This window comes from Mchenga conophoros, linkage group LG18 (assembly GCF_057382185.1).
Source record: "Mchenga conophoros isolate Kocher_MC1m ecotype Shallow Benthic linkage group LG18, M_conophoros_male_GT1.1, whole genome shotgun sequence".
NCBI classification, from domain to species: domain Eukaryota; kingdom Metazoa; phylum Chordata; class Actinopteri; order Cichliformes; family Cichlidae; genus Mchenga; species Mchenga conophoros.
In genome coordinates, this window is record NC_140543.1 from 8,624,677 (window position 1) to 8,768,855 (window position 144,179).

The 144,179-nt window shown below is 39.4% G+C and overlaps 4 protein-coding genes across 10 annotated transcripts; 1 reads left to right on the forward strand and 3 right to left on the reverse strand.

The window, feature by feature from the left end:
- Positions 1 to 349: 349 nt before the first annotated feature.
- On the reverse strand, positions 350 to 62,146 carry LOC146553157 (rho GTPase-activating protein 12-like). 7 transcript variants are annotated; one of them, XM_085253447.1, is made up of 20 exons: positions 61,813 to 62,146; positions 50,956 to 51,724; positions 14,897 to 15,163; positions 12,981 to 13,196; positions 12,526 to 12,606; positions 12,111 to 12,239; positions 11,896 to 11,958; positions 11,396 to 11,470; positions 10,730 to 10,791; positions 8,177 to 8,258; positions 7,209 to 7,331; positions 6,008 to 6,109; positions 5,053 to 5,151; positions 4,461 to 4,563; positions 3,987 to 4,106; positions 3,466 to 3,564; positions 3,196 to 3,273; positions 2,474 to 2,608; positions 1,990 to 2,095; positions 350 to 1,711 (listed from the first exon to the last, which is right to left on the reverse strand). In XM_085253447.1, exons 2-20 carry the CDS (start codon positions 51,649 to 51,651, stop codon positions 1,537 to 1,539), a joined length of 2,811 nt encoding a protein of 936 aa, XP_085109573.1. In that variant the 5' UTR covers positions 51,652 to 51,724; positions 61,813 to 62,146; the 3' UTR covers positions 350 to 1,536. The 7 variants fall into 7 exon arrangements, with proteins under 7 accessions (XP_085109573.1, XP_085109567.1, XP_085109568.1 ...); XM_085253441.1 differs by lacking the exon at positions 7,209 to 7,331 and having other exon boundaries at positions 61,813 to 62,136; XM_085253442.1 differs by lacking the exon at positions 7,209 to 7,331 and having other exon boundaries at positions 61,803 to 62,136.
- A 2,003-nt stretch (positions 62,147 to 64,149) lies between these two features.
- Positions 64,150 to 88,119, reverse strand: LOC146553158 (kinesin-1 heavy chain). The gene is made up of 26 exons (XM_085253500.1): positions 87,734 to 88,119; positions 79,929 to 80,016; positions 79,735 to 79,808; positions 79,547 to 79,651; positions 78,958 to 79,006; positions 77,474 to 77,529; positions 77,289 to 77,376; positions 77,072 to 77,196; positions 76,776 to 76,880; positions 74,544 to 74,689; positions 74,109 to 74,257; positions 73,819 to 74,006; positions 73,437 to 73,505; positions 73,016 to 73,222; positions 71,581 to 71,724; positions 71,270 to 71,461; positions 71,062 to 71,179; positions 70,498 to 70,553; positions 69,913 to 70,022; positions 69,595 to 69,696; positions 69,383 to 69,443; positions 68,651 to 68,722; positions 68,353 to 68,457; positions 67,971 to 68,187; positions 67,310 to 67,445; positions 64,150 to 67,041 (listed from the first exon to the last, which is right to left on the reverse strand). Exons 1-26 carry the CDS (start codon positions 87,857 to 87,859, stop codon positions 67,038 to 67,040), a joined length of 2,892 nt encoding a protein of 963 aa, XP_085109626.1. The 5' UTR covers positions 87,860 to 88,119; the 3' UTR covers positions 64,150 to 67,037.
- A 2,110-nt stretch (positions 88,120 to 90,229) lies between these two features.
- Positions 90,230 to 96,821, forward strand: LOC146553159 (sodium- and chloride-dependent GABA transporter 3-like). Its single transcript, XM_085255106.1, has 10 exons — positions 90,230 to 90,259; positions 93,308 to 93,442; positions 93,674 to 93,777; positions 93,895 to 94,019; positions 94,198 to 94,310; positions 94,399 to 94,536; positions 94,624 to 94,726; positions 95,217 to 95,317; positions 95,568 to 95,738; positions 96,687 to 96,821. The coding sequence occupies exons 1-10, from the start codon at positions 90,230 to 90,232 to the stop codon at positions 96,819 to 96,821; spliced, it is 1,155 nt and encodes a 384-aa protein (XP_085111232.1).
- A 6,698-nt stretch (positions 96,822 to 103,519) lies between these two features.
- pold3 (polymerase (DNA-directed), delta 3, accessory subunit) lies at positions 103,520 to 109,025 on the reverse strand. The gene is made up of 12 exons (XM_085255216.1): positions 108,866 to 109,025; positions 108,297 to 108,352; positions 107,786 to 107,885; positions 107,638 to 107,677; positions 107,267 to 107,399; positions 106,862 to 107,108; positions 106,696 to 106,768; positions 105,757 to 105,904; positions 105,424 to 105,527; positions 105,036 to 105,124; positions 104,836 to 104,917; positions 103,520 to 103,924 (listed from the first exon to the last, which is right to left on the reverse strand). The coding sequence occupies exons 1-12, from the start codon at positions 108,920 to 108,922 to the stop codon at positions 103,722 to 103,724; spliced, it is 1,332 nt and encodes a 443-aa protein (XP_085111342.1). The 5' UTR covers positions 108,923 to 109,025; the 3' UTR covers positions 103,520 to 103,721.
- Between the last annotated feature and the right edge of the window lie 35,154 nt (positions 109,026 to 144,179).

The window sequence follows — 144,179 nt, forward strand, 5'->3', positions numbered from 1 at the left end:
AGATGTTTGCCGATCACTAAAAGAAGCTAGGATGCTACACAGTTATAAACATGTGACCTGTTGTTATTCCCATTTTAAAGAGCATTCCAGCCTTTCTGGATCGGGGTTGTAATCGACAGGTAGATGATTATGAGCATGCACCGTTTTCAGTTTCTCACTCACAGATCCAAACAGCAAAATAGCAATACTGAAAATCCTCAGCTAGAGTATTTAATAACCAGCTGATGATGTCACAATTGCCATGTCCATCTGCTGCTGAGTTTTAAAAAAATGGTCCTACCCAGCCCTCTGTGTTGTGATGCGGTGACTAAAATGCATGAACAAGTGCAAAATCAACAAAGAACGAAGATTTAGAGTATCTCTTATTTGAGGTCTTTAATTCAGTTAGACGCCAACAGTACTGACTCAAAGGTAAACCTCCACATCCCAGTTCATAATTTTATTTCTCAGGTCTGTTGGTTACACAATGATCACACAATAGTGATTTCTCCCTTGCATCATATATATTTTTAATACTCCAGGCGTACTTATATTTACTATTTTTACAATATATTGCTATTTAATTCATTCATTCATGAATCCATCCACCCTCCCCATTCACATGCACACGCACAAACACTGTACAATATCGTTAATTTGTTTTGTCCCCCCCAAGATGATGTTCTGCCCACTGTTAGATGATTTATTCTAAAAACTAAGAAGGTGGCGTGCAGATGCAATACCGGAGGCGATAACCTTTATGTGTTCAGAGGACCTTGGTCCTGTTTCTCAGCAAGAAAATACAGAGAAGCAGATTCAAAGAGAGGGGGAATGATCCACTTAAACTAAATGTAAAAAAAGAAAAACTAAACAAACAAAATAAAAAAAACAACAACAAAAAATATTCTTCCCTCCTCTTCTTGTTACAGCGTCAGCATGTTTCACCTTTTCTGTCTGAGGGTAAAGAGTCCACAGTTTGGTTTCCTTCTGTTGGTTCCTCAGTGTGGTTCATACAGGAGTGACTATACAAGTAATGAGATTTACAGTACAGTACATACAAGCTGCATCCAGCATCATAAACCCCCAATACTGCTGCCTCATCTGTAAATACAGCCTACTGGACCTGCTGCTGCTGCTTTGGCCTCAGTCAGTCTGTGCAGTAGTTCAGGCTTGCTTGGCCTAGTAAGTAATAATAGTTTTAGGAATCCAGTGATAGGACAGAAGGACGCCACCTTTGCAGTAAAGTGGCACAAATACAGCTGCGGGAGAAAACGAGACTGAAAAGTGCAAAGAGTCCAAACTTTTTGGTCGATAGTTATGGATGTTTTCATTGTATATTTTCGGTTGGCTTTGTTGGTCTAAGATTTTGAAGATCGGAGAAGTCAGCAACCAGAGAAGCCAGGTTGGTAAGAGTTCAGGATAAGCTGGCCCAGACCGGGGCAGGGCGAGGCTGGGCCGGGTTGACCCGAGGCCTGCCACACTAGGTTAGGAAGAGCTCTGCACTGGGAGAGGAAAAGAAGAAAAAAAAAAAAGAGAGAGAAGCTCATCCTGTGGCATCTACCTTCCAAAAATGCTCTCATACTCTAGCAGTATAAGCTCTACAATCTGGTTCTGATACACCATGTGGACCGCCATGTTCAGCGTCTCCGTTTCAGGCCGCAGCAGCGTGGGGCCGAATACGATGGCGACGCTCTGGGTCGTCATACGGTTCTCCTCGCCGTAGTCAATCACTCTGGAAAAAATAGATAAACCCATTGTCAGTTATTTACCGTGCAAGGTAATATGGAAGCCAAAGAGTGCTCAGTACTCATTTGTTAATTAACTGAGCAGTCATCAAGTAGATCAATCTTTTTTATTTTCTTCCATTATTTAACACCTTTGAGTTTGCTCATGTTGAGAATGAAGCCCTCTTATGATTGAATATGATTTTTTTTAATATTTAACTTTTGTTTTCCTAGGAGGGGAAAAATCAATCAGGGAAAAATCAATAACATGGTGTGCTGCTCTTACTTCCTGAGGTGTTTGAAGAGAGCCTGCATGGTGTCGTGGTTGGGTTTGGGCAGCTGTCTGACCAGCTCTTTGATCGACTGAACTCGATGCTTGTGGTCAGATATTTCTGCAGAAATAAAGACAAAATCCATCAAAGTCTGGATCCATCACAAAGTTACACCAGCTCACCAGTACAAAATCCAACATATCTTTACTTTCAGTGAGACAATGATGAGAAAAAGTGCACTTCGATTCACTGACACTCATTTTTAAAGCGTTTTCAGAGAGAGGTTTGGTGACTGCAGCTGACCCTGCCTGTCTTTACAGACCCTTACAGTAAATACAGATGAGTCCCTGGATAAAAACCCAGGAGCTGTAGTCCTTGACTGAGTTTGGGTCTTTGCTGTTTGGGTGCTGTGAACCAGCTGTTTAAAAAGTTAACAGGATTCCACTTAAGGGATACTACAGTGACACTGCATTTATTTACAGATACAGAGACACATACTGATGGCGCTGACAAAGTCGTGGAAGAGACTGTAGGTGAAGAGGGGCTCCGGCAGCTCTCTGAAGAACATCTTCAGGGCTCCTGTGGTCACGTGGATGTCCTCCCACTTCCCGTCTGACAGATTCACCTTCTCATCTGGTGACAAACACATGTGAACACCACTTAAGTATCTTATTGAGAATAAAAGAAAGGAATTCAAGTCAAAATATCTTGTATAACACTGTATGTAAAATATTATGCTCATCTATGACCTGAATGAAGCAGTTTTAGCTTTCTCTTCCTTTCTGTTTAGCTTTTGTCTGGTTGGTTTGAGCAAAAGGTCAATGGAGCTTCTAGAGAGCTGTGTGCTTAGAACATCAACACCATAAAAATCATAGGGTTGAAAAAAAATGTGAAAATGAGCTCCGTTTGGCTCATAGGGATTACCAGATTACCTGTACTCCTAATGTAGAACTTTGACAATATTTAACATGACTTTAAAGAAATATTTACATTAAAAAGTGAGAATATTTAATGCTTTGTAAAGTGTTGTGCCATAAATAGGTGATGTATCACACATCAAATTGTGTTTTTAAAATCGTGTTAAAAGCTCTTTAACTGATTATTATTACAAAAAAGTACGTTTTGAATATTTTTCGTCTTTACTTTTCATTTTTACTCCATTATTCACTTCAGTGGTATCTCTGCAATTAAAGGCAGAGGCAGTTTCAAAGGGCACTTACCGTGATTGACAGCAAAGCGGAGTTTCTGTATGACTGCCAGGTTCCCGCTAACTCTGTACAGCCCGTCTACCGACAGACCTGCAGGGATCAACACCAGGTTATCAGTATCTGTAAATTAACCTTAAAGTCTGAGTAGCAGAAAAGCACAATCAGCTAAAAGGAGACCACAGTCGCACCTTATTTCAGTAGGCAGTAAACCTCACCTTTCTTTTATGACAGGGAAGAAAACAGAGAGTAGAATGATTTTCTCTTAACAGCAAAGTTACTCACCGTTATTCTCCACATTGTCAATGCACATTTTGACAAAGTTCGGCACCGTGGTGTTCTCCCTTTGACACAAACTGGAAAGAGCACAGCCAAACACCTGATCTGGAGACAGAAAATAAAGAACGGTCATAAAACAGACCAAACACACTAGTTTGCTTTCAGATCTCAACATTAGACCTCTGGTACTTCAGTGCTTTTAGTTTTTATTAGAGTTTAAGGTACAGAAGGCGAAAACGAATCATAAATTCCTGATTTATGTGTGAAAACTGGACTCTGATGTCTTAAGCCAAAAGTCTTAAAAGTAAAATAAATAACAAGAAACACACCAAAGCTCACGTGATGCATCCAAATGTACGGCTCTAACCTTAAACGGCAAGCGGTGGTTAAAAAAAAAGCACTGATGTGTGCTTCTTTACTGCTGTCATCACATTTCCAAACCTTTGCTGCTTGTAACATCTTTTCAACTTTCCACAGAAGAAATGAAACCGAAAACATTTCGAGTGTTGCTGTTGTTTCTTTGGCACCTTTAATGTATCCCTTGTCCTTGACGGTCTGAAGGGTGGGACGGCCGGTCAGGAGCTTCTTCAGCTTGTGCCTGGTCTTCTTGTGCTCGGCGGAGTCCATGCTGGTTGAGGGCTTCATGGCTGTGGAGGAGACACGAGACAGGACGGTGTTATCCACCATTCGTCTCAGCACGCTGATCGCCATGATGTTTTGGAGGAGTGAAACTGATAAGCTATTGTTTTATAGGGTAAGGAGGGCAGATGAGGTTGCTGAGGCCTTTGACCAAATAGGCTTGTTGTTGTACTTTGTGCTTTCACTCATGTATCCCTTCTGCTCTTTGTTAGAGGAGTCATGCACGTTAGTCATTTACTGCTACTGTAAATATTTGGCATGTGATGATTTGTGGCTACTTTCAGTCATTTTTAGTCACGTTTTATTTCTCGAATCACACCCTGAATGAATGAATGAATCCCACCATTTAACAGCATGCACACCTTTGGCTTTCTTGGAGTCTCTGCGGTCTTTCTCTTTGTCATGTTTCTCCGCACCAGGCGACTCGGGCATGTCCGCCTCTATGGGGTCATCAGACTCACTGGCCTAATACACACAGAAAAAAAAATACACGCACAAGGAAATAAGATACAACCGCTTGTAAAAGTCTCAAAAGGTGCTCTTTGGCCTCTGGAAAGAAAACAATAAACTCTCTATCTTCTCGGTTTAATTTTCATGCTACTCTGCTTTTATGTAGCTTTGAAGTGTTTATTTCCATTACAGTTGCTGGTTGTAGGTTTTCCATAAATGTGAAATTGCGTTTCATTCAGACCATAAAGCCTATTGTTGGTTAACGTTTTCCCTCAGTGGGTAAAAATGAGCAGCTGCTGTTTAGTTTGTGCTCAGAGCAAAAAGGTAACTGCGACACAGCAGTCCTCTTTGTTTCTCTTATCAGACACCCGCACAATGTCAAACCCGGACGTATTCCTTCATGCTGAACCACAAATCTTCTCACTGCAGATGATTTAAAATGGACTTTATTCTGTTTGAAACAGATGGAAACTATATTGACAGAGTGAAGGTGTTGCTGCTCACATGGTTGCTGATGGTGTCCTGCAGCGCCTTGAACCAATCGTTGACGACGCTGTCGTTTTCTGACTGGATCAGCAGGTCTGTTCCCTGACGAGTCTTCAGCTGCAGAGAGGCACAAATCGTTTTTCTCATAAACATTTTGAGTTTGTGAGTGCAGCACTGACTACTGATTAAAATCACAAAACATCCGAATCCACCAGAGCGATAGTTTATTCTCTAAACATTTTACAATAACTGCTGGATGTCCTGCATATAAGAAATTGTGAGACCCACCAGAGAAGCTTAAACCAGGAAAAACCTGTTATACTTCATAACTGAGAAATATTAACATCACTCAATGCTTTCTCCACCTGAATATGAAACATTTACTTCAATCAAGCAAGCCGTCATAATCTGCAGTAACATACATGTTACTGTTTCAGTAACTGGCTGTTTGTTTTGTCATTTATGTATTTAGATGCTTTAGCAACTCACTGGGGACAGCAGAGGAAAATCATAAAACAAATTATAGCCAAATCTTGCACATTTACATGGCACACCCAAGCACTAATGTTAAACAACATACACAATCGCTTTTTGATACAATAAACAGAAATAAAAGCTCAGGAGTAAGTGCTGGATTTTTTTGTTTGTGATGGCTTTTTGTTCCTTTCTCATGTTTTCAACGTTTGTTCATAAAGTAAAAAATGTGTTTATTTCATCTGTAAATAACGCTACTAACTTTCTCATGTTTAAAAGAAATTACAATTTCGATTTCAACGCTGTAGCTTTTTCAATAGTTGAAGTTCTTTAAAATGTTTGCACAGATGTATAATATGACAGAGGCGAACAAGAGATTTTGGTCTACAGGTAATAGATTTTATTTTGATTCTGAATAAAAAATGATATGTAAAAACAGTGATGCCTCATAAAAAGCGATAAAAGCAAAAGACTGGATGTTATTTAAGATCTCCCTCACCTCTATAACGTGCTTCTTGCTGGACTTGTCTTTGGAAGCCCAGTCCACTGAGCCGCCCTTCAGATCCACTGTGAACTCTGGTTTCGATTGACCGCCTCCAAACTGGACAGAGACAGAAAAACAATCATATTAACAAACAGAGGGCCTGCTTATATACAGGGGTCTCCTTTTTCTTTGATTGTTGAACCATGCAACAGCTCACATCAAAGAAAATAAAAAGTCAAATGATAACGGTGCGCACGTCAGTCAAGTTTCTGCCCAACTGTAAAATTTTCTTAGCTTTTAAAGTGTGAGGAAGAAAACAGAAGAATAGTTTCAGTCGAGGCCAAACACTTAATGGTGAATATGAATGGAGAGTTGTACTACTTGTATTTTCAGCTTTTTCCTTGCAAGTGTATTAGATGTGGTCGTCCTAGTTGCCTACTCAGTGCTCTGCTGCCTAATTTACTGCTGAAAACAAAGGCTTAAATATGCACTTCCCTTCAAAGGAAGACAAGAAATAACATTTAAAATGTCCAACTGCCTTTACGATAGAGTAAAGTGCCCATCACCACCTAAATCAGTACTAGGGACTCAATGTAATTGCACACACTTTGCTTCAGTATTTCCTTTTCTTGGCACACCAGGTGTCTTCACCCTTCAGCCAATTGGCTGACGAGACTGATGACTTTTTGATAGTAGAGTTTAAAAAAAAAAATCAAAAAAAAATCTAAACAATAAGAAAAACAAACAAACAAAAAAAACATGCATTTGATCCAAATTCACATGCATATAAAACGTAACTCCAGTGATTGATCTGTAGTCTTCCTGTGTGCTAAACAAAAACAAAAAAAATGACAAAATCCACCTGTAGCACTCGTTTCACATCAGGAGCTCATAAACCAAAGGCAGTCCAGAAAAGATTGATTTGCACAAGTACATCTAAAACTCAAGGTAATCCTGCTTGTGTGAGAAATCAATAATTGTGATGCCCTGCAGATCTCCATCCCAGTTTTCCATTTCTAACCAAACAACTCTATGATTAAATTAAATCTACATCCTGTTTGTCAACCCAGAGATTAGCAAGTAATGACAGCAATATTGTCCCTTTTTTTGAGTCATGCCAGTGAATATTAGTCAGAGCATGACAGACAGCAGGAAGATGGCATGCAGAGAAGTAGGAAGAGTTGGAAGCACGCATAAGGAAGGAGGAAGAACATACAGAGGAGGCTCGGTTGAGCCTTGAGCAGCCAAAGGAGACATCAGGTTGTTTCTTAGCTGACGGCCTCCAGTTACTCAACAGTGACAGGAGCAATTCAGGGAAGTAGCCGCTCTGATAGTATGGCTGAACAGAGGGATGGAGGGAGGAATGAAAGAAAAGGATGATGGGAGGATGAGGCCAAAGGTAAAGAGATGGAGGCATGGAAAGAAAAGGACACATACAGAAGAGAGAATATTCAACTCCCCCTCAGTGACCTAACAAACAGCCTGAAAAATGTTGTGCAAATTTTGAAGAGATGGGGTTTATATAATAACCCCAGATGCAGGGGAATAAGTACAGAATACAGAGGCATGCTTAATTAATTCAGAAGTTTAACCTGTCACCGAGTTTCTTAACCACCAGCTAACTATATCCAACAGGTAAAGGAACAGTTAGCAGCCAGGCTGCCCTTGAGACTGAGATAACAGAAACCAGATAGTCATCCAATTCAAAAGCTTAAATGCACACAGTGTTTCTTAACACTCCTACATCTGCCCTTCAGATCAAAGGAACTGACCTGCATTATAAATAAGCAGAACGACCTTTCCACTGAGACTGACCTTTTTCAGGCCTCACTGAGTTAGTGAGACTTCACCAAAAGGAGAGGTTACCTCCAAAATATTCCCTAATGTATGAAGCTATGGACTGTGTTAACAAAGCTGCAATCAAAATTGAACTGTACATAATGAAAAGGATACTGCTGGGCATACATCTAATCATGAAAGTCGGTGTTCGATACAGGCTGTGTCAGAAGCGTAAGAAAGTGAACTCAGATGAAAAAGTCCCTGAAGGAGGTCTTTCAATACAACAGAGCAGCAGAGCCACATTAGTAACTCTTTTCAATGGCCTTTAATGTTCACAAAACAGTGTGTGGCTCTGTTTTGATACGAAACGACAGCTTTTAATGGCAGCAAGTTTCTATCACTCACCCAGCTAGTTCCACCTCCCTGTCCTTTGGCAAACAGGAGCGTTGAACCTTGGAGGACGGTCCAGGAAGAAGTCCAGTTCTTCCTGTAATGGATGTAAATAATAATAATAATAGTAACAAAAAAAACATACTTCATGTACTTAAAACAAGTGCTGAGATTAGAGACAACTACATCATGTACATGCAAGACAGAAAAGAATTGGAGAAACATTCACGGGATCGTTTCTATTGTTAATTTACTGAGAGTACTTAACTGCCTCCTTTTTTGTTTTTCAATCTTTTTGTCCTCCACTCATCCGACAGGGTAAAAGACGGACATAGTCACTTTAACATCACCCACAAGTTTATGAAGTCTAGTTTTAAAGTCTTAAGATAAGCATCGTTGCCATCAGCATCGCCGTCTTGCTTTTGAAGCGAATGTGATGAACAAGGGGTGGGTCTAACTGTGAAGCTCTGGCCAGTGACTTGCCCATCAGAAACCAAATAGTATAACCTGGATACATCCTTTCTGACCCTTAGAATGACCAGCATGTACCAAACAGACTTCAGTATGACCTGAGAGGAGTGACTGAGGACATTAACTCATCTGGAAAATGTTTACTGAGGTGAAATGTATGAGCCGATTTCTCGTATACTTCGATAGGATCTTAAGTCTTTTTGCAGCCTTTTATTAGCTATCCTCCTTGTGGCTAATAAAAAGAATGCAAGTTCAGGTTCTTCTACATTTGCTTCACTTTTCATAGAAAGAAGCTACGTCCATTTAATTTATTTTTTTTTCTAATGGCGTCTATAGCCTGTATTTCAACTGGTGTAACAAAATAATTTCCAAAATATTGGAAAAACAGTATCGTGTGTCATGCTGCATTGTTTGGAATTTATAAAGAAAAAAGTAATGACAGCATGCATCAATCTTTAAGTTTATCATTACAAAGAAACCCTAATGTGGTAAATAAAAGAAAAAAACAAAACATCTGCATGGGCTAAACACATTACATCAGCGTCGCATAGCAGGCTGTGATACTCATACTCATATGGGAAGAAGTTCAAAAAAGCTTCTAAGATAGACTACCATGCCCTGGATGACTCAGAACCTACACAGACAGGCTGTGAAATATTTGACAGTAAAGAGATGTCCTAGCAGCAGCATGGTGTCCAGAGACTACAGAACGTCAAACATTCAATAATGATGGGCAAAATACCTCTGCTGAGCAGGTAGGTCCTTTATTCAACTTCCTCTCACAAAAAGTGAGAGCAAAGGATACCGCTGACTGACATTACAGGGTTGGTAAATACTTTCAAGGGTTACCTAGGCAACTGGAGTCTGACCAACCATCAGCCACAAAGTACTACATAAGTTAATTGTTTCCAGTGTGGACCCTCTTTGAGAAAGCAATTAATTTGGACAAATTGTGGCCTATTTTTTAACAACACAATGATTCCTGGTGCAACTTACAGGGAAATGTGCAAAAAAGCTTTTATTATTATTTTTTAAATCATGAGGGGACTAGCCTAATAAGAGAGACCCTCTGCTGTGCTGATAATAATACTGAGAGAGTATTACTCACTGGGGTTGGATTTTCTCTATAGTTCGATTGTCCTATCATCCCCCTGCGGCACTGCTGCCATGGCAGCAGAGAAGGTTAACCTTCACCTAATAAGAGTAGTGATATCCAACCTCCATAATGCACAACGTGTAAGCGACAAACAGGAGCGCCGGGTGTTATGAAACATTTACACACTGACAATGTACAATGTTGACTGATTTGGCTGACCACGATTATTTGATGTAGTGGCAGAGATATCAGCTGAAGAGCTAAAATGGTGTTAAGTCACAACATTAGCTGATTCTGTAGTTTAGTTCTACTAAATAATTCAGTTTTTTTCACTGTGTAAAATATTTCACTTGTCTCTCCTACAGTCTTCATTGCACCATTATCACACACAGCAAAGTCGTTCACCAACAAAAATAAAGAAGACGAGTTAAACGAGTACCTCTGCAAATACATTGTCGCCTGAAGCTCCATTTAAAAAGCAAATAAATAAATCCAATAGTCATAAATAGGCATCGGCTTTTTCACACACACTAAAGGACTGAAAAGTCCAGGTACGAACCTGTAAGCCCACCTGAGCTACAGGGGTGGCTGTAGCTCAGGTGGGTCAGATCAGCCACTTACCAGAAGGTCGGTGGTTTGATCCCAGGCTGCTCCTTGCCTGCATGCTAAATATCCTTGGGCAAGATACTAACCCCATGTTGCAATCCATCGGAGTGTGAATGTGTATGAATGTTAATTAGAAAGCACCTAGAAAAATGTGCTGGTGTGAATGCACAAGTTGTGTAAAGCGCTTTGAGTAGAAAAGCACTATGCAAGAACCATTTGTGTCACAAATGTTGGTTATATGTGGAGACATGACCTGAAACTATGGCGAGGCAGCTTCAGTTTATTTTTAATCTCATATATTGAAATTCTTTTATGGGTAATGGAGAAATTGACTGGCAAACTCATCAATCCCTTTAACCATAATATTAATCATCATGCTACTTACTACTACTTACCGCACTTTCTTGCTATTTTCAGTGATCTTTGTCACATTCAGAATTCCACATTTTTCAGATGGCTGCAGAGGGGGAAAAAAATTAATACACAGTTTTAACATTGATTAATTTTGATAATTCCCACAAAAAGAGACAGAGAGAGATGCTGTTTAATCTTGGTTGCTACTGCTGTATAAAAACACCACCGCCACCACCAAACATCCCACCACCAGAATAATAACAGCCTTTAGCTTGTAGGCAAAAAATCCAAAAATCTACTATACCACTTTTCTGAAAGGCAGAATTGAATAAATGAAAATGTATTAGAATAAACTAACGTTAAAACTACTTGTGCAACATTCAGACAAACACGGTGATTTTTGGTGAATTAACCAACTCAGGGAAACAATTTCTGACAATATAAAAACTTCTGTGTGCTTAACCAAGGCCAAGAAATGCTTTTATAATCCACAGTGCTGCTTATTAACAGGATTTCCTACACAGGTTTAAGGTATTTGTTCAATTGGACTTTAGTTTTCCTTCAGGATGTTGAGCTTCTTTTATTTAACTGGGACAAAGACCTGTGCAGGAAACCTGCCATACAACATGTGTCACCATCCAACAATCTGAGACCACGTTAAATCCCTGCAGGAGGTGAAGAAGGTGAGGTTAGTGGTGAGTACTAACAGAGGCGGGGGGCTTGGGAGACGAAGGGCAGGAGTCAGAGTCAGGAGAGGGGGGCTTGAGACCCAAAGGAGCGTCCTAGTCAGGAGACAGGGATGAAAAAAAGAAACAATGTCAAATGGGCTAACAAAAGAAGGTTAATGAGAATATGATGCAAGGTTAAGGAGACACGGACAACTGAAAGAGGGTGATGGTAATTAGCAGTGAGATTATAATGTGTGTCTAGTACCTGTGTGTTTTCCAGGAGACACAAAAGGATTATTAATTAAGATGTGGATGCAACTACAGTTTCTATGAGGTTTCATGCAGCTATAACTACTTCATGTTCAGGCTAATCAGTACATTTTAAAGACAATCATCCAACATTGCTGCAAAAGTCCAGTTTGTGATTAATGCAAATTATTTAAATTAAAAATAAAATCAACTGAGAGTTAGAAAGGAGGTTTAATAATCACTCCGGTTGTGCGATTACGGTCATGCAGGCTGAAGGAACAGACACTGACTTGGTGTTTGTATGGATGTGGGCGTGCAGAGCCTGTTCGGAAACGCCTGGTTTTTAACAGCCGCTGCAAAGCAATCAGTCTACAACTGAAAATCTTAACTCAACAAATATCTCGGTCTATTTTTAAATCCAGGTGCAGCAGGAAACCTTAAGGATAAGTAAGGTGCATGAGGCTAATAGTACAATTTGACAATTTGTTGTATAGGGGTGTCAGACCTTGTCAGCTGGGTCCTGGACGTGGGCGCTATGTCTCCACTTGGTCAGGACGATGGGCTCCACATTTCTTCTGTCTAGACTGCGGGTCTTTGGAGCATCCCCAGAGGGTTGGGGAGGGGAGTGGTTGTACTTCATTGAAGAAACAAAGAATTGCATGACTTCAGTATACCCATAAAACCATTTTTTCATTAACAAAAAAAAAAAAAGCCCTTGCAATAATATATTAAATTATTAGGTGCAGTAGAGATGTCGCAAGTATTCTCTAGTTATCGCTTGTCGCATTGAAGTATGAAGCTTTACCGCCCCATCACATGTGGTCCATCCTGTGCGGTTGTGCAGCACGTACACTGTGCTCACCTGTACGACAGGTCAGTACGCCATTAATTCTCATCGCTCGACTGTTTTAGCGTCTCACCTTCGGCAGCTCCCATTCTGACCTGGAGCCGTCTGCACTGTAGTAATAAGGTCTTCCCTGGTCATCAACGTGCTTTAACCACTGAGCAGACACACCGGAGAAAAATCATTCAGTGGTTTGAATCCTAAAAATGTATTTTATTTATATATTAATTTTCAGCCTTCTTTTATATTGTCTTGATTAAGATTTTATTAATTTATTTTCTGAGTAGATTTGACCTAATTGGGTTTCCTTTTAGTTACACATAAAAGCCATTAAAACAAATTATGACAATAAGAAAATAATAGGTAAAAGTGTGTATAGTTTGGTATCATCATAGTTTCCTTGTTAACAGGAAACATTTGTGCTGTGCCCCCCAAGCAGAACTTTCCAGCAAATCAAATCAAAACCTGCTCCCACGTGCAGTCCCAGAAACCCCCAGCAGTAAAGACAGATTGGAGCGGAGCAGCCGGTACCTTCTCGTTAGTATAGTCACTGACGTACAGCGTGTGACCGTACTCGTCCATCTCCTCCGACCAACCACGTGGCGGTGAGCCATATTGGCTGTCTGACTGGCTAGAGTAGGTAGAGTAGGTACTGAAGCAGGTGTCCTCCGATGACAGAGGCTGCAGTCGACCAATAGAAAGCGAGAGAAAGGGGAGGAAAGACGGCGAGAGCGAGAGAGGGGTGGTCTGCCATTTGTTTAAAAAGAGAAAGAGACAGGAGAGGGCAAATTTCACCACAGCGTTGGAGAGAAAAAAAGACAGTCATGCACCCAGAAACAATAAATCATCAGTAAAACACCCAACACCAGTTTGATTCAGTATAGAGACCCAGAAATGTCAACAGAGTGCTAAAAATGTTCTTGCTTGATTTTGGCCAGTGATGAAGGCAGCTCCCGCACTGTGGCACAGAACAGATGAGGGGACAGTGCCTGCTTTGGGCCTGAAGGTGGCAGTGTGGTGCAGTCATTTAATGAAACAGAGGCTGAGTCAGTATTAGAGATGACTCAGGGGTATGTGGTAAGTCACTAGCGCGTGTGTGTATGTGTGTGAGCTGATTATAAAAATAGTCATTCACTGTTGATCAGCTGTAGTCATCTCATTTGAACTGAAATACAGCATTGTGGACTTTTACTCATAGCTTTTCGAGGACAAATCATTCTGTTGTTGCGTCAGAAAGAAAACAAGAACTTTCATTATCTCCGAGATATATTCTGTCTGATAATCCAAATCTCCCAAAACAATCTGGCGGGGCTGAAAGAGCAATTCTGCAGTTGCCTCCGTCTGTCTACGCGTATAGCAATGTGAGTGAGAAGACAGCCACAATATGTGATGAAGTACTGCCACGGCACATTTGTTTTCAGTTTAATATTTGTCTCTGACTCATGCTTTGACGCTGGGTGAGTATATATGAACAACTTCTGTGTACAAGCGGGTTTATGTAACTGTGTGCTTGTGAGAACCAGTTTGACTTTGTCAACATTTTTGCAACATCAGGTGATTAATGGCTCACCTGTTCGAAGGTTTAACAGTAACATTTCCGAGTTCATGTTGTTATAAAAATTGATGCGATAACAATTGGGACTTAATTTAGATTAAAGGATTTAATAAAATATAAACTTTGTCAGAAGAGCTGTATAAAGGCTGGCTGCACCTGCTTTATTTTAATGCTTATTTAAAAGGGACAGTACATATTAATTATGCAGTGATTGATCAGAGGCTGACATGTATGGCAAAAAAAGGAAAAGGACCAGACCCTTTATGATCTCTACTTCTCAGATTCTTACAGCTGCATTTTTACCTGACTTGTAGACTGCTGTCTACTATGTTTCTGCTGATTTTCAAGATAAAAATACCTAAAATGAAAAAAGTATTTGATTTCTGTAATGTTTGTAACAGCTATCTAAAGCATTTTTACAGTACCAATGATGTGATGGGCAGTTTCACGTCACTTTATGTGCTCTTGCTGGGTGTTAAACAATTTGAACTTGCTCCAAACATTTTGATCATCTTACAGGCTTACTCATAGTCCAAGCAGCTGCTTATATTTCTATTTGTTACTGTTTACCAAAATATCTATGGTTACCAAAGTGTCATATATTGCATTTGCAAATCAGACTGGATTCAATGAAACTGCTGCACATTTCACAGCAACACAACTCATTATTAAAATGTATTGTTATCCATCATTTCACATATTAAGCATCTAAAATGATATATCAGTCTAATGTTATGTTTTCATATTTATTCACGAGGCTATGTCACTGCTTGTTAAAACTCAAAGTAATGCATCTTGATACTAGGGCACATGGCTCAGGAAAAGGCAACCCAAAAGTGTTGCCAATGCTCGCGATACTTCACTAACCTCCACTACGGTAAATTGCGTTTACCTCTGAGCTCTCTCCGGTGCTGTGGCTCTCTCCTTGCAAGTTTCTGGTGCTATTGTCCCTGGTTCGAGGTGGCTTCCAGGTCCTCTCCTGGGTGGCGCGATTGTAGTAGAAGTGCCTACCATTCTGGTCCTTATGGGTCTCCCAGTCTCCAACCACATGGAGCGGGGAGGCTGAGGGCAGAGGGGGCTGGGTAGACTGGGTGATCTTCAGTTCCTGGAGGTTGCTGTAGACGGGTGACTCGGGGCGGCCCTGGCCAGAAGACACAGTCTAAGGAAGGGAAAAAAGAAAGAGGGAACTGTGATTCATCTGTGACCGGATGTAAGTCTGTTACATAAAAGTTCCTGGACAGTAAGTGAAGGGGCATGATGTAAAATATTCACAGCTTTCAGGCTGTAAATCACCAGCTGCACGCACAAGCTGGTAGACATTTTCATTTGAAACATTTTAGAACGGCACATACATCAAACAGCTCACCCCCACACTCCATTCCTACAGAGTTTCAAATGAAGTCAATCATTTAATCTTCACAGTAGGTTTGAGGTTTACTCTACTCTCTCAGCTGCACTGGAGCATTGAGTAACTGACTAAAGTCAGAGAGAAATTACAAGCTCTACTTCAAGGCTTTGTGAGCCGTGGAGGAGCAGATCATTGAATGAACTTGGAGAAGGACAAGGGAAGGAAGTTGCTGCTGTTATACAACCGGGAGTGGCAATAACCCATGTCAGGTAGAAAAGAGGAAGTTAAACTAGCTCAAGATGCATCCTAAACACTGGGATGAGAGTTTGTCCAACCTCATCTGAACAACTCTGAACACAGAAAAGGACTGTTACTGGTTACTGGCAAACCCTAATGTGTTGATTGACATTTTTACTTAAAAACTAACAGGATAACTGCTAACGATAAGAATTCCTTTTTAACTTGCATTGTCCCCCCGTACACATCATTCAGAAGAAGAACTTTCTGCAGACAGTGAAAAATGATACTGGCTGGACTGAGCTATTCAAGTTCACAAGGAAAATATGAGTTACGTTTCAGATCCTGTTTTAATTTCAACATGCAGCAATCTGGTCTTGATACTTAAACACTTACAAAAATGTTCCTGTATAACAAGCTGGAAAACCTGACCAACCATGACTCAAATGTTTTTAAGTGTGAGTCTGTAACCGTCACTTTAACCAGTGGCAAACATGATTACAAGTCTAACCTCCTAAGAACGTAAAATATGGTGATATTCAAGTGCCATGTGAACAAGAGAGCTCCTGTTCAGTCAAAGAAGAACATTTCTATTGCTGTGTAGTACAGCTCTGCTCTAATGACAGAGCATCCTTTAAAACCCAGATGAACCAGTGATCCAGTCAATGGGCTTCTTGTCATGATTATTTCATGTTGGCATTACAAAGAAGGAGCGCGGCTGCAGAGCAACAGGGCAGAGAGAGGCATGAATAATGCCAGTGCCCTGAGGCCTCCCAACGTTGGCTCTGTGATGTTTTTATTGCATGGGAATCAATGGGGATGAAATATGCAGGAGCCAAGCAAACAGCTGGAGGTACCAAGGAGAACTTGATATTCCGTAGAAGTGCTAGCTGTTCAATACAGTATCACAGGACCACAATATACATACTGTATCTTATTATATAATTAAAACAGTTTCATCCCTCTATTTGTGAAAACATTTCACAGAAGTCCAAACTTTCTTTAAAAGTTTCTGACCACGCGGGTTATCAAGCAAAGCTCTAGATTTCAAAGTTACAGCCAGCATTCAGTAGAAAGCTTCTGCAATGCTGAGCAAATTTCCACCCATTAATTAAAATGCACGACAAATTACCTCCAGTGGTTGACAAATAGTAAATACGTCATCCTCTTCATGGACTGAAATGGCTCGCGAAAAACGTTTCATCAAACGGATCACTGCCATCGTCCCTGTTTAGTATTTTGAGTGATTTGATTGAAGCTGTCAGTCTGCTTTACTGCATGCAGCGTGCAACACTGGTGACTGTTCTGTGGTCTTCCTGCATAATGCTGCACAAACATGTGATTTAGTGCATGGATCTGTCAAAGGGGAAGTCCTGGTAGTCAATCGACCGTTAAAAAGCCACAGAGGTGGTCGCCCACTTCAGTTTTGGCCACGAAAAACACAGTTTCCTCAAGGCTGCTCGGAAATTTAAGCTTAAGTGGAAAAAAAGACAACTCTGCGAATTCAACAAAGCAGTGTTGTTTTGTTTTTTTCTACTAGCAGTACAGCAACAAGCCACATGCGATCCATGCATGTAATGTAGGTAAAAAAAGGCTATTTTCCTTGATACACAGCAACTATCATGTCTCAGTGCCTTAAGTGCATTTACTTTGTTTCATTTGTTTAATTGAAGCTGGATCAAACGTTAGCTTCACTGCACTTTGGCAGGCCAGAGTCTTCTTTGTTGTTATAAGCTTTTGCAATCGAACGAAGGAGGATATTTAGATGATGGTGATTTTTGTCATTTCTGATTATATGTGATATACATCCACATCCTTTTACTGCTATTACCTTCATGTAAAGACTGCGGCACCCACGGTGTGGGACGGAGAGATTTCGCAGGTCTTTCCTCCCCACTGCTGTCAGACTCCATAATAAAGACTTTAACTGATCAAGCACACACATCCATACATATGCAATAATACTAAGTGCAATAATCCTTTCTGTCATCGTTGTATTTTTACTCAGTTGTATATAGTATTTGTATTTGTATTCTATTTTTATCTTATTGTATATTTATTTTATTTTATTCTACTGTATATAGTATTTTATTTTATTCTATTCTGTACAGTTGTGTACTGTATTTATTCTTATTGTATTCTAATTTTTGCCTCATAACTTTTGCACTGTCCACTTCCTGCTGTGACAAAACAAATTTCCCACGTGTGGGACTAATAAAGGTTATCTTATCTTATCTTATGTAAATGACAATATGCGTGTAACACTCTACATACTCCATCAAATCTGTGCAGGACAAGTAGACACTTTGTGTATTACTGCCAGACCAAAGGGTTGTATTTTTAAAAGAGATGAGAAGTTCTAATGAAACAGAAAACAAGAGTTTGTTTTTGTATCAATTCTGTAAAAACACAAGAATAAAAATCCCCTTCATGCCTGTACCAATCTGAGCATCTCAGGAGTACAGAAAAGAACAACATGCTTATCACCAAAGCTGTATATGCTCTATCAAATAGACCCCTATTATGTAACTAAAGTCTTTACTGCCAGGTTGGCTCATCAAAAATGCACAGGGAGTCTCTTAACTCTGTTAAAGCAGCAGTATATCCCTGAGCAGCTGGTGCTGGACATCTGGTGTTATCAGACTGACCAGCTAATCAATACGGAGCTCTGAAGCCACTGAACATTAAGAGGTTGACCTCTCAGTATGAGGAAGCTGCTCTCTTTGTCAGTACACTGTGCTTTAAGTACAGGTTGCAATGGAGTCAGGTGTCAGCACCTACGCACATTTTCTGCACAGGGATTCCTGCAGTGAAATATCCGAAATAAAGCACTAGAGCTGGGCGATATGAGATTTTTTCATATCACGATATGTTTTTTTCATTTCAGGCGATAACGATATCTATCACGATATAAGCCAAATAACTATATTTGTAAGATTTAAATGTGCCGTTGCTCACAAGTAAAATGTGAAATAATCAGCAGCTTGTTTTTAAATATTTATTTCCCATAATAAGTTCAACAGGGTAGATGTACTTAAGGAACATGAGACTTTTTCAGATAAATAAAGGCAAATATTGCAAACTACACAAAAGACAGCCGCTAAAGCGTTTAAGTTTCAAAATAGAACAAATGAAACAGACTAAATTGTCAATTCCACTTAGAAACAAAGTATTAATTCTAAAAATAAATCTTAGTTTGTTTTACAGAAGAACAGACAAAACTGACTAACTTTTGTCAATATCAAATAAACTGAGAACTAAAAGGAAATTCTCAATCTCTCCTTGTTGTATAGCTTAGCTTTTCAAACAGTTTTAACAGTTACTTTAGTCTGACAAAAGCCGAATGACGAATTAGCGCTTCCAGTCAGAGACTGAGGCTACGTCCACACGTACACGGGTATTTTTGAAAACGGAGATTTTCCGTTTTCGTTTTAAAAATAATCCCGTCCACACATAAAGGCAGAAATGAAGGAAAACGCTGCTATGAACATGCCAAAGCAGCAGGTGGCGCTAGATTCCTAACCGTGCAGAAATGTTGGCCAATCAGAAGTCTAGAAGCCTCGGTGGGAAAAAGTAAACAAAGCTGCGGCATAGAAGCAGAGCCCAGTCGTATGTGTGGACGGACAGTAACTGTGTGTATGTGTAAGCATTTAAACACTGCAGAGAGTAGAATTAACAGTAACAGTATTGTAGAAATTCATTTCACCGAAACAATAACGTGGCGCACAGTGTGACGCATGCACCAGTTTATTGTATTTCCAGACTTGCTTTCGGCACAATTTACAGTGCACGCTACTCTGTTTTTTGTCAGACTTGAAATAGCCGAAATACCTTCACACTACGGAACTTCTATGGCTCTTCCGTTCGACAATCTCTCCGGCATTGGAACCATCATCTGTTTTCTCTTCGGTCACGCTCGGTTGATTTTTCTAGTCGGCACACTCATTTCCTCCATTATGCGCTGGCTCCATTACCCGCTGGCTGCTTCCCAAACAAACACACGTGCGGCTTGGCACTTGTGCTGTACGTAACAAGTGACGCGACGTGACACTGCGGCTGTGATTGGTTCGGCTCTGCGCTACTTTATTTGGATTGGCTGACCTTTTTTTTTTTTTTTTTTTTTTTTTTTAAGAGGACAAGAGCGGCGAGGTCTATCGCGATAGCTTAATTTCTCTATCGAGTAAAAGTTATATCGCGATACATATCGTTATCGTTCTATCGCCCAGCTCTATAAAGCACTCGCTGTGACATTTTTATGAAGCATAAAATTAGGTATTTATGAGTAACCCTAGTGTTTAAAGTGCCATCTTATAATACAGACAATAAGAGGAGAGCTTGTATAATGCATCCGATGCAGCTCAGTGGGTGAACAGCTGATTAAGTTTGCTTTGCCACAATAAATCTGAGCCACTTGCGAGTCAATGCCAGGAACACAGAAACCCTCTACAGTTTACAAGCTGGTAAAAGTGGAAACAAGTGTGGCCTTTGTAGTTATTGCAGGTGGGCTGTGAGAAGTATTTTAGAACAAATGATAAACATTTTTAATGTTTAATTCTTTAATTCTGTCTGAAATGACCATGAACATTTAGGATTAAATAAATTAAAGTAAAACAAAAATAAGGAATCATGGGAAATCAAGCAGGCAAATTAAATTAAGAAGAAAGAACCCATTTTAGTGTGCAGCACTAAAGTTTGGAAATGCTACACTATCAGAAACATTTAACGATGTTTTATGTTCTTCCTTGTGGAGGAAAATCAAATATTTCCCAAAACAAATATTTCCAAATATGACAGTGGTCATTTTCAGAGACGGCACGAACAGAAATCATTAAGAAACCAAACTGTGAGAAGAAAGAGGGTGATCGTGGCTCAAGAGTTGGGAGTTCGCCTTGTAATCGGAAGGTTGCTGGTTCGAGCCCCGGCTTGGACAGTCTTGGTCGTTGTGTCCACCAGTAGGCAATGGGTAAAGTGCCTACTGGTGGTGGTCAGAGGGCCCGGTGGCGCCAGTGTCCGGCAACCACAGCACCCGGTGTACAGGCCACAGTCTGAGCCTGAGGGTTCACTACACAGCAGCAGCAGCAGCCAATTAACAGTTCTGATTGCAGCTCAGCATCTTAATTTCCTATTATAGGCCAGAGCACCGCTTAATGGGTGGGGAAACGAAAGGGACTGAGTGATGCTGCCAGTTCTAAATTTACAGTCTTATCAGCACAGCCTGCAGTCTGAATAATAACCACCCGGCCCAGTGCTATTCAGCTCAGAGATAAACCGCATCAGGACCAGGAAAAACAGAAGAACCTAAGACTCCGCTTCAGGCAGTGAATCCATCAGCGCTAACACTGGAGAGAACTGGCTGCAGATGCTGTTTATATTTAGACTCGTCTGCTGAGAGATTCAGAGCAGTGTGTTCATTTTATGCAAAGTTATCCTGGTTCTCGTAAATATGGGGTCAACTGTAAAACTGCTCAGCTGCTTTTCAAAAACAAATGTCTGGTTTCTAGTCAAATCATTTCAGCAACACTCTGAAAACAGATCAATGTGCAACATTGTGATCATGACTACAAACTGATGATTACAGAGATTATATATATATTAGGCCTGCACAATAAATCGAAAATTTATTGTCATCGCGATATCAGCCTGTGCGATGGGCCCATCGCAAAAGACGGCGTAAACTGCGATAATTGGGTACCTTAAAATGTTTACACACGTGCTTTAAAGAATTTACCAATCAAAGAGACAAAGGTTAAGGTCGCACCGTCCTTTAGGTGGCAGCCTGACAACAAAGTTAAACCTAAAGAGACGTAGCAGTATTGCAGGAGGAATAGGAGGCAGAGGTGTGTCTGTCCACGTTTACCTCTTCTATTTGACACAGATGAACCTGCTCTACCACATACCTGCAGGGATATGGGCCATGCAAACACAAACACACACAGAGGTACTTTGATGTGAATCAAGTGTGCGCGCTTGACTAGTGTGCACACATACAAGTGTGCACATGCACAATCATGCCCACAAAAACAAAAATAGACAGGCCGGCCCTTTCCCTCTTCTACTTCCTTGTCCATTCAGTTTTTTAGTTTCACTGGAGGGGTTTTTCACTGCAGTGCTTTACATGGTCATGTTCGGTGGTTACAGTGTATTGCATAATGTAGTTGGAAGGGTTTTATAACATTTCTTTTTGCACTAATGTAGCTGACGGAAGCAGAAAAACTCCCCATTTTTCTTCACATGTGGGATACAGGTTTCATGTTACAATGGAAAGTTCATGTTTTAATCATTTTTTTGATCCAAACAAAATTACCCATTTACTTTGGGATCAGTGTAGTTACTGGTATACTGGTAAACTTTAATTCATAGCTACATGTGACAGGTGAAACCAGCTAGGAAGCATGACAACACCTGATCGAAACAGGAAGAAAGGAGGCTATGTTAGAGCCGAGCTGATTACATCACAGATACTGCAACGCAGTGAGAACTTTACAGCACGAGCAGTGAACTAAACTTGACATTTTTTCTTCTGTAGGAAGAACACAGAGGGAAAGGGAAACAATAAAAAACACAGAGGGAAGGAGCTTGCAATCAAAAATAACATTTAATGTGTCTGGAAAAGTTACAAAGACACCCGGACAAACCCCATGATTGTAAAACACATGCTCATTGCAGCTTGATGCCTATTTCAGTGTAGTCTGAGGTAATCTCACCAAATATGACCCAACTGAATAATAAAGAACAGCAAACCATGGACAAGCACACAGAAAGGCCTTGAAACACAGGCCCCACCCAAGATAGTTGCACAACCCAAGAGAAGTGACATTCAACAGGAGAAAAGAGCAGACAATGCAGGGACAAAAAGAGAACAGCCTGAGGTGGGTTCAAGACCTGGGTGAACTCAAAATGCCTTCAGTATGTGGTACAGTTACAATGTTGTTTTTAATCACATGCCAAAAAAACAAAACAAAAAGAAAGTATAAATCTGTACTTTTCCCAGCATGCTACAGGATGTTCATTAATATTATTAAAGTCACTGATTTACAGTTATAACTTCAGATACGTGTTCAGTTCCTACAAATGGTCAATCTTATCCTTTTCAACAATACTATCCTACACCTTATAAATATCACATTTACAAATCCATCTTTAACTTAAAAAGGCTTCTTGGTATTTTATTGCAGATAACTGAGCCGTCATCTATATGTCACATTGGTATAAGCAAGGATTGACAAACTTTTATGTACAGTCTCCAAACTCTTCTACCTAAGCTCAGTCTCCTGTCTTTTTCTCAGTGCCACCATCTCCAAGTACACATCATGGCTGGTCTCACCATCAGCTACATTAATAATGTAGGCTTAAAAAAAATTAACAAGTGAAAAATGCTTACTGCAGATTCTTTTATCTTGAGGTAACGTCTCCAAATGACTCATTTCAATTAATTTAACATGATAATAAGAGGGGGGGAAAAAGCTAATACTCACATTTACATAACTGAAACCAGTGAACCTGTGTAGTTTTAAGCATTTTTCCCCAGTGATGTGATTAATTACTAAAACAATGTCAACATTCTGAATCAATTAATTATTTTAAATTATTTATTTATTTTTAAATATGAGTCCCCACTGGGTTAGGTGCTGGATTTAAAAAATATTACAGGGAAATAAGTGGAAAAAATACCTTGTATAATTAATCAGTCAATTAAGGAAGGCCAACTACTTAAACACAGTCCAATGGATAAGGCTGAACGTTATCCAAATATTGATGCCAATCTTTTCCATAGGGAACTAGGGAAATCTCTACAAGCTGATAAACCAGAGAAATTGTGAACATGTTATTTATTTATTTTTTTTCCATCCAATGCAGTAAAGTTCTCACACACATTAATGAGATTCATAAACAGAGGAACAAGTGAGCAGAAACAGGCTTGGTGTTACTCAGGGTCATCTATTCACTCCATGGGCTTGCAGCTGTGCCCACATTAACACATGTGTTCTTCTAATAAAGTCTAAAAATACAATGGGTAATATTTGAAGAGGTGCCTTAGGATAAAGGATGTGGATAGTGTTGTTTTTAAGACTCTGCAGATGCCGATTAATCTTCTAATTTCATGTACCTGACTGGTCACAGCTGATGATGCTAATACTCCAGCACAGCGGTTGGCTGAGAGCTGGAGGGGTCCATTAAGGACAGCTGGCATGTATAAATATTATATATAAAGGTGTGTGTGTGTGTGTGTGTGTGTGTGTGTGTGTGTGTGTGTGTGTGTGTGTGTGTGTGTGTGTGTTTATGTAAGAGGGTAGCAGGCAAGGGGGCAGGTGTGGTCACTGCTCAGGACACATAATACAAATGGATGTGACTTCCGAAGATGTAGATGTAGCTTTCTCCTCCAATCCGGGCTCCAGCAGAGGATTTAATGTTGTTATCTAACACACAGACATCGAGCCAACCATCCTGTTGCCAGGTAGGAAACATTAGATATTTAAAGAGGGATTTTAAGAACAGCTAAGAGAAGTAGTGTTTGTTTAGCCTGGAAAGTGCATTTGTTATCTTGGTTTTGAAAATGTATCAAAAAAAGAAATCCTTTAGACAAAAAGCATAAAAGGGAAAAACCAGATTGAAAAGATGATGTTTTCACTTTCACCACAGAAAAGCAAGCCGTGGTTGAGATTATCCTATTCTGGGCCGCTTCATTGTATCTTAAATAGATAAATGGAGGACTGCATCATAGCAGGCTATCTAAATCACAACTGACTGATGCTGACATCTTGACGCCTGTTATCTCAATCCAGCTCTGTCAATCCAGCCAACACAGATGAGGAGGATGAAGATATGAAGCAAAGATACAGAGACTCTTCCTTATCTGTGCCGTCCTACTGCTCAGCTAATCCCAGTCACAATATCATTCCACAGGCTTAGAGACCAGTTCACTGAATCTGATTCTCAGCCACAATAAACAGAGCACGTTATGAACCTGAGTAGGTTTCCTAAGAACACTAAGCTTGTCCAGAGTCTTTACAAAGTTTTAACTTTTTCCATAAGATTTTGGATTACTGCAAAAAAATAAGGTTTGAGGTAAATAAAACTTTTTGATACATGTGCTGTACTGCAAGATAATCGCACTCTGACGCCACTTTTATAACATGATAACATCAGGCTATCACAACTACTAACCGCCTGTGTTTTCTGTAAAGCCAAATATGCCCAACAACATCTTTAGCCTTAGCATTTTTTTTCAAACAATATTTGAAAATCTCTAAAACTTGAATCAACTGCAAATCTTACTCATATTACCACAGTAGGCAAACTAAAAGAGCCCAGATTGAGATGTGGGAACTCAAATCCAGGTGTTCACACTCAGGTCTGCTCCACTCTATTTAAACTACCCATTTAACTTAAGACGCTACAGCACAGTGGACTGGATCTACTTTTATCAATCTGTTTTGCATTTATAAATGAACACACTCTCAGGCCTGAAGCAACAGTTTCCTACTGTTTGGTGCTTTTAAAAAAACTTTATTAGCACAGCTGGGCATTAAATGCTTTGCTTAAAGACTCATTTAAGTGGTGACGCATGGTTCACGAAAGAGAGAGAGTTTCTGGCCTATTTTCAATAATTTTTTTAACCTCATTATCTTCTGGTTACAAGACCACTACTATTCCAGCTGGCCTTAAAAAGCTTCAGCCACAGAGTTGCCTTAAAAAGCTAAAAAGCAAACAAAGCAGTTATTATGAGTCATTTTTTAAGGAAAGATTCTTAATTAATTCAACAAATTTCTGCACTGTTCTCTATTATGTATGATTTACGTGTGAAATTCTGGTGACTTTATCTCAATAAGGTGGTTTCACACAGTGTGTCCCAGTGCCAACCCTTTCCTTCGAATAGCTTGTGTGATGCACAGCAGCAGGCTGCTGCTATGCTGAACAAATCACTTATGCGCCTTTAAATTAACCAAATTTCAACCCTGACAGTGAACTGTGAAAACTGCCCATGCAGACACTCTGAATGAGTCATGTCATTAGCATATATCAGTCAACTATAAATTGCAAATTTGAGCTTGTTTTGGGAATGTGTCCTTCCATGTAGATATGTGAGGTGTGGGTTTTAACTGGTTTTCACATAGCTTGTTGTTGGCAGTCAGTGTGTTTAAATGAACTTTAAACCTGCATTCCTGTTAATTGCTGCCAGGGGCTGACTCCCGTGATTGTGAAAAGACCACAGAAGGTCAATGGGAAAATGGCCCCAGCCCAGACTTCTGTTCCTGATGAACTTGTGGGCTTAGTCACTCCTTTAGGGTCATAATGAATAAAACATTTTCCAAACGTATTGTTTAGGTAATTGTTTATGTTAGAAAGGAGGTTAATCAGGGGTATTTTCATTGGCTAATGACCTGTATGACATGACCATGAAACAAAGCAAACGGAGAATGTAACATCACATTTGCAGGGGGGAGATGAAATGAAAATCAAAAGAATCTATAGTATTTTTTTTAGTTAACATAGATAAAAAAAAACAAAACAAAAAAAACAAAAACATAACATCCCCCTCCCCCCAAAAAGAAACATATACATCTGCTGTATATGCCTCGCTCACCAAATCACAACTATTCATACAAGCACTTTTTTCTACAGTTTTCTCTATCTATAATTTACATTTATTCGTACTCCAATGACCACATGAGCTACAGCCCAGCCATTATTGAGGAAATAGGACATACATATACACATACAAAGGCTACGATCATTACAGTAAGATGATGTAAACACGGCTTAGCTTTACTATGGGTTTCTTACACAAGCTGTACAGAACTATTAAAGATTCTTAGTTAAGCTCATTTGGGGGAAAAGTGCAGTTTTTCCTGCAGAAAATTAAACCCCTGAAAATTCTGCCTTTGTTGGTGCTATAATGGATCGCAAGTCAAAACCTTTATAATTTATTTCAGTGGTTTTCTGCCAAGATAGACTTTTTGTGGTTAACGTAACAAATGCAGAAATGTCAGGGACAAAGCAAGCGGAGGTGGAGACAGCTACACTGACGAAAACATTTACTCGTCAATGCCAGCAGCAGAAAATGTCAACAGAGCTGCCCATACAGCATGCCAAACATTTCCTGCTGAACTGAAAATAGGAAAATGTGGTTTAAAGGGTTAGGGAGACAGTACAAGAGGACACCTGCAGCTTCGTGCACCTGTCTGATCCTTTCTCTCAGCTTTTTAGGCCTTTTTTGTAGAACCGTTTATCACCTGTGCAATAACTCAATTTATGGACCCCTCAGTCTTTTATCAAGCAAAAACTGACAAGCACATGCAAAATCAAGCTTCACTGTGTGTGTGTGTGTGTGTGTGTGTGTGTGTGTGTGTGTGTGTGTGTGTGTGTGTGTGTGTGTGTGTGTGTGTGTGTGTGTGTGTGATTTACACCATTATAAATGAGTGTTCCGCAGACGGAGATTATCATTTTCTCGTAGTCAAGATAAACGTCTGACGTGCCATCAGGCTGTTGAAAGCAAACGAAGTCTTTAATTCACTGTCAGATACTGTTTAACCTCAGTGTGGCTGCAGCAGAACTCTGAATTGATTTGTGAGTGATGAGGCAGATGGCTGTGCATGTGTGTGCGCACTGTTGTTGTAGTAATCCCTCGGCGACAGGCAGGACACGTTCGGTTTATTTCCCATTCAGCAGCAGAACATCAGAGAACATTAACGGGACACAGCCTGTTCTTCAACTAGAGTCCACTAAAACAACAATCACAACACATCTATCACAATTTGATCACATAAAACAACCAGTATGTAAACTATATAAACATATAATTCCCTTAAAATGCTCACAGTTAACCATGAATCAGACACGTTTCCAGCCTGGTACACTGTTCTAGTCGACATGGGTAATTCTCTGCTTTATGAAACTATGTGGGGTTAACACAGCCCAAAAGCCCATCCAAGAAATGTGTGCTTAGATCTTCTCAGCAGATTAAATTCTAGCACTATTTTATTTTTATGTTAGCAGTAATCAACAGGTATCTCTGTCCATGTGATATACAAATACCATCTATGGTTGCCTTTCACAAGCCAAGTCACCTAAGCTAGCTTTGTTTATAGCATTCCACCTTCTTATGCCAACACTGTAACATCTGGCTTTGTAAAACAAAGATAGTAAACGCCACACTTTCACTTGAAAGGTAAATATACCATCTGTAAACACAGGTGAAAGGTCAGTCTGAAAAACCTTACATTTTTCATTTCCAACTAACATAAATCACTTTAACTTTTTTTTGAACACCAAAACTTATTACAACCTTAAAAAAAGCTAAAAATAAAGAGACATAAAATTTGATAAACCACTGAATACTGTACAGCCACGCTGTACACATTTTGTCTGATCTTATTATTAGACAGACACAGCTTCACTGTTGTGCACTCTGACCCAGCTGGGCACACTAAAACATTAAAAAACAAATCCAGACAGGACTGGGTATTATTTCTTCAAACACTGACTGGGGTCCTTCAAGCAGTCCAAATGTGTTGGGTGTCCATTCACTGACATTGAATGAAGCTATGCATCCATTAACCCAGACAACAGTGACAGACCACAGCCATGAAGCACTTGATTCAGCAAGAGTGAAGATAAAGAGGCTTGGAGGGGAGCTGCAATTATCTAAGTAGACTTTATTCAGTCAAAGCTAAATGGCTGACAATAAACAGAAAACAGAAACAATACTGAATACTTACAAAGCTAACTGAAATAAAAGAAAAACATGCATGAAACAGTTAAAATGTCAGTTAAATTTACCAACACAGGAAGCCTGAGAACGCATCAATACATACATTTCTTTGAGACTATTATACTGATCCGTCAGTCAGTGGCCTTAAGCGTTGTTTGTCTTGTAATACAGAGTTGGAGTAATTTATTTTATTTATTTATTTTTTAAATACGACACTTCCATATAAATATTCACATATCCATCCATACTGTTCATCCATACTAGGCTGCCTTCATTTACCACGCACATCCAGAGACACTTCACTGAATAACTCAGTGATCGAATCCTCTGATTAGTAAATGACCCACTCTACCTCCCGAGTCAAAGTTTTCCCAGAGGGCAGGAAGTCCTTCAACAATCTCACTGGGAATTCCTTGTTTCATGGGTAATGACTGCAATCCCTGTCACACATGGACTTCAATAGTTATCTACAGTTCACCAAATACTCAGTATTACATCATATCTATTATGAACTTCTTAAATTTTGTCCCAATGAATATTAAAAAAAACTGACCGTTAAACAAAAATAACAAATAACAATTAACTTAAAAAAAACCAAAAAAACCCAATATATAATCCACTCACAAATGGGGTCCCCGGTTTTCTTATATTTCACAATGTTAATACAGCCTTATACGGCTTTAGCCTTCTATAACATACGTGTGATGCTAGACACTCTATGAAACCAAAATGTACATTAATAAAACCAGGCCATCTGAGATAGAAACAACACGGAGCTTTAAAACGTATAAGATTTTTAAAAGTGAACATTAAATAGTTCTATTTAGCTGATTGCAGGAAAGAGCCAAAAGTATTTGGATCTTTTTTTTTTACTATTGGTTTTATCATCTGATGGCAATCTATAGACTAAATGATACATGAAAACAGTCATCATGAGAATCAGCCACAATTAAAATAGCAGCCTCTCTACTAGAATACAAAGGTTGAATCAGAACAGTTCTCTCATACTAAAAATATAAAAATCCGTCATTGGTCATAAACCTAAAGACTTCCTGGAACAACTGCAGAGGTCAGAAGAGCCTCTAGAATCACAAACACAATGCTAACACTGATATAAAAACCTTGAGGTCATTACAAACAACTGTTTTCTATCTCAGGAGTCATAAAAAACAAAAACTACTTTCTTCCGTTATACATCGACAACGTCTCTAAAGTCAAACATGTGGGTGAGAAATCAATTGGAGATAGGGCTGATTAAAGAGGCGGTGTTCAGACTAAAGCTACATCAAAGACTACCTACATACTGTAAGATGACTCAATATTGCCACTAAAGTACAATATTAAAGTCACATAAAAGGACATCTATGGGCAAACATGAGATGAAAGTAATAACTAACCAGATGCAAACATTTCAGGGCTGAGACAAAAGATAGAGGACAAAATAGTAGGAGGAAGACGATGATTCACAAAGAAAAACAAACATGAAACATTAATATCTTAAATAAACTGGAGATTCAATGCATAAAAAACATTAAAGAAATCTAAAAGAGCTATAGATGTAATGGGCACTAAATGCAGTGGACCTCAATAATGAGTGGGCACCGGAAAAAGAGTGAGTCATGTCTGAGACGTGACAAATGTGGCCTTTTCACTGGCAGCACACCCCCCAGAAAACAACAAGGCAGCACACAGAAGTTTAAGGATTACTGTAAATCAGAGGAAAATACTGCAGAGGTGCGGGGGCTTATGTTATAGCAGCACCATATAATACCATTTGTTCCTTTCCTCTTCCGCACAGACTTTATTTCAGTGACACATTTGCGCAAAACAAATCTGTCATCACCACCTGATTACCAGAACGCCCGTCAGCGTGGACTAAAAATAGGTTCAGAAGCTGATAAAAATTATCTGTGATATTTTTTCAGATGTCCAGACAACAGGCACAGAGGGTAGACATTCGATAGGGCACAGTGCTCCATGACTAAAACATCTGGAACAAAACACACCAAATCAAGTATAAACCAAATCATATCAGGTCAGTTTCAACTTCACTTTCCATTTCTCAGACAGATCTGCAGTGGTTAAATGTAATAAACAGCCTGCATTTAAGAGGTCATTACATCTTTGGCCTGATTAGGTTAACTAGGTTACTGGACTGCCATGTAAATAGGACATTCTTATGGAAAAACCTAAACTGGCTTTATTTAGAAAGCCAAGAGTCACACACATCTCTCTGACTCTAACTTGGACTGAACATATAGAACAGCATCCACTCTTCGTCTACTGTTAATGTAGACACAGTAGTTCGGCGCTAGCTTTTAAGTAGTATTGACCTTTCCAGATTATGTAGCGAATCATCAAATCAATACTTGCTTAAACTTTTATTTTTTTTTGTTATTTTATTTATATATATGGTTTAAACGGGTGGGTTTATGTTTTCGAACCTTCAAGTTTAAATGTGCAGTGTAAACAAACTGACCTCAATTTACTTGGAAATGTCTTGCAAACAATCTGTTCTTCATACTCAACACAAAAATAAAATACATGGTCAAGAAAAAATGTCCACTCACAACACAAACATGAGGTCATGATGTCAAAGAGAGAGGATGACTATTATATATTATCATCAGGGTCAAAAAGCTTCAGCTGTTTGAGTATCTAAATCCCAGCCATGTGCTTCTCAAACCTTCGGTTTACGAGATGTAGCCAACCAGAAGAGAGCTGACTTAAAGAAAGTGGAGTGAAAAACAGAGAGAGAAAGAACTAAGGAGCTGCACCAAGGCCATTATAAGGTGAATAGAGTGAACTGTGAACCCTGCAAAGCTACTTTAGCAGAGCCTTAAATAAAACCATGAAGCTAGAAACTATGTTCAGCTTAAACTCACTGTGCTTTTAAAAGCAAATATAAATTAAGTGCATTTCCTGATATACATTTATATACATATTTATACATATACATCATTAGCCATAAATATTATAATATAGGGCAATGACCTTATTATGTTTCTGAGATGGTTTGATAGTTTGTGCCATTTACACAAAATGAAGCTGGAATGACCTGAAGTGAAGTGAAATTAATGATCTATAACTGATAGGAATTCACCATGAGACCACTCCATGCCTTTAGGTCCAGTGAGCCAGTTAAACACTGCATTATAGCTAGCGAAGGGGCCAATAATTGTGTGGCAGAAAAGTTAAGCAGCAGCATCCAACGACAAAATGACAGAGCAATTAGGAAACCTCGGTGTAATTAAGCTCAACAATGCGCCCAAATGCTCCCTCCGAAGTCTTTTTACAAGGTCAACGACAGTGCAGAGTAATTGGTGGAGAGTAATGAGAAAATAAATGTACAACTAGAGCAATCAGTCCAAGGATACAACACATACTCCCCAAATCAGATGCAGAGGCAGAAATAGAAACAACCTGATAACTGCTGGGAAGACACAATGAAACTGCAGTTTAGTTTAAATGCTGTTTTTTTTACTGAGATTGAGTCCATATAGGTTGGCCTGCCACAGTTCCTGCTGAAGCCTCACTAATCATCATCGTCATGTATCCCAGATAAGAAACCACTGAACTTTGGTGGCTGTAGCTCAGGTGGCAGAGCAGGTCAGCCACTAATCAGAAGGTCGGTGGTTCGATCCCAGGCTGCATGCCAAATATCCTTGGGCAAGATACTAACCCCGTGTTTGCCTACTGGTGGTGGTCAGAAGGCCCGGTGGCGCCAGTGTCCGGCAGCCTCGCCTCTGTCAGTGCGCCCCAGGGCAGCTGTGGCTACAATGTAGCTTGCCATCGCCAGTGTGTGAATGTGTGTGTGAATGGGTGCATGACTGAATGTAGTGTGAAGCGCTTTGGGGTCCTTAGGGACTAGAAAAGCGCTATACAAATGCAGACCATTTACCATTTTTTTCTTTGGAAAACAGGCCAACATAACAGATTTGCTCTTAAAAAGGAAACTGCAACAGTTTTTAAAAAATGTTCTCTTTTTATGTTTCCTTTACTATTAATGGGAGAAAGCTGTCGTTTTTCAGTAAAGTAATAAATCATTTTCTCATCTGATGAGGTGGTTTCACAAGTTGATGTGGTCAAAGATTTTGAATATCAGCACAAAAACATCTTCTGTTTTGTAATCCTTCCATCACTCTGTGCATTTTTCCTAGCTCATTTTTCACACTCTGTTCACCACAGAGCTGTGTATCGACCTGCTTTTACACACATTCAAGAGGTGTGGTGAAGAGCGAGAAAGGGAAAAAAAAAATATATATATATACCCTCAGATTCTTCTCCCCTCCTCCAGGCTACAGAGATGAGGCCACGAGTCCCAGTTTCCTCACAGAATCATGCCTCAACAGCACACCTCTTTATGGAGGAGGAGGAGAGTAAAGGCCAGGTATGAAGAAGAAAGAGTCAGGAAAAAAGATCCCTCTGGCTAAGTACAATCCTGTAGTCAGCCCGTAGCATGCCAAAACTCCTTTTAAAAATTACTTTGTGGGAGAAACTTGTGGAGAAAAACGAGACAGACGGTGAATGTAGTGATTTGCTAAAGTAATTAAAACTTCTATAGAATAGTAATTAAGGTGAAATAGGCCTTCAGAATGTTATAATGTTAAAAAAAACAAAAACAAACAAAGATATCTTTGGTTTCTCTGACCGAACATGATGTAATAACAATGATCATGGAAGTAAATGAGGCTCTATCCTCAATTATCATTTATTGACACCGACTATTATACAATGATCATCTCATTATAAAAGAATACACTTTGCAAGCTTGGGTCCTTTTATGTACGTTGCTGTTAACAACCATCTAAACACTGATGCAAACAAAGCACCCTTGCCTAAAAAAGGCCGCATTAGCGGAGGACCCCACTACAGGTCAATGGCCCAACTAAACAACAGAAACTGCTCAGGAACAACTCAAGGAACATTATAAAGAGACCACACGACTGAGCTCGGCTTCAAAGTCCAGAGATCCAGTCTAAATTAACATTCAACCCATCTTGAAATTCAGAGGACTCAAAGGATCTGCTGGTTCAGGGCTAGGCTGGCTGCATGAGGGGGCCAAACGTAAACATTACTTTTAATGTTGCAGGTGACCAGTGTAGCACACATCTAGAGCATCCCCATAACAATATTTGTGCTGTTAGAAAACTAAAATATCGAGAAATCCTTTTATACATTGACCTCTTTGATTCCTAACAGGTAACTTTTTACTCACCTGTTAAAAACTAGGCTGAGCAAGGTGGCAAAACCCGGCAGTGACAGCTAACAAGCAAATAAGTCCACCAGATGCCATGTTGTGAAACTAGAGTTTGGGAATGCAAAGCAGGCTAAAGAAAAATAATATTTGATATTCAGAAAAGCTGCCCTGCTAGAATAACCGTAGGTATTATAGTGAAGTTGTGGTAGGAAATGACAAAAAAGGAGTGGAAAATTGCATTGCACAGGTGCTGTAAACCACTGTAGCTTGTCTTCAAAATCACTCCTGGCAGTTTTCCATCTACTCCGGGGAAGGGGTGAAGCAACGTGGAGAGAGAGAGGAGCAGCCTGCTGGCTGTGATTATTTCAATGACCATGCAAATTCTGCAAGGTCACTGTGATAGGCAAGCAGGGAGGCAGAGACATAAAAGGAGAGGGGGAAAAACATCTACAATTTTATAAGGAGCTTGTAGAAAACTGCACACTGGTATAAGTCAAACATGTTATAACACAACAAAAGTAAAGACGTGGTAATGAGCTAAGAAAAAAAGATTTTGTAAAGGAAAGCTATAGCAAGCTCCAAATCTATTACAAACTACCAAAGAATACTTTTTCTCCCCATATGAGAGATACTACAAATCTTAACATTTGTGGACAGTTTGTTTTGTTCTTAACATTAACAATGAATGAAATTCTAAGAACACTGCGGTGTAAGTTAGTTTTGTCCATGAACAATAAACGGTGGAATATCAGCTTCCTGCAATTGTGACTTCCTTTTGACAATCTTAACTAAAAACATCTGACTGTGTTCTAGAAATCTGCACAATAAAGCAGTCGAAAGACAAAGTTTAACAACGAACTTCTTAGGTAGATGTTCAGCAGCATTGACCCTAATGTTTTGCAAGTCATGTCAAATTTTGGTCGTTTTGACTACCCCTCATCCTTTATGATTATAATGTAAAGTTACTGATAAGCTTGGGAAATATGCAAAATTTCAACAAAGCCAGATGGGGCAAAGAACATTTACTTGCAGATACTGCGTGTGAAACCTCTATGATAGGCTCTCAGTACAATCGAAAGGTGTTTGTATACAGCTACAGTAAGCAGAAAAGGGTTAGCTAATTTACAGCTGAGAGTTTGCTTACGCTTTGCCACATCAGTAGTTCACAATTCTTTGCTTTAAGAATGCACTGACATTTAAAAGGAGCAGTGGCAACAACGACAAGAACAACAGCTTAACTTTAATGTTTATTTTAGCAATCAGGCCATTTACTTCTTTGATTTCAGCTTGGTGTGAAAGTCTTTGCAGCTTGCAGCTATTGTTCATGGCCTTACTAATTTCCTATTCCCTGCCCTGAACCTCATTGTGAGCTTACCTCCTCACATGTGTGACAGCTATGATGCAGATGAAGATGATGATAACCGAGCTGATGGCAACTTGTTGAATGACACATTTTTTTTCATGCCTGAACACAATTTTTAATCCGTCTGTTTTCTCTCGTGTGTGGTTATTTGTCTTCATGTACAGGAGATGAACAATTTCCACAAGTAGGGATGGGTATCGAAACCCGGTTCTTGTTGAGAACCGGTTCCCACCGTTTCAATTCCTTGGAATTGTTTGCCATTTTGCAAACGATTCCCTTATCGATTCCAGTCGCCCCGAATTTAAAAAGAAGAATCGATAAAGAATCGAATCGTTAAACAGAATCGAAAATGGAATCGGAATCGTGAAAATCTTATCAATTCCCATCCCCAGTCACAAGAAAGTTGGAGGCTGGAGAGGTTGATGGTGAAGAAGTTAATCATTCTGCCTTTCACACCCAAGACCCAAGTTTGAGTCATATGCATCATACAGTGGGGCAAAAAAAGTATTTAGTCAGCCACCGATTGTGCAAGTTCCCCCACCTAAAATGATGACAGAGGTCAGTAATTTGCACCAGAGGTACACTTCAACTGTGAGAGACAGAATGTGAAAAAAAAAAATCCATGAATCCACATGGTAGGATTTGTAAAGAATTGATTCGTAAATCAGGGTGGAAAATAAGTATTTGGTCGATAACAAAAATACAACCCAATACTTTGTAACATAACCTTTGTTGGCAATAACAGAGGTCAAACGTTTACTATAGGTCTTTACCAGGTTTGCACACACAGTAGCTGGTATTTTGGCCCATTCCTCCATGCAGATCTTCTCGAGAGCAGTGATGTTTCGGGGCTGTCGCCGAGCAACACGGACTTTCAACTCCCGCCACAGATTTTCTATGGGGTTGAGGTCTGGAGACTGGCTAGGCCACTCCAGGACTTTCAAATGCTTCTTACGGAGCCACTCCTTTGTTGCCCGGGCGGTGTGTTTTGGATCATTGTCATGTTGGAAGACCCAGCCTCGTTTCATCTTCAAAGTTCTCACTGATGGAAGGAGGTTTTGGCTCAACATCTCACGATACATGGCCCCATTCATTCTGTCCTTAACACGGATCAGTCGTCCTGTCCCCTTGGCAGAAAAACAGCCCCATAGCATGATGTTTCCTCCCCCATGCTTCACAGTAGGTATGGTGTTCTTGGGATGCAACTCAGTATTCTTCTTCCTCCAAACACGACGAGTTGAGTTTATACCAAAAAGTTCTACTTTGGTTTCATCTGACCACATGACATTCTCCCAATCCTCTGCTGTATCATCCATGTGCTCTCTGGCAAACTTCAGACGGGCCTGGACATGCACTGGCTTCAGCAGCGGAACACGTCTGGCACTGCGGGATTTGATTCCCTGCCGTTGTAGTGTGTTACTGATGGTGACCTTTGTTACTTTGGTCCCAGCTCTCTGCAGGTCATTCACCAGGTCCCCCCGTGTGGTTCTGGGATCTTTGCTCACCGTTCTCATGATCATTTTGACCCCACGGGATGAGATCTTGCGTGGAGCCCCAGATCGAGGGAGATTATCAGTGGTCTTGTATGTCTTCCATTTTCTGATGATTGCTCCCACAGTTGATTTTTTCACACCAAGCTGCTTGCCTATTGTAGATTCACTCTTCCCAGTCTGGTGCAGGTCTACAATACTTTTCCTGGTGTCCTTCGAAAGCTCTTTGGTCTTGGCCATGGCAGAGTTTGGAGTCTGACTGTTTGAGGCTGTGGACAGGTGTCTTTTATACAGATGATGAGTTCAAACAGGTGCCATTCATACAGGTAACGAGTGGGGGACAGAAAAGCTTCTTACAGAAGACGTTACAGGTCTGTGAGAGCCAGAGATTTTCCTTGTTTGAGGTGACCAAATACTTATTTTCCACCCTAATTTACGAATAAATTCTTTACAAATCCTACCATGTGGATTCATGGATTTTTTTTTCACATTCTGTCTCTCACAGTTGAAGTGTACCTCTGGTGCAAATTACTGACCTCTGTCATCATTTTAAGTGGGGGAACTTGCACAATCGGTGGCTGACTAAATACTTTTTTTGCCCCACTGTATTTTCACACATAATTTACTTTTAATACATTATCATTCTAAAATATGTTACACAGTTAGTTAGTGCCTAACCCCAATCACAGACCACGTCGGGTTCTTTAAAGCTCAGTTTTCTGGATTACCATGATGAATTGTCTCCACTTTGCAACAACTATCTAGTTGTCAATGTGGTGAGTAAAAACTACCTCATAACTGAATAGCCTTTGCTATTAGCCAGCCTTCAGCTACTGGTGCACTGCTACTGCCAAGTGTCATAGTAAACGTAGAACAACTAACCTGAAATTAACTGTCATGAAATCCTTATCCAGCTTTTTAAGTCAGGATTGGACTAATATCTGATGGAAATATCAGTGCGTCCTCAGTCTGAATCTCTTTCTCACATGTTTTGGGGATTTCTTCTGGGGGGGAAAGAAATATGTCTTTGTTGTGCCCCTCAACTACAAGTCTGGGTAAAAATGAATCATATTTTTAGTAACATTTTTCTGTCTGCACACATTTTATCTCCAACCATGCAGGTAGTCAAAGCTGCAGAGATTTGCACAGTGGAAAGATTTAAGTGTCCCGCTCGACACTTCCCTGATGCACTTACTCTAATACAATGTGAAGTAGAGCAAGAACTACAAGAATCAGATTAAGCTTGCATTTTAATAACCACCTGAATACAGTGAGCCAAACCGTCGACAAAGACAAGCTTCTGTGAAGTCACAGATAAAAGGTTTGTGTATAGGAAAATCCAGTTGTCCTTGGCGAAAAACTCCTCCTCCTTATTCTACTCAGAATACCAGCACTGGTGCTGAACCTGTATTACAGGTCTTGAATGCAAATGAACAAAACTGTGGATCACGTCTCTGACTTCTCAAACAGTTAACCTGAGCAAGGCACAAAAACCTGCTGGCAAAACCAGTTTGACAAAAACAAAGGGGGTTCACTGGTTTTTCTCTGAGGGACACAACATTATACATACAATGGGTGCTTTGGTGTATTACATCTGCTTTGTACTTATTATTGAAGACAGGAAGAGCAAAAGCAGGAGGGAAGCGCATACAGGTCTCCCAGAATAATCTACTAATCTAATCTGAAATGGAATTACTGCAGGAGCCCAGTATAAACAGGAAGTTAAGGAGCTTTTATCCTGCAGGAGAAGAGCTGACAGTGTGCAGCCAGTTCCCCAGAATGACCCTAGTCATTCTGTGTGTGTTCATTTATGTTTTATTAAGCAAAATTAAACAGGACATCCCACATATAAAGCAAATTTCTTTACAAATTGTTTATTTAGAAATGTGCAAGCCGACATTCATGAAATTCAAGTTCAGAGCATATGTATAAAACTGTATACAACTTGTGTATAAACTGTGACTGCTGGAAGAGTTACCAACACACACCTAGCACAGTCATCTGAGCAGTCAGCCAGTCATGCAGTTGCCCTTCGTAGTTCTAACTTGTTCCTAGCTTCGAAGTGCAAGATAAAATCATTCAGGATTAATTAATCAATCTTTGGACTGCACTTTAATAATGAAACTTGCTGATGACAGCAGATAAGCCTGATTTCAAGAAAAGATCTCTGAATTTCAATTACTAATTCTGCAACTCTCAGACAACTATGCCTACGCTACAAGCTGCTAACTCAGCTACGCCGAGGCATTTCAGCAAATACTTGCCTAAACCTGTCATAGGTACATCAGGTAAATAAGGAGGCCTTGAGCTATGAAGAGTTGTTCGAACCTGTCGAAATTCAAGTACATGATAACCAGGAAGAGGCACAGAGTATTTTTCTTTACCGGCAGTCTGGCTATTATGATGAACTGATAAGCTAAAAGATGTCTGGCTATTATTAAGCTGCTATTCTTTAAACCACCCTTTCTTTGTCAACCTCAAACAGCCAAATTTTTAAATTTCTCCAAAAAACTATTCATCTTTTGGCAGATTTATTTTTATTTTAAGGTTTGAATGATCAGGTTTCATTTTAGTCAGACAGCATTTTTTCCATCAAACCTTCATACTGACGTGGTTAAACAGAGCATCGTCAGGCTGTGTTTCAGTTGACTGCCTAAAAAAGCATTCCCATCCTCAAGAAACATGCAGGCATGCTCTTTTTCCTTTTACGGGGAAGAAATTATACTAGGTGCATGTCCCAACTTGTTTCATGAATTTGTCAAAGGTTTATATAACTACAAAATACAAAATAAGAACCCGATGCCACCAGCAATTTGCCATTTAAGTTCAAGCCAGGGTGACTGTAAGAAGACGGTTAACAATCAGCAGGGGCTCAACTGTGGAGCTTTGTGTAAGAGTTGAAAAAGAAACTCATTTGCCGAGAATACAGTGTCCCACTGACACATTAGAAACCCACTGTAGACTCTGAAGAGAAAGTACGTCTTTGTTGGTAAAGACTAAAGTCTGACTCCATTATCCGCATCTAAGCTTTAGCTGAAGAAACGCACTGTATATACAGCTACTGTATATGTGTGTTCTGTGAATAAGGAAATCTGGCAAAAAGTTATTATAAAAATTGCAATAAAGACATGAAATCTGGAAAAAAAAGAAGCCACAACTTCAAAAAAAACTGATAAATTGCAGAGGATGAAAAGGCCCTTAAACACATCTTATTGACAACTCCTGCACCTAGAGGCTTTCTTTCAGGGGGGTTTAAAAACAGGACAACGGCAGAGTTATAGACCTGTGAATCGGCAACTAAATGCGTGTTGTTTAAGATTATAGGCAGGGATGTTGATTCTTTTGCCATTCTGGGCTATGAAATGATGCTGTGGTGAACTACAAACTCGATGTTATTAAAATAAATAAAATCATAAAACTTTATATTTCTGTATCAGTCTAATTGGTTTATCTTTAAAAAAAAAAATTAACATTTCTTACAGTCACTTTATTTCTAGGACTTCTCCTAAATATAGCATGCAAGGGCTACATTTCCTCATAGACCCACGCTATATTAACCAGACTGAAGCTGGATGTATAGAACTATAAAATCATGTTCCCATGCTGCCAAGTTAATCATCTCTGACTCTGAGCTTTGCAGAGGGCAAAGTGCACACACAGGTGGTTCACTCTACTGGAAAGTCAGAAATTAATAGTGCAAGCAGTCCTCAGCCAAACAAGTACACATGGGTAGGGCCAAAAGCAAACCTTTATTTATATTGGACCAAGAGATTACATACCGTAGCGGCTCATTGTGGTTCGGTGGCTGCTCGGGTATACATGGTGGTTAGGAAATGACTGATCATCACATAAAGGAAAGGAAGTTTTAAAAGAACTGTCAAAGGTGTGTTCTGTCTTACTGTACACTTTGCTTTACTGAAGCCTCCCCTCACAGAGATAGAGAATCATTTATGTATAGTTTCAATAAATACTATTATGATGCCAACGTGAGAAGGCACGAAAGTTTAATCATCCTTTTGCTTAGTTGGGTATATCCCTAATTAGGAACTGTGCCATGTTAACATAATAATCTGATGTTGCAGTTGTGGAAGAGGTATACAGTTTCATGTGGCCAGGCAACCAGAACCCACCCACTGGCAAGTCCACTGGATAGATCTGCAGAGTGTGAAAGCTGCAGTGCAAGCTTTTAGTTTCTCATTTATTCTTCATAAAATACACTGCTATTCTAGGTGCAATGATGCCAGCATGACTACACGTGAGTGAAAACGTGAAAGTAGAAAAATAGTGTGGATCACAAATATTACTGCTTGTCAAAACTCTACATGTGAAAATGTGAATGTTAAAGATTTTTTTCTCACCTCAGGCTCTCCATCATCTTTGTTTTTTTTGTTTTTAAATGGATGTTGCATTAAATGTGAAAATTGTAAAATTTTCTGAAAGTCCATCTTTAAACCTAGTAAAGGAGACATTTTAGAGAGGTATTTATTTTCATATAGGTAAATATGTTGTAGTATTTGTGGTCTGAGAATTCATTTAATGCATGTTACAGTTACAAGGGGAAAAAATAAATAAATCTTAGCTGCTGATTGTAGCGTCTTGCATGCATGTTGTATTAAAGGTTTAGGGCAAAAAAACCAAAAACAACCCAAATCACCCACTACTCATGACAATCAATAAATGGCCAAAAATTATTATTTAAAAACATAAGATTAATAACTTTCTTACTAAGCATTGTTTGTTAAACTATCATTCTAAAATACAGCGCATCTATAATTGAATTACATGTCACAGGATACTCTGCCCTGTCTGCCACCCTCCTCCCTGTCCTCTCTGCCATCATCACTGCTGCCCCGAGCTCGTCTCACAAGCCAGCTGTCCAAACAAATGTTACGTAGCTGGCGCTTATGTAATGAAGCATACCAAGTGCTTAGTGCATCCTCTTAGCTATCCTGTCCCATGGCACCATCAGTTCCAACATCTCAGGATAAGACTGAACCTCCCCTGTGTCCCTTCCGGCTACTGAGTTTACTGGATCAGTGGGAGTAAAAAGCAGCTAGATTTTCACTAATCAATGGTATGGATTACTGTGAACACTCACACTGAGAGAATGGATAATAAACACAAATCTGCCCAAAGCTTGTGAGCTAAAGCTGCAAGATCACCTGCTTTGTGAATGGAAAGAAAAACAGAGCTGTGAATGAGAATGTATGATTATGCATATAACTGTAAGAAAATAAATCCTTGCATAAACAAGATAAAACTAAATAAATAACTAAATCACTATATACAGCAGCATGACTGATGACATTCAAAACAGGCAGCACTTCGCTTAAAGACAATTTACTCTTTGCAACAGACTCTGTAAATGCAGCAGTGCCTGCTGGCATGTGTGCTTCCTGCAACCCAAACAGCTTGATGCTTTATCAAGAGTTTCATTGCGCTAGTAATATGTGCGAGCATTAATCACTGCGCAACACATTACTTTGGTACAACAGAGTATAACACACTGCAGGCTATGCTGACTAGGCAAAAAATGTGCATGTAGTTTTACAAAAATTCTCTATTCAAGAGCATCCCCCTGCCAGTGTATGCACACATAAAGCGGCTGTCTTACCGTCTCATTCTCATCTGGGTACATACTGTCCTGTAGCTGAGTTGCCGCTGCAGAAGAATAAGTGTTGTAGCCGGCGTTGCTGATGAGAACAGTGATGGTGCAGAGAAAAGCAGCCGCCCCTGCCTATTCACCAACTCTCTGACTGACATGTCACTGTGGCAAACCAGATAATGTCACTCTGTGAGCACATACACAAACTCCAATTCACTCACACATCCTTACATAAAAAGACAGGGAGGGAGGGACAGAGAGAGAGAGAGAGCACACACACACACACAGCTTAGTGATGCTCGCTCTCCCTGCGCTTCCACGACACACGCCGCTTGACCTGCCCTCCCATAATGCCGCTCTGCACAACACAGGACATCGCAGCTGACATAATAACCAAACACACACAGAAACACATACATATCCAAATGAAGCTCCCAGAGGGATTAAGAAAAGCTCCATGAAGTGCGTGCACACAAACACACACACACACACTCTCTCTCTCTGTCTTCTGTTTCATCTGTCTCTCTAATCAAAGAAATACAGAGAATAGCAATGGTTTACATTGGATTATCCCTGAAAGTCAGTATCAAGGAGAGTATTTATACTTCGGGGAGAGTTGCATTTCTACAGTGTCTAACTTCAGTCATTCATTGCTCATCAGTCTACAGTATGATGTGGCAGAGAGCAGCTCTTGTACTAAGAAAAGCCTGATTTTGCATCAATGTGGAAGCTGCAAATACTCGCATCTTGGCTGTGAAATGTAACTCAACTCCTACAATTTTGATCAAATTCTTGTTACACAACTTTCCTAAACTAGACATCTGACTTTGTGAGAACTGTGGATGCACCAGTCTTTAATGCTGAGGTGACATGTCACCAGTATCGACTCCGGCTATGACTCTACACAATCACAGTATCATTTTTCAATGAAAAGGGACTTATGTTATCATCCATAAAACTTTAGAATAGGTGAAGGTTTTTAGTGCATCAGATTGGATACTGATGAGGCTTAAAATTAGGAACACAGCTTCTTTGACTGATAGGGGCTAACACAGGCCAATGCAGCTAACTGCAGCCAAGTCTCTGAATAACTGAGCTGGACCTCTTATGATGCTGGTCCCTTTTGGAGCATTTTAATTAAATTCTATAACAAACACTAGAACACAATGTGCTCCAGGTTTGATGAGTGAAATTCTACTGTACTTAGCACTAATTATTAGTTATCTATGTCCTAATGATGCAACCATCAGAGTTTATGAAGGTTTATGAATGCCTTCTCCTCCAAAAAAACCAGCAAAATTCACCCTCTAAAAGTCTCATAGCCAAGTAGCTCTCTCTGAAATCACTGGCTGTTAAAGACCCTTTGCAAATTATTCTAAATTAATGAGCTTGACAGCTTTATGGCAATATTGGATTTAAGTCACAAAATTTGTGAGTAAAAAAGTAATGATTTTTCAGTCTTCTTCTAATGTGTATAGGGATTTTTATAGAAAGAAGAAAAGAAAAAAACTTATACTGGAAATGCATTTTAAATTACTCAATGGCCTTACTGGAACCCTTTTTATGTTTCAAGTCGCAGGTTAAAGTTATTACTTTTAAATGTTTTAAATGTTAGTGAGAGGTAAGACTGCAGTGTATCAACATAAAAAGGTAAGTGGAAGCGGCCAAATCAGAGCTTTGAAGAGGCCCAGGTGAATCTGACTGAAGGCAAAGGTAACAGGATAGAAGAGTGTTAAAAAAAAACAGACAGAGACATAAATTAAGTGTGTAAAATCTGGCCTCGCCGTTGCTCTGTTACACAACAACCAAACACACTGCAAAGGGTCAGCTGCCAGACTGCCTGAAACTCTGTGGGTTTGTGTGTGTCCCAGGCTGAGAAGAGTACTATAAAGTCCTCAGGGCTGGTTCATAGCATCGGTGATGAGCATCCAAACTGACATCACAGCTATCTGCAGACTTAACCTTCTTTTTCTTCAGATGATCTGCTGTTTACTGGCTGAGAGTTTCCTGAAAGGCCACATCTGTGAAGTCATATTGAGGTTTGACTCCCATTAGAAATTAGTATCCTCAAGAAACACAGGGCAATAATTGCACCAAAGACACCTTTTTCATTAAATCATGCAAGCTAGGACTAGGACTAGTAATTTGGTGGGGAAAATGAGGTATAAGTTTCCTCTGTATGTATTTTTATGCATGCTGTATACTAAAAGCCCCTTTTTAGCTAAAAGCATGCAAGTGGCAGAGGTAGGTTTAGCCTCTCTAAACTGTGACAGGCAATGGACGATTCAATAAAACCCTCAGTTAATTGTTAATAAAAGAAGTATTATTGGTTGAAGCCATACTAAACAACCTGTCATTGAGCTACCAGTCATGTGGATGGCTGCATGGTGACCTAGATGTATGAGAAGTATGTTTCTGACAGAAGGTCAACTGTAATCCACTAACAATTTGGTAGGAAACATGATGGAGTATGATAAGGTTAAAAAAAAGAAAGGAACATACAGCAGAGGTCAGGGGAAAAACGGTGGAAAGTAGGTAAAAATAGCAAGCTCTTTTTTTTCAGGGAACCTCTCTCTCAACTTTAGTTCAGTAAAGGTAAGCAGATGCTGTAATTCAAGAGCTGTAAATCAGCAGTGAAAGTTTTTAAAAAAAAATATAATTTATTATAAAAAAAATTATTATTTTATTTATTATTTTAATCTGTTAATAGAAAAATATATTCTCCAGCAACTAATTCATGCTTTATTTAAAATCCTTACAAAGTAGAGCCCATTTTTTATTATGTTTCCATCTGGGGTCCTAACCCTGAAAACATTTGGGAACTGAAAGACTTTGGATCCTCCTGCCAACATTTGATATAATAAGCTTTTTTAATAAGGCAGAGAAAGAGATTTAACAGTAGTGCAGATGGCCTGGCTCCTATTAACAGATCTCTCAGACGCTGTGTGTGTGTGTGTGTGTGTGTGTGTGTGTGTGTGTGTGTGTGTGTACAAATTTGTCTGTTTGAATGTGTCTTTGCATAACTGAACAGAAACAGGAGTCCATGCTAATGAGAGTGCATAGACTGTGTGTGTGTGTTTCTGCTTGCGTAAGTGTGCGGAGAATGACTAAAATACTTGTTTCATGTGCTAAAGATGCACATCAATGTTCAACCACGTCATGTAGAAACAAGGTGTGACGGTGTAAAGACACACACTTGCCATCTCAACTTCCTGCCACACTAAGTAATCAAAGAAATGAGGAAGTCCTCCAATCAATCATCCTGCTGAGAGTCATTACAGGTTTTTAGTTGATTACAGCTGCCATTTAAGAACGATGGGAGTCTGCAGGGTTGAGTGGGTGTAATTGACTGTGACAATCAGAGGAGGGGGTACTGAAAGCTGGTAACTCTTAAATGTTACTTTTAAAAAGTGAGACAGCAAAAGAACAGCTGATTTACATAATTTTAAGACCTTCAGCAGAGTTTCTAGATTAAAGACACCATAAAAAGTTGCTGAAAAGTATATATATATATTTTAAAAGAGGTTCTAGTTTACATAAAGAGAAACACAAATGTTAAGAAGCACTAATGGAAACAAAACCCAGAGTTATAAATTAACTCCAAGACAATTGAACTAATTATTTGCATTTTATTAATGTTAACTGCTGGTCTTCAGATGTTACGCAGTCACCCAACCAACAGCCAGGCCTGCAGCAACACCCCTCTCTATTCTTCTGATAGAAAGTTGTAAACAAGCGAGATGGTAAGACAGACAGACGACAGCAATGCTAACCATTGTGGTTTTTCCGCTTTGATCAAGAAAATAACTGGCTGCATGTTATTGTGTAAGAATAAACTGGCAAATAATCCCTTAATTCAGACATTTCCAAAAAAATCTAACATTGACTGCTATACAAATGCCACAGATAACAGCAGCATTTAAAAATAATTCATTATCAAAGAATGTGATCAAATAACTAAAAGCTAATAACACAATAGCTAATAATAACACAGGCAATAACTGAGCTGCAATGTTTAACCACAATGTGTCAATGCATCACAGTCTATACCACACACACTTGATGTCCACTGACACAAAACAACATTTTGACTTTCAGCACATCCCTTTTCCTGCATTACAAAACTGCTTCATTGGTGGTGTGCGATTAACTTAATTTTATTATCAGTTACAATTTTGGATTTCACTGATCGTTGAAATAATATTATCGAGATGAAACTACGATTCGATGGCATTCTATTTTGCCTTCGTTTGTTTTACTTCACTCTTAGTGCTGTACACATTTATTTAATTTGAGTTTGAAGCATTATAAATTCCTGGAAACCCATTCAGTAAATTTAAAAAAAGGTTTTCAAACTCTGCAATCATATTAAATAATCATTACTTCAATATTCAGCAAAATAACTGGAAAAATGAGTTCTGCCATAATCAAGGAGCTCTAGTAGTCACTCTTATCTACTTGAGCTGCTACAAATACAGGATACAAATTAACACCCCTCACTGTCTTTTCACTAGAGAAGATGTCAGGGTGACCAGGCTGGACTAAAAAATGCTTTTAATATAGTAGACATATAGTATGTGCTTCAGTTTTTCCCCCACATGCTGACCGACGATCAAGATCCCGACGGAAGGTGGATGATGAAAGGCAACGGATGAGAGTGCAGTAAAGCAGCAAATTAAAAACACAGCAAGATCTGACAGCCATTATATTCAGTGGCAGGAGGGAAGCATCTCCTTCAGCGAATACAATGACCAATCCAGTGTTGCTAGAGGTTTTAACTGTATGCATGGAAGTACCGAGTGATATCTCAGCTGGAAACTGCGAGAAGGAATGGAATACTAATGCAGTGACAGGTCAGCGATGTTTTGCAAACATACCTGCATTGTTTCTCTTACTGCTCTAATAGTATTGCAGTACGTCACCTTTCAACTATGAGTTTCCGCTTTGGATGCAGTTGCTAGTGTAATATAAGGCAGTATGAGAATAGTTCTTTACCCTTGATTCTCTGAGATTAACTGAAAAAAGTTATTTTTTAACCAAACTAACAGTCAACCTTCTAGCCTCTGCTAACAAATGACATAAAGTGTAGGAAATGTTTATCTTGCAGTAATCAAACTGTGGCTTTGGAAAATGTTAGACACATAAAAGGCATATATGTAACTTCATCTCTCCCCCAACAAAGCATGCCTTTACTGTAAAGCACTTTAGAGAGATGTTTAATTAAAATTGGATGGTGCAACACAGCTAATAAGCTATTACAACAAAGGTCTGCACAGCCAAGGCAAATTGCTTTTGCACAACATCACACATTTATGTCATAGAAAATTTGCCTGGATTTCTTTCTCACTACTGAATTTCTCAAGCTTGCAAAATGTCGTTGTGATTCACTAGTCTTGGAGCAAACGCTCAAGTGACAGCTAGAGGAGTAAACTCTTCTTCTTGCAGATGAATGCATCTCTGAATACATCTGTACTATTTTGGACAGACAACATTCCCAAACTTCATTAAAAAAAACGTCCCTGCTGTCTGAGATAATGATGAACAGATGAAGTAATGATGAAATACTGCCAGTGGTTTAAAGGAGGACATGTGACAAAAGTAGTGACAAAGTGGGCCTTGGTGTCAGGTCGAGTACAGCAGATAAGTGTTTGGCACACTAACTACAACCTACTCAAGTAGCTTGTCAAAAGCTGGATGAACTGGGAATAAGAAACAGGACCTGGCAGCAGGACACAAACACACAGCTCTCCTTCCTGCATTCAGACTGCGGCTTTGGCTTTATATCCATTACTTCTTTCTTTATACTTTAAATTAAAGGCTGCAGGGAAGCAAAAAGGCGAATGGGCCCAGTACACTCTTCATCAATGAGTGAACGACACTACACGCCTGCAGGCGCAAGCCATACTTTGGTGTCATTGCGGTCAGTCATGCACCTCTTGATTTTTGTAACCTTACTTTTATGCTGCCGCGGCACTGCCAGGTTCAAGATACGAGTATGTGATCGTGTTGGTTTTTACTGTAACTGTAATGGTATATCAGTGCAGAAGATCAGAGAGTCAAATTATACAGAGAAAGATAACAGTTCTGAAAACCTCCTTACCTCCTGGAAAATGACTTTAATTCAGGTTTTGACTTCTTCTCTTCCTCCTATACCTGCTGATTTAGGCCAGTTTTGATTATGGCAATGCCACTGTTTACAAGCAACAACATGAGGGCTCTGCTTGTTTTAGGAAGTCCTAACTCAACCCAGAGTTTGTGTCACCAGCACCCTGCTGCCAGGACTGAGGAAAAAACAAACAAAACAAACCCACTAACACTGGATGAGTTTCACATCACCGGATTTATGTAGGAAGCGTCCACCTTCTGGCTTTCATGAGCTTTGCAGGCCTGAAGAATAGTCAATCACTGAATCATTACTATGTTATGGGTTGATAGATCACATTGATGACACTGGTTCTGGTCCATTATGAAAAGCCTACAATCACAGGAAGACACTACACCACAGAGCGAATCCAGATTTTCAGAGATAACACATCCTTATCAAGCAGCGGCAGTAAGTGAAGAACACCAGATCACATCTTTTCCTTCCAGTAGCGGGACGCCTCAGGCCACTTCTCTTGCCCTACATATTTTGGAAATATCGCTTTTGCATGTGCATGTGTCTTCAGAGCTTAACAGGGGAGCACATGATGAGTTAGGGGGGTCTGATCGCTACCACAGTGGTGGAAAGTTCTCAGGAGACATTCATCATGTCGTCACCTATAAAGCTGCCACTGCTGTTATGGTCACAACACACACGATACAATTTCCTCCTCGAGTGTCAGTTTCTGTTGTGCAAAGGTCTGTTCTCATAAGGAAGATATTTCAGGAATGATGCTGATGCAGTTTGCACAACAGTGGATACACTTTTTAATCTTGATTCTCACAACGAGCAAAAAGCCACCCTGAGCCTGCTTCTACTGGGAATGTTTTTCTATGAAAAGGAAGTTCTTTCTCCCTGCCAACACCAACTGCTATGAGACTGTCAATTGCAGCATAAAGTACATAGCAAGACGGCCAATGTTGTGAAAATCACTGAGACTGAGTTGTTGTATTTGCCCTAAGAAAGAGAAAATCACAGAGTTTACTGGCACACAAAGCCAGACTGGTTGTATACATAACCAAAATCAAGCTTGACTGCTTTGACCTTTGTCCTTCCATTTAAATACACACAGACACAATAACCAAGGAAGGAGATCTATTGAGAACTGGGCTGCATTCAGAAAATACATGGACTTGTAAAAAAGGACTTTCCTTCAGATAACCTTTTTACGCACAACATACTGAAACAATGCTTACGTCAGTGCGTGATGCATCATACTGAGATCCAAACCTATGAAACTACAGTTGACAGATTAACTAGATGACCTGTTGTAAAACAAATAAGTCATTTAGAAGACGTGACGTGTCAATGACAAAAAAATCCTACAATTGTCATTTTATTATCACAGGGAAGGTAAAGACAGTGTCTTTATTACTCAATACACGATCAAATGTGTTGCTCACGGGTTCAAGCCGAAACATGTGAGTTTCTTTCAGTGTTTTTATTGTACTTCTAATGATGGTGCTAATGAAGGAGCTGACTTTTGTGTATGTATAGTGCAAATAATAACTTAGAAATGGAAAATAAGAACAGGAAGAGAAGTTCAGCTGAACTCTGTTCATGGAACAGGAGATGTGTGTCTTTTAACTGGATATACCTGCAGTGCACGTTCAGCATAAAGGTGTGCGTGCGGCAAAAAAAAAAAAAAATACTATGAGTTTCCGCTTTGGATGCAGTGGCTAGTGTAATATAAGGCAGTATGAGAATAGTTCTTTACCCTTGATTCTCTGAGATTAACTGAAAAAAGTTATTTTTTAACCAAACTAACAGTCAACCTTCTAGCCTCTGCTAACAAATGACATAAAGTGTAGGAAATGTTTATCTTGTAGTAATCAAACTGTGGCTTTGGAAAATGTTAGACACATAAAAGGCAAAAAAAAAAAAAAGAGGGCAAAATTTTCTTTTGGGACTTGGTTTCGTCTTTAATTTTTGAAGCTATCAGAACACATTAAAGGTTTTGAACAAGTTTAAGTAATCCAGGACAGGTAAAGATTATTAGGTTATCCAAAATAAAGTTTAGAGGCAAAAATCAGCTGACACTGAACAAATTAATGTTAATGTTAGTCATTTGGGCATACCAACAGTTTAAAACTAAAACACTTTATGACCCATTTCTGTTTAACAGAATACTGGTCTGATTTTTTATCTGAAAACCGAATCTCTGTGCTGCACATGAATCATTTAGGCATTTAAACTTTCTGCGACCACAAGTCCACTCGGGTCAGAGTGATGTAAATTCATCACACTTTGGATAGTGACCAAGAAGGTCTGTGACAACGTCCAAGTGCCAGCCAGTTTTTTGTTATCATGTGACGTTGCACTGCAGTGCACCAATACACGTTGCTTTGTTTTTGTGCTTGAAGTGGAAAATAACAGGAATGCCTACTTAGCCATTATGTCGCCAGCTGCCCGTGTCTATGTCCACAACAGAGTATAAACGAGGGCTCAGATACTGCTCTGTAGCAGGGTGTGGCAGGTTCAGGTTCCCTTTTCAAGTTCTTCATAACACTTTATGAAGAAAGTAGGATAATTGATATACTAGCAAACCTAATAGCATCTGCTCAGAAATAGTCTGCATATATTAAACACTTGATGTGAAAAGTTTCACAAACACCTAAAATAACAAAAATAGTTGCTACATTCGTTCTAAGGCCGTAATCAAGGAACAAGAAACAAAAGTTGCTCTGGATCTGATATATCCAATATGTGAGTATTGGCTATAATTTAATAAAAGTGAAACAAAAGTCCTATTCCACAATGTCCCCCCCCCCAAAATTCTTGTATACATCACCGCCAACATTAACAGTAACACACACACACACACGCACACACGCACAAAAAGCTTTGATGTTACCTGGAGATGTTCAGTGGAAGAGCTGCTCAGTTCGTCTCCAGACTCAGAGTCATTTGTACGTCTATCTTCACCCGCAGAGTCACAGTACTGGGTGGTGTCCACGTCCAGTGGCGCTCTGACCAGTTCTGGGGATCTGGCTCGACTGCGGGGCAGGGTGCTGGACCCACCTTTGTAAGGGGGTGGTGGGACACCACCATGGAGAGCTTCAGCGAGAGCTTTGTCATGGTCAGTGGGAAAGGTGGGGGCATGATGGTGGTTATTGTCCCTGCGCTGAATCGGGGGAGTGAATTTAGCCGTGTTTCCAGTTTGTGCTGAAGGGGAGCGCTGATAGTTGGACTCATTTCTGTGAAGGTTCTCAGCGGGATGATTGTTGAGTCCCAGATCCAGATTGTTTGGTTTTACCCAGCGTGCACCTGCACTTTGTGAAGATGGATTACCAGTAGCACTCGGAAGATGGAGGATTGGTTTAGGGGGTGGCATGAGGGCTTTGCGGACTTCTCGGACATATTGAGCAGGTACATAAAAAGCTTTAGACGCCTCCTCTTTTTTCACCTGCCACCAATCCTCATTACTTTTCTTGACTAGCATGTAGCATTCCCCCTGCTGGATCTTAATGAGCCGGTCTTTAAACTTATACTCATAGTCGTATTCTACCTCGATGTAGATCTGGCCCGGGGCAATAGGCAGATCTGCCATGATGCCTCTTACTATCCACCAGGCTGTTCACCCCAAAAGAAAAATATTTATTACCATGTCTTCATCAGTAGACCTTTGAAAAAACAAAGAGAATATATTAAATATACATTTAATTTCAGTGTGAATAACTCTGCTATTGTACTTATTATATATACACCTCGGGTGCCACAATGTTCTAATGTTCCAGTATGTATAACATCTAACTAAGTTATCACCTGTGAAGTTTTTCCATTTTTCCCCAAAGATTTAAATTAATTATTAAATAACAATGTCAATAAGGAGCATCTCTGCAAAATACTTTATAACCTTTAAATGGAGTAATATAATCATAATCTCAGTTGTCTCATTAGTGAGTTTTTTTTCCTGAAAATGTACTCTGTCCACTCTCTTGGACTGCAGCTTAACAAAGTCTATGTGGCAGCAACTAGCAGCTATAGTCCAAGGTGGTGGAGTTAGACTTAAGTCTTTCTGGAGAGGCAGCCAAACAATTTCTGGGACCACCATTACAGGGACCTGCCCGCAGAGGTGGTAGACTTTCTCACCAAATATAATGTGGCATACCTAAATATTCCTGATTGTGCCACCTAATTAAAGTGTATGTATAGAGAAACGCTCTTCTTATTACTTACTTTTTCTGTATTAGTAACCTTTGAAACAATAAAATGAATAAAAACTTTGAATGGCTTTCTAACTAAAGGTATCGTATGCATTTCTTTTTAAATTGTCATTAAAACAACATGTTTTCAACTAACAATTTTAAGGAAAAATGAAAAGTTGTGTTTTTATGTATGAGAGAAAATAACTTGAAGAAATAAGCTTAAATCAAAACTAACAATGAACATTAAAACCATAAAAAAAAAAATCTTGAGGTATAGTTAAGTCAGAAAATACTTATTCCCTTCTCCTCTCATTTAATCAAAATAAAGACAAAAATAAAAATGCCATTGAAAGCCTGAAACTCACATGCTAACCCAATCAGAACAAACAAATAAGATATAAACTGAGAAGATTTAATCCTCTTCAAGGGTGAATGTACCGTCCAGCTCAGAGCTTCAAAGCCGCACGTAAGATAAGACGGAAGAAGTGGAGACAGTAACATGAGTCACGCTGCTTTCTCCCACTTACTGTGTTTTTATGTCTTACTCTATTTCTTCCTCCTTACTAAGGACAGCTTGTCCAGCAGCTATTAGGGCATCTTGGATTAGCTAAGTCACACACATAGTTTCCTGTTGAAGTCACACGCATGTGCGCACACTCTCTTACACAATGATGTGATGCTGTACGCCAATATGATTTATTTAATGGAGTCAAGGCTTATATTAAAAGAAACATCTTATCAATAGTGAACTTCGTGGCCAACCTTGAGTTAAACAATAATACACCAAAACTATTAGATTAAATAAAATTAGTGTTTCCTGGTTGGACTTTACTGCTTCAGGGTATGACTGAGCATGGCCTATTTTGATAGAAAGAGGTACCTCAGCTGTTTAGATTTTCAAATTAACAGGAAAATAAATATATTATGATCAAATAAGTTTAATAGTTCAAAGAAACTACAATCTTAGGCTACCCTCAAGTCAACTCTCACTACAAAAAGAGATTTAGTCTCAGCTCTCTCTTTCTGCCTCCGGTACATGACAAAAATGACTTCTAAAGTTCTGACTAGTCACTTTAGGAGACAAGTGTCAGCTGAATGCCTCATGTACAATGTAAAAATGCAATAACTACAATGACAAATTGTTGCAGACTGCACAAATTTACTAGGTCACAAATATTCAACTGGGTATAATGTTTCTCAAATGTTGGCAAACTTGATAAAGCAAAGAGACATTTAGAGACCTATAAACTTTAAGCTATCCCAGCTGCCACGGGACAACGACCGGGGTACGCCCTGGGCAGGTCGCCAATCTATCACTGAAAGACAGACAACCATTCACCATCAATTAGACTAACACGCAGTTCTTTTATGAGAAGAAAGACGATCTATTCTTTTTGTAATTTTCTTTATATTTTAAGCAAAAATGCCAGTCACTTACACAAAACTAACACTTGAAAGAAAAGGAATATAGATTTTATTTTTAAAACTCCAACTTTTTTTTTTTTGCTTTTGAAACTTTAGATCTGCACATAAACTAAGCCTGAGCTTGGTAACTGATGAAAAGAAACAAGATACCAATCAGTTGTATCTCTGGTAATAATTAAAATACTAAAGCCACTGGGACCTCAGTGTTTATATTTGCAGTATTAAATAAAGTATGAAAAAAAAATCATCGCAACTCATTCCTTCCTGTTTAATGAAATAGTCCAAATCAAATTAGTCTACTGTCCCAAGGCATCCAAAACCACGAGGTGGTTAAAGGACCTGTAATGTCAGCCGTGAAACAATTTCAAACAAAGTGCGATAGTCAAGCAGACTCACTTGACGACGATACAGGCTACTGCAGAATGAGCAGCAGGATATTACAATGACAGTCATAACTGCAATCCTACAAAATTATCAGTGAGTTACATCATTATCAAACCAAGAATATGCCTCCAAAGACAAAGAGTGCATTGTTGCTATTTTTTAACCCAGCAGCACTAATTTCTCTTCAGTATCAAAGTCCTATGGTCCCTGTAAGCCACTGGGGCAGTTAAGGAAATGTCGTTAAACTAACGACACCCTCCACAAACACACGCGCGCGTGCACACACACACTCACAAAAGAAAAACAAAAAGCACACATACATACCAAGAAAAAAGAAGGTGGGGAGAAATGTGCATCTCTACAATAGTAACCAACACACTTCTGTGTGTTTCCTCTCGTCTTGAGTTCATGATGAATGATGAGCATCGCTGCACAACACATGCAGATTCACTTAAGAGACACCCATGATCCATGAAACTATAGCGAGGCCACCATCTGCAGCTGGTGATATAACCCCACGAATTCTGTGAAAACATTGGAATGGGCACCAGACAAAGCGCACAACAAATAGTGGTCACTGTGAAGACTGTTGTGGTTGTACGAGTGTCCTGAGAATGCTTAATGAGCATATCCCCACACACATTAACCAGCATGAGCTACGCTATTTTAAAACCACTTGATTAATCAAAAAGTAGTTTCCACTGGGTGTCACCATTAAAGCTGCAGCTGAACATTAAATGCGCGGTTGGCAGCTATTACCTAATAATAGCATTGCGCTTCTGTTTACCTTCAGTCGTGCATTAGCTTAATAAATATCTGTGATTAGGCGAGCAGCGCTGGGATTACTGCTGATGCAGTGACTGGTGGGATAATATCGCCACAGATTAACTCGAGGGTTCAGGCTAACAAGTACTGAGGGAAATCTCACCGAATCTATCAGCTGAACAGAAAGTCCATTAGCCAAATGAAAATAAAACATTGCATCTGGTGCTAATTCACAGCTATTCACTGAATAACAGCAGAGTAGCGAGGAATAAGACTGTGTGATGGTTATAGCATGAGTAGTAGTGGCAGCTTTCCTTGTTAACATCCTCAACCCTCATGCTGAAGGCATGGAGTCGATCACTATATCACTATTTTATTTTTTATTTTTTAAATGAGAAACAGTGCTTGTAGTCAAGGAAAAATATGATGAAACCAAATGTGGTAGAACACTAATAAAAAGATAGTTTTAAAAGTATTTAATTTAAACCTATTTCTTTAATAAAGAAATCAAAAGGCAGGAAGCTTAACAGTGCTTTTGTCCATTAGTTTTTGAGAGCTTTTCCCAGCTCAAAATGGGCCTTAGTAGGTTTACAAAGTGTCTTTGTTAACATACTTATCATAAATCTATGCATTTTCCTGTAATTTGGGTCCAAAAATATGGATTTTAATAATAAAAACCCACTTAAATTAACTGCAAACAAAATATTTTTATTACAATGCTGAAGATTTTTCCTTGGGGGAAGGTCAAAAACTCTTTGGGGGAAAGTCAAGATTTGCTGGAAAAACCCAGAGTATATATAGTGTAGCTAAGAATTCCTTAATGGGCAAGACTTTGGTGATAGTGGTGAAGGGGAAAAAAAACAAACTCAGGGTGGGCAGTCAACCTGGCACAACCAGTTATGGCTGGAGAGAGTGGAGAGGAAGAAAAAAAAAAAGAACAATAAACAGTCAACACTAAACAGGAGTCAGATAAAAAAAACAAAAAAACTCTGTAGTCTGCACAGAGTTCAGATGCACGACCGCCTTTCTGGGAATAACTGAGCAAATGGCGTGCCTAACCTGCTAATATTAAGGGGCTCTACAAGCATCGTTTGCCCAGTGAAATAATCACAGTGGCTGGAAGGTTTGGGGACTCAAGACAGTGAGATGAGATTTAATTTCCTGCCATCCCTCCACCCCTTGCAGGGTTTTGGTCTTCCCTCAAAGAAAAACCACATGGGTCATAAAAATCTAATCTCAACCAGTTTGTTTTTCCAATGTGAGGTTTAATTTACTCAAGCATGAAACACATTTTTGCTCATAATCAGCCAGAAATAACAGGAACAAATTTAGACAACAGACTCTTTGTCTTATATATGTGAACCAGTCAAATGCCTGTTTTCCACTAGTACCTACTCAGATTTTACTCTACTCGACTTGGTTTTGGTCTTATTCCATTACAACTGAGTACCACCTTAATGTGCTTGGGGTCATTGTAGCAATGTGACCAAAAGTCCCATGACGTCGTGGCAGTGGTATACCTGCTGTGCTTTCTGTGGCTTTTTGTCAGACTCAGAGACCACGGTGTTGGTTTTTGTGCAGCCATTTCCCTCGTTGCTAGGTTTTGAAAATGGCAGTTTGAGTTTTGAGAAGAAGTCGTTCTCATGACTCGGCTCACTTGGAACCTCAGCCAAGGTACCAAAAAAGTACCTCTTGCGTAGAAGACGCTATTTTGTCCGCAAAGCTTGTCAACTACTCAACAAGCAGTAGTGAAACTTGTAAAAGTGCAACACAAACCAGAAATGGAGACCATTCACCTTCAGAGTAAAAGTTTTGCCTTTTGAAACACCCTTGATGCAGCTTTAGGACACAAATTTGACTCTGAAGGCAAACCTTCTCCATTTCCAGTTTGCATCACACTTTTTCAAGTTTCACTACTGCTAGGTGGGTAGTTGAAGAGTCGCCATCTTCTGTGGAAACTAAAGATGACCTCAGCAATTCTGTAGAAACCAGAGATTGCAACAGGTTCATTAATCAGTCTCTATGCCTGTGGCACTGAGGCCTTATATGCCAAGTGACCCTTGAAAGAACAATTTTGATTCAGAAAAAACATACCTTTGAATGTTTCCTTCTCACTGTTTTTAAATTTAAGACTGATTTTAAACTAGAGTACAGCTTTTAATTACTGAGTTAGGTAAACCTCAAGTCATACAATGCTAAACATGTAAAAACCAACAAATCATTTAAAGTTTGTGGGTTCCTTTTTAACATGTAGCTTTAAAAAAAGTGATGATTAATTATGAAAAAGGTGTCAAAAATGCAATCCCTCTATGAGAGAGTCTGGCATGTTGGTTCTGAAAATACCCTTTGAATTAAAATGAGGAAGACTACAAACAAAACAGACAATCAACTTAATGCTCCAATTCGTCATATGGAAAGGTCTTTGGAAGATTAAGTACCTGGGGGTTGTTGTCTCTTTCACTTATCCCCCACTAAGATTAAGCTACAGCTTCAGTGCTGCTATTTAGCAAACAAATCTTCTCAGAGTCCAATCAGCAAAATCAGAAGACGACCCTTAATTCAGAGTGATGGTAATAAGATTTGCAGTGGGAGACAGAGTGGATGGGTGGGTCCCATGAAAGCAGGACCTCGGCTGAAGTGTGTGGAAGTGTTGGAACTGATATGTATGTTTAAAAATCCGCTGCTGTCAGCACATGCAGGAAACACACCCTCACAGTTTCTCTTGCCTCAGCAAAACAGAAATCAGCACACTGCAAATACTCTCTCATTGTGAGCACATTAAATATTTCAACTGAAACAGGGACGAGTGAAGCACCAGCAGCAGCAGCAGCGGCGAAATTCCTCTGCATCGAGTCTCACATGACTCTTGTTAGCCAAGTTCAGACTGTTGATTCAGAGCCGGGCCACTGGTGATTAGTTTAAGTTATTTTCATCAGAGAAAGCAAATTCCCATTGTGGAGGTATTTAAAGGGAACGGGGTTGGGGAGAGATGGCAATCAGCCGCGCTTTCCTCATTTAAGCACTAATACAGGCTGAGAACATGAACTTTTCAGAAACATAAGTTACTCAATTTATTCAGCATCATGGTCTAAACTTGATAATGTTTCTGCTTCCATGCCTTTAAATATGATTAGGGTGACTGTGCACACACACACCCCCCCCGTTCCCCTGATCTTTTATATTTAAACAAAAGCCAACACATTTACTTTCAATATGTTTTCTTTGGTCTTTTAGAGATGAAATCTTGCTATAAATGACTTGCCATTTAGACTATGCTGTATATATATAAAAAAAAAAGGTAGGTGTAATAAGCCAGAGCTTCAACCCACATCTTAAGTAATGTGTGTTCAATTCAATTTAAGTCTTTGCTGTTGGACATTTATTTTTATAGCTTTGGTCGTTTGCTTTTCTCTTATTAATGAACAAAGAAATATCATTATCCCGTCAGCCTGACAAGCATCGTGTGGCTCAAAAAGATGTGGTAATAACGGGTGTATTCTACACTATGAAAATGAACAACTTTAAGAGTTTTAACAGTCACTGGAGGAGGAAAAATGGACATGAATGAGGCCATGAAAACAAATCAGAGCTTCCATTTATCCTTAATAAATGTACTTACTGCAAGGGGAAATGTGAGAAATATACATTAAAATAAAAAAATACTGATTATAACAAACCATCTTGTTTGTGGTTTTTAAGTTGGATATATAATATGGAGAGAAATATGTCTCATAAGGGTTACAAATGCATATGACATTATCCACCAGCGTACACTAAGATTAACAAATGTGTGCAGTGATTTGTGTGTAATGTTTGAGGACTCACAAGCACGTGCTTCGATGAATCAAATAAGCTGCTGCTGCATCCTGAAATGTTTTTCTGCTGGGGAAAGTCAGTGAGTGCTCAGCTGCAGATGTGGAAACACTGTGGTTGTGTTGATGTTAATTTTACCATTGTACAATAACAGCAGGCTAACATTAAGGAAGGAATACGGAGGAAGCCCAGATGATGGACACAGCTTACATTTGTGGATCTGCAAAGCTGGCAGCATGAAATTTGTCTCACAACCCCCACACGGGGGTCATTTACACTTGTATGTATCGAAAGGGTTACAAATGCGTACGAATCATCCACATTTCTGCATGATATAAAAACTGCCAATGAACTCTCAGCATCAGTTACTTGTCTCATGCAAGCATACTCTTTGCTCCACATTTAGTTTGCTGGGATGTGATCTGCCTCATCTTAATCTGTATTTTTATTACAACTGGTGGCCCCACAGTACGGAAGGTGTGAACAGCAGGTGGGTGGGATGTCAGATCACAGATATCTGCTCTCACTGACATCATTCAGAGCCAAGGAGAGAAAAAAAAACTTCAGAGTTTTTAGAGCCGTCTGAAATGCGAGCTTTTGGCTCTTAGGTAGTACAAGCTGACCTCATTATTAGAAACTTTGGTCACATCTATTAGAACTATCCAACTTTGTAACACAAAGCGCAAATCACTCTGGCCTGTGGGCGCCGATCAGATGTAACAGAACATTAGCATGAGTCTCGAAAAGCACTAATTATTTTCCACTGGGTCATTCACTGTTCAGATGTCAAGAGCACATGCGTGTGTTTGCTCTTGCTGCCAACAACAGCTAGCAAAAGAGGCTGTGATGATGGAAATAATGGGTGGACATGGAGGAAGTTGCTCAAGGTTGGATGGTCAGTCTCTTTGGCAAGACCAAGGCTAAGGGCAGTGACCGCATATCTGTGACACTGCAACCTTATAGACGTCCTGATTGCCTGTTTACAGGCACAGTTTGTTAAAATGGGGTATGGGTATTTACATTTATGTCCAGACCCACTTCACCACTAGAAGAGACACATAGCTAATACTCTTAAAAACATGGTGATAATCAGGGATGCACCACATATCAGATATTTGGATCCAATATCAGTCTGATCCCATCTCACAAAGTTAGACTGGTAACAATGAGCTTATTTAAGGAATCCATCTATTGAATTAAATTCTGTGTTGTTAGCTGCAGAACGATGGTTGCAAAATGGAGAGGTAAGTTAGCAAAGAAGAAGCTAAAAGCAAAGCTTTAGCAGTTTGGATATTTTAGAGGGATTTGGGTTCAGTTTGACCCTTGGTAAATCTTTACTGCGACCATGTTTTTTTTTTAATCATCTAAATTATCATCTAAATGATGTATGTGGTTCCTCTTAGTTGTCAAGCTCTTTGTTTAGCTTTCTGGCTCTTAAATGTCCCATTTCAAGCCACTGCAAACAGCTTAAAAAAAAAAAAACCCTAAAACAGCAATAAAACAAAAAAAAAACAACAACCACAAAACACAAAAAGAAAAACAAACTCACAGACACACAAAGCAACCCAGTGGAACAAAAAGTAGTAAAAATGTTATTCGCTACAGAGCCAAACATTTCCCTCAGGAGTCGGTAGGAACCAAAAATATTGGCTTAACATTCACCAGAGGACCACAAACACATCTCCAAATGAACCATAATTCTATCAAATAAGCAATTGTTTGTGTCCAGATTTATGTGTCAATGTTATGTTTATACTGCCCATATCTATATTTTGCTTTTCACTTGTTTGGAGCAGAAAAAACACAGTTACCAGCAAACAGCTCACAAACAAAAGTCAGAATAGTTTCAGAGTGGGGGAAAAGTGAGGACATAAAATAGACCCTTTAATGTGTAAAACTAATTCTCGATGTATCTATTTGTAACAAGCAGAAGCAGTGCACTGTGCCCCGTGCACAAAGAAGCCACCAAATATAGGCCCAAGCTGCCTCAAACAGCCTGGATCCAGCACTGGCTGTCCTACTTTGACACTGGCTCTCACCATAATTTTCTTCTAGAGAAATCAAAATCAGCTCCCCACGGCATCCCCCCACCCTATCACTGTTAAAGCCACAGCCTGAACCACTTCGACCAACTACGGCCAGCTGCAGCTCCCTCAATCGAGAAAGAAAGAAATCAGAGTACACATTTTAAGCAAAACACAAATAAAGAACATGTTAAAGGCATGCTGGCCACAATAAGACCAAGAGGTTTTATAGAAAATCTCTCTTCTGTTCACCACGTGAAGCTCTGTCACCAGCAAGGTTTTCTCAAGCCCATCATTACAAAAATAAAGTAAATAAAAACAGTAAAACTGCTTTAACAGTCTCTTTAAATTGGTTGCTTTTTCACTTCATAAACAAATATTGCTTTATTTTCATAAATGGCAGATTTGGGGGAGAGTATCCAAACTCTCAAATAACTAACTACTTGCTCAACTGACACTCACTTATGCCCTTTAAAAAGTACAGGTTTAGTTTTAAGGTCAGAAAGACTTTCATTAATGGCATAGACACATCTGCTTCTAAATCACCTCAAAACTTGAGAATGAACATTTTTGAAACAATTAAAGGTTCTTCATTATAATTCATGATAGGACTGTGTCGTTGAGGTGATGATTATAGGCTCTACTGTGATTTAAACGGCAGCTTTCAAACCACGAGGATCAGATCAACTTTAAAAAGCCATTTATCACTATTTCATATATTTAAAAAAGTGTGAGCGGGAGGATTTCTGCTCTATGGCAGATCCATTTCACTGCTCTCAGGTAATAAGGTTAACCCTGCCAGTCAAAAAGTACTATAACACATCTGTTTAAGACACTCCTTAGAAAAGTAAACACTGATTTCTGCGCTTTCTTAACGCTAATTTAGAAGGTATTCCCAAAAGGATTCAAGTTTCTCTGATTTTTTTTTTAATATATATTAGGTCTGAAAGTAGCTTTGGGCTCTTTTGTGGGTTCAGAGCTTTAACCTTCACCTTAACGTCACGTTTTGTGGTCTTAACTCTCAGTTTCAGCTCGCAGGTCTCCTCGGTCTTGCTTTAATCTGCCCTCTAACGTTAGCTAGCTAATTAGCTTTCAGGGCTACAGCATTCCTCAGTGTCCCGCACTGAGGCACAGATACGCACCTTCACCTACCTCCTTCGCTGGCTCCCAGGGGGGAACACACCGACACGACGGTGCTCCCGGGTGTAGTTAAACTCCCAGTAAACTTCCCCGTCGACCGACCACCATGTGAAACTATTTCCCTACTTGTCAGGTTTGTCGGAGAGCGGCGTTCCAGTCCGTCCTGCTCTTCCCTAGCCGGTGTGTAATCTACAGCAGTGCTCGCTCCCGTGGAGTCGCTTGCCCCGAGAACTTCGCAACTACCTTCAAGCAAAGATCGTCTATGCAGACAAGACGTGCTATTCTATATATTTTCCGGAAAACTCAAAAATAAAACTTTCCGGTTTAACTAATTGTAAGTTACCATAGTCACCGGTCTTGTACATGCACATTTAACAAAATAATTAAACTTAGCACTATTTTATCAGGCAATGCTGTAGTTGTAAGTGGCTAATGACTAATCACTAGCTATCGTAGTGAGACCTCTTCTCTTGTTTGTGAGTTATACACATGGTTCGAACTTTCAGGTGTTCCGGACACAAAAGGGGATTTAGCGCAACCTGGCGGTGATGACCGCGAACTGCAAATACATTGTGCGTAATTGTGTCTGCTTTTAAAACGAAAAAAATTTTTTTAGTTCATGGCACACATACAATGTGCTAATCAGCCCAATGTGCTGTCAAGTGAGTGACCAGCAAATGAACAATCAATCAACTATCATTTTACGGTTTACAAAATGCCCATTCCTTTCCCTGTGTGTTACAATTCACAGACCATCTACAAATGGGACCAAAAGCTGCACTGTTCTACATCAAAAGTTTTACACTACTTTTAACTTTGTCTTATTTTCATAAACACTATAAAGACAAACTCATCCAGTTGGCCAGTTTGAACCCTTTAGTGGGCCATTTTGGACCCCAGGCTGCATGTTTGACACCCATGGCTTGAGGCAACAACAGAAATCAAAGTCATTGATGTTTATGAGGCATATTTGGCCAAGATTTTACTTCAAATGAGCCTTTAATGAACCATCTATTTAAAAAGAAAAAAGCATCAGTATTCCCTCAGGAGTTATTACAGGTTTGTTAGTATGCATGGATCACAGCGGCTCTACAAAAGCACAAAAACTGCAAAGGTTTTGTAAAGATACAGTATCGCAGAAAGTTGATTCTGCTGATCTGGACATTGTGTTTTCAGTGGGAGAAATGTTTCATTACTCATCAAAGTGACTTCTTCAGTCTCAGCCGACTGCAGGTTTCCCCAACTTTATAAACAGTACATTTGCATAAAGACCAAACCTAGCACCACTGATTAACAATGGGGTCATGAGGTCAGTTTCATGATCATTAACATGCAGACTGTCATGACCACTGATCAATGGCCAAGAAACAATAGAATTTTACTATTTACAACTTTAACATCCTGAGTCTGGGGGAATCAGGTGTCCCACTGTGGCTGGGACATCCCCGGCATACTGAGAAAATGTCCTATATTTTCACTTGTTTTAGTTGTTGTGCTGGGCGACACACTGCACACAGGTTTGAATCCACCAGCCGACTGGCACTTTTCTGTGTTTGCAAACTTTTCAAAGATGGGTTCAGTCATCAGGACAGCAAGTATATCCCCTGTCAGTTCTTAAATATAATGGGCAGCAAGTTGCTTCTCTAAGACCACTGCTGGTCCCTCTCCTCCTTGGCCTTGTGTTTACACACACCTAAATGCTTCAGACCAGCAAACTGCCAAGACCTTTGCTTTAGTCAAGGCGCTCACACTTGCAAATGATCACATGCTACTTGTCCTCTTAATTCACGATGAAGCAGTAAGGTGTACTGCTTCTGCACTTTGGCTTCATCTTCATGCAATACGTCATTTATTTCATTCATCTGAGGTCGTATTCACCAAATTTTACGCCCTTCTTTAATTATATGTAAAACCTGAACTGACAGAGGGTGTACTTTCTTTTTGCCATGACTGTAAATTGGATTTATTGGTGATTCTAAAATGGCTGTAGGTGTGAGTTGCTGTCTTTCTGTGTTAGCTAACTGCAGCTTTCCTCACAGCAATTTTCACACTTTGTAAAACCATCTAGTGGGCTGATGCCACTCAGTGGCAAATCCCTCCACTTAAGACTGGGGAAATATTTTATATGTACCTGGATTTGCTTGCAGTGACTGTGTTAAAGCATGAAAGAAGACCCCATCTCTAATTCCAGGAGAGTTCTCAGAACAAAGCCACAAACCAAAAAAAAAAAAAAAAAAAAAAAAAAAAAAAAAAAGTAGTCGACCAGTGTATGTACGTAAAAGAGAAACAGGCACGTGAAACCCATCTCCACATTCACAAGAGTCAAATGACAGAACACAGAGGGGGCAGTTTTTTTTCCTCATAATTATTTAATCACACATACATTTACATCATGCAGTCAATCCAAAACTGATCTCATTAACGTCCCGTCTCCGTCCGTATCAGAGCCCAGCCATTTGTGCCCCAGTTCTCCAGGAATGATCCAGTACCTTGTCCACTGATGGAGCCCCAAAACTGTCCTTTTAAAAACTGACCAACTATTACACAGTAATAAAAAAAAAGTGGCTACACTTTTAATTTAGAATTAATGCAAAATTTAATTTAGGTAAACACACGTATTTATCTTTTTGCTGTATTTATTCCCCATTTCGTGTCCAGTTTTGGTGGGAGGTCAAAGGATGAACATCTTGAGGTCCACGCGGCAATGTCTCAGCTAAATCTAGAAGGTTACACAGATGGTATAAACCGTCTCCATAAGACACCAAACACTGTCCTGTCATAGATGCAGGGAGCTACTCCTCCCTGCATCTTGCAGAGCTAAATTATTACAACTGAATACACTTCAGCGACAACAAGCAGTTGTCAAAACTTTTCTTCCCCTCCTCCACTCAAAAACAGCCACATGTGGAGTGTTTTTTATCTGAGTGCAGCTAAAGAAGTGCTGTTTTACACCCAGCTTTCCTGTATGGAGATAACAGGTTTTAGCCAAAATCATTTCCCCTCCTTTTGTTTTCCAGCTACATTCGTTCCACCAGTCTCAAAACGTATCCTTTTTCAGTAGAAGTTTCTTTGACCAATCTTCCTAAAAAGCTTCAAACTCAAAACTTTGGGTCATATGTGATTTTTTATACAATCTGTGCACTTTTGTTAACTTTCCATTACAGCAGCTGCAGTAGATTTGATATAGAATATGAGGTTTATATAAAACAACAAAACAAAAGATCTGCAACATGTCTCAGCTTTTCAGAAAGAGTGATCAAAGAAAGAGAGCACACACACCGAGGACTTGACACCAGTGAAAGTAAACGCAACACAAAAAGGAGGATTGGGCAGGTACTACCACTGCAACCACACCCTGATCACACCTGCCGGCCGACTGATATACAGTGTATTTTACAGTATATTGCACTTGCACAAGATGTTAGTGTTCTCATGCTGGGATTACAATCACAACAAGCTCTTTGCCAAATGCAGTGGGGCTTCACAGGGTTAAAATAAAGATGTGATGGGAAATTAATAACAATTTAAAAAAACCCACTAAAAAAAAAACAACAAAAAACAAAAACACAAAAAATCTACACCCCTGGTTAGATTTAGTTAAATAGACCCTTCCTCCAGATGATAACAGAAGATCATTGTGCAATTATAGACCCCGCTCTCCCTGACTGGCAGATCAGCGGCGAAGGTTTAACCCATCAACTGAACGATCCCACTCCACCCGCCCATCATTACCCCCCACTTTGAAATAGAAATCTACACCATCTATGGAACAAAGAAAGAGATACAGTACATAAAACCCAGCATGACACTCTGCTAATTTATAACCGAAAGGGGGCGCATACAGTTACGGGTCTTTTAATCTATAAGGTGTGGGGAGGGAAGACGGAAGAAGCGAGGCACCCTTGAAAAAGAAAACATGACACTGTAGGGATTCAACAGTCAAACTAGTAACAAGAACCAAAAAAAAGAAGAGGTCCTGAATACACGAGTGAAAGGAGACGAGTTACCGACAGGGACCCAGCGAGGACAGGACGAGCTTCGTGTGCTATTTCCATCTATACACTTGCAATCTATGTGCTCCAATGTGCAGAGAGATATTAAACAGCTTCCATTAACACGTCATTATTAACCACTGAGAGAAGTAAAAACAGTACATTTAGCTACGTAGCATAGGCTATGCTAAAAGGTGGAAGTCTGTTGTGTTAACCGGATCCTCCTCCTCTCTTTTCCCTTCATTCTACATTCTTTGCATCCTTCTCATGAAGCCACCATTAACGAGTATAGTTTTTTTTTTTAACTTAATATTAAAAACAGTTGGCCTCCACAGGTATTTAGGTAAATACACCTACGGTACACTGTTGCACGTCTTCTTGGCTTTAGTTTAATCCTTGTGTTTAGCCTCGTCTCTCCAGGGAAACGTGTGCAGTAGTGCCAATTTTACAACTGTACAACAAGATCAGACAGAACAGTAGTGCTCGACGCCATCTAGTCAATTCAAAACATTTTTTGTACTTTTTTGTTTTTCCCTTAAAGAAGCATGTAAAATCTACCCAGAGAAAAGTGTGGTTAACAGCCAATGATAATAATAATAATTATAATAATAATAACAATGAACTGTACAGAGGTTAGCTTTATAGGGTCAAGCTGTTTCTCACTGTAGGGTCTCCTCTTCGTTTTTTTTTTGGTCTTTTTTAGTATTAGGTGTTTATTTCTATGAATTTTTTGGATCTTTCGACCGTTACATTCAGCTTGGCACAGTGCAGAACTACTCGCACGACGACAGATGACGACAGACTGTGCAAAACGAAAAAGAAAAAAACTAAATAAAATCAACAAACCCGAAGCTACACATTCGAGTCGCGCTGCGGTTTCGCTCGCCGAGGCTTCGCTCAAGACTGCGTTTGGTTGCCTGAATAAGAATATTATCTTGGCTTTTTGTAAATTAAAACTGTTGTCTTCTTTCTTTTATTATATCCAGTAAGAGAAAAAGAGATAAGTCATGATTAGAACGTCGGGGAGAGGGGAGTGGGTAGGTGGAGGTGTGATGGTGGGGGGGCTGGAGCTGTACAAGCTGGGAATATTTATATATATATATATATTTATATTTCAGAAACTCCTTCGTGGTTCCAAAGCAGCGACGAGGAGTCTGTTCGCTGTAATGGAATGACAGGCTGTCGGGGTGGGCGGGGGGTGATATTGGCTTCTTCTGTGGTGTCGTCCTTCTGTTCTGCTGCTCTTCAGCTACATAATAAAAATATATATATTAAAAAAAAAAAAATTAGTGAAGTGCATTAGTGAAGACTACTTTCATTTAACTTAAGAAGTTTTCAGTTGTACAATAAATAAAAATGATTTTTAACAGGATATCTTCAGTACTCCTGGATATTAATGAAAGTCTACCATGCCTGGCTTTTGATGCGTTATTGTGTACTTTTAAGAATTGCTGTGTGAGAAAAAACAAAACAAAAACAAAACAAAACAAAAAACCTAACAACTACAAACTACTTACTTCTTGTCAGGCTTGCTGCTGCCCCCTCCTCTGATGGACACCGTCTGGCTGTTCTGGTAGAAGCCTCCTCCACTGCGGTTAATGTTGGGGTGGGTGGGGGATGCCACTGGCTGCTGCCCAGGCCTGATGGGTTTGGCTGAGCAGAAGAGGAAGACAAGTTACCTTTAGAAGACGACCGTTTGCAGGCAGCCAATCAGACAAAAGCTACAGTGGAGCCAAAACAGCAGGAATGCACCGAGGCCTGGTATAAGATGAATGTGGATTATTTTGAACTGTTAATCATACAAAGCTAATCTTAGAGAACTTCAGGGGGAAAAAGCAGAGACATAAGCCTAACAGGTTCCCATTAAAGTACCTTTCAACACATATAATCTAAAGAGATAGAAAAAGAAATACTCATATTTGGTATCAAATAATTGAGAAATCCAGTAGATATAAAAAAAAAAAAAATACACCAACACAAAGCTGGTGTATTTTTTTTTTCAAAGTAAATTCAGCTTTCTATTTAAATGATATTCATATACAGGTTAGCAAAATCTTCTGCAAAACAGCAACACGATGTTCTCCTTTGAGCCACCATAAAATTAAAATGTTGACTTTCTGTCGTAATTAAAAGGAAGAATGGTGAGGGGTGTTCCTCGCCCTGTTCATTCCTACTAACCAATCTGGGCTGAATGTCCCCTCCTGGCCATGTTCTTGGCTCTGACGGCCTCTTTGATGCGGTCCACTTCCTGCTGGTAGCGCTTGCGATCGCGGGCGGCGTTCTCCTTGGCTTCCTTCAAAGCAGACTCCAAGGCCTTGACCCGCTCAGCCGTAGCTCGAAGACGCTTTTCCAGTTTAGGAAGCTCACAGCGCAGGTCTGCATTATCACGCACCAGCTGTGGGACAATTTGCGTGAAAACGTGGAAATCATTTAGTCATTTTAGCTTCATACATAAGTGCCAACAAGGGAAGATGAGTTGCGCTACAACAGGCAAACAAAAATATGGCATGAACAAAAAACAAAAAAACAAAAACAAAAGGTGTGCACGTCTGTCTCGTACCTGTTTGTGAACCTTGGTGAGCTGTTCAAGATTGTTCTCAAGAAAGGAAATTTTCTGTTTCTGAGCTGCACTCCCACCTGTGTCATCTGAGTCCATCTCAGCGCTCTGCACAAAATAAAAAACATACAGATGTGACTCATGAACAGAGATTAATATACACGCCTCCCATCTGTCACCACATCCTTGTTTATTGCTGCATGTGATTTTTGGTGTGCTCTCTCTCTTTTTAAACTCAAAGTTCTTCTCTACAGACATAAATATTTCTTGGTAAGCTGCCTGTCATCCTGTGAATGCTCACCTTCTTTACTCGGGTGGCCAGGTCCTGGACAAAGAGTTTCCTCAGGTTGTGCAGAGTCTGCAGCTCTTTAGCCTGAAATAAAAACAGAAAAGTGTATTCTAAACTCATTTGCAGGAATAATGAAACAAACACAGTGTGTTTCCTACAAAGGTGAATCCCATTTTTAATGGTAGTGTGTATGTATGCAAAAGTAAGACACAAGCATGCCAAATAATGCTGTTCATAACATGCTCCTCTCAAAATATTTTAACAGCAGAGCATTTTGTGAGAAATTAATCATGCAGCAATAGAATCGGCTGCCCAATGTTTCTTCTGCACCACAAGTCATCTTCAACTCCACAGTACTGGACTGCAGGCTTCTGCTCCTCAGCCTCAGAGGGACCTCAGCAAAGCACAGCTCTCCATCTGTTGTATGTTCTGATTAGAGTGGCGCACTAGCTTTCAGAGGACTTCCAGAGCTGAACAAAGACTACAGAGTGCTGCAGTCCAACACTGTGAGTTGGACTTTGGTAAAACAGAATAACAATGACGACCACTACAGCGAGCCAGCGGAAGAGGAAACGGGGACTAGACTGCTAAAGTTTCAAAATAAGATCAAGGGAGTTAAATATAAAAGCAGATGGCATCCTTCTCCTGGGATTAAAAAGAATACTAAGCTGAGTAGTCAAAGACACCTGGTCAGACTGTTCAAACCCATGTACTTTATTTATCAGACAATTTCAATGAACTCACCACTGTCTCTTCCAGACCCTTCAGGTCCTGTCTGGCCTGCTCCCTCCTGTCCTGCATCACCCTGAAGAAGAACAAAAGAACAATAATACATCACATATGAAATTCTAAAAAACTATAACAAAACTGCGCGTTGACAGAGTTGTTTTTTGTTGCATCTTGAAAGTGAAGAGAAAAACAAACAGAAAATGGCGGCCAGTGGACAGTAAACATACGTGAGCTCGTGCAGCTTGCGGCTCTTCTCCTGATCGGTGGATTTGAGCTTCTCATGCTCCACTCTGAGTCTCTCCTGCTCCAGCATGATCTTCTGATTCAGACTAGAAGAAACAAAATAAAATCATAGTAAGTATGTCTCAGTCAACATATCCAAGTCCTGAGTGCACTTTTTCTACTCTTCTCATGAACCTCCATGCAGTTTCAATTAAACTTTGCATAAATATTTGTTCGACTGTGGGTTTCCATGTCCCACTACTGCATCTATGTGCACAGACAAAGACTGACGACAAAGGCAGCCGGACATTGTAAAGCCTTACTCCTGCAGCTCGGTGATGAGCTTCTCCTTGTTGTCCAGCTCGTCTCTCAGGCTGCTGATCTGTTTCTGATGAGCTTCACGATGGGAGTGGATCTGCTTCTCCACTGCTTCCTGAACACAGACATAAACAGATAATCAGATTCAAAGGAAATTTTCACTGACTAATAAACAAGCAAAATGATAATGGGATACAAAAAATTACCAGGATGACATTTAGCATTAGCATGGGAGTGACATATTTTAGTAACAATAGTCAGCCAAAGGCCGCCACTGAGAACATTTTATGTGGCATTTTATGCACCCACAATTGATCTCACACTATTATATGGCAGGACAAAATGAGACTCAAAGGACCACTTGTTCTTAATGTCTCTTCTGGCCGTCATCAGCTGATGTGAAACAGCCAGCCCAATAAAGGTAAAAACACACACCAACACAGAAATAAGACAATAAAATTAAGAAACAGAAATTAAAAATAAAATACGTGAGTGTGTAATTTTCCTGTCAATAATAAAATACTTCCCTAAAATAAAACTGATGTTTGTTTGTTTTTTAACATCCTGTTTATTGGGAATGAGGAACACACCTTGACTTCATTGGCAGTCTGGATCTCGTTCTCTTTCTCCATAGCATGGACTTTCTCTGCATAACAGAAAACAATTCCCCATTATTCACTGACATCAAAAGGACAAAGTGCTGAATGCATTGTACAAAAGATCCTCAAAGTGAACTCATTATTTTCTGTAGGAAACCACACTGAGTTTAACCAGCCGTGAAAGCTTGTTTATTTCTGCTAGACTGCACGTCGTCTTAACCTCCTAGGACCTGGCGTCCACATATGTGGACATCACATTTTATTTAGACCAAAATACTGAATTTTGCTCTACAAGGGCCTGGTATCCACTTACAAGGACATTATACTGTCCTCATACTTGGCTCTTATTTTTCTTAAAAACAAAAATAAGGTAAAAAAAAAAAAATAAATCTGGTAATTCTTTGTTTTTACATTCATCGGGCCCCAATATGACCAAATATCAAAGAGAAATTAAAAATCCATGCCGTGGAAGAGTTCAGGTCTTAGGAGGTTAAAGCGGACTTTGAGTGAGTGCCAGTGCTTTAATTCCTGCCCTTCCCTCATAGAGTGACGTACCTTGAGCATTGAGCTTGACAAGTTCCTCATTGAGAGCATCCACATTTTCCTCCAACTGCCTCTTCTTCTGCTCCACATTTTGCAGGTACTCAGTCAAGGACTTGATTTTAGCCTCGTGCTTTGGACAGAGGAAAGAGGCACATGTAAATACATAGGTGCCAGTGAAAGCCGTGATTCACTGTGCCGTTTTCGGTTCGTTTCCACATACCTGGGAGATGCGCAGCTGGCAGGCAGCCAGTTCCTTCTCGTTCTCATCCATCTTCTTGTTGCTTTCTGCCTGGGTTCCCTCTAGCTGCTTGCAGCGTTTCACCATCGTCTTCACTTCTGACTTCATCTTGCTGATGTACAGACGGGCCACTGTAAACTCCTCATCAATCAGACCACTGCCACCGTCATGTTGCTGAAATGAAAAACCGACGTTAAGACCACATAGTGGGAAAAGAAATGAGAAAAAGAGGAACAAAAACTGGAAAAGATGGATAGAAGCTGAACCAGAAAGTGCAGAAATCAGCTCAGTACCTTAATGTCATTGCTGCCTACAGCGATGCCAATCTCAGTTAGGTCTTTAAGCAGTGATGACATCATCTCAGTCACCCTCTTCTTCTGGTGGTTGGACATCTCCTTCAGCTTCTGAAGCTCAGAGTCCAGAGATGACAGGATGGACTGCAAGAAAAGAGAAAGTATTAATACAAAGTTAACTGCTATTGAACGATTCAGCACTAACGTTGTCACTGCTCCTCCTTTTCTTCTCTTGGCTGATCCCTTTTAGGGGTCACTGCAGATAAACGACTTCCATCTCATCCTATCCCAACCCAACACCAACCATCTGCACTTCCTCCTTCACTACATCCATACATTCTGTGGTCTTCCTCTTTTCCTCCTTCCTATCTGCTCCATCTTCAATATTCCTTTGTCCAATATATTCACAACTGTCTCCAAGCTCTTCAGCCTGAGCTGTCCCTCTTGCTTCTTAACCAATATTTGAATTTAATTCAGTGCTATTCTCTATAATACAACAATACAACCGGTGTACTGGTGCATGCGTGTTCATCTTTCCCTGTCAGGCATCTCTCTATCACTGTGTTCAAGTATAGCACATGCTGGGAATATTTTATTGCACTTGCAAGTAAAACTTGTGCAATTAATATTATTTCAGCTGTATGTGAGCAGGTGAACCTATAATTAATAACAGCAACTAGTGACCTACTCACTCTCACACTGAGCTAAAATGAGAGAAGCATGTTATTTATGTTTATGTTATGATGTTATTTATTCTATGCATTTTGATCTAATTAGCATACTGATAGATATAAATTCCATAATCTTATGTTATTTTTTATATGTGTCTGTTAGATTAAAAAAAAAAAAAAAAGTCAGGGAAGCAATATCCAGACGGATTCTGCTGTACAGACACAAGAATGATTTCCAGTCTGCAAGTGGAAAAAACTGGATCAGTGCATGCCAATTAAAGTTTCCTCCACATTCTCTGACCCTGCACACGACAACTTATGTGGCCAAAAGGCTACTACTACTACAGGCATTGCTCCCTCACTCCTCTGCTGCTTTTTCAATACGTTCTTGTAAACAGGCATTGAGACTTATTTGAGGGTGTAATTACCTTTGTAAAATCATAAATTAATGTTTTTGCCTTGAGGCACGTAATAAGAATGAAGGCATTTAGTCAATCTGCCAAGTACTTCTCCACTTTATGGAACATGGTTCAGTTACTTACAGAAACAAAGGTTCTGCAGCACCAATTAATATGCACATGTTTGCCAGGTGAATGTGTCAGTTCTAGTTTTTAATCCCCGCAGGTTTTAAAGGCTTTAATTATAGCGCTGTGTCTGTGTGTTGCATATTAACATGGCCACTATAAAGGACACGTAAAAGGCACCTGAATGAAATTAAAGTATCACTGAGTCTATGAGCATGCTGATATCTGTTCCGGGCTCACCGATTTCTGGCTGAGCTCCTCGCTGATGGTCTCAAACTCCTTGGTTTTATCCTCCACCTCTTGGCTCTTCTGGTCATAATTGACAGCCAGCTCTTCCAGAGCCTGCAGCACCTCCTTCACCTCCTCCTTTGAGGCTTCGTTTTCCGCCTGGAGGCGGTTCAGCTCTGTCTGGAGGTTCTCATGATCACGGCGGGAAGAGGCTAGAAGCTGGATGAAGGAAAAGCAGCTTAACTTTGTTTTATTCTTTTAAACGTGCCATTGCAACAATAAGGAAAGCTGACTGCATTTTAAGTCCAATAAAAACATTTTTCATAGTGACGTGACAGCTTCACGTTTTTCCTCGCTCCTGTGAAGCTACAAAGATCACGAGTTCACTCTGCATCTGTGCCTCCACGCCACCTGTTAGACCTCCAGTACTCACCTCCTCCTGGTCCAGCATCTGTTGCTTCAGCTTCTCAGCCAGCTGGCTCTGCTGGTTGATTTCCTCATCCTGTAAAGGGTAAAGACAGACGGCAACATCAGCATTTACGCCAGGCCAAACACCACAAGTAGACAATTACAAGGTGAAAGACCACTGGTTAAACAAAGAATGGTCTGGATGATTAAAGGAACATTTTTCTCATTTAATAACTGAAGATTTTCAAAAGAAGACTCAGACTTCTACTTCCCAATGAAAAGGAAGCAGAATAAAGTCTGACGGGAATCAATCTTTAGTTACTGGTATAACTTAACTGTTGTCGCATTTTCACATTTACTAAGTAGTAATTGTTTAAAACCTGTCACACACAGGTTGACAAACGCACCTTATCATCCAGCTGTTTATAGAGTTTGGCCAGCTCTGCTTCACACTTGTCCTTCTCCACGTCAGTGAGCCGAACGCCGGGCACGTTGGGCGTGGAGGCCGCCTTTTCGTTTATAACATTATCCAGGGCCAGCACCTCGGCGTTGGCTTTCTCCTTATCAAACTGCTCCTCCACTGGCACGCTCTCACCTGAGGAGCAGCAGGAAAACGTGTGTTCAGTAGATGGAAGAAGAGTTGTTTCTTTCATGCGCACATAAACGGCACTGAGAAAGGATTAGACGACAGCCTCACCATTTCTCCAGCGGTTCAGCTCATTCTCCAGCCACGTGATGGTGTTCCTCAGGGTCTTGTTCTTCTCCTTCTCTCTCTCATACTTCTGCTTCCACTGCTCTGCTGTCAGCTCAATGTTCACTGTCACTGTGTTCTTGATGGTCTTTGCTCTGGATTATGAAGAAATACATTTTTGTTTTCCACCAGAGAAAAACCTCATGCATCATTATTCATTACAAGGAAAATAGCACATAAATGCACCATCTGAAACTTAACAAGTATTTTTTTTATAACTTTATATTCTGCTTTGTTGTAAATCTGATATTTATAATTACATTTTCTAATGTAGTTGCTTAATTTATATGAAAACATTTTCTGTAATGTCAAAGTGGGACGTGAAGCGGATTTGTTTTGACAAAACCAACACAGTTGAAAATTTTCCATCAGCCTACTGACCTCTGCCCGAACATTAGGGTGGTTTTGGTTTCAGCCTCATTAAAGGAGGAAGGTGAGCAGCAGATGACAATGGTGGTTCGACAGTTACCGCCCAGCGAGTCCTGCAGGATACGGGTCATCTTGCTGTCTCGGTAAGGGATGTAAGCCTTGAAATGGGCAACAAAAAACATAAAATTCAATGACAGAAAAGCACACTTGTATTCAAACACAAGTAAAACATCAGCTCTGCAATTAGTCCCATAAATATGAAATTAGGATTACTAATAACTAAATGTTTTATAGTCATCACATATAGCTCAATTCCCTGAAATAAAATTAATAAATAAAAGCTTTAGAGAAAAAGAAAAGCTTTTTTTTTTTTTTTTAAACCACAGCACATGTGTAGTCACTGACATTAGTGACTAATATCAGTGACAGGATAAGATATGCATCAGGTTCTCAGAGAAGGTGGCATTGTCAACAGAGATACTCAACCTTTTCGACAGAGGACACTTTTGAAGGACAGGCGCAGTCAATTAATATATTTACCAGAAATTAAACAACCAATAAAAAGTGAAGAAACATTAAAAGGCCTGGAAGTCAGCTTTTTTCAATATGATTTACCTACAAATTTACAGCATATATTAACAATACTAACTAGGTAACATTTCTTATTCTTTCGGCCCCTCTCTTATTAGGTATGGCCACAGTAGATCACCTACTTACTCAGCCTATCCTTAACACTCTCGTCTGTCACACCAAACCTCTCAGGTCTTCCTCTTTTCTTCCTGCCTGATCTCATCACACACAAAGATAGCTACCAATCCTACAAGTTTCTGGGCTCAGTCACTCAGTTTGAGTCATATTGAATAAAACATCAACCCTTTAATGTTCTGCTCAACCATTTGGTAGGGCATTTTGAGTCCTTATATTGTTCTGAAACAGCACTGACATTAACTTGACCTGCCTGAGCAACTTCTACCACTTGGTTTTGATAGGTTATTTTTAAAAGAATCAACTGGATGTCAATATGTCTTTTAATGGTTAGCAATGACAAAGCTAACCACTAAAAGACATATTGAATGCTTGAAATGTGGACAAGTTGGGTACATTTTTTTGGTCATGAGGCATGGTTTAGGTTAGAGGCATCGCTGTTGACGACAATACCCCATCAGCCTTTTACAGCTGAGGGTTAAAAACCTTTATCCGCCTATATTACAGGTCTCACAAGTTTAGAAAAAAAAACAGACATTTAAATAATAACTTGATATATGATTCACATTTATCCAAATGGCTCAGCTGAAACGGCCTCCTATACATCACACTCCTACACACAGTAACGGTAAGCAAGACATCTGTGGACAATAGCTCATTTGTTTTACACCATTGCCCGCCTCAGGTTGTTTACAAAGCCAAGAGTCTCTACATCAGACCAATCGTTGATCAAAATGAAAAGGGTGAAATCAGAATGAAAATTGCTGGGAGAAATGTTTTTGCTTTTTTTTTTTTTTTTTAAATCTGCGTAAGTGTTACTGCAGCACAAAGAACCTGTAGAAGGCTGAAAATGTTACTTTCACATCAAGACCACAGAAAAGGACTGTGGTTTTTCAACAAGCACACCAAGCCTGGGGTTGTGCAGCTGGTCGGTACCGACTTTGCTTCTGTTTACTACAATAACAGTAATGCCTGTCTGCTTCAAAATGCAACAGAAGCATGAGGCAAAAGAGCATAGCCTGAGGTTATAACAGATTTAATGCTTATTATGCTGAATACACCACATTATGCTGTGAAAACCAAATTATTTTTCATAATGTTTTGAACCAAAGACAGACTTCAGATATAAAACACCTTTAGCAAATGGATAATTATTCATCCAAAATAAATAATAAAAATCCTAGACACGATCAAAAAATACTCATAAACAGACCTCTTAAAAAGGAGAAATTGGCACACATTTGAAGCATTCTTAAAAGCGGGGCTTTTCATAGTATTTAGGGAGCCGGTATATGATTGAGGGCCATAAGGGAACTTTTAGTAAATGCCTCAAATGCTTTGTTTTTTGGGTAGTTTTTGCAGGTTTGTAGTTCTTCAGTAATTTGTGAGGTGACTACTACATTCTTTGACATCAGCTGCATTTGCACGTGTTAGGATGGTGGGACGTTCAAGTTTAAATGGAAGAAAAAAAAATACTCCTTTGTTTTACACTGCTGAATCACAGTAAGAGTCTAAAATCTATAACAAAGTAGTACTGACCGTTCCTTCAGCCAATGCAGAGATGACATTTCCCAGGGATGACAGGGACTTGTTGATGTTCTTGGCTTCATCCAGCACTGCTCCCTCAGCACCTGTTTTACTGACCTGAGAATCACAGAATAAATAAAGTTCAATAGTCAACAAAAAGAATGGATTGTAGCCTGAATTATTTGCCACTACATGAAAAAAAACAAAAAACAAAGGAACAATTTATATTACAATAATTTATCACTAAGTTACTGCTAGAGCAGAATGAATACCACTGAGGCCAATATGTAACAAATGTTCCAGATTACCTTTTCACTACCAGCCAGATCTACCAGGTACAGCTTTCCACTGAGCTTCTGCTCTGTTTGAGTATTCTCCTGTTTAACGTTGATCAGGAAGATACTGTGACTCCTGGAGCTGTGCTCGTTCATGTCTGAGGGAGAGGCGACATTGGGTCAGACATCATCAGCCTATAAAATACAAAATCTACAGTAAATAGATTCATGACAGAGGGTGGTATCTTACTTGTAACTGCTACATGTCTGTTAGCTTTTCCTTCATCAATTGTATCCATGACCTCCTCTGGGCTGCAGACAAATCTCTCAGTGCAGCCCTTTACAAAAGGAAAACATGAGGTTAGACTCTTTGTCTTCTCTTTTCAGCAGGTTTTACCAGTTTGTTGAAATCTGATATATATGAGTAGGTCTCACCTTGACATAAGGTACTCTGTTTTTGTCTTCATGCACTGACAAATTGGTCTTTGACACTGGAAGTAAATTGGAATAAATCAGCCTTACAAACTAATTTTGAACTATAAACATTTAATTCAAAGGCATTATAAAAGACAAAGCCATGACATTAGAAAGAATCCTGAAATGAAATCTATAGACGCAACAGAAATGGCAGGGAAAAAGCCTTTAAAACCATAAAACAGCAAACAAGTGCTTTTTGTTTTGTCAATATTTGACTGGTTTCTCTGTATAAGTACATTCCAGTGACCAGTCAAATTAAATTAAATTTAGATAACATTTCAAAATTACTGTCTAAATCAGTGCCCTGTGGCATTTCACAATGCTGCCAAGTGGCGAGACTTGTAGATGTATTGAAACTTATGGACCCATTATACTCGCTGTTCCTGCACTGGCCATATAAAGGCCCTTTATCCGACCAGAAAGTTTTATTATTCATATCTTCATGTGTGTTCAGTCTTCTGCCATTTCTACATCTATCTTCACTGTCTTGGACTTCTAAACCATTTCCTTTTAGATCGTTTACAACAAACAAAGCCAGAAAAACCCAATCAGCAAGAAATATGACGACCTGTAACTTTTTTACAATTAATAATAAAACACGTAGTTTATTAAAAAATGACGACAAAACCTTATTATGCAATGTAGGGCAATATAAGAACTGGTACTGTGAGAGATTTAAGGCACAGCACAACTGACACAACAAAACACTGAGGATCAGCTTCTGCAGCTCATTTTGATATGAATATATAGTGTGTACTTGTACTGTTAGCATAACACGCATGCTACGCACTTGTGTAGTAGTGATTTTTGATAATACAGTGCATCTTGAATTAAAGATGGCAAGTTTCTTTCTTTACCTTTACCTGCAATTTTCACTGAGACAGTGAAGATGGCAATTCAAGATACGTAAAACAAGGCCACAAACTCACATGTTAACAAGCTTGCTAGACCTCAGTAAGCATCAGTAAAATCACTTGTCCTGACTCTGCATCCTCATGCAACCAACTAAAAACCGCCCCTCCCTTTGGTCATCTTTCTATTTCTGCTATCTTGAGTCAAGATGCCAGCGACTTGGTAAAGAAAGTATACATCATCCCACTATTCATAGAGCACTTTATAAAGTTGTACTTGATAGTGTAAACATATATGACTCAAAATGTGTAAGCATGGAAATACGTGATTAAGATCAAATAAAATACAAATAAACAAAAGAAATATTTCTCTTGAAACAGCCTGCTCCTATGCTTAGTTTTTAGATGTTTTTATACATTGTTGCACTTACAAAATTACCTACATTTGCAATTCTGTACATATACAGCTAACAACTGCCACACCGTGCTTCTAACTGCTGCTCATTAATTTCTATTTCACAGACTTCTCCTTTGACATGTGTTACCAAAGTTTGGTACAATTAGAGGAGATGAGAAATGTTTGACACTTACCGTCCAAAAGGTCCCGGATCTTGTCTAAGTAGATTTCAAAATATGAAACCTGTAAACAGATAAACAATCTCATTATGCAGGGCCAAACTGAAGGAACAAACTAAACAATCCAGATGCACACTCATCGATCTGCCTTACTCTAAGAGAAAGATGTGCGAAGGTCTGAAGAGTGTAGTTTGTAATTGTTTCTTGGATCTTTTTGATTAAATGATTTAATTCATTTCTTCACACATACTTCAAATACAGCAGCAGCAGACAGTTAAAATCTGGTACTTAGTACAGTTTCACAGTAAGGGCTTTAACATAAGAGCAGAGCTCAAAGGAGGTGGGTCAAACAGGAAATATGACATTGCAGTTCAAAGCATATCACCCTTCTCCGTCTCTTATATTGTCTCAGGCATAAGAAACACAGAATAACCGCAGGCTACAAAAAAAGAAGGAACTAAGCAGCTTGTCTCTTGCACTCATAGTCTCAGATCTTAGCTATATATCTGAAAATGTAACTTCAGTTTTAAGGAGTAAAAACTGCACTTTTTATAAAAAACTTTTTATCTGTTGGATCACTGTATTGTGCATCCCGTCTTCTTACTTTGATATGAAACTCTAGGTTTTCGTCCATGGAATAGATGTAGTTGAAGATGTCTTGCACTATCCTGGGGATAATTCCCATTGAATCTGTGTCATGGAGATTCCCCTGGGAACACAGAACAAATTACTGTAATGTCTCAAAGTCAAATGAAAATTTTATTGAAGACAAGACTTGGAGGCCATCCTTACCTCCATGGTGTGTGTTTTACCAGATGATGTCTGCCCATATGCAAAAATTGTCCCATTATAACCCTCGAGAACATCTACAAGAAAACCCAAAACAACTCAGAACTTAGTAAAGCAAAGATTCAACTGATCTGCTGTGTAAATGCCTGTAAACAAAGAAATATAAAATGATTACAAAAATAAAAGCGACCCCTCACCTTTTACAATCTTTTGGGCGCAGGCGTTGTACACTTGTTCTTGTGTTGTATTTGACTGAAACACTCTGTCAAACATGTAAGGTTTACCCTGCAGGGGGAAAAAATAAGAAAAAAAAAGGAAGAGGAGTATTAATGACAGTAAAAAAAAGAAAAAAGAAAAAAAAGAAAGCCAATAATCTGCAATCTCTGAAAAATAAACCGACTTGCGTTTTGTAAACAGATGTGTGTACAATAGTTTCTTTCACTAACAGACACAATAGGAATTCACTACGGACCATGTTCCCACCCAGAATCGGATAGGTGTTTCCTGATGGAAGCTGACCAGCAGGCTGTAAATTATACAAACTTAAAAAAATGTCCAGCAGCAGCAGCAGCATAGATTCATCTACAGTAACTCAAAGATAGACATGGGGACCCACTACACAATATTATTTACTTGGATTACTAAATAATACTTTGTTACAATAAATAACAGATGAGTAATCAGCTGCTTATGCAAACAGTGACAGTAGTTCTTCTTCTGCAGTCTTTCACAGCACAGTGGAGCAGCCCACTAACTGCCTCTCCACCTGCTGCAAAAGTTCTGTTTTTTGTGGCCTTCTAGCTTACAACATAAGGCCTACTAGGGCTGGGCGATATGGCCTAAAATCAATATCACGATAAATTGAGCAGTTAACCTCGATAACGATAAATGGACGATAACCACCCCAAGTGCCAAAAAAAACAAACGTTTTTTTTTTTTTTTAAATTTGATGGAGCTGTGGCAGGCAGCATAGTTCCTCCAGTTATTTTGATAATATTATTCCCCCTAGACCTATTCATTGCAATTATATTATTACCACTTTAAAGGACTGTAAAATGTCACTGAAAATAAATGAAGACATTCAGGGCCACCGTAAGTAAGTACTTTTAGTGGTTAAGATTTATTAACTGAACAAAATAAAAAGTGTAGGATACAATATGTAACCATGCTCTCTAAAAAATGTGTATCCCTTGTAAACAAAATAGTTTAATAATAAATATGTTTCACATTGGCTATTCACAAAATAAACAATGATTGTGCAAATGTAATGCCATCATGGACAAAGGCCTATCTCTGCTAAGGCCTTGAGGTACTATAACTTGTAAACAAATAATGTCACAAACACAAATGTCAATTGAACATAGAAAAAACTATAATAAATACTAAGCACTGCCATGTGACTAGTGAAAACTATAAACTCTTAAACAAAAACTTGTGCTGCAGGTGGTGGAAGAGGTTGGTTGTGTTACCTTGACTTGACGCAACAGTCTTTTTGCAGAGTTTACATTTAACAATTTTTTGATCAATATCATCCTTGTTGAATCCAAAATGTTGCCAAACGATTGATGATGCTTTTTTTTTTTTGTTAACAAGCGTCTCCTCTTCCTCCTCCACCAGCTCTACCTCCGTCGCTGCTGCTTCAACATTTAAATCGTCCTCCATTTGTTCACCCGTGTCTCGTCTTGTTATGCTGGGTTTATGCTGGGTTTACACTGTGCGATTTTTGGCCCATTTTGAGCCGATTTTTGAGTCGTGCGACCGTTTTGGCGATCGGCCCGATTTTGGCCTTCATCGTGCGTCATGCATCGTATAGTATACGTGGGGTAACGAGAATCGATTAACACCTCACGACGAGCTCCCGATCATCAATCGCTTGGTCGTCGCGACCGTCGTGAGGGTGTCACCGCAGTTTGTCACACTGTGCACGCGCAAACACAAATGTCAGCGAAAAAGACTGCGCGGCACGGCAGTGCAGCGTGTGATCTGGACACAAGCGATGGACGCACAACTTGTAGAACTTTGGAAAGCTTATCCGAGCCTTTTCGATGTGGCCTCACAAAATGATCACGACCACAACAACCGTGAAAATAGTTGGATCTACACTGCTGCTCCATCACAGCTGCCTGATCAATGTTTTTCATTAGCAATTTAGCAAAGTTGATGGTGGTGGTGTGCGTGTCTGTGTGAGTGAAAGACAGAGAGGGAGAGAGAGCGACAGAATTTCTGTTATAACCTTCATTTTATGTACGCACAGTGTGAGCACTCAGGTCGCATCAGAGCATCGGGCCGTATAGTGTGAGACCCTGCATCGTGACCTATGAACTTCTAACCCCTGCGAGTCAATCGTACAGTTTGAGCAGGAGCTGACTCGCGCGACTGAAAAAAAAATCGCACAGTGTCTGCTCAACAGGTAGTAGAGTCATGTGACTCCACCCCGTCAAGTCTGTAACGTAGCACAGCGTCTTAAAGGGACATGAACATCGCCAACCTGCACATGCCTTTTCTTTTTTTTTTTAAATACCGAATTTACCGACATGGGCAAAATGACGTCGATGAGAGTCATAAATTTCGGTAACGATAAATTTTTGATATATCGCCCAGCCCTACCATTATAATGGTAGATGGTGATGTCAGGGTGGATCCCTGATCGTGACACAAGAGACTCGCCAGAACATGGTTCTAATCAGCCTGCCAATGGCAGAACATGACACCAGAAGGACTAGCTGGTAAGCAGTAACTGAACCTTAAAAATAAAGAGTGGCAGCATTGTTCACCAGCAAAATCATTAATGGTTGTAAAGTCTACGTGTGGGGAAACACTGTTAATTGTACTTTAGGTGTGTTTCATCAGTTGTTAAGTGTTTAAAAGCATTTTTTCCCCAAACACATTTTCCTTTTTTTTTTCTTTTTTTTTTTTAAGAGACAAAACTGAAAGATACCAGGAAATGTATTTTAATAGGAGGGATGTCATCTGATGTTGGACAAAATAAATAAATAAACCTAAACTAAAACCTTGGCGGCTTTTATACTGTTGTATTTTTTTACTCTCCACCCAATTCAGCCTTTGTCAGCTGCACTCTAGTTAACCTCTAAATGCTTGCATTTCCCATCTAATATAGCTTTTCTCATCCCACATCTCTCTCCCAGCATTTGAAATAAACTAAAGTATACCCTGAGCTTTTAGTGCTAATTTAAGAGCCATCCTGCTTCAAAAAAGCCAAGTGTATCTCACTCTGACCCACAGGCTAGTCAAAACTTCAAAGTAGACTTTCAGTCAGATAGCAATCAATAGCTGGCAAGATGACGAAATGCAAGATGAGGAAGAAGATGATGAACTGCAGGGCGATAAAACTAATGCTACAAGCAAATCTGAAGTTCAGCTGGGATGGCATGCTATCTCTGAAGGTTTGGATCTCTCATCTTGTTTTCAGCCGTACAGGCAAGGACGTAGCTGTGATGTGTTAACAGTCTGAGCACAAGAGAGCCTCATTAGTGATAGCCCAGGTTAAAAACAGACATGGCAGCAGGTAAGTTACTGTCAGATTCAGCGTTAACACCTGTTTAGGAAGATGAAAATGACGACAAGCAACTGCTGTCACCTTGAAGGCTCCACTTACTAGCTTACTAGTTTGAGGCCAGGAATAAAAGCAAACACATTCACTACTCAAGGTGAAGTCACAGATACTTCATAGCCTGGCAGCAAACGCAACAGCCTGTTTACTGGTGTTGGAATCATTCAGACGACTGCAGCTGTGCTTAGATGTCCTCAATTTGCACACCGGCTCATAATCCCCTCCTGACAGACGGTCGCATCTAAAGCACAGCTCTGTGCAATACCTACCGGCAGCATCTTAAGACATTTGTAATTCATTCCAGTTAGCCACATCCCGGAAACTGACCCAAAACAAGAGTGCTGAGCCACTATCAGGACTGCCAGACGCTGTCAGCAAACAACAGAGCTTGACTTTAAAGTCCTCATTGTTACCTGCACTTATGTCTAATGGGATTACTGTGTGTAATTGTAACTGCAGTGAAATGTATTGTTAGAGTATTTATGAGTGCTCTGTCACACCCCTTGCTTCCTGATGGTTTTCTATCAGGCGTATTAAGTTATATCTTAGACAATAGAGCTACAATTAGATTATTCTACCAACACCCAATGCATCTTAATATTCGAAGCATGATACAGCCATGGGGTTTTTTCCCCAAATCTGGATTTTTCTTACATATGGCAGAAAAAAATAAAAGGTGTTGACTGCTTTCACTCTTCTCTGTCATCTGTTTAAGTGCTGCTGTCACAAGGACAGAAAATCTTCAAACCATTTCATATCATTTCTGTTTCAATTTGCTCCTTTTGCATATTTTTTTAACCTGATTTCGCCGTTTTGTCCAGTTTTATTTTACTTAGCTTTTTTATGTTATTTAGATTTTTTTGTTGTTATGATTAATGTTTTGGCTGCTGGAACACAGTAAGTTCCCATGGTTTGGGATAAATACAGTATATCTGATTTATCTCATCTTATATGTTGCATAAGCACTTTTTTTATCCTGTGTTTCTCCATACTAGGGTTTTCACAATTAAATACATAAATATCAATACTCCTGTATTAAGTGATACTAAAAATTTATATCGAATTAAAATACACCTTTGCAACAGTATCGATACCAACAGTGGCCTCCTCCAGCCGATTCACAACTTCACACAACACTGCTGCAGATAGACGATGAACGTTAACTATGTGTTTATTCTTAACTTTTTCATACTGTTCTTCTTCTAAAATAATTCAATTATTTAGAGAGTAAGTATTACCGGTATTGGTGTTTGTGACCTAGGTATCAGTGCCTAGGTTCTGAAACATATTTTACCTTCATGATCTGTGATAAAATGATCCAAATACTCTGTAAAAACTTCTAAATACTTATTTTATTAACTCTAACTTCAAATTGGGAAAGAAAAAATTAAAATTAACAGGTTAAATTAACAAGTTTTCGAGAGATGACTTTGCCATCACTTCGGTTGTTGCAGGGTGGGGTCAAAATCTTCCCCTTTGTGAAAACAATATGGTATCAAATATTTCCCGAGGTATCAGTACCGAGTTTCAAATTCTAGTATTGTGACAACCCTACCAAACACATCAATCTTACTTGGGCAGACCATCCAACAATACTAGCGACTCATTTTAGCGTTTACATGTGTAATCAAAAAGTTCTCGTTTTAAGAGTTTAGTTGCTGCTAACCACCTAGCCGTCTAGGAGTCCTAGGACGTAGGACCTACTTCAGTGCTGCCACCTTACTCTACAGCTTGCGTCTGTCCTTGGAAATTCTATGTGAGCTGGAAGGTTCCTCTAACAGCAGGTGAAGGACCAGGTGTGGTCATGTCATGGCCACATTTCCAGAGCAGAACTATCCACCAACTGCCACCAGCAGCTCACTTGAGAAGCATCTTATTATAATGTTTAGTTATTTCCCACTGGGAAAAACAAACAATTCCAAGAGGAGAAACTAGTGTGTAGCTCTTTATCCACCACACATGCACTCATATACATACAGTACATATAATTTTTTATACAACATTTCCTTTTATATCCTCTTTTGAATAATTTTCCTCCCATTTATCTTTCACGCTTTTGCAGTACTACACTTTGTAAAAGTACCTCAAAGCTGTTCTTGAGGGACATCTGAGGCTAATGTATGAAAATAGCAAACGTAAAAGCAAAGGAAGGGGGTGACGACCTGATCTTTCTGTGTACCACTGACGGAGAACGAAAGAAAGCATGAATAATTCACCTGCTGCACACTCACACTAGGATGGCAAAGCTTTCTTGGCAAATCAAGCTAGTTACGACACCCATACCACCTCATCTGGAAACTTCATCTACCTCTCGCTTTCAAGCCAAAAGACTGGGAGTACCTAAAAGTGAGCTACAGGGGAACTCTGATGTATTGCGTGAATTCCTCCGAAAAGACAAAGTGTGTTGGTAATCAGCTAATATCAAAGCTAAAAAGGAGCATTAAGCACTATCAAAATGGTCTGCACTGGTCTAGCTGCTTCTCTTTACAGCTGGAAGTGTGGGCACTGATGCTGAGGTATCAGTCCCAGCTCAGAGTCCATGCCCTGAATTGTTTCAAAAAGGACAAAGTATGAGCTAAGAGCATCTGCAAAACAAAATACATCACCATAATAATTACCCTCCCCACCCGCAGTGGTTGCCCAGCGCCCACTTGCTCTGATTGGTCCAACAGCTGGTAACCAGGAGAGAAAAACACCAGGGGATTACACAGGATCCCTGAGCTGCTGCCGGTCCTGTACTTCTCGAAGCAGATTTACCAACAGAGACGATTCGCTTCTGGCTCGCAACACTTGCGTCTCTCAAAATCTGCACTGGTATTTTGCCACTATGACTGGCACTCTGAACTGGGCAGGGCTGCATCATGCCTTAGCTGCACAGACAGTGTGCCTGCTATTAGCTGGAGGCCTGAAGTCATTGTCAGCAAAACTATTCAAGAACTCAGCACACAGCTCTAACGGTCATCTCTGTTTTTGCTTGACAGGAAATGAATGGCTGTGTTGTACTCTACAATCACCACCTAAATTAGTAGTTTTACTCGAGAAGACGTGACTCAAATTCACGACAAGTTTCTATTGCCTTGTAATCTCTCTTAAAGCTGTATTTCCATTGGTGATCATATCATATAAAGATAGCAAAGTCCACAAAGAGTGAGGCAGTTTGCCGTCAAGAAAAACTAATATTTAACCACGTTTTCTTCAAATAATATGCCACTCCCTTTCACCTGTTGAGCATACACTGTAAAATTTATATGTCAGTTCAGGTTTAGGGCTGTTTGCTTCTTAATTACAAGTAACTGTGAAATACATAAAGATCGGGTAACTTCCTTTTGTGTAGAGGCATTCAATGGCAGGGCATCAAGTTGTGTGAACAGCTCCTGCTCTAGACATGCTTTACAGGCCTGCGATGACAAAGCATCAAGTGCACATTATTTGCAAATGGTTCTCAAGTCAAGTTCTTTGTTGGTTTAGTAAAATGGAGGTAACGTGGTACTGCAAGGCATTTCCTTCTTTTGTTGTGATGGTAACTGTTCCAAAGCCTTTTATCCTTATCAAGTGCAAGGGGGGTAATTAAACTAAAGACAAAAAACTCTAGTTTAAACATCCTGAAAAGAGAACACATGGATTTTATAAGATAGCACTGCAATGTGTCCAGTCACTTTAGTCCAACAGACTACAACTGGCCTGCATGATAATGGACATTTCCACTCCCAGTTATTGTGTGTCCACGTTTCCTCTTCCTCATTCCCACCCTCATATCCAATACTCTGATAAACGTGCATGGTCTGCAGAAGGGTTGGTTCAACAGCCAGCTAGTCGGCTATCTGATGTTAGCTCTGATTAAGCTACAGTATTAATACTAGCCAGCTAGCCGAGGCCAGCTAATCTGTCAACTACCAGCTGGCCTAGCCTGCTAGCCACTACCAAATCAAAGCTGGCTTACGCTTTATGCTGACGCAAACTGTTCATAATAGAGTTATCGTTACAGATGCACACTCTATGAATAATTTATATCGTTATAATATTGTAGTTTGTAAGGGATGGGACTGGCAGGCAAGCGCGCGGCCGCCGACGACATTTTAACCTGTCGCTGTGTTTGTGGCTTTGTTGAATGACAGCTCGCTAGCAATGACAGGGCAACCGCGAGTGGTGACATTTTTATGACAACAACTACTGGGCTTTGTTTCCGAAACGTGAAATTAAATCCTGCCGGAGTCTGTATATAAAATTAAAGCTGAAGACTTAGCACGTTATATGTGAGCCACTGAATCGAGGCGCCAGCCGAGGGCCAGAGAAACAACGCAACCGTGAGCAGGTTAGCGCCGCTAGCTACCAGGCTAAGGTGCTAACTGCCGTCAACGAAAGACAAAAATGGCGTACGGCTGCCAGTGCCGGAGGGCTCTGTCAAACAGGTAGCAACACAAATCAACTCACCCCGATAATGACGGTATCTTCCCCTTGAAACTTGGGAATGTACTTGTCGCCCCTGGTCACCTCGGAGCTGTTCAGGGGCCTAAAACGGCACATCACTTTGATGGTGCACTCCGCCGGGTCGGCCATCTTCCACGGTTCAAGAATGGAAATTCACGAGAAGAATTAAAGTATATACTGGATCTCAGGGGCGGCCGTGAGAGGCGAAAAGGGAGGCCGAGCCCCTCTGTCCCAATCTCAGGTTCTAGAAAGGGCGATGATCAGTTGGACATTAGACAAAAATCCTTGTTTTTCCACTCAGTCACTTCCCCCCGTCCTGTTAGGAAGCCATGATACCGGTGGATCAGCGGCTGGCCACCTCACCCCTCCTGCTACCGTGGATGTGGATCACAATGACGTCACCCCGGCAGGCGCTCCCCTCCTTACTGTTTTTCTGTAGTGAAATCTTCATTAATCAGCAAATACACACAAAAGCTCACAGCAGCTGCCCAAAGTATTTAAAGTATTTGTACCTTGCTGCCACTTTTCACTTGTACTTAATTTCAGATCATTTCTTGTAGTCATCACTCAATACTTTGTATTTTAAGTTAAAAACATGGCACACCTGTAATTATTTTCAATAGATGAGAAATTAGAACAATGCAGAAAGCAATCAGCATTAAAATGATGTATGAATAAAACTGGTGACACAGCGGATGCAGTTGTTAGCTCCGTCTCCTCGCAGAAAGAGGATGTTGTCAAATCCACCTGTTGGCTGAGTTCCTTTTGTGTGGTGTTTGCGTGTCCTCCCTCAACTTGCGTGTGCATCCGTTCTCTCCAGGTTATACTAGCTTTCTCACACAGTCCAAAGATATACTTGTTATTTGGGGAATGTGCACAATCATTCAACCAAACATTCAACCATTAACCTCCTTGAGCCACAGTTGCACACAACCACAATAATGTTGTGTATATATTATGATTTTACTATAAAAGACATGTCATAAATTAGTTTTGGTCCTAAGCTCAATAAATACTTACCCCTGTGTTGCCATAAAAATGGCATTTTCATACACTTATAAGATTGCCTAAAATTTACTTTATGCCTCAGAAGGGAAAAAAAATGGATGCAGAAAATGTATTTATATATCATCCATTGTGCTTTTAAACCTCTGTAAACCATGTACATAGACTATAAATGTGTCAAATTTAGCATCATAACATTAGACTTATTCTTCATTCTTAGATTTGAATGTTTCACTGAATATTTATGAGTTTCAATAAAACAGACAAAATGTATTTATGTTCCACAGTGTGGGAGTCTTGTTTATCTAATCTGCCAGGGAAATATTAGGAACAGTAGTGCTATTGTTACTTCCGAGAGAGGACAGAACTACGGCATGCTGTGAAGGTTGCAGCTGTGAGACCTCCTCATAACTAAAAATTCATCATGCCTGACCTCACTCAGCAGATGCCATATAATGGAGCAAAAGCCATGGCAAACCGCTAGCGGCTGGACACATTTTCAGGCCACTCCCTGAAACACTGAGTGATATCCTTTTAGAGTGCTTAGCTAATCCGAATACCAGTTCTACTGGCCCACTTGTGTGTTCACAGAGGGATGAAAGGGTGTGGCGCTGCTGTGTGAGCTAACAGGGTAGTCTGGCTATAACTGAGCAACAAGTCCCCACAGACCACATTGTCGACTATGTCTACTATACTGGTAATAACAACAGGAAGGGCTATTCAGTCATATGAGCTCTTATTATGTCCCTCTTTATTCAGCTAAATCTGGGATGAGTCTGGCCTTTCATGGTATTTAAAAATGAATGCCTTTATGCCTAAATTTGATTGAAACATGAAAAGTCAACACTTGTCTTTTGATGCTGTTAAAAACTCTTAAATTCATCCTCATTTCAAAATGTTTACCCACTGAATATCCTTGTGTTGACTGGAGGTATGAATGGTAAAAAATCATGAAAGTTTAGTAGCTATTTCTATCACAACTAGTCACTGATTCAAAAATCTTTCTTTTATAGAATTTGATCATTTTGATTTCACATAGCATAATGGTGTGGTGGGACTGTTGCCTCACAGGAAGAAGGTTCTGAGTTTGATATACCGTCTGGCCTCTCTGTGTGGCCTCTCTTTCCATGTCTGTGTGGGTTCTCTCTAGGAACTCTGACTTTCTCCCACAGTCCAAACACATCCAGATAGTTAAGTGGTCATTCCAAATAGCCTACAGGTGTGAATGTGAGTGCAACTGGTTGCTTGTCTCTCTGGGTGTTAGCCCTGCAGCAGACTGGCAACCTGTGCAAGGTATACCCCACCTCTCGCCCTATGACAGTTTGGATAGGCTCCAGCCTTGGAAGAAAATTGATTAATGGAATTTGATTGCCATTTATTCTTATCTGTCTTATCAGGCAGATCCCAACTTTAACTCCAGGTACACAGACTACTATTACTAGATGTCATTTGATAATATATAGGTAAACACATAAAAAAAAGTTTATTCCAGCCATGTGCATCTACATATACATAAATATCATGGTGAGTTGCAGTGTGAGTTTACTGTATTAGCCTCTTTCCAGTGAAATAACTTGTTTTCACCGAGTTTTTGAGTGTTGTTTGAGACGTTTCCAGAAGTGTCCATGAGGAAGAGATGTCCTTTCACATTTCAAAATATATTTAGAATCATTTTTCAATGACCTGATGACCTTTCACATGTCACATTATCTAACCAGGAAGTGAAGCTCATGAAATCAGTCTCTTTTGTGGGTGTATCCTGAGCTTACAAAAGCCTATAGGAATATTTTTCCCCAAAAGTGGGAGAAACCCGATCTCCTGGACACAACCCACGCAAGCATGGAGAGAACATGCACACTCCACACAGAACAGCCCTGCCTGGGTTTAAACTCAAGATCCTCCTTCATGTTGCCAAAGGTTTTTCAGAGATTTTGCTCGGTGGCACTGTAATACACATTTATTTGAGCCCCCTGCCTCTCAAATCATATGTGTACTGAAGAGCTCAGCATCCAGCTAAGCCTATTAGTTGACAGCTGTGTCTTATTTATTGTAGTCATGTAGCGTGTAGGTTTAGTTTCACTGTAAATGCCTTAGGCTTTAGGCATGAATGTGCTGATGAGTGTTTGCACAGGGGAAAACAATGACACTGTCATTCACGCAGTTACATCCAGTCATTTTATGGGAAAGACATAAATTAAAAATGGGTGATATAAAGTCTGTCATACAACTGCCTCATCATCATGTGGTGAAACTGAAAACTAGAGCAACAGTGTTTTTTCAGATCTTTAAAAAGACACTTTTACATCTAAACACATTAAACATTTTACCTAAATATATCATAATTAGTATCAAAATATATCCAGAGAAGCAAAAATAAAATACTCATTATAGGCAATGTCAAATTTCAAAATAATAGGTACTATTTCATCAGTTAATGTGGCATCTGAGTCTAATTTTGGTTAGTCTAATTTTGGTTATACTTTCTACCATGAAGTACAAAGTATAAGGTGCAAATCCCAAAAAGCTGATTCTTTTCATTTGGATGTAGCGCTTTTAGTGGGAGAAACCTTTCATCACTTATCCAAGTGACTTCACCAGACTGAAGAAGTCATACTTCTCTAATCTGACCATCTTCCAGTAGCTGTTACCATAAAAATCATAAACTCATGAATTTTCTGCTGTGTTAACACTTGTTCCACCCTACAAATGAGAAAAGGACAGACAAATGCGAAAAGGTCGAACTTGACTGAGATTGTCTAAACATGTTAAAAAATCTGTACCACACAAGAAGAACACAAGGTTTTCTCAGTAAATGATTAAACATTTCATCGTAAGCCCAACCTAACTGAAAGTACCGGCTGTCAAACACATCTGTCCAGCTGCCAGCAGTGGTACCATGAACGCTGTGGATGACAGAGGTTCATAATCCATCATGGGGTGTACACCCAGTTGTGATAAATGTACCAGTCATTTATCTAGAGGTGTCTGTAATTGACAGGATGTAGGACATCTTTGAAAGTTTGCAAAACTTGAGAAATAAACCAAAACTAATAAATTAAAACGGTTCATAGCAATTAGATGAAAATGAACTGGTTAAATAAGTTGAGAGGGCAAAATGTTAAAGGTTTCTTTGTGATAGAATGTGTGACATCCTTTTGTAAAAAGTTCATTATTTTGTACAATAAATATTTTTCATACTGTAACTGGTTCCCTTGTGCAAACACTGCACACATTTCCAATACTATGCAGCCTATACCCGGTTGTACTGATCTATAAAGCCAGATGACACACATCAGTTAAACTACAGGCAAGACTTAAATGCACAATGGTCTAAATGATCCGTAACTTTCTGTTACTGCATTTAGCCCCAAAGAGGCTAGAAACACTGTCTAACCACTGTGACCATAAACTAGGATTACAATACAAAGACTTTTGAGACAACTGTTGCTGTGAACTAGCACTTTAAAAATAATGGTAAGCTTAATTAAACTATATATTTTGTAACTGTCAAGCTGATAACAAACTTACTAGTGACAGAACACTCATAGATTCAGTAATGTTACTAAATGATGGTCAGCACCGGTTGAAGGTTTAGATTTGCTATCGTTCAGTTTTTTTTGCATTACAGATATTTGATTTGGTTGTACAAAGTATAATTGAATTAAAATCAAATTAATTTCATTTATATAGACCAAAATCACAACAACTGTTGATTAAAGGCACTTACAGTTGCACCTTAAGGCAATTGTTACAAGTAAAATTCAGGCATACAAAACTATAAATTTAAATAGTATTCAAATGTGATAAAATATGAACGCTAACTTTGTTTGCCACAAATCAACTCTGTAAAGTTTTCTCTTTTCTTGGGCATTCCTCTGCCAGCTTCCTTTGCACTGGAAAACTAAAGTGTGTGATCACAGGTGAAGTGAAGGATATTTTTTCCAGTGCAGGGTTTAGAGAATAATCTCTAAGGATCCAACTGTTGAAGAAAGATTATTTCTGTTTACTGTTAGGCTAAAAAGCTTCATACAGACATAACAATTTCTAGTCTAAGCTAGGAAAGAGCTTGGAAAGAAAAGCGTGTGGACATCTTTAAGTTTCTTGAAGACTTTTCACCTCTCATTCAAGAAGCTTCTTCAGTTCCAAGAGAAATTGGTGGAGAGTCCTAGATTTCTAAGCCCTATTAGGAGTGTCCCTAAGAGAGTTGTGGACCCCCTATTGAACCTTTGCCTAATCACACGAGCCAAGGTGTGAAAACGGGTATACATCTGCTGTACAAAGTATGGAATTTCGGAGTTGTCTTTCTTTTCCTTTAGTCTTGGGCCTGCCCGAAACATCTTCCCGAAACTTAAAGAAGTCCAGAAGCTTTTCTTTCTAAGCAACTTAGACTACTCTGACCCGTATGACTGAGAAGCTTCACGGACAAAACTATTTCTAATATGTCAGCAGCATCCCATAAGCATCCCACAAGGCTTCTTCTGGAAAGGTCACTGGAAGTATTTTGATAACTTTAAGCTGAACTCTTTTTTTGTATCACAAGATTTTAAATAAACTTATTTTTTTTCTTTTCAGGTAGCCTATTTCACAGCCCCATTTCCCTATGTGATACTCCTAATACTGCTCATTAGAGGGCTCACTTTACCAGGAGCATGGGAAGGAATTTACTTCTACCTGTATCCAGATGTGAACCAGCTGGCTAACCTTGAGGTATATTGCTTACTTAATTTCATGTACACCATCGTGGTTGCCAGCATGACAAACTTGAATAAATACCATTAATTTAAAAATACTGATTTCTACTGTTTTCTTTTTTTGGACTCTGCTGTAGGACCTTTAATTGAGCTAACCAACATATAAATATTCCCATAAAAACCAATTTCAAATAGAATACAGCCTTTTCTGGTACATGCATCTGATATATATATTTTTCTGTTACAGGTCTGGATTGAGGCAGGCTCTCAAATATTCTTCTCCTACAGCCTGACGATGGGGACTCTAAATGTTCTGGGCAGCTACAATGATTACAACAATAACTGTTATAAGTAGGTACAAGTTACATGAATTGTCACCTTTATTGGATTTAAAAATAGGTTTAACTATTATATATCCAATTATATGAAAAAATACAGACTTTATGATTGCTTTACTTTGCCCCCCAGAGACTGCTTTTGGCTGTGTCTGCTGAACAGTGGAACCAGTTTTGTTGCTGGGTTTGTCGTCTTCTCTGTACTGGGATTCATGGCAGAGAAACAGGGTGTAACTGTGGATGCTGTGGCTGAGTCAGGTATAACTTCTTGTGCATATAAAGATTCAGAGTGAAGTCAAGGTTTTAGGCTCTTTCAGCTCTGTTGATGTATTTTGAAGCAAAAGAGTTCTGAAAGCAAGTATTAATTCGAACAAGGTTTTGTATTAATGTTTTATGGTGAGTATAGACTTCGTTCTTGTTTAACTGTGATTCACAGGTCCAGGTCTGGCCTTCATTGCTTACCCTCAGGCTACAGCGATGATGCCTTTGCCACAGTTCTGGACCGTCTGCTTTTTCCTGATGCTCATTCTGCTCAGTGTCGACACACATGTAGGAATGTTGTACTGACTGTTTATTAACTAACAACTGTTCAGTTGAATATAAACCTGAAAACAGTCACTCATAATCCTGTCTCCAGTTTGTGACAGTAGAGAGTGTCATCACCTCCATCAGTGACTTGTTTCCGACATTGTTTCGTGCTCCAGTGAGGCATGAGATCTTTGTCTTTATCTTCTGTTCAGCCTTCTTTCTCATCCATCTGACCATGGTCACCGAGGTAAAAAATAACCAAATAAATGCTTAAAATGCTGGTTGTTTTTCTAAGCTTTGTTAATTATTAAAACACTTTCTCATTCTCCGCCAGGGAGGAATTTACATATTCCAGCTTATTGATTACTACGGTTGCACCAGAGCTTGTCAGGATTGTATGGCTGTTTGTCAGTGTGTGGCTATAGCCTGGATTTTTGGTGAGTATTTGACTACATATAGAAGACATTACCGTAATGAGCAGATGGTCACAGATGGTCAAATGCTGAGTGAGTAGCCAAGTAGAAAAATAGACGTAAAACCCAAATGCAGCACATTTGATTTTCAGACAAAATGAGTAAAAGCCACACTGAGCAAAGTAGGATGACATTTTTACTCAGTGTCTTTCTTACTGTTGAATTATAAATACTGAGCTTAACTGAGACGTGTGGCTCCTGTAGAGGTTGCTCTAGGCTTTTTTGTGACCTTCCATGAGTCACCAGTGTGCTCCTGGGGTACTTTTGGTAGGCTGTCCACTCCTGGGAAGGTCCACCACTCTTTCAAGTTTTCTCCATTTCTAAAATTGTCTGCCCCCATGGTTGACTGGAAACCCAAAGCTTTTAAAATGGTGTTAACTGCTTTCCATAAATGGTGCAAAATAAGAAAAGGGTTTATACCATATCTTTACATGAACCTCTGAACTTCCAACAGGTGCTGATCGTTTTTCCAACATTATTCAGGACATGGCAGGACAGAAACCATCTGCCTTCTTTAATCTGTGCTGGAGATACATCATTCCTCTGCTGACACTTGTGAGTCCAAAACATTGATAACGGATGGATAGGTGGTGATACATTTTAACAAGTTGATCACAATTTATGTTTGTTACAGTTTCGAAATTTAACTGCATCAAAGTGAGATGGCAATTATTCACTAGTCTAATCCTCATTACTGATTTTAACGTTGCCATCATCTCTTTCAGTAATTATTGTAATTATGGGATATAACCATGTAAGAACTATGTATCTAAATTTTATTTTGTGATTCACCCAACCTTTCCAGTCTTCCTTCATCTTGTACCTCGTTGATTATCAACACCTCAAGATTAACAACTCGTACGTTTACCCAGACTGGGCGTACACACTAGGATGGGCCATGACTCTGTCGTCTGTTCTCATGGTACCACTGTTCGCAGCTGTACAGATGTATTTAACACCAGGCACCTTCAGACAGGTCAGTGCTCAGTGAAGATACTCCTGCTATTTTGCCACACACTGTTAACACCGACCTTTTTCTTCTTCGTTTAGTAGAATCAATACATAACATTTAAAAGAATAAAGCCAGCCAGTTATGGTAATTCACAGGTGTGACACTGCGTGGCTTAGTTCAAAGGCAAGTTCAACAAAACTTGTTAACCCATTAATATTGTTTAATTTTACAAAGCTGACAAATAGGCTCGTCTTTCAGTGATGGTCTTTTGTCCTATTTTTCATGGCTTGAGAATTAGAAAAATGTAAATATTTATCTTCATTATTTCATGTTATGATGGTTCGACCCTCCTCTATCACAAATTAGCACAGGTATGCACTGGGAGTTTATAAAACTGCAATATTTTGTAGAGGTAAAGATGCAGGCTTGATCTTAAAATAGCATGGCTCTGAAAATCTGGTAACTTTTAGTTGTATGTACAGCTGTACACTATGATTATATGCTAGCAGTTTATTATAGACTTTTAGACAGTTAACTTTATTACTGTTGAACTGAATTGAATTCAGTTTTATTTATATAGTGCCAAATCACAACAACAGTCGCCTCAAGGTGCTTTATATTGTAAGGTAGACCGTACAATAATTCATACAGAGAAAAAACCCAACAATCATATGACCCCCTATGAGCAAGCACTGTGGCGACAGTGGGAAGGAAAAACTCCCTTTTAACAGGAAGAAACCTCTGGCAGAACCAGGCTCAGGGAGGGGCGGAGCCATCTGCTGCAACTGGTTCGGGTGAGAGAAGGAAGACAGGATGAAAGACATGCTGTGGAAGAGAGCCAGAAACTCATGACTCACACCTTACATAATCAATCACATAAACCTACCGCAGTCATGGCTGAATGGCTTAATATATAATCACAGCCAAGTTTTCAATGTATTAACTAATCAGTCGTCCTTTTCTGTGTTCCAGCGTTTGCCCATCCTTTGTCGTCCTGCTGAGGAGACAGTGAAGCAGACAGAAAATGAGGGAATGAAACTAAGTCGCGACAACTGTAAAGCTGAAGCCCTTTGCGGGGACCGTGTTTCCAGTTCACTTAAAACTTAAGGTTAAAAATCTTTTCAGCTCTCATGACTTTGTAGTAATCAGCAATGATTTATTAATAAATTCACAATTAAATGAAAACAAACTTTAATGGTTGTTCATTTTGGACATGTCTCAAGTCTTTTGTTTTAGCACACTGTCTATACAAAGAACCAGTTACATACTCATGTTGTTAGCATTTTATAAACTTTGTAAATTAGAAAATTACATTTAAAAGACAGTAAAAATATTGACGATAAGCAAACAGGGTTTCAGTATTGTCTGAAATAACAGCAAATGTTGATGATACCAAAAGTGTAATTAAAGTGAACTAATTAGATTTTCGACAGCAGAGTTAAAGTAGCCTTTGAGCCTCCCATTCGCCAAAGATTTACATGGGAGGCATTTAGATATCTACAGATGTCAGCTAACTAAATGGTTTTAGTTAATTAAAATAACATTGAATGAGTGCACACACAGTTGATTATATTATTAAATGGATGTTTTCAATATACTCTGCACTGTATACTGTAAATATATATGAGAATCATAGTTTTTCACATCTTTATGCAGAGTTTTTTTTTAGTTCTCACTGAGGTTCTGTTGTATGTGATACTGTTAGACAAAGTATTTAGTCAGCAGGTCAGCGATCAAAGTGCTTATCAAACAATGCAGCAGCTATGCCCGTTACTGCCTGGTGTGAGTCTGATCGTGTCACACATCCCCCAGTGTGATTTGATTGGTAAATGAATGAGCTTGCATAGCCAGCCCCTTATTGTACCAGGTGAAGTCTTTGACATCAAGATGAACAGTGGAAGAAGAACAAGGAATCAAAACAAAAGACAGAGGATGGCGGACCAGCAGAAACATATTTAATTTTTGCACAAAATGTTTGTTCTGTTGATGGGAAACAGCTTATTTTTGTACCACGTGTCTCATACGGCACCTTTTCACTAAAGTTACTATAGTTTTGTATTTTCTAATTATTATAATTTTTTATTCTTATTTTGTCTTTATTTTTAATTCGGTTTAATTTCAGTTAGTTTCCAGAGTTTTCTTGTTTAGTTTCTTGATTAAAACTGTTTATTTTTAGTTTATTTTTAGTCGTTTCAGCGATAGTTTTCATCTTTTTAATTATAAACGTGAAGGAGGGCATATGTCAGAGGCGAGATTTAGAAAAACAAAACAACAAACAGTACAGCTACAATAAAAACACAGATTGTTAAAGCAGTTGACTCACAGTCTTGTAGACATCCAGAGTCTCAATAAACCACCGATCCCTCAGGCAAATTGTATTTTTAACCAAACTAACAGAAAAATAAGGATATTTGGCAATATTATATTGTTTTGTTATTTTTATTTTAGTTAACTAAAATGTTGTTTTCACGTTTCACAGTTTCAGTTTAGTTGGCCAGTACACCAAGAAGGATTAGTTACACAATACAAGAAACTGTGTCAACTTTAAAGGTTAGTCTTACGTGACTGAAATGGAACCAAAGCTGATCATTACAATTTGGAGAAAAGATTGAAGGACCTAAACTTTGAAGTGAGGTGTTATGATAACTACAAGCTGGAGGCAGTCCTAGATGTTGTCAAATTGTCAGTAAGAGCCAAATATGGCTCACCCAGCTACTGTTCCCAAAAATCTTTAACCAACCTCCACAGACAAAGTAAGCATTTATTTTGATAATCAGGCATGCAAATCATTAAACTTCATGACTTCAGCTATAGTATAATCCAAGTCTGGGCTCTCGTCTACCTGCTGTTCTCATTCAGCTCTCAGCTGCTCTGGGCCAGCTCTGAGAACACGTGAAACATGGGTAAAATTAGATAATGGAGTTTAATTTGGGGAATAATACTGTTTCATATTAACTTCTTTCTAGGTACCTTCACCCGTTGCCTTCACAAATAACACTGTTTATTCCCCAAACCATCTGTCTGGGGCTCAGATTTACCATCATTCCTCAGCAAATTAGCAAAAACTACTGTAACACACAGAGACTCTAGGTCTGACCAGCCATTGCAGCCGTGGGCAAAAGATGACAACCAATACAATTCTAAAAGATAATTTATTAGTACAATGACCAAAAATATGAAGGGACAAAACAGTCCAGTGTCCCAAGTCAGCTTCATTTTACATGTCAACCACTTAAACAGGGATCAGTGGTTGTCCTCCAAGACCCACCACCCTGTAAGTAGAAGGCCAGTAATCACTCCGGCTTCAGCAACCCAAACTTGCCTTTAGGCTTTGCTATATAGTAGGCCCTGACAGAGAGAGAAAATATCACCCCATCTCCATGATACAATTCACAGAGCAGAAAACTGTTCACCATAAATATATTTAAATCAAGTCATCTTAGATCTGGCCATATGACACACCTGCGCAGAGAGACAAAATATCACAGCAGTGTTTGTAGTGTGGGATATAAGTAGAGTATTCGAATACAGCTGCACTAAATTAATCCACCCCCATCACAGCCATTTGCTCACAACAAATATGACATACAAAATTGTCGAACCCCTCTACAGCCACTTATCCCTCGCTTTACCGAGCTCACTGGCTCATTTTAGCTTACATTGTCTAAACTCAGAGTCTAACTTATGACCTTGTTATGGATTTTATTGAGCACATGACCAATTATTTTCTTCAAACTTTTTCAGAAGTACATCCTTCCTGTTCTGGCACTGGTGAGTCAAAACAAGGAGCCTTTAGATCTTAAAAAATTGAAGCCAATCTAAAGTGCCCTGAATTCTATCTAATGACCAGTGAGGGTCATCTCCTCTGTGGAAAAAAGACGTATGATTGTGTCAAACTCATTTTAGTTCAAAAAAACCACAGACAGCCTAATTTATTCTCTAGTGAGTTGGACGAGTAGAGCCCAAACATCCATCCATTTGTTTTTAACTATTTATCCATTTCAGGGTCACAGGGGGGGTGGAGCCTTTACCAGTAAAACTATATGTAACAGCTGGCAACTTGCCTAACTCAATATTTTTACATTTTTTAACTTCTTTTCAATGCTTTTTCAATCCTTTGGATTATACTGTTAGACAAAGTATTTAGTCAGCAGGTCAGCGATCAAAGTGCTTATCAAACAATGCAGCAGCTATGCCCGTTACTGCCTGGTGTGAGTCTGATCGTGTCACACATCCCCCAGTGTGATTTGATTGGTAAATGAATGAGCTTGCATAGCCAGCCCCTTATTGTACCAGGTGAAGTCTTTGACATCAAGATGAACAGTGGAAGAAGAACAAGGAATCAAAACAAAAGACAGAGGATGGCGGACCAGCAGAAACATATTTAATTTTTGCACAAAATGTTTGTTCTGTTGATGGGAAACAGCTTATTTTTCAATCCTTTGGTGTAATGCTGGCTTTGCATCCCCACACCCGGAATATTTATGCAGTATATTAACAATACAATTATGTCACTTTGCAATGTTATCCAGCAGGACGAACAAGACCGAGGGCAGTTAAAAAGGGTTCTTATTTATGTTCTTATTTAGCACTTTTCTACTCTTCCTGAGCTCTCAAAGCACTTTATGCAACTTGCAACACAGAAGCATCTTTTTCTATTCTGTTTCTATGTAAGTGCTTTCTATCTAACACTCACACACATTCACACTCTGATGGATGCAACTCTTGTCCAAGGATATTTGTCATGCAGACTGGAGCAGCCAGGGATCAAACCACCAACCTGTTAATTAGTAGATGACCTGCTCTTCAGCCCCAAGTCTTCATGTTTGACACTCGTGTTATAGAAGACATAATGAGCCTTGTCCTTATTTCATCTGCAGCTTCATTAAACATTTTCCTGATGGAGCTTCAGTATTTGGCTGGTTTTCAGCAATAATTCATTCCAGTGCTGAATAACTGTGGGTAACACAACCTCCTCACCTTTTCATCTTCCCTCCATCCTCTCTGTGTTGATTAGCAGCACCTCAAGATTAATGACTTGTACATTTACCCTGAGTGGGTGTAAGCACTATGATGGATCAGGACTTTGTGCTCTGTTTTCTTGCTGCCAATGTTGGTATTTGAACAGATGCGTTTGACAGCTGGTACCTTCAGACAGGTTAGTGTTATACCGATGCTTTTCTGCTGTATCTTCCAAATAGATCAACACACTTATTTTATTCCATGATCACCCCCCAGTCGGTGATCTGCAAGATCATGATAACTTTAAGTTACTTATACTTCACCTGGGTGCCAAAATATCTAGCTAGTCATTCCAGAGTTTGTCTTTTCTTCGTCACCCCACTGAACATCTGCCCTGGCAGAGGAGACCAATGGGACAGGAGGGAACAGCTGCTGAAATGATGACTTAACCAGTGACAGCTTAATGTAACCTGTAAAATCACATTACCAATTAATCAACTGATTATTCAGCCAAATGCTACAAGGGCAGATGGCCAAGTAAAATAGATCTTGTATGCATATTTTTTCTTTTTTCTGGGTTTACAATTTTAGTCTAGATTTTATTTATTTTTATGCTTTGTTGCATATCTTCAAGAGCCTCAAAAACATTAAACTCTTCAGTTTGCACCTACTAGCATCAGCTAGCACTCCTAAACCATCACAGATATGTTTTTACTTTATTTTATTTTATATCAAATGCTTCTTTGTCTCGTATGAATTTTGTATGAATCTGATTCCTTTAAATGTTCTGTCACTGGTCCTCACTAAGCTGCCACCTTTTGATCTCGATCTTCAGTTTTGTGATCATCAGATTTAATAGCAAACATGAAACAGTCCAATAGCTGACAATTTCTAACTAGTTCTAAGGACTCCACTATTTTCATTTAATATTAGTCAAGTCTAAGATGCTTGTGATTTTTGTGGAATCTACTCAGATTATTTTCTTACTGCTGTTTCAGTTTCGTCATTGTTTCCATATTTTCTATATAACTTATGTGCACTGCTTGTGATCACAAAAGTGTAACACAGAGTCAGACAGACCAACTTCAGGGAAAACAGTCTTTCTAATTAGGAAGCATAAAACACTGCAGCACAAAGCAAAGTGCAGAAAAATGAGTCAGGAGGGATTAAACATTTCCTTCTTTTTGAGGGCTGTCTTGTTGCCTGCTGCCAGTTTCATTTGCACCAAAGCAGGTGACTGAATTTGTAACTGGACAGATTCATGTGTCTAATCTTTACTGACATTTATTTTTGGAGGTGAGGTATTTATTTAAATCTTTTATCATTTTATCCCAGGGATCCATACATTTCCTTTTTCATTGAGACAATTTTTGTATTTTTACTGTCATTTTTATGTTTGGCTTTTCATTTTTTTGGGAACCCGTTGAGGAAAATGTTAATATATTTTCTTAATGGAAACTAAAAGTGACTCCACATGCTGAATATTACATAAAATTCAAATGCAAAAACAAGACAGACCATTGTTGTTGTTGTATTTTCAAACTTTTTAATAATCATTTTTTAATAGAAGAATATAACCCATCTAGGTTATTTTCATTGAGTCTCTGAGTCAAGAGGACAGGGGAAGCTTGCTTAAAGAGATCAAGGATGTGCAGGTGTGTAGAAGTGCTTTTACATTCAAGGGATAACAGAGGTGTGGCACAGCTGGACTAAAGAAACCAAAATTACCTTTTCAGTTTTGACTCATGTTACAGCTATTTAGAATAATCAACCTTTCTGTTTTTCATTGTTTGCACTAACTCTTGTCACACTTGTTGCACCTTAATTAGTAAGTTTTATTAAAAGTAGTGGTTTTAATAGTTTAGGATCAGTTGTGTCAAATGTCATATTAACTGACATCGGTTTAAAATGAGCCTGAAAGGTGCTCATTTTAAACAAATCAGTGATTTGACAAAATTACTGAAGCATCCATTAGGAGAGGAGCTGAGGAGTAGAATCGAGGACGTACAATAAAAAAGGTCAGTAAACTAGATCTAAGGTTCTTAACTTAAAAACGATGACAAATAATTTACTCAATAACTTTCCAAAAATCTTTTGGATACACATAGAAAATGCAGACAAATCAGGGAAAACTTGAAATAAAGATCAGTAAAGTAATATATTCTAGCTGCTAAAGACCCCCCCCCCCCCCCATTTCAATGTGCCTATAGCACTGTGGAAAAGTAATGAGCTGTCCCTCATTTCTTTTTATATTATTAGGAAAATGCAAAATAGGTGCAGTTATTAGGTGCACTTGTTACCAGCTGGCAAGTCTGTAGTTCATATGACCACCTTTATTCTGGAACTCTACTTTTCAATGTTTAAATTTCATCACCATGGGCTGAACCATGACAGAGCCTCCACCCTGTTTTATAGATGGCTGTAGACACTCACTGTCGTACCGCTCTCCTGAGCTCCACTCACTAGAAACAAAAATCTCAAATTTGGAAGAATTACTCCATAAGACCTGTAGCCACTGATTTTCAGTCCAGGTCTTGTGTAATTTGCCATACATAAGCCTTTTCTTCAGATTTCTGTAAGAATGACATCCTGACAGCCACCCTTTGTTTGAGATCATTTCTGATGAGGTTTTGGTAGCTCCCTGGTTTGGTCACATGATATATTAAAAGGGAGGCATAATAATAACAACTCAATTTGCTACTGCAGCAATAGGTGAAGTCTTTGACATGAACAGAGGAAGAAAAAAACGACGGGATTGGTCCATTAAAATGTGGTGGTTTGGTTAATGTGTTCAGATTTTCAGGCTTGTGATGGTTCTACATTTCTGAAAGTGAAAACACATATTTAATTTTTTAATGTTTATTGAGTTGGACATGTATTCATAAAACAGAGAAACTAAAATGTAATTTTTAATGTCCATGTGTTGAAGTCCATTTGTCAAGTGTTCTGACTTGTTTCAGCTGATTTCAGATACGCCACAGTCTCATTACAGGAAGTCTACAGCAGTGCTCATTTGTCCTTAGTGAATGCATCCATCACCATCTGTTATTTCTTCTGGAAAAATCCCATTATGGAAGCTTGTTTAGCTCCTTTATTTGAGTTTGCTGATGCTTTCTTTTGAGTTTTCTTCTCATCCTCTTTGCTACTTGATGGTTTTGCTTTAATGGGATCTCTTGAAGCTTGTTTGGAGGGTTTAAAATCATCTTCGGATTCAGAGTAAGATTCACTCACGTAGCCTTTTTCTGTCACTGTGGATGAGAAACAACCCGGAGTTACAAATTCATACAAAACAACCAAACTAATCAATCTACTGTGGACAAGAGGACACTGCCAGATTCAGCCTAGATTGCTGCGTTTCTCTTGGTAAGACTGATGGAACAGCAGCAGCGAACATGATGCTGTCAAAGAGCAAAGACACGTTGCCGTTAAAAAGAGTTCAGGTGGAGTGAAGGACAAAAAGTGATCCTTGCGCTTGCTCTGATCTACCACCTTCAACAAAATAAAACACAGCTCTCTGTATGCAGAAATGATACTAAACTATGATCTTAGTTATCTATGATTTTAAATTGCACAGCTTGCTGCAGGTTGACAACCGTCATCTCAGTGTTGAACTGAAGCCTGCTGCATGCATTGATGAGTTAATGTAATGGATGGGGTGCACTCAAATAGATTTACCTAAAAGATTTAGTAACTTAGCTTGTAGATTTAGATTAATATTAAATATAATTAAATCATATTAAATATAATAGTTAGATTAGATTTTATTATAATAATAAAAGTCAGACCTGTAAAAATATAAAAGCAGCTATTAAATCTCTCAGAGAAAAAACATTAAGTTGAGCATTGTACACATTTCTCACAGAATATTACTGCTCTTCCCTGGATGTATAGATTTCTCATAAACAAGTATAAACAAGTGAAGCGACTGTGCGCCTGAGTATAAGCATATAAGGAATATCCTTTATATGCAGACAGGACTAACAACAGCAGCGGAAATCTCCCAGCCCTGAGCTTTTGTCTCATATCGATTACTTGTACAGACCCTGACCTCTTTATTTAAAAACAGTCACATATACTGTAGCACTATATATAAATACATTAAAAGTGTTTGATTATTATCTGCACTGGTTGGATTTTCACTGTTGTATGTTTTTCATACCCATGCATCCATCATCGTCCAGAAAGGTATGAGACTTCATGACTCGTCTTCTCTTCCTTATTTTCATTTCAGAACTGCTCGGCTGTAGAATAACAAGACGCATGCTCCGAGTTAAATACATAAAAAAAAATACATTAAAAAATGAATGAAAGACTACCAAAGTTTCCAGTTATATCAAAACTAGAGTATCAAACACTTACATGGGAATGTCTATCGGGTTCAACCTCCTTTTTAGGACTTGGTGATGATGGTTCTCTTGTCACGACTGGCTGTGGAGAGTCTGGAATAACTGGAAGGGGGAAAACAGATTATCTTATCAATTTTGAAATGTCTATTTTTATAAGTTCTTCTTTTCCCAAAGACTGAAATGAACTGAAATAAAAGTTTTGTCCTCACAAGCCGTTTGCCAATCCAATTAATTACAATGTTTGGAATTGCTTTTAGTGTGCCTACAGCAGCAAAACTAATACAAAATATACATTTATATCTTTAATCCAATTATATCACTGTTTGTTCACTTTTAAAATAAATAGGTTTTCAAAATAGAAAACATCAGAATAAGAGAATAATATAAAATAAAAGTATAACCATCTTCATCACTGCTGTCTGGCTCCGGTTTCTTAATCCTCCTCCTCTTTTTCTTCTCCATCTTCTCCTCTTCACCGTCAGAATCTTCTAGCCGCTTAGTTTTGCTATCAAAAAAAAAAAAGGGAATTAAAGAATTTAAATTAGATTAAAGCCAGAAATAAACACCCTTTATAACTTTTGAAATTACATTTCTAAGTAACAATTAGAGACAGGGAAGTGGGACTTGATTGAGGAAAGCAGATTCTTTTCATGATTAGAAAACTATTTCCTCATGTACTGAAAGGAATATTTAATTCAATTTGTCACATTTCCCACATGAATACCAGCACACACCTTCTGGAGTCTTTCTTTGTGTCTTTTTGTGGCTCCACTGGAGCAACGGTTTCTTGCTTTTCCTCTGGTTTTGACCTTTCATGCTGCTGCGCTGCTCTGGAAGATGACTGAGGTGCTTCCTCCTCCTTCACAGGTTTCTCTGGCTTCTCTGAAGTAGTGAAAAAGAACAATTATTCAGTAAACATATTCAAATCAAATAATTACTGCTCATCTTTCTGGGTTACTTTTGTATGTCGCAAAACAGCATGCACATCGATAAACGTGGAAACTTGATTTAAAATACAAACTCAATTACTCACAACAAAACACTGAAAACATCAGATCACTGCAGCAAAAAAAGTTGTGACGTGGCATCCATGTTTTCCAAGTAAAACTTACCGGTAACATTTTTATTTTTAACCAGAAAGGTTTCCACTTTGCCTCAGACCATTTTAAATGAGCTTTGGCGGAGAAGATGGCAGGGTTTCTGGATCGTGTTCACAAGTGGCTTCTGCTTTACAGCCTCTACATTCAAAACCTTACACTCTATGCAAGACAAAACCGTTTTTGCTGATTACAACCTGCAGCACTTTGGTACTTTTTTTAAAACTTGTTGGCTCACTCGCTGATTATTTTTCACCATGGTGAGGAACACATTCAATTATGATGCTTTTACTAGGTTTATGTGAAATAAGAACATGACAAAGACAACATTCATTTATATAATGATGTGATTTGTACAACTGCTCTGAAAGGCAGATCGTGTGTCAAATAAAGAGCAAAATAGTACTACTACTACTACTACTAATAATAATAATAAAAACAAACTATGAGCACAACAGTTTCAAGGTTAAAATAGAAACCTAAAACAAAATAACAGCAGTCTAAACGGAACATATGAATTTTAATCCCCCTTTTAATAAAGCACACCAGACACACAATACTTTACTTATTACTCACTTAATGTTTGAGTCCCAAAGAAGTTTGCCACTGGATTGGCTTTTGCGACTGGTTTGCTTTTGGGTGCTTCGATCTAAAATACAAAAAACACAATTATAAAACAAACAGAGCAAAAACTCGAGTACCCTGAAGAGCAACTGACTGCAGCACAAGGACAAAGTCGTACATCCTCTTTCTTTTCAGGCTTCATCTCTTTGGTGTTATCCTGACTCTTAGGAGCAGATTTGTTAGCAAACATTCCCATGATGCCTTTTGGAGGCTTGGCGGATGATTTTAAAACTGGGCTGGTGTCTCCATTCATGCCAGCCTTTTTGTTTTCAGCCTCAGGTGTAGGAGCTTGCTGGACTTCCCTCGCCTGCTGCAGCTCCACAGAAGACATGGGCACTGCGCTGGCACAGTGGATTGCGCTGTATCTGAAAAGCAAAAGAAAAATAACTATTAAATAATATAAATAACATTATGCATTAATTATGTTTTCATTCTAATAGTGGCTAAACTAATCTTTACACAGATGGTGTAAAAATGCTGATGACTGGTCACTGCAAATCAAAAAACACCATGATTAGCATACCTGCTGCAGTTTTTAAGATTGTCTTTCACAGCGTCGTAGTCCACAGCGTAAAGTGGGCCGCTGTCTCTAAGCAACGCTCTCTGGACGCTGTAGACGTGCACGCTGACTACCAAGCTCATCTTGGCTTTGAAATCTGCAGAAGAAAACGGCAAACGTGACACACTGCTGCTTCATTTACAACAAATATGTCATTAAATAAAACAAAATACAAAGAAAATCAAGACTCACTGACATAAAAGCATACTATTTATTGATGGTGATGATTATGAACTGAGGATATTACTTTCGAAATTAGAATCAAACAACGAGCCAACCTTGCTGTTACAGAGCAACACAACCGAATGATGTCATGTGAATTAATATTTACACACCTTCCAGCTGGTCCTCTCTCACAACAGACACCTTGTGACTCTGAAAAGCAAACACAGTGTAAAAAAAAATCATTAAAGCTGCAGCTTTGGGCATGTAGAAAAAAAAGAAAAGAAAAGAAATCACAAAAAATGCTACAACAGGTCTCACCGTTTGACCGTTGTCCACAAATTTCCCTGACACAAGGTAGGTGGCATGCAGCTGAGCTGAACTCTCCTTCCTCTTGTGATCCAGGTAATGGTAGAGCATTCTGAACACAAGACACAACTTAAATGTATTTCCTAGGTAAATCTGTGTTTATGGCATTTATGTATTTATCAGCCAATGACAAAGTGTTAATGATCTTTTTTTTTTTAAAAGAAAACACACAGCACCTTTTTTTTTTTTTTTGCATGCACACACATGCCAAAACATGCAAACGTGCGCATGTCTTCATCTCACTACCACAACAAAAACGGTGCAACTCAAGTGCAGAAAAACTCAAGCGACGTTCCATTGGACTGTTACTGTCAAATGTAGTGCTTCTTTGGCGCTAAATACAGTAAACCCTAATTAATGTAAATTTGCGATTGTTGCTTGGACAAACAAGACATTTTGAAGATAGTAAAAATGTATCATATATTATTTTATTAGTTCCTGGCATGTCAAAGTAACCACTTACTGTTTTGCTGTGTTGACATGAACTCCAAGAGTGAGACTCAGCCATTTATAGGTTACCTGGTGTAGAGAAAGCACACAGGACACTTGTATTTACACAGAGACTATATGACGGATAATAAATATTATCCAAATATTGTCTTTGTTCTTTAAGGTACCGATTATTGTTGCTTTCCATTAAGCTACATGAGCTGGGAAATATCTAATACTTATCAGATATAAATAAATATCGACTTCATGTCAGTGTTTGAAATGTCTTTACTACAGCAGTGTTTGTCACGCACTTGGCGGTTTCCAGCAGTAACTGAAATTGGTCAACTAAAAATAAGCTTTTCTTCAATTCAACTGCCATTTACTACATCATAGCAGAGCCGAATTAACACGAAGACCCCTGAACATCTCCAAAATTGATAAAAATGCCCCTGGATACACATAAATTATCGTGAAAACCAGACAAAGTTAAAACGGCAGTTTTTTTGAGCGGAGTTCAGCAGCCAATCATGTCGAAGCCAGAGCTCAGCCAGAAAACCTCATCGCACAAAATGAAATACCGCGAATTAAGAAGGCACTTACTATTTTATTATGGTCATTGACGTATTCGTCAATATTATCCAAATAAAGCTCATCCATTTTGTTTTATTCTCCTTGAAAGCAGACGACTTGCTGTTCCAATTTAACTGCGCGGGAAAGCAGTTTATTTACTTCCTGTTGCATGTCACGTGTCCGCCCGTCCTTCCTGTGAGGTGAAAAGCTTTAGGCTGCCCTCTGCAGGCCAGACGGGGCTGTGAGTCACTCCCTGGATCAAATGAATGATAGAAGTAAAAAAAAAAAAAAACCCAAAAAAACAAACAAACAAACAAAAAAAAAAAACCAGGAGCTTCATTCATTTATTTTTTACTATATTCCACATACATTATCACTATTAATACGGTTTTTTGTACCCCAAAACCAACACGGGACAGTTAAAAATTAGTGCAAACTCTCTGAAACAGCAAAATCCACAATGTGAATGCAGTGGAGCTGAGAGAGCATCAGTTCATTATGGGCACTATAATGCACCTATGTATGTGGAAAACAATAATGATGATGGGTCTCCAGGGGCCACTTTAATGCTATCTCTTATTATAGTAGCCCAACAATGTGCTTCAGTTTTACCTCACCGTCTATGTGGGAGGCAAAGGAACAGTTTGTAGAAAATAAAGCAACCTTCTTGCACCTCCATCATATCAAAGAGCAATAACTACAACAGCAGCAGCCTCAGATTGTTCAGTAGAGAAGTCCATTCTTTCCTCATGGGGAGTCCGCTTGATATTTCTAACTCAGGCAATAATAAACTCTTTTGAAAATGACAGAACAAAAATGGTTTGCCCAGTGTGTCTTCAGCTTTCAGGCAAGTTTCTCAGGTCACAAGAAAAAAGGTATGGTGCTCAAAACATAGGATTATATGATGTGATAACATCATATGTTAAATGACCTTAGGCTCGTTAGGAAATAAAGTAAGGAAATAATGTAACTTCTGTCGGTGCTGTGCTTTTTTGGAAATCGAATTTCCCAGAGGAACCCACCCGAGGGATTAATAAAGTTCTATCTAATCTAATCTAATCTAATCTAATCTAATCTTTCTTCCTTACTGTACATCGCCTGTATATGGCTATTCCAGTCCAACTTACTGTTGGGCTGCACACCAGGGTATCTGTGGTTGAAGACCACTTCCATCTCAGTGCTCCTTATAGTTATTGGTGTTGATTGGCTCCCTCTCCCACCCCTAGTGTACTCTACAATGGTTTTTGTGACATTATGATGAAGAGGTCCAAAACTGTTCCTCTTTTCTCTTCGTGCTCAACTGCTGTGTCGTCAAAAAGTTTCAGGAACAAAGTGTCACTGTTGTGCTGATGTCTGAAGCCTGCCGTAGACAAGGTATATGGTACACTCAGGACTGTGTTAGAGACACTTTTCTGCAGATGCACATATTGTGGTCGGCAGGAGAGATACTCCAAAAACACAAGACCATTGAAGGATTGTAGTAAAGGCACTGGAGAAATCAAAAAATATGAATCTCACAGATGCATCGACCAGATATATATGTGGCCTCTGGATCGACACAGCATTGGTGTGCTTCATTTCTGTTGTATCAAATCTGAAAGAGTAGGTTCAAAAAGTTCAAAGTTATTTATTTCCTTTAATCAGAATGAAGTTTACTGACTCTCCCATGTTGATGGGGAAAAAACGAGACTTTGTCTCTTATGGATCAATCAAGAAAATTAAGAACCTGAATAAATAAATAAATAAATAAATAAATAAATAAATAAATAAATAATGTACCAGAGGAACATTTCTAACCCTGAACAAATGTGCTAAACAAGTAGAAAAGTAAGAATGGTTTTAAACAAGCGAATCCATATTATTATCGGACCATTTCGATTTCAACTCTAGCACATGCAAACCTATTGGTCCAAAAAGCCTTGTTAATGAGATGTAGCTGTCAAATCTGAGTGACACGCTGTATATATGATTATCTGAGGTGTGTTCTCAGAGTCTATCTGATGTAATATTTAGATTGAAGTAGCTCTGAGTCAGCCTGCACGGTAACTTCTAATAGAAATGTCAAACAGAAGGGCAGCGACGTGCAGCAGAGGAGGGAAAAATATTCCCATAATGATGACAAAGTACAAGAATAATTGTCTCACCTTGAAGACAGAGAGCAACACTGAAATCCTCAGGTGGATCAGATTTGGTTTAAATGAAGAAACATTGTGATCCTCTTTGTCTTTCTTCTCATTGTGCTGCACACAAGCACGTTTACCTTTTTGGCTTTTTTTGTGGACTTCTTTGCAATGGTACGAGTGCAAAAACGTAAACAATATATGAAAAACTGAAATTAAAATCCCCTTAAAGATGATGGAATCTACACTTACATTTGGACAAAGACCTTTTTTGCAGTTTTGCCCATGTGCAGCACCACAGATTTTAAATCAAAGAATCAATAAGCAGTTGAAGTCCAGATTTTTAGCTTTAATTTAAGTTGAACAAAAGTATTGCAGTAGCTATTTAGGATTTTTAGCCAGTTTTATACATAGTCCTCCAGTTTCAGAGATTAATAATAATAATTTGAAAATTGAGTCATAAAAAGTTTTATGTGAGGTCCGTTCCCTTGTTAGTCCATGATAATATTAAACAGATAAGAGACCTTCTGTTTATTCCAGGTTGACATTTTCACTGGAATTCTCAGAATTCCAAAGGCAGAAGTTCAAAGGCAACTGATGTTAACGCAACAGACCAGGCTTTTTAGTTAGTGAAGACAAAACTTAAGGCGCAAACATGCAGCAGCTGAAAATGGCTTGAGTAAAGGCCTGAGGATACAATACAGCATTCGTTAATTTCCATGAGCTTCTAGATTTCAGTCAGTTATTACCGTATTTTCATTCTTATATTTTTGTACAAACAAATTTCATTGTCTGAAGATTTTAAATAAAAATCATAGCTGGAATTATGTAGTTCCACTGCAGTGGTGTATAGAGGCAAAATTGTGTCCACAAGCATGTGGAACATGACTAGTCTATATATAATGTGCTTTTACATAAAAATCCTAATCTATGAAGGTATACACACTTGGATGTCAAATCATAAATCAATCCACTGTATTTCAAAGAAAGATGTATTTATTTATTTTTTTAAATAGATGTTTCCATAACACCAGTCAATTTTACAAAATCAGGTCACTAAACCAGGTCGGGTTAAACAAGGTTTGTTGTTTTAATGAAAGGATTCAGATTCAGTCAGCCGATCTGATTCACTGTAAGCAAAATCAGTGAATTGATATCAAACCGCAGCCCTCCTCTTGTCACACCAGAATGTCACTTGAGTGTCCCAGTGCCCCCCTCTGGTTGGCTCAACTGCCTCTCTGCTATGAACTAATGGGTCAAAAGTAAACCTCTGTAATCCAGCCCTGCACGTGAAAGAAAATCTGGATCTCCTTTGGTTGCACCTCTAAAAGCCAATGCTCATCACAGCTGCTTTCAGAATCGGGGTAATGTTTGATACAGTGTTATTGCTCCTTTTGCTGAAGTGTTTATGATACTTTTTATATTGCATTTGTTACTGTTCACTCCCCGATTACATCAACACCGTGACTGGCTGTATTTGCGTGGATCAAGGGGTTTATTATTGGTTTTATTTTACACTTTGTTTGCAAAACAAACAAACAATATTGGACGTGTCACTCTAGATAAGAAATTCAGTCCAAAGTTTTACATTACAGATGCAATCTCTTTGGGATGCAGTGGCTGTGCCATATTTAACATGCTGGTTCACGTGGACAGAAAAATACGTTTATGCTTGTAACATCTGGAATGTTGATAAGTGTCGGCGGTACCTGCAGGTGTCTGACACTCTGTGGCTGCCTCCTGTGCTGCCAAAACATCTCTGATCCATCAGGGCGTGCACGAGGTACCGCTGAGGGTGGTCTGTGATGTCTGGCACCAGGAAGTGGATGTTGGCTTTGGGTCCTGTGGGGGCGCTTCCTTAACTGAGGTTGTTCAGGCGCGTCCTGAATGCTCAGCAGGATTCACATGTGGTAGGTTTAAAATCTGGATCAGGGCCTTTGGCCATTTTGTTAAGTTCTTTGAATGATTGCTATCAGGGATGACTTTGACGTTAGATACACTTGACCTGCAGCAGTGGCATCAGTGTAGATGCTACCCTGACATGTAGTGCTCCACATCATTGCAGAAACTCATGCAGAACATTAGATGGTATCAAATCTTTCTTGTTTCTTACACCTTTCAGTGGTTTTAATGTTGTGGCTGAACAGTTTATTTGGGCGGTGTTGTGCAATCACACAAGTTTTGTTTTGTCACTGATGTGACTGTGATCTTCATAATATTCCTCTATGACATACTACAAGCTTCTATGATTTTAACTTTTTAATGATCCTCAGAACTTTTAAATATTGAAAGAAAACAGAGAAGAACTTTTGATTGCAGCAAGAAAGAAGGATGGTAAACCAGGATGATTTCCCAGACACCGGAGGAGAAAGGATAAAATGTCAAACTAGCCTCACCATTACTGGGATGCTCTTTTTGGCCGTCTCCTCCCACCACTCTCACAGCATTTAAGTGTATGAAAAACCAAGCCCATCCTGACCTCCCTGCCATGGCCCCCAAAATGTAATTAAATTCATTTGTTTCTAGTTCCCGTGATATAATTTGATTTGCTGGTCCGCTTTTGTCACGAATCCAACTCCTGTTGGGTCCTAACAGGTGACTGAACAGCTTTCAAAATAAAAGAATGCAAATAAAAAAATAAAAAATGAGCAAATACAAAACAATAAAATGTACATCTACCAATCTACAAAGAACGACCACACCGAATAAAAGAAAGTGGAAAAACTAAAATTGCTTTCACATCATCACAGTCGTATCAGTTTATGTTTATCTTAACTTTGACTGGCCTAGAGTTTATTTTGGAAAACTAAAAGTATACAGTATCTACACGATGCGTTAACACACAGAGGTCACAGTTTCTTTTTTATGTATATATATTTACATTTATGGAACACCTGAACAAGAACCTTGATCAGGATCACACCACACATACCAGATTACACATCCACAAAATCTGAATTCAAATCTGAACCACCAATGCAGTTCAGTGTATTTGCAGATCTGCACAAAATCAACAGAAAAGTTACTCTAAGATGAGTAATTTATTCATCCATTAATCAAACTGTGGGGCGGACTGTATGCGGATTGGGGAAAAGAGATTAAAACATAATTTACTGTTAATTTACTAAAGTTTGACTTGAATCCTTTTTCAGTGTTAATCATGGGAAAATTTTGTGCAAGGAGTGAAGTTTTTTTTGGCTTCTGAAATGGGGCGTGCCAGAAAACGTTTGAGAACTGGATTAATTATTCAAATGTGACCTGAAAACCCCGCAGTCATGCCTCAACATCCATCCATCCATCCATCCATCCATCTTCATCCGCTTTGTCCGGGGCCGGGTCGCGGGGGCAGCAGCCTAAGCAAAGAGGCCCAGACCTCCCTCTCCCCAGCCACCTCCTCCAGCTTATCCGGGGGAATACCAAGGCGTTCCCAGGCCAGCCGAGAGATAATCTCTCCAGCGTGTCCTGGGTCTGCCCCGGGGCCTCCTCCCGGTGGGACATGCCTGGAACACCTCACCCAGGAGGCGCCCAGGGGGCATCCTTGTCAGATGCCCGAACCACCTCAGCTGGCTCCTTTCGATGTGGAGCAGCAGCTGCTCTACTCTGAGCCCCTCCTGGATGGCCGAACTTCTCACCCTATCTCTAAGGGAGAGGCCAGCCACCCTTCGGATGAAGCTCATTTCTGCCGCTTGTATCCGCGATCTCGTTCTTTCGGTCACTACCCACAGCTCGTGGCCATAGGTGAGGGTAGGGACGTAGATCGACCGGTAAATTGAGAGCTTCGCTTTTACACTCAGCTCCCTCTTCACCACGACGGACCGGTGCAGCGTCCGCATTACTGCAGCTGCAGCCCCAATCCGTCTGTCGATCTCCGGCTCCCTTCTCCCATCACTCGCGAACAAGACCCCGAGATACTTGAACTCCTCCACTTGTGGCAGGAACTCATCCCCGACCCGGAGTGGGCACTCCACCCTTTTCCGGCTGAGAACCATGGCCTCAGATTTGGAGGTGCTGATCCTCATTCCCGCTGCTTCACACTCGGCTGCGAACCGTTCCAGTGCGAGCTGGAGGCCCTCACCCGATGAAGCCAACAGAACCACATCATCTGCAAAAATCAGAGATGAGATTCTGAGGCCACCAAAGCGAAAGCCCTCCGCCACTTGGCTGCGCCTAGAAATCCTGTCCATAAAAATTATGAACAGAACCGGAGACAAAGGCCTCAACATTGTATTTTTTATTTTAATGTTTCTGGGTCTAGTTCTACTTGAAAAAAACCCCCCCCATAATTAAACAAATTTTGGTCTTCCCATTATCACTGTTTTTTCTTCTTTGAGTCTCTGTGAAGAAGAGAGGGAATGATCTCTCTAATAGTTTGCAGACAGATCTCTGCAGTGCTCTGCAGCGGCAACACGATCCATTAGTCTCAGCACACTCAGATACTCAAAGGGACGTGTAAAATATTTGACTTGCGTGTGTGTGCTTAAAGAGCCCATGCTTTGGTATGGTTTTTGGATCTGATCAAATCTAAAATCTAAAGACCCAGTTCAGACAAACATCAAAAGGCAGAAAACAAACACAATTTTCAAAAGGAGAATTACAACAAAAAACCAAAATCAAAACACATCGTATCAAAGCACAAAGTCCTGTTTTTATGTGTGGACAGTAAAATGGCAGCTTTAGAAATCAATCTGATGAGATCTTCTCTGTCTGGCCAAGGTTAAACCTTGATAATGGATTCTTTTATTAGCAATATCCTGGTATAAGAAGGAATCTTTTATTCAGCTCTAAGAAATATCTTATATACGTTTCAAAGGATGGTAACATTTTTGATTTTTTTTCTGCCGCTGTTTTCATGCCCTCAGATAACACATTCTGACTCCTCTGTTCCTTCAGATCAACAGGGAAGATATCTGTTCTCAGAAATGCATAATGAATGTATTAGATATCTATCATGCTGCCTGCAGGCTCATTTTTGAAGCCTTTCCTCTACACGAGGTTTTAGGTTTCACTCAACACAAATCCCCGATTGGTTTTAGGATCTAAAATCGATTACTGATTGCTCAGAGGAGACGATATCTCTGCGGATGCATAGACGCCGACACCTCCTCGGAGTGTTTGACAGCGGTCACACACCCCATTGCAACTGCCAGGGAAGAAGATGTGTGTGAAACAACATGTAGAGATCAGACAGATTTCCACACATCAACAGCAAACAAGTGACACACTGTGCAGCCTCCTACGGGTGCCTGGTTCAAAAGCTTCAACTGCTTGTCATGTCAGGAACCCCACACTTATGTGTTATGTTATGTTTTCCTCACAGCCACCTACAGAGAGGATTGTAGTCATTAGATAAGATGTTAAGTCTGAATTCTAATTGTCTTCGCTGCAGGTGGGGAGGTACTGTAACAGTGGGAGTGATGACATTTATCAACAAAACATGCTTTATACATTCACCCAGCATGCTGCTCAGAAACATCACAATAATAATAGTGGACTGTAGCTTGAGAAGAAACCTCTTAAGCACATGCCACTTTAGTCATACAGTAAATGGTCCATAACAAAGGGTGGCTGCTGAAATGTAAAACACATTTTTGTTTTTGTTTAAGGCATAGCCACTTTCTTCATTACCAGTTTACAAAACTGTAAGCTGACTTAACCAAAAGCAGGTTTAGTGAGTTTTTAGCTGCTTTTTAAAAGACACCACTGAGTCCACAGTTCTCAATCTCAGTAGGGGAGAGTCTGGGAGCCACTGCTGCAAAAGCTCTGTCACCTTTCATTTTCAGCCTTGTATCATGCACAGCCAGTAGCCCTTGATCACATGACCTCAGGGAACCCACTGGCGATGCTTGGATGTAAAAGTTCTGTGATATATGTTGGTGCTTGACCATGCAAAGCTGTACAAGTCAAAACCACAATCTTCTGAAAGTGGAGTCTGAAGTTAATGGGGTGGCACTGCAACAGAATCAGCAACGGTGTGACGTGTGAGAAGCATCGCAGCAGATCAAACTGCAGATGATCCGAGGAGGTTTTGTTTAGACAAGTGAATAATGGAGGAATGAAGGCATGACAAATAATCTTGGAACAATGTATCAGAGATTTCACATGAGCATCCAAAGTCAAAGCCAAATCACCTTAAGGCCCCAGATAAATAATTTAGCAAGATTTCAATTATATTAGGGACATATCTCATCAGAGGGCACAAGAGGGACCTGTTTATCGCACTGTTGAAAAAAGCTGACAGATATCTACCTTTTAATGGTCAAAACATCTCCGCAAGATCCTTAACTTAGAAGGATCTGAGAGCTTTAAAGTGTAAATTCTTTTACAAATGTGCTGTAAAGAGAGCAGGTATAACAGAAAAAATAAAGACGCCAAAACAGAACATTGTTGCACACTGTAGGCAAGAGAAGTGCAAGAAGACCTGACCTTTTTCAAGCAGACACAAAAAAGGAACATTCTTTATGTGGTTTGTCTACAGTCTTTTTGAAAAGCTTAGCAAAAAACAGCAATAAAGGCCAAATTATCACAAATTGACTGTGAGGCAGGCAGATTGCAAAAAGTAAACTAAAAACCAGTCACAAGAATGTGAAAAGATCAAAATATTTGCAGAGCAGGAACTTAAAATATAGTCTTTTGGGGGCGGGCGCACACGCACACTACTGAGATGGATAACATACTCAGATATACAGAGACCTCTGAAAGATATAAATGTTACAAAGGAAATAACCAACAAAAGAAGAAACAGCTCCATCTTCAACCTTTGGTCTGTCATGTTTCGGCTGTGTGGCAGGCAGGAGAAGGACCCAAACGCAAACTCACGGAGACGAAACGTAAACTCAAAAACACAGCTTTAATGCTGGCATAAAGTGAAACACAAAAAAACAGTACTAAACTTAAACTGGGGAGACTAAAGCACGAGGAGCCACAGGGGACAAAATCACACAGCTATGAGGGAGACTACGACACTGACAAAGAGAAACACAGGGCTTAAATACACAGAGGGATAACGAGGGAATGAGACACAGAAGGAGGGCACAGCTGGGAGAAATCAGGACTGACGAGACAAGCAACGCTAGAAACACTCACATTCAATTCAATTCAATTCAATTCAATTTTATTTATATAGCGCCAAATCACAACAAAAGTCGCCTCAAGGCGCTTCATAGATACAGAGAAAAACCCAACAATCATATGACCCCCTATGAGCAAGCACTTTGGCGACAGTGGGAAGGAAAAACTCCCTTTTAACAGGAAGAAACCTCCGGCAGAACCAGGCTCAGGGAGGGGCGGCCATCTGCTGCGACCGGTTGGGGTGAGAGAAGGAAGACAGGATAAAGACATGCTGTGGAAGAGAGACAGAGGTTAATAACAGATATGATTCAATGCAGAGAGGTCTATTAATACATAGTGAGTGAGAAAGGTGACTGGAAAGGAAAAACTCAATGCATCATGGGAATCCCCCGGCAGCCTACATCTATTGCAGCATAACAAAGGGAGGATTCAGGGTCACCTGGTCCAGCCCTAACTATATGCTTTAGAAAAAAGGAAAGTTTTAAGCCTAATCTTAAAAGTAGAGATAGTGTCTGTCTCCCGAATCCAAACTGGAAGCTGGTTCCACAGAAGAGGGGCCTGAAAACTGAAGGCTCTCCCTCCCATTCTACTTTTAAATACTCTAGGAACAACAAGTAGGCCTGCAGAGCGAGAGCGGAGCGCTCTAATAGGGTGATATGGTACTACAAGGTCATTAAGATAAGATGGGGCCTGATTATTTAAGACCTTGTATGTGAGGAGCAGGATTTTGAATTCAATTCTGGATTTAACAGGAAGCCAATGAAGGGAAGCCAAAACAGGAGAAATATGCTCTCTCTTTCTAGTCCCTGTCAGGACTCTTGCTGCAGCATTTTGGATTAGCTGAAGGCTTTTCAGTGAGTTTTTTGGACATCCTGATAATAATGAATTACAGTAGTCCAGCCTGGAAGTAATAAATGCATGAACTAGTTTTTCAGCGTCACTCTGAGACAGGATATTTCTAATTTTAGAGATGTTGCGCAAATGGAAGAAAGCAGTCTTACATATTTGTTTAATATGTGCGTTGAAGGACATGTCCTGGTCAAAAATGACTCCAAGGTTCCTCACCGCGTTACTGGAGGCCAAGGTAATGCCATCCAGGGTAAGAATCTGATTAGATACCATATTTCTAAGATTTTCAGGGCCGAGTACAATAACCTCAGTTTTATCTGAATTAAGAAGCAGAAAGTTAGCGGCCATCCAGGTCTTTATGTCTTTAAGACATTCCTGCAGTTTAACTAATTGGTGTGTGTTATCTGGCTTCATGGACAGATAGAGCTGGGTGTCATCTGCATAGCAGTGAAAATGTATGCTATGTCTTCTAATGATACTGCCTAAGGGAAGCATGTATAATGTAAACAGAATTGGTCCTAGCACTGAACCCTGTGGAACTCCATAATTAACCTCAGTGTGTGAAGAGGACTCTCCATTTACATGCACGAATTGGAGTCTATTAGATAGATATGATACAAACCACTGCAGCGCAGTACTTGTAATACCTACAGCATGTTCTAATCGCTCTAATAGGATATTATGATCAACAGTATCGAACGCTGCACTGAGGTCTAGCAGGACAAGCACAGAGATGAGTCCACTGTCAGAGGCCATAAGAAGATCATTTGTAACCTTCACTAAAGCTGTTTCTGTGCTGTGCTGAGCTCTGAAACCTGACTGAAACTCTTCAAATAAACCATTCCTCTGCAGATGATCTGTTAGCTGTTTGACAACTACTCTTTCAAGGATTTTTGATATGAAAGGAAGGTTGGAGATTGGCCTATAATTAGCTAAGACTGCTGGGTCTAGAGATGGCTTTTTGAGTAAAGGTTTAACTACAGCCAGCTTGAAGGCCTGTGGTACATAGCCGATTATTAGAGATAGGTTGATCATATTTAAGATCGAAGAATTAATTAATGGCAGGACTTCTTTGAGCAGTTTTGTAGGAATGGGGTCTAAAAGACACGTTGATGGTTTGGAGGAAGTAATTATTGAAGTTAACTCAGAAAGATCAATTGGAGAAAAAGAGTCTAACTTAATATCAATGGTACTAAGAGTAGCTGTAGATAATATTACATCTGTGGGATGATTACTGGTAATTTTTTCTCTAATGATAAAAATTTTATTTGTGAAGAAGTTCATGAAGTCATTACTAGTTAACGTTAAAGGGATGGTTGGCTCAAAAGAGCTCTGACTTTTTGTCAGCCTGGCTACAGTGCTGAAGAGAAACCTAGGGTTGTTCTTATTTTCTTCAATCAGTGATGAATAGTAAGATGTTCTGGCTTTGCGGAGGGCTTTCTTATAAAGCAGCAAACTATTTCTCCAGGCTAAATGATGATCCTCTAGATTTGTGACACGCCATTTCCTCTCCAGATTACGAGTCATCTGCTTTAGGGTACGTGTTTCAGAATTATACCACGGAGTCAGGTACTTCTGATTTGAGGCCTTAGTTTTCACAGGAGCTACAGTATCCAGAGTCGTACGTAGTGAGGAGGTGAAATTATTAACAAGATAATCGACCTCTGTTGGGGTAGCGTTCAGATAGCTGCTTTGCTCTGTGTTGGTACAGGGCATTGGAGATGATAACAGTGGGTGGATTATATTCTTAAACTTAGTTACAGTGCTTTCAGAAAGACATCTACTTTGATAAAGTCTACTCTTCACCGCTGTGTAATCAATTATTGTAAATGTAAATGTTATCAGGAAATGATCAGACAGGAGAGGGTTTTCAGGAAACACTGTTAAATGTTCAGGTTCGATGCCATATGTTAAAACAAGATCTAGAGTGTGATTAAAGTGGTGGGTGGGTTCTTTTACATTTTGAGAGAAACCAATTGAGTCTAATAACAGATTAAATGCCATGTTGAGGCTGTCATTTTTAGCATCTACATGGATGTTAAAATCACCCACAATAATTATTTTATCTGAGCTCAGAACTAAATCAGATAAAAACTCTGAGAAATCAGACAGAAACTCTGTGTAAGGCCCAGGTGGACGATAGATGATAACAAGTAAGACTGGTTTCTGAGTTTCACAGCTGGGGTGGACAATGTTAAGCATCAGGCTTTCAAATGAATTAAAAGTCTGTCTTGGTCTTTCATTAATTAATAGGCTGGTGTGAAAAATTGCTGCCACACCGCCCCCTTGGCCTGTGCTTCGAGATTTCTGGTAGTTAGAATGGCTCGGGGGTGTTGATTCATTTAAACTAACATAATCATCCTGCTGCAACCAGGTTTCTGTAAGGCAGAGTAAATCAATTTGTTGATCAATTATTAAGTCATGTACTAACAGAGACTTGGAGGAGAGAGACCTAATATTTAATAATCCACATTTCACTGTTTTACTCTTTGGTTCAGATGTGGATACTGTATTGTTCTTTCTTTGTGATTGTTTATGTTTAAGTTGTTTGTTGCTGGTTTTTAGTTTGTTTTTTGTCTTTTTGGAAGCTGACACAGTCTCTATGGAGATGGGTTTTTGGGGGGGTAGCAGGAGGAGAGAAGCTGCAGAGAAGCGTGTAAGACTGCAACTCTGCTTCCTGGTCCCAACTCTGGATAGTCATATTTTGGGGGGTTTAATAAATTTGTCCATATTTCTAGAAATGAGAGCTGCTCCATCCAAAGTGGGATGGATGCCGTCTCTCCTAACAAGACCAGGTTTCCTCCAGAAGGTTTGCCAATTATCTATGAAGCCCACATCGTTTCTGGGACACCACTCAGACAGCCAGCAATTTAAGGAGAACATGCGGCTAAACATGTCACTCCTGGTCTGATTGGGGAGGGGACCAGAGAAAACTACACATGAGGCATGGACCTTCAAAGTAAAACAGGAAACACACTGACTGAATTCTAAAACACGCAAACTTAACAGCAACTGGGGAGACAGAACATAGGAACCTGAAACGTGGTACAAAACATCACAGTAGACATAACATGGAACACAGGGAAGCCATATAACAAAGCCAAAGAGCTAAACCTAAGATAACCATCTAGGGAAACAAGAAACAGTACATCAAAGGACTCAAAACATAAACCATAATATAAAAGCACAGGATCTCTTCCAAATAAAATAGGAAACATAATGAGACGCAGACATGACAACCAGAACTTGACAACGTAAGACACAGACATGAAACACATGAAGAGCAGGGGAGACTTTAACATGGGTTGGAAACACGAGGGGGAACTAATAAGCAAATGAACATAGGAGATCTAATGAGCTTAACATACTATAAACATCAAAATGAACTAAAACGCAAAACACTAAGACCCAGGACTGTGACATGGTCAGTATGTCCACAATCCCTTCTCTGCACATGTCCAAACTATCTCAGCCTTGCCTCTCTAACTTTGTCTCCAAAATGCTTAACCTGAGCTTCCCTCTCATGTATTCAATTCTAATCTTGTCTTTTGTGAAGGCTTTAACATCTCCAACTCTGCCACCTCCAGCTCACCCTCCTGTCTTTTAATTAGTGCCAGTCTTCATAGCAGGTCTCACTACCATCTTGTAAACCATTCCTCTCACTCACGCTGCTATCCTTCTGTCAGAAATCAATAAGTAATTATTATTAATAATTTTTTCTCAGTATGAAAACATAATCCTTCCAGCCAGCGTGGGTTTTCTCCTCTGGTTTCGTCACACAGCCCAAAAATATGCGAGACGTAGGTGTGGATTTGAGCGAGAGCAGTTGCCTCCCTGTATTAGTCCTGTGGCGGACTGGCATCTAGAGTGTACCGTACCTCTTTCCCAGAGTCAGTTTGCTCTGAGGCTGATGTAGACTTCAGCCTCAGAGCAAACTGAGTTAGATAAACAGTTTATAAAACCAGAAACTGGTATTTATGAGATTTTATTTCAATAAAATTAGAACTGTTTAAATGCTTCAGAATTTCTATGTGTAATACACATTAAATATATTGCACATTATCTGTGCACTACTACTAAAGACCTTACACGGATGCCCTGATTATGTTGCATATAACAATGAAAAGAGAGAGAAAACAAAAGGGAATCGACATGAGACGTGTGGTAGTGTTAAACATAGACAGGAGTTTGAAATATACACACAGAAACACAGACTTGTATTTTTTTTAATCACATCTAACTGTAGCTTATAAATGTCTAATAAGGTTGAGACTCATTTTCATGTGATACAGACAGTTTTGCATAATGAGCATTTTATTTCAAATTACTGCATAAACATGTTTGGCTAAAAAAACCCAAAATAAATACAGTATCACCAATTTGAATTTTTTTTTTCACTGGGGATATTTCATTACTAGAGAATAGCTGGGATTTCAGCCAGATTTAGCACAAAAAGAAATGCTTACTGACTGCTACAACTATTATACTAAACAAGGTTCAAGGTTCTTTATTCGTCACATGCATAGTTATACAAGTATAACACACAGTGAAATGTAACCTGACACGAGAGGAAGAACATTATATATAATATATACATTAGGTGAACATGCAGTAGTAGCATGTATGCAGCAAGCAGGTGAATTCTGTACATTAAGTGAATTAAATAAGAATAGACTATCTGACTATTTTACAAAATAGACAATATGAACATATTTAAAATTAAAGGCATTTGAAATGTAGATTGTGCCGGTGGGTTTAGAGTTTCTAGAAGAGAGTCCTGTCTCAGTCACTTATGGATGATGTGAGAGGGTGTGTGTGTGTGTGTGTGTGTGTGTGTGTGTGTGTGTGTGTGTGTGTGTGTGTGTGTGTGTGTGTGTGTGTGTGTGTGTGTGAAGAAGATAACAAGAAGATGATATTATGATGATATTATTAAAACAGCAGTCCTTCACAAAAAAAAGATATATGGCACTTACAGTGTCCTCATTACAGTACACAGTTCTGATGAAGGTAACTGATAATTTTGTTTCCCCAATTTTGTCTGTTTAAGTCACACGCCTTTACTTGACACAAAGTCCATGTCATTTTATCTGTGTCTGTATCCAGGATAAAAACCTGTATCGAGGTTTTGTTTCCCAGCGTTGCAAAGTCTAAAAAACTTCTTTGCAATGTTTTCTGCTTTCTGATTTATGTGGACAATGAAAAAAAGTAGATGAAAATGTGCTTGAAGTTCTTACAGCTGTCACTGCAGGTGCAGAAGAAAAAGAAAAACATAGCACTTTAAATCCGGCAACAAACCGTGTAGGTTAATCCAGCCTTCAACAAAGTGCCTCTTACTTAGGAGCTAAAGTCTCCTGAATTCAGCCAAATTTACACTTTTTGTACATTTTTGTGGTAAAAAAAAACGCCGCTGTGACATGCGGAGACGGAAAAACATGGAAGAGAAATACAAAATAATGAGAGGGTTTTAAAGGTTATAGACTCTAATGGTCTTCGTTGAAGACAAAGATCAAAAGGTCAGGACCGACAAGACAGAAACGAGGAGCTGCATTTGTGGAGGTTTAGGCCAAAAATATCATATCATACAGAGTTCAGCTGGAGAAACAGACTGGTGCATATAAAGACCTGCCAGACACCAAAACAGTTGATGACACTTGGTGACAGGAAGTTTATCACTTTTAAAAGTTAGCAGAACAACAGTCAGTTTATCTATAAGACCAACAACATTCATATGAGAAGAACCACTATGAATGTCTTTAAGCATATATTTGGTAAGGTTGGTACATATTGTATAAAAATCAACAGGCACCATTTGTATAATGTAAAATTATGAAGTTTGAGCTATTTATAAGCACATTTGAAAACAGCAAGCACCAAAACAGTAAAAGGAATACAACAACAACATCACCATTAAAGGAGGAGTGAGCCTCGGCAAGTCTGAATAGCATCAACTGTGGTTTTTGATTATTCAGGTTCAAGAAGTTTAAAGTCATCTATGATTTTATGTTAGCGAGACAGACCAGCAACATTTTTTAAGGGAGGTGTAATATGATATTTTTTGGCAATTTTTTTAACGCTGAAAAAAAACCCCCCAGAATCATGTAATAAAATCTGTAATGCTCAGAATAATCATGCTGCCACAATTATTTATAATAGATCAGTCAGGGGAGATAGTGTGTTGGCCCCAGGTACAGGCTGGGATGAAGGGACAAGGTACAGTGCCAGCTTCATAATGTTACCATTGACAGGGTTAGCTTTGATTATTTTCTTCATCATTCAAGATAGTCATAAATGAATATAATTATTGTGTCATTGTTACCTGCTGTCTGATTTTAATCCCTTTCTGATTCATCTCCAGACCTCTATAGAAGGCCGACCCTGTGGGTTTAATCCCCTTTAAAACAGCTTCTTGAGGAAGGAGACGGTTTATTAGGGACTGAGCAGCTTTCTTTGCTTTGATGACTGACCCAGCTTTCTTGGATCAGTCAATCTTGCAAACAGTCAAACCAAGCTAATCATATAACCTCCATGGCAGGGAAAAATACGAGAAGCAACCAAAAATGAGTTCATATATTCAAAACATGCCCAAAACTTGGATATAGACATAAACACGGTGGAACATAATGGCACAACACTTACAGAAAACCCAGCCAGTTGGGAAGGATGTATTTGCAGAATATGCACAGAGGAAGCCAAGTGGGGAGGGGGGCCGCAGATAAGCTGACTGGGAGGACTGGCAACCTATCAGGTGGTTGTGTGCAAACAGGTGATTGGGAAGACTGGAGATATCTGGTGTTGATGGGGTGAAACGCAGGAAACAAAAGCAGGACTGGATGGTGGTGACAGGATAGTTAATTTAGCTTTGGAAGGTTCCTAACACAGTGACAGGACCCAGGAAAGGAAGGAAAATAAGAGCTGGTCAAATTCTCCAAATGTTAAAGAAATGCACTTTAAGAAATGATGTATCATCCTTTAAATAAGGAAAGGAAATAGTGATCACACAATTCACTGTGATGTCCACAAAAGCGTGACTGGATAGTCTAAATTATTGCTTGCATGACCATACCAAACAATAACCTGCTGATATGTTTTAAACAGTTTGCTAAACCCACAGTTGAACTCTGAATGCACCTCTATTTTATTTAGTAATTTATTTACTCTATCTATTTAATCCTGTTATAATGTTGTTTTCTAGTTTGAGGGATTAGATGTGTGGGTTGGTCAGTCAGTCAGTTTGCATTGCTTATGCCCTTATTTGGTACATTAGGTGTTATTAGTGTTTGGTCACCAGTTCCATCCTTTGGTAATAAAGGGATATTTTTCAACAGGTTGTGCATGTTGGTTCAGCCAGCATAAAACATCACAGTAATAACAGACGGTGCAAATAATCTAGGATGAACTTTTGGTTGGTCATTTTCAGGCCAGTGTAGTTTCACTATAGTAGACCCATAGCAGCAACGTCTGATACTGTATTATTAAGGAGCCTTCTGAAAGTGATGTTTGGTTCTGTTTTCCAAAGTCCTTATGAATTCTCCTGCTCATATTTCCTTGACTTCATTGAGTTCAAGGAAAACGGATAAAACTCCCAAACAAATAGGAAGGATGTTTTCAGGTATTTGATTGCAACCTCAGAGAAAAACTGCACATATTCAAACTCACTTCAGTCCATTCAATATGAAGCAGTAGAAATAATTCATGTCTGCATCTCATAGCTCCCCCATTCAATCTGATCCAGTGACCTTGTAGTTATTAGTCTTGTTTTCCAAACAACCAGCTGCTTCAACTCTGAATTATAATTAACCATTCTGATGTCACAGATTTTATGTACCCGGGATTTTCTTGATGAGATTTTGCTGCTAACATTGAAATTACACAGTAACTGTTCCTGGCGGTTCCTCCGCAGAGAGGCTGTTGTGGCTGCGCCCCAGGCCCAGTGTCAGGCTCTGTCAACAGGGACAATCATTAGCTCCTCCCCGAGGAGCTTTGTTTCCCCTCTCAGCATCCGCTCCACTTCACCCTCAGCCCTTTGTGGTGCCTGCTGATAAGGCCAAGCTAATATCTGCTCGGCCGCTCGCTGCATAGAAAATGATAAACGCCGGCTGAGCTGCCGTCCACAACATCAGGACAATAGACACCGGATTCTAGCCCCTAGGCTATTGTTATTCTCGCAGAGGATGGCGTATGCACAGCCAAAACCCTGGCCAGGTGGTTTACACAAAACATGAGATGGTGAAAGGGTGACAGATAGACTCAGCACTTACAATGGCTGTGTCAAAAACAAAATGTCACGATTTCAGCCCGGTGTCCACAATCTCAACAGGGCCCTGAGAATCATAGTATAGCCACATCATAACAGCATATTAAATTCTAAAGTGTGTTTTGGCTTGCCCATCAAAAAACTAAAACAAACAAACAAAAAAAATCAGTATCAGAAATACAAACAATTTAATAAGCTCTAGGATCTGACTCCAGTACATAGGTGTATTTGATGGGCTAAGCCAAGCTATTGTTCAGATAAGTGTATTAAAAAATTGTACAGCCTTAACAAAATGTAAACAGGAGGGAAAATCAGAGGGAAAAAATCACTTGGAAAATAATCCTGATCAAATATTCCTGGCTAAGAAAGGGATTTAGGGTGAGGGGGTGCTGAGGAAGGAAGAGGCAGAATAGGATACAAGGATTTGTTGTTGTTGTTGCATTGTTGCATTCATCAGTGCAGGAGTTCTGAAATTGCTTTTCATATTTGTACAAACAACTCATTACCATTTTAGCAAGAATGGTGCAATTTCCAAACAAGATGGTGCATATCATTCAGAAAAATCATTTGTGTGAGCTCTGATAAGACAGTTTTGCCTCTTTGCAAAGAATTTAAAAACCTTGTGCATTATTTCCTCACTCTCATTTAGCAAACACCAAAAATAAAGTCTTGTTTTGTCATTTTAATTATTTGGATGTGAATGTAAGTGATTCCTTGTCTCTCCAAATTCTTGGAACAGTGGTGGCCTACAGACATGCCTCCAACGCAATGCCTCGTCTATTATTACATATACAGCTTGATGAAGTCCTTTTACATCTAGCATAAATCTTGCACCGCATTTAATTAAAAGGATATCTTACCAACAGTCAAACATGGTGGTGGTAGTGTGATGGTCTGGGACTCCTTTGCTGCTTCAGGACCTGGACGACTTGCCATAATTGATGGAACTGTGAAGTCTGCTTCTGGCCATCAGTTCACACCCTGAAACTTAGTGTTTCTAAGTGTTTCCTGTAACCGAAGTCTGGATTAAAATCCATCTGAGATGCTGTGGCATGAACTTATACAGGCTGTTCATGCTTGAATGGCCTCCAGTGTGACTGAAGTAAAACAACACTACAAAGAAGATTGACAAGAGTAAGCGAAAGAGAAGTAAGAGAAGAGTAACACAACCAATTATAAGGTTTAGAGGGCAGTGACTGTTTCACACAGGGTCAGGTAGGTCTGGATAGCATTGTGCCTTTAATAAATGAAATCATCATTTAAAAAACTGCATGTTATCTTTGCATAATATTCTAATTTGTTTGAAACATATAAGCATAACAAATAGAAAATTCAAGACAGGGCCAAATACTTTTTCCACATCACTGTAAAAACACAAATTGGTGGAAGATATGTAGTATGTATTTATGAACAGAAACAGAAGTAAACAGAAATAAATCTCACATTAGTAAATAATTTACTTACTGAAATTAAAAAATAACAAACAAAACAATATTGTTATTGTAGGACTAAATCCCTTAAAATCAGTGTTACAATTAGAAGCTAATTTTTGAACTGACATGTAAGTTTCTGTTGAGTAGGTTTTAAATTTTAAGGATTCCAGTGACACGTGTTTAAATTTAGTGTTTGAATTTCAATGTTTGAAGAGTCTGCAGCTCACAGGAAATAATTACATTGGCCAACCTTATTATTTGGAGCACCAGCCATGTCTACAATGAGCTTTCAGCACTTTTGACAGCATATGACATAAAAAAAGAAAAACACACATACTATAGGTCAACTTTAAACTACATTTAAGGGATGAAAAACCCTGCAGTGTGAATAACACACGTTTCTTTGTCCCACTAGTTGCACTTTGAAATTAAATGAAGAAAAAATAAAATTTTGGAATCACACACTTGATTAGATTTAAATATTTGTGAGAAATTAAAGAGTCCCCCAACGATTTGTTTACAGCTAAAAAGGGTCATAATTGGTAGATCTCTAGCAGATATTTCCTTCATGTCATTACCTCTGATTCCTCCAACCATGAAGGTTCAGTCTCCAGCTCCACTGACTCGCACAAAGTCATTATTAACATCTCCTCTTCTATGAATGCTAATAGTTTCTTCTAATGAAGTTGGCCGTCTGTCAGTCTGCTCAACTTTAATAGAAATATTTCCGCATTTGTTTGGTTTTCATTAAGCGGCTGCGTGCAGAAATCTTCAAACAGAGGAGCGCTCATATAATTTTAATAGTGGACAGGAAACACAGACTTCTCAGGGCTGTGGATATGTTCTCACCCACTCAGGAGCTGCCCCACAGCCACACGACCTCTTCTCTGACTCTGGTTACTAGGTCTGCATGGTAATCACACACTCTTAGAGCCCAACAGGCTTCTTTGCGGATTTCTGCAGCCAGATCTGCATGACGATTATCCTCCTCAGAGTGAGCTGCATATCAACTCTCTGCATGTCGTCGTGTGGCTCACTCATCCAGAAACCACATCAAATGAAAAACTGAGAATCTGATGCTTAGATCTGTCTGCACAGGGCACAGGGTGGCTTTAACTACTTCCACTGCACTGTGGGGGGTGGGAGGAGGCTGCGCAGCATAAATCTGTCATGTGTGCTCTTTTCTGTGTTTATGGAGCTCTTTTGTGGCATTTACATCTGTGAGGTAAGCTAATGATGAATAAGATCTCAGAGTTAAAACTTCATATGTTAATGCCAGCCAGCAACTTCAAATGTCTGCATGTATAAGTGGTAATTATAATTTTTAATTACCAACAAAGATATTCTGAACACTAAGAAAAAAACACTAAGAAAAACAAAACAAAACAAAACAGTTGAGCTAACCTCAAAAAGGCCACTGGAATTATGTATATATAATCCCAACCCTATCTATCTATCTATCTATCTATCTATCTATCTATCTATATATATATATATATATATATATATATATAGTTAAAGAACAAAGTGACCTTCCCAAAAAAATGTGGATGGGGTGAGCTGACCTAATGTGTTGGGATAGCTCTTTTCTAAGTTTAAAAAGATGTTGCTAAATTTCAATAAGCTCCCTGCTGTCTGACATGTTGAGCTGATTGCTTTCAGTCCCTCCCATTTAACAACTTACAGTTTTTCTCAGTCGCTTTGGTGCGTTCCTCAGAACACCATTAACATTTGCACAGCAGTTAGTGCATTTCCCAAAACAATTAGTGCAAACTGCAAAACCTAGTGGATAGCCTGCAAAAGCACGTCACATGCACAGAATTGATTATCCATACCTCAAAAGCAAGTATCCATGTCAACGAAACAGTCAGTGCCATCAAAATGAAAAGTCTTGACACCATCTTTATGAACAAGATAGTCAAATGGCATTGTCATGTTTCCACTATGACAGTTTATAATCTCAGTGTTTCCCATTGCAAAAACAATTGGTGACACCTGAAAATGCTGACAACAGCACTATGGCCTACCTGTACAGCCATCTGAAATGTGCAGTAAAGTCACTGTAGATGTTATGGGAGTCTTGGGAGTAACTGAGACACTGAATACGTACGTTTCACATTTCCATTGTGTAGAAGTGTTTGTAATCCTACAGAATTGTGCAAAAGAAAAATATGCTACAGTCACTTGTTCACTGTAGAATACATGTAAACATAAAATCACCCATTTGGTAGAGCCTCCTCATGAGTGACAGCTGTAATTCACCTGAGATCAATTGTTCAATTTCGGAGACATTTCCAGGAACAATGATACAGAAAGGTATAGGATTTGCTTGACAGATGGCCAATATTTGGCATGTGATAACTAGTTCAACAATTTTGTGTGTGATGACTTAAGCAATGGATGTATGACTATTAGTTTTATTGGGAATGACTATTCAGCATCCATAGGTATGATTACTTTTGACTGACATGACATAAGCAAATGGAAATGTCAGAAAGCAGCAGGGAAATGTATGGAAGCAACTGATTCATGTCCAAAATCATTTGCAGTTTGTTCAGAGAGAGGAGAAATTGCTACTATGATGTGCACAAATGACTGAGTGTTGTGGAGGTTGAACTAATAGTTATGAGAATTTCAATTCTGATCTGAGAAACGCACCAAAGCGACTGAGAAAAACTGTAATACATGGCCACAAGCTATTCAGAAATTACCTAGATTTTGTGAACTGGTGCTGTAAAAATAAAACTGAATTGAACTGACTTCTTTCTCATGAAATCTGTGCCGGTTTGAAGAAGAAGAAGGCTCATGTCTCGATAGGGGAACTGGTGTTACTTATTAAGGCTCTGAATACCAAGCTGTGCTTAAGACCAAGCATCAGCATGGCTTTTATTTTTAAATCTTCCGGTGATTGCAGTTTATTGACAGCTCTGTGGTCCTTTTCTCCAAGAGGAAAACACTTCAGTGTAGCACGCTTTTACATATAATCTTTTAGAGTTAGATAGGTACCTTTGCAACTCTTTTAATGCAGAGTTTACCGAAGATTATTAATTGATTGTTGCTTATACTTTATACCCTTTCTCTTGTAACAGAGTGATAAAAGGGGACTGCACTTTTCCCATTAATCCCTAAGGAAATTATGTGGTTACAATTGCTCCAAGACAATAAGAACAGTAACAGGCTGAACTATATTCAATAATACAATATATTACAAAGTTACAAAATATAAGAAATAGCTCTAATAGATACAAATAGCTCAATTATGAATATCCAGAATATTACAGGGACTGAATATTTACGATTGACTCAAAATGAAAGAGAAAGTATCCGTTAATAAAATCACAGAAATCTCTACTGACTCTTTCTCTCAGACTGATTGAAGATAAATTTTATTTTCTTCTGCCAGTTTGTTGCTCAACTAACTGCGCAGCCATTCAGTTAATTAATCCGAAACTGTGTTACTATTCACAGAAAGGATCACAAACTATACAAGAAGTATACATGTACTATAACCAGGGAAAGTGAACGAGGAGGATGGCTGCAAGGCTTGACTGCATTAGGTAACAAGACAATCTAGCAGGTGACAGAAAGAAACACAGGAGCCGGAACAGCGCCTGGATAATTGAACACGTGCGAGACAAATTCAACACTGGTGGAACAAATGAGGGTGGGACCGAAAATGAAAAAGGAGGAAAAATTGGTGACAACAGGAAGTCAAATTCACAGTAGTGCTAAGTGACTTGAAAGTACAAAATAAACAAGAAATGATTTTAAATAGGAACTCAAAACCACGATAAACTGACTGAAAGCTGAAGGAAATGTAACCTTCTGATTGATTGTTGGGTTTCAGCTCACTCTAACTGGGTCATTGTACATGTGCGTTGGATAAATAAATTTAATAAATAAATGTTCCTTGGAAGTCTCAGTTGACTTCCTGCCTACACATTTCACATTTTATTAGCTACGAGTCAATTTCAAAGGGAGTTGGGTGACTCCTCAACCAGTTCTGATGATTCAGGAGCATTTCACATCCAACAAAGCCTCAAATTACTCTACTTTTCATTTGTCTAACAAGCTCAAAATTTACTTAAGTATTCCTAAACGTCCTGCAAGTGTTTATAGCTGATGACAGGTGTAGTTTTCTTACCAGAAGAGTATGATGCTTTTATGTTTTAAAGTAAGATGGGTATTTTTGGAAGTAAAGAAGATTTTGAAGAATCACAGGAATGGGTTGGCCCACTGTCTGCAGAAAATACATACAAGAACTGCAATTCTGTTGAATACTACAAAGTCTAATATGCTAAATGTTTCTCAGGGAAGCTGGGCCAGGTTGACAGGTCTGCTGTGCTTCGATTATTTTCACAAAGAACTTGGTATTAGAGGTATTTAACTTGAATGCAGTTTGCCTGTTTGAATATTCATTTTCTGAAGGGATTAATGAAAACTAAATTGACCCTGACTAAAGTGACCCAGAGTGTTTGAAATTCATGGTCTCAATTCACTCGTTAATGAATGGAAATTTAATGCTCAGTGTAGCTCCGCTCTCCCATCTTTGCTAACTGAACTTACTTCACCGTGAAATCCGGTGACCTCTGATTCATTAGCGGAATTACCATTTGTGTGTGTGTCAATGCTCTTGGTAGTAACTTTTGTTTTCAGAAGGATTTGCTTCCAGGAATAGAGGGCTAATCACAGAAAAAAAAAAGTCAGGAAAGTCTATTAACTCCTTCACCTTAAATCTTTCCTTTTAATTCCTTTTAAAACTAAGAAACATTTTCCCTTTTGTGACATTTAACCACCTTTAGATGCATTTACACTGATTCTTTGAATTAAATGATCAGCTACACAACATGACCCTTCAGTAGAGTGGCATGGATTTAACAGGATCCAGCTGTGAACTGTTATCACACACGAGCTCTGGAAAATGTTAGGAAAAGTTCTCACATGTAGCAATTGAGACAGTTTTTCTCAGCAGTATTCTCAATATTAGAGTAAAGCCTTTACCTCCTTGAGTGTAATTTAATGCAGTTTTGTAAAATGCCTTGTGCACCTCCCCGTTACACACACATTTCCCCTCCGGTTTGGGTTCCTTGATGCACAGTGCTGAGAGAGAGAACAATCCAATCCAAAATTGGATGTTTGTGGGGGGCAGTCAAGACTGTGCTTCTTATCCTGTATACTGTATGTAGTAGAGTCAGAGGCAGACACACATTTAAGGTATTTATTTAAAACAAAAGCTCGTGAAAGCTGAAAGAAGAGAGACCAGCAGAGAGTGGGCAGACAGGCAAGTATGGTGGGCGAGAATGGGCAAATTGGCCAGGATGTCAATCGGGGACTATTCCAGGCAGGTCTCGCACCTGAGTGGTGTACTTTGAAGCAAGATTAATGGGTTAGTGAACTACGTTGAGCTTAGAGTAAGAGCTTTCAGTGTGAGAAACTTGTAAAGTTATAGCAGTGCAAGTATTATCACTGGAACGTGCATCTAATCTGTTCATGTGGTGATGCAGAAAATATAGAAATGTTGTTACAATTGATTACAATCTGCTGCTAAGTCTCTTTTTGTAGCTACTGGACACTAAACCGACACCAGGAATACCTTTTCCATCAGTAAATGAATTGATTTCACTTCAATCTGCAGTAAACTAAAGTGATTTCCACGTCTCCTTGAATAGGCTACGGAAACTACCATTTAATGTTTAAATGTATTCAATTTAAAGTTTCAGAGCTCCAATGTGCAGCTCTCACCTTAGAAATACAGCACCAAGAGTGTGTGCTCGGCATTATATTAATTAACATTAATTAAAATGTTTATTTTACAGCCTTGTGTGTTAAATTGCAAGATTAATGATTTTCTGCAGTATTAAAGCAACAGAACATAAAATATCACCTCTGTCAGTAGATTGCAGATTGGATTCAACTATATTGTGGTTTTTTTTCACCTCTCCCAATTCAAAGAATCCTGTGAGTGTAGGCTGTCAGCCTGCCATTTATCTCAGTTGATGTCCATCTCTATTTATTCTGGAGGAGACAGTAAAGCTTTGTAAAATGAGCCTGATACCAGTGTAAGAGTCAGTGAAACTCACTTCTGTCCAGTGATAACGGATGCATGTTTATGCACTTTTTTGTGTTAGAGCCCTGACTTCTGTGCAGGAGATGAGGCTTAAGGTGATGATGACATAGAAAAGGGGGAAGAGAACGTGCTCTGGTGGAGGAGGAGTACTAGTCGTACTACATATGTGGCCGGCAGGGCCGGCCTGTGGCATAGGCCGTATAGGCAAATGCTAAGGGCGCCGTCCATCAGGGGGCGCCACGCCAGTGCCACAAATGTTGAAAAAAAAAAGAAAAAAGTTGGTACTATTATTTCTAAATACAAAAAATAATCCCACGTTAATTAAAATGCAAAGTAAAGCTTATTTAATAGAAATATTATTTGTTACAACATTACGCCCCCCCCCGCACGGTGCGCCCCCTCCCTTCCCGTATCATGGTTCCTTTTGGACGTCACCACATCAAAAAATCAACACAAGATGTCAAAACGGCCAAAACTGTCAGGTGCCCAGGGAAGAAAAAAGAGAAAAGAAGAGGAGGAGAAACGAGAAAAAGACAGAGGTAGGTAATTTACCCCAACATGTGGGTTGCTCTGAGAATCTTTGCCACTCTTCCTGTTACAGTGGCTTCTGCTGAAAGAAGCTTCTCTAAGCTCAAACTCATTAAAACCTACCTGAGATCTACTATGATGCAAGAACGTCTCAGTGGACTTTCCATCATAAGCATAAATCATGTGGTCTCAAATCAGTTGTCATATGATGATGTTGTAGATGACTTTGCTGCAAGAAAGACTAGGAGAGTAAGGCTGTAGCAGGTGATGTGAGGTTGATGAGGGGGTGGTGTACAGTAATTTGTAAGTCATTCTAGTTAATGCTGTCACGGTCCTGGGTCTCCTGACCCAGCGTTTTTAGTTCTTTGTGATTTTTGTATTATTGTACTTGTGTGTGATTTATTCTATGGCTTCTAGTTTTGATCCCTTGCCCTTCATGTCTCTCTGTGTCCCCTCTGTTCTGTGTAATTGTGTGTCTTTGCATGTTTGAGTTTCTTGTTTTCTGTCACTCTGCATTGTGCATTATGTTCTCATGGTTGGTTTTTTGTTACTCTCTCTAGTCTAGTCTCTTGTGTCCCCAGCTGAGTATTTCCCTGTGTATTTTGGTTCTTAGTCCTCTGCCTTATGGTTTATGTCTCTGTATTTCTTAGTTGCTGTCTCCACTGTGTCAAGTTCGCGTCTCTGTGTGATACTTCCTGTTTTACTTTGATGGTCCGTGTCTCATGTGAATGCGTCCTGCTTTGCTTGTCTCGTCAGTCCTGATTTCTCCCAGCTGTGCCCTCCTTCTGTGTCTCATTCCCCTCGTTACTTCCCAGTGTATTTAAACCCTGTGTTTCTCTGAGTCAGTGTTGCGTCGTCCCTCATGCTGTGTGTGATTCCCCCGTGTTTCCTGGTGAGCTTTATGTTAGTTTTTCCCAGTTTAGTTTTGTATCTCCTATTATCTTTTGTCAGCAATAAAGCTGCCTTTTGAGTTCATTCCCTCGTGCCTGTGAGTCCTGCATTTTGGGTCCTACTCCTGCCTGCCGCACAGCGATTCCTGACAAATGCAGTATTAAAAAGCACAACTAGAGAACTCTGTAGGATCCCCTTTTTTGTAATATAGTTGTTAAAGTCATACTGGTTTATTTAATATCTTGTTTTGTGCAGTGCCTTATTTATATTGTATTTTTAATTTATTTTATCCAACTTGTTGACACGTTTTATTGTGTTTATGTATGTAAAATTTATTGTATTTCATATATTCATTTTTTATTTTTTGTATTCATTTATTTATTCATATATATTTTTATCTTGTTAATTATTGTGATTGTGAATTTGCTTTCTTTAAGTAAAAAAAAAAAAAAAAAAAAGGTCAAAGACAAAGCTATTCGGTTTCTTGTGAGTACATACACTACACTGCCGATGTAGGGGGGCGCCACCTAAAATCTTGCCTAGGGCGCCAGATTGGTTAGGGCCGGGCCTGGTGGCTGGTCTCTAGTCACATATATAAAATGGGACTAGGTGAAATGACGATGTCCATATTGGCCATTATATTCAAGATGGCGGGGCAATATGGCAGTTTCCACAAACTGGAAATGTTTTTAATGAATTAATTCAATGTTTTTGAGAATGTATCAATTTGTTGGAAAAAATAATTGGATACTAATCAATATATATTTATTAGTATATTTGTTTATCTATTACAAAAAATACTTACTGTACCTTTAATCACTTGTCTTGTTTGCACCACTGAGGAGGAGAAAGAGGTAAGGTAGGAGGAGGTAGGCTAGATGCGACCAGCACCATGACATCTTTGTGTTTTGCTTTTCCCCCCACTTGCTTTTTACTTTTGCCTTCACTGGCATTTGATTCAAACAAACAAACAAACAAACAAACATCCTTTTGCATCAGTAACACTTGCAAAAAACAAGAAGACTGGAGAGTGACAGATCCATCTCACTAACAGCGTAACCTGGCACAGATGCCAGATTATGTGTATAAATTTGCAGCATCACTGGCTTTGACAAAATGACAGAGAGTGATGGCCTAGTTATTAAGTTGCCTGATCTTATTTATACATTTATTTGTTTTTATTGCCTTTGTCTTTCCCTGGCTTGGTTCTGTTCAGTAATCTAATACACAGAAAATAAAGAGACATCAGTCTCAAGTTTTTACACCTGATGCTTAAATCCACAAGCACACCACCTGTTCTCTCATTTCATGATACACATGGATACTCCTGCCTTTCATTATTCAGAATGACAGATGAATAAATCATAGAAATAAAAACAGAGTTTGTGTTTTATAATAAATAATCACCTATCATCTAACCTAGGTTTCTTATATAGATACTGCAGCTTTATATGCACCATACTGCACTTGAGGTTTTGTGGATTGATGTCCAGTTAATTTTTCACTTCAAAAAATGAACAAAAACAAGCCAAATAAAAAAAGAATAAGAAATTGCACATGACCTGCTTATCTCCAAACAGCAGACTGACAGTCAGTAATGAACTGGTAAACACAGCAGAAAATTTGGTTATGACAAAGAAAGATATTTTGTTTGACAGACCAAAAAGAGAGACAGGTCTTTAGTGATCCTGGACCTGTTGGGGCCAACAGATTAACTAGAATTACCACTGTGTGTTTGTACAGTTCAATCAACCAGCAAAAATATGAATACTTTACACACGTAGTCATCCAATCAAAATCACAATCAAAAACCAAGCCAAAAAGAAAAATAGTCACAATCCCAATGTTATGCTGTTAAATAATGGCTAATGGCTAAAACTGCTTTGCAAAACATGACTTCAATATGACACGATGCAATAGTGGTATATAAATGTTATAGAGCTTACTGCAAGGATTATTTAAAAAGGAAAACTTGAAGCCTAATCTGAAGTAATGTGTGCTGAAAACAAAACTAAGAGTTGGTTCACAGGAGAGGAGCCTGAGAGCCTGAAGGCTCTGAGGTCCAATATGAGCATAAAATGCTCTTACTGGAGCCACTATCTGAACAATATCACGTTCAGATAGCGGCATTCCATTGAGGCAAGCAGTGCTTGTCCAGTGAAATCTAAAATGTAAGCAATTAAAACATCAACTCAACATTACAAAAGTTAAAGTATTCCCTCTATTTGGATGTCAAACAGAATTCTGTAAATTAGTGCCGTCTTGTGGTCACACTTGGCTATTGTCTCTGAAAGCAGGTTTGACTCTGCTTGACTCCGATTCCATTGAAAGCTGTAGGATCTGACTTCTTTTTGTCGCTTCACAAACAGTTGCTTTGTAAAAGTCAGTGCCTGTCACTGGATAAAGGACAGATGGAAGTCACTGAGACATCCTAGGTCAACCCCTGTGTTAAAAGATGTTCACTGTTGACACTCTGTGGTATTCTGCACCTTTTGTGCAATAACTTGACGTAAAAGGGAAAAAAAAAAATCAAGCTACAGTTTAAACACTGACAGAAACCCCAGAAACTATCAATGAGACCATCTCTAGTACCAAACTATTTTGTAGTTTTGGATGACAGAGCTCATAAATGTAGTGTTGAAACACAGATCAGTAATAGAAGGCACAATATCAGATCAGTGCTAGCATTTCTTCAGCTTGCCTGAGGGTGCAGCTGTCTCCATCAAGGAGAATGGAGGCAAATAATGGAGCAAAATTTGTATAAAGTGTCAGGCTGAGCTCAGGGATTTGTTGCCACACAACTCCTGCACACTCTTTGCAGTAAATTTAGATATTCTGTGCATAAAATAGCACAAGGAAAAACACATCCTGAAACTTGCTTTAAGGTTGAATGTGCTGTTTTCTTTTTGTTGTTATTTTTTAAGACACTGGGAGCAGATAACCCTCCATTTGAATGTATTCGTTACTAAAACCTGTGGATTGTGGCAACATCTGTGAACACAGCATGCTTGTTTAGATCTGTGAGCTTCCTGCTCCACAGGGACACTGTTGCACAAAAGCAGGACGAATGCCGTGTTGCAATTTTACATGCTCAGTTAGGTTTGTCCACCGTGTCAGCTTTGAGCTTTTCTGCTATGCCTGATTACTTTCAACAAGTTCCACTTCTCCAGTCATTTGATGTTGACAAGTTCCAGTGGAAAACATCACATGCTTTGATTTCTCGATTGATTTGCATAATAGCTGCCCTCTCTGTCACTTTTCTCTTTACTGTAATTTCTGAGGCCCTCAGACTTAGTGAAATAGAGGAAAGGACATTTGATAAATTTAACTACCATTTTTTTCTGCACTTTAAGGCGCACTTAAAATCGTTTTCAATTTTCTCAAAAATCAGCAGTGTGCCTTATGTGTGAATTCTGGTTGTGCTTACTGACCTTGAATTGATTTTCTATGCTACACGGCACTCAAAAATCTGTTAAAAAATGTTTTAGTACGACTGTTGTGATATTTTGATACCACGGTTAGCATTTACAGGATATTGTTTTATACAGGAAAACTGTTACTCAATAAGGCCCATCTACTAGTTGTTTTTCTCTTTCTCTGTGACCCAAGAATTAATGTGTAAGACTCACAAGCTGGTACCCCAAGGTCGAAAATACCACAGAGACGAGACCACTTCCTTACTCCCATCCTCCCTTCTTTATCTCTTAGAAAAAGGCTCGTTAAAGGCCAGGTGGTTTGTTTCAGAATTCACTAATGAAAGAACTCTGTATTCTATGTCTAGGAGTGTATTTTGCTGGGATGATCATAAATTGTAGCTGAACTGATAAACTACACAAAGGATACTTTGCTCAGAAGGCAGGAAGACGTTTCCTTATTTGGTCTGTACCGGTTTGAACTGGGAAAGCTGACACACAAACCTTTTTTTCCTCTATATAAGCTGTTATGTACTAAATAAACCTTTGAGTCGATTGGGAAGGCAACCTAAAGCAGTCTCTGTTTTCTTGTTCTCCCAAGCTGCTCCCGAGCTCGTACTAACACGCTGAATGGCATACCTGAGTGTTACTTTAAATAATTAGGAATCTTATAAGGAAAGGACAAAACTCTGCTTATCGCTCGTGCCTTGGAGGGAAAACCGGGATGGACATTTTTTCCTTCAACGACTTTGGTAAGCTACGAAGCCGCACCGCTTGATGGATTGTTGGAGCATTACGGCTACTGTAGTGAGGAGCCTCGCGGAGTAATCTGGGTCCAAAACTCCGTCCTCTTCAGGTCCCAAATGTCAAACGAAAACTGGGGCACCACTGAGAGTTAAAAACTGTCTAAATTCTTTAATCTTTAATAAAATGATCAGTGTTGCTGCCTTACCAGGTGTAACAATTAAGTTTAACATCCAGGCATCCATGAAAACAGATTTATTAAATTTAAGAGAGTTAGAAGATAGCAGGAAGTTAGCTCGCTAGTTTCCACCTAAACATGATATACCACGTTCTGACTGAGAGATTTCTGAAAAAATTAAAATGTACAGCTCTGCTGTCACTTCCAACATAAATGAAGACAGAAAACTAAACAGCAGTGACTTTTGTAGGGGTACTGAAATTGGACTAGCAGGTATATAATGATGTGCTACGTAATCGCGACACAGCTATGTTAGCATAACATAAACGCAGTGAAGCTGGAGGATGAAAGCTAACTTTTTTCCCACTGGTTAAAAGTTAACCTGAGGGCTCCCGATGGTTAGGGACAAATGCAATCGCATGGCAGGATGCTGTAAACGGACCAAACTTCAGTCAGGAGAACAACTGAGATAATCCATCCACAATGCGAGGTTAGTCATTAATATACTACAACAATATGGGAATAGAGCAGCTGCAAGAGAATTCAACATAAATGAATTAATGGTACGGAAGTGCAGGAAGCAAGAAGAATGAGTTAGTCAAACTTTACCTGTTTTGTTTCGCTTAATGCACCTCATGTATGAAAACAGACCCGTTCATCGACAGTGCACCTTATGGTCCGAAAAATATGGTAATGAGAAATCCAGTGTGAAACCTGTTGCCTGTGAGGAGAGAGGAGGTGTGCTGGCAGGGACAGGAAATGTTTGTGTTGAGCTTCTTTGGAAGGAGAGAAAAATGTGTCTTCATGTTTGCGCCAATAATTATTGCTTGACTCAAACCTGCAACAAAAAAAATCAAGAGACCTGGAAATCACTTCAGTGTGAGTTACCGTGATAAAAGTAACAGGAACAATAATGCAAGTTAACAGGTTTCACTGAAGCTGGGAACAGCTGCAGGATTCCAAGAGAGAAAAATAAAAAGCCGAGATGTAGAAAGAGAGAGACAGGCTTTCACTCTGAGTTATATAAATTTCCAGAAGTTGTTTCCAGTAATCGTTTCCATTGTAGATTGTGGTGTAACTGTGCTGCTGTTTACTGCTGATAAACCTTTGGAAGAGTCCAGTCTCCACTGGATTCTATCGAGGGCTGTCAGACAGAAAGTGTTGGCTGCACCAGGCAGCACAGGGCGTTTATTTTGGGTAGCAGTAGCTTTTACTCTTTGTCTCAGCAACAGGAAAATGATGCAGCATGTAAAGAGAAGACAGAAGCAGCAGACGGAGACGAACATCGACACCTCCGTGTCATCATATGCACATGCAGCTCGCTGGACGCTCTTATCTGCTGCAGCTGGCAGTGCTGAGAGTGCACAGCCTCTCACTTTGAATGGTCCCAGTGGAAATAAAACCACTGACTGTGGAGCAGCTTCTCCACTCGATGAACTTCGCAGGACTTCTGTTTGTGTTTCTCTGCTGTCCGTAGCCACGTCAAAAACTTTTTTGACAGTTTGCCCAGCAGTCACTCATCAACACTGAGGAGATAGAAGAGGCAAAGTTGGGACAAAATTTAAATGTATTTATTATATATGAAACTATAATAACTAACAATTCATTGAAATTCTTCTCATTATTAGCTATTTCATGCATATAAGCTGGATATTTCCCTCAGCAATGGCATAACACAAAGTGACAGATGACCATTCGAACTCACATTCACACCTTTAAATCAATTAAATTAATCCGATGTATGTGTAGCCCAGATGAAAAAAATCATACTTATTCTCTTTATATTAACTGTCCACATCAATAAGCGTCATATTTCCTATGACCATTGAATGCACCTCTCAGTTCACCCCACGTGAGGGCACCTAGCTCAGCAACCAATCAGAGCCTACCCAGGCCGCATTGACCCTGTCAGCCAGGAAGTGAGGTGGAGGTGCATGGTGTCCCGGGTTTTTCTTATCTCAGCAAGAGGAGTGGAGGCATCTGCTACTCAAACCGAGAAATCCACGGACAAAAGAGAGGAAAACTCAGGCTTGAGAGGAAGGAAAGCCAGCCTACTTACCTGCTGGAAGTCCGGAGTCGAGTGGCTGGATGAAGGAGAGAGGCAACGTCGGCTAACCACTCACCTTTCATCCGGAGAGCTGCTGCAATTCCAACGCCAGTGTGTGTTGGGCTTTTGTGAAACAGAGCAACGGTCAGGTTTTTTGGAGAGGACGGAAAAGTCCAAGGACCAGGACGATATTCTGGTTGTGATAGATGGCGAGCCAACCACTTTGAGGACGATCTACCCCAAAGAAGATACACACCACACACTCATACATTCCAGTTACACTCACAAGGACCTTTGAAGTTGGCTATCGCCAGCTTAACTCTAAATTCTTAAAGGGCCCCAACGAGTACTTTTATTTTGTTGAGTGTGCACACTATTTATTTTATTTTATACTTTTATCTGTACAAATTGGACAAATACCTGTTATACTTTGTAACAATACAAGAGTGGCTACTCAAAAGTTAACATTGTGTCCAGGTCATTATTGCTGCTCAATACTTTGGCTCCATACGAATTTGGTGTCTTCTGATTCTGGCCAGGGTCTTATTACGAGCCCAAGTAATTATTGCGCTGTAATTTACCTTTATACCTTAAAGTTGGTTACATATGTCTTTGGACTACGTGAGAAAGGCAGATTACCTGGAGAGATGTGAATTCTGATGTTGCTCTATATCCGTTTGATGTCTTACAAGCAGTTTCCAGAATGTTTTGCCATCAACTTTGTAAAATTTGCCAGTTTTATGATTAAAACTTGTTGCATTGCTCCCTGTAGGAAAAAACAAAACAAATCTTATAACGGATTTTTATGCAACATCATGCGCTAGGGATGGGTACCGGTATCTGACATAAACAGTAGTATCAGGTGGAATATTATTTCAGTGTCTCTGTGGTATTATTCACACTCAGTATTATTGCTCTTGCATCACTTATGGTTTATCATTTATCATTTATGGTTATAGAAGAATCCTGCATTCCAGGTTTAATTATATCCTTGTTAATCTGTCTGGTTAACCAGACCGAAAAGCAGCGCATATTTCGGTGCTTTTTTTTTTCCCTGAGATGTCACACACTTTGGATTCCAGCCAATCGTTTTACCTTTGCGAGCGTAGTAGGCGGGCCCAGGTTCGTAGTTCTTTTGGAGCAGAACTACAGATTAAAAATGCCCAAGGCGAAGCGGTCAAAAGTCTGGCTGTACTTCACAGCAAAAGATGCAAACTCAGCAGCCTGCAACAAGTGCTTTAAGGTGATACTGTGCAAAGGAGGTAACTCCCCGAATCCGATGAAACACCTGGCGACGTATAGCATTTTGTTAAAAGCCGAGAAATGCGCCGTATTTGATAGCTTGCTGCGAGACCTCACACCGTGCACATCTACTGCGCGTGGGTTTCCTGTTATCGGACCCGGAGTTAGCAACATCCCCCAAAAACCCGAACAGGAGAGTCCTGGCCCCTAGCCCTGCCAGTGTAGCAGAAATGATGACGGATGATGACGCAGCAGCAGCCGTTCTTCTCTGCGTGAGTAGCTTAATGTTGTTCGTGTGTAATTTACGTTGAGTAGGCTAACCACGTTATTACATTAATGCATGTAAGGTGAACTAGCAAACATCATCATAGCTACATGCGGCTGTCTTCTTGTTTGATGGCAGATGCTCCCTTCACCCTGGCCAAAAAGGCTAAAATGACCAAAGAAAAAAGTGGAAAACAGTTAAACATGAGAGGTTTTTGGACAAAGTTTGTTTTTTCCATTGTTTAA

Excerpts from the sequence above, each read along its gene's own strand:
- LOC146553158 (XM_085253500.1), bottom strand. The coding sequence starts at position 87,859 with ATGGCCGACCCGGCGGAGTGCACCATCAAAGTGATGTGCCGTTTTAGG. Across the intron at positions 73,506-73,818 it reads ATAAACAGCTGGATGATAAG|GATGAGGAAATCAACCAGCA; the intron begins GTGCGTTTGTCA and ends TACCCTTTACAG. Across the intron at positions 67,446-67,970 it reads GGGACATTCAGCCCAGATTG|CCAAACCCATCAGGCCTGGG; the intron begins GTTAGTAGGAAT and ends TCTTCTGCTCAG.
- LOC146553157 (XM_085253447.1), bottom strand. The coding sequence starts at position 51,651 with ATGGCAGATCTGCCTATTGCCCCGGGCCAGATCTACATCGAGGTAGAA. Across the intron at positions 11,959-12,110 it reads TCCAGGACCCAGCTGACAAG|CGGCTGTTAAAAACCAGGCG; the intron begins GTCTGACACCCC and ends ATTGCTTTGCAG. Across the intron at positions 2,096-2,473 it reads CGACTTTGTCAGCGCCATCA|AAATATCTGACCACAAGCAT; the intron begins GTATGTGTCTCT and ends TTATTTCTGCAG.
- LOC146553159 (XM_085255106.1), top strand. The coding sequence starts at position 90,230 with ATGTGCATCTACATATACATAAATATCATG. Across the intron at positions 94,020-94,197 it reads GGATGCTGTGGCTGAGTCAG|GTCCAGGTCTGGCCTTCATT; the intron begins GTATAACTTCTT and ends TGTGATTCACAG. Across the intron at positions 94,537-94,623 it reads ATCTGACCATGGTCACCGAG|GGAGGAATTTACATATTCCA; the intron begins GTAAAAAATAAC and ends ATTCTCCGCCAG.
- pold3 (XM_085255216.1), bottom strand. The coding sequence starts at position 108,922 with ATGGATGAGCTTTATTTGGATAATATTGACGAATACGTCAATGACCAT. Across the intron at positions 107,109-107,266 it reads AATCTTAAAAACTGCAGCAG|ATACAGCGCAATCCACTGTG; the intron begins GTATGCTAATCA and ends TTTGCTTTTCAG. Across the intron at positions 103,925-104,835 it reads GGACGATGATGGATGCATGG|TGACAGAAAAAGGCTACGTG; the intron begins GTATGAAAAACA and ends TCTCATCCACAG.